The following is a 144179-nucleotide window of genomic DNA, read 5'->3' as shown; positions in this document are numbered from 1 at the left end:
TGAACATTGTGTGCATTATGTAAAGCATATAGAGACTATGTTGTGGCTGAGGTAAAGTGTCAGTGGGGGGGCCGGGCCTTGTTTAAGAGGCCGGTAGCGGAGGGGAAGAAACTGTTCAGGTGGCGAGAGGTTTTGGTCCTGATGGAGCGCAGCCTCCTGCCAGAGGGGAGGGGGGTGAACAGTTTTTGTCCAGGGTGGGAGGGGTAGGCCACTATCTTCCTCAGGGTTCTGGAGGCCTGCAGGTCGTGGAGGGATGGCAGATTGCAGCCGATCACCTTCTCTGCAGAGCGGATGACCCGCTGCAGCCTGCCCTTTTCCCTGGCTGTGGCTGCGGCGTACCAGATAGTGATGGAGGTGAGGATGGACTCGATGATGGAGGTGTAGAAGTTCACCATCATCATCTTTGGCAGGTTTAATTTCTTCAGCTGCCTCAGGAAGAACATCCTCTGCTGTGCTTTTTTGATGAGGGAGCAGATGTTCTGCTCCCATTTGAGGTCCTGGACGATGATGGTACTTCACAGCAGTTACTGGGGAGTCTCACAGAGTGATGGGGGCGGGTGGGGCTGCGTTCTTCCTAAAGTAAACAACCATCTCCACTGTCTTGAGGGCGTTGAGCTCCAGGTGGTTGTCCCTACACCAGGTCACCAGATGGTCCATCTCCCACCTGTAGGCAGACTCGTCCCCACCAGAGATGAGTCCGATGAGGGTGGTGTCGTCTGCGAACTTCAGGGGCTTGACAGACTGGTGACTGGAGGTGCAGCTGTTGGTGTACAGGGAGAAGAGCAGAGGGGAAAGAACACAGCCTTGAGGGGAACCGGTGCTGATGGTCCGGGGGTCAGAGACGTGTTTGCCTAGCCTCACGTGCTGCTTCCTGTCAGACAGGACGTCTGTGATACACCTGCAGGTGGAGTCGGGCACGTGCAGCTTGGAGAGCTTGTCTTGCAGCAGAGCCGGGATGATCCTGTTGAAGGCGGAGCTGAAGTCCACAAACAGGATCCTGGCGTAGGTTCCTGCTGTGTCCAGGTGCTGGAGGAGGAAGTGAAGGGCTATGTTGACAGCGTCGTCCACAGACCTGTTGGCTCTGTAGGCGAACTGCAGGGGGTCCAGGAGTGGGTCTGTGATGGATTTTAGGTGGGACAGGACAAAGCGCTCAAAGGACTTCATAACCACAGAGGTCAGGGCGACGGGTCTGTAGTAATTTAATCCTGTGATCCTTGTTTTCTTGGGAACCGGGATGTGACATCACGCACTCTAAGCCTTAACGAGCTGCGCAATACACACTAATGTTACAATCTGAAAAAGGCCTCTCTACCAAGCTCCAAACTAAGTTAAATATCTCAAAAAGTGTAAAAGATATCACAAATCTGAATAGGATTTGTAAGAGTCGGTGAGGGCTGATAATTTATTTCGGGAAATTACTCAGACTACTAATTGACCTACCGAAGTTATTGAGTCTATGTAAGTTTACTGCTTGGCTCAGATCCACCAACGTCAGCAAGATCCCACCTCTATTAACTCCCTGAAGAACCCGGTTCAATTAACTGCTGTTTCAATTCAGACAACCCTTTTAATCTGTTTAAGCCAGTGGTTCTCAAACTTTTTCTGTCAGGCCCCCCCTTTGGAGAAAAAAAAAAGTCGGGGCCCCCCCAACACAAATAGTCAGGCTCAGTGGCGGCGCCAAAGATTTATTTTGGGGGTACTGTGGGGTAGCTTGACGTTTCATACAGGGTGCTCAAACATTTAGGGTTTCCCATTAATGTACCAGGCACTACAGTGGAATGTTCTACTGCAACACTCCCCACGCAAATACACAGTGTACCCGCAACTGTTACAATGAAGGCTCGATATCAGCTCACGGCATATAGGTGTAAGCAGGGGTAAAGTGCTATTTTTATAGGTGGTGTGTGGACCTCACATAGGGGGGTCCGGGGGCAAGCTCCCCCGGGAAGATTTATTTTTAAATATTGAAGTTAAAAGCATCAATCTGGTGCACTTTGAGAGCAAAATGAAGAGATCTACAGTATGGATACATCTCTCAACACAGAACTGTAAACAGATTTACTATTTCTTTATGGATATTTTACAAATCACTCCCCTTTTAAACGTTATACATTTTTTAATGTCATATAGTATTTCATAATTGTTTTTAATTTATTTATATTAATGGTGACCAAAACGTTTGAGACCCACTGAGATAACACTGAGAGAGTCCTTTAGCTCACTGAGTCTCTCAGTCTGACAGGAGTGGACTCTCCTCCACTTTGTTGTTGAAAAAACTCCTTATATCCGTTAGCGTAGCTCGCTAGCACCAGAAGCTAACATCAACGATCTCCGGTACCGGTGCGCTCTCTCTCTCGCTCGCGCACACACACAAAATGGTTCGTTCCACACACACACAGAGCCGAGCTTTAATGAAACACAGACACCCAGACGTAATAGTACTGTACTGTATCATATTATTTTCGAATCAATACTTTTTCAAAATATGATTTTAAAAAAAAATCTTTTTAATTTTTTTGTTTTAATAACCATTTTTTCTCCTGGTCTCTCGCGCCCCCCCTGTCATGCCTCTGCGCCCCCCACTTTGAGAACCACTGGTTTAAGCGATCCCAAAGGATTTTGATATCAGTAAATTAGGTGTGGCCCTACCTAAGTGTGAGGGTGGCAGGGTGCAATCTTACCTTTGAAGCAGGAGAGGAGAGCGCAGATGTCTTTTAAGTTGTCCCAGTCCAAAAGGTGGGATCAGTTTATTTGAAGAAAAATAGGTCCAAACTTATACAGGGTTTTTACCTTCTCTCGTTACAACATTATAATCATACTAAACCTATCATGCTGTGATCATGTTCTAATATGAAACTTTAATTCACAGTTTTACATTTATTACCATAATTTCAGGCATTTCCTCATAAAAGACCGGTGATAATAAAAAGCACATTCAACCTTTCATTCACCAAATCAATTCACATAAATTCCATACCTTTTTTCCGACACAGATGGCGGGTACTAACATTCACAAACACATACCTATCTCCCGCAGGTATTCTGAGGAAGATCCTCAGAGGTGGCGGTTACTAATACTCACAAACACACTCCTATCCGACACAGATGGTGGTTACTAATACTCACAAACAGATATCAATTAATTCCACTCATTCAACCCAGTAATTCAAGAGATATTTACCAAGTCTGAGAGAACCTTACAGAGAGCTATTAACCCAGGTCTGAGGGACAGAGCTTACCGAGAGAGAGCATACCAGGGGAACCCCCCCCCCCTCTCTCTCGCTCTCTCCAAAAAGAAAGTTCCTTCCCATCCGCCAGTGTCTTTATGCTCGAAAACAGGATAGAAAAATCTAAGACACCTCCTCCATACCCATAGTTGTGGAAGCTGGGCATGGCCTCTGATGTACAGGACTGGACATGACCAGACATATTCTATGGCTATGTCATAAGACACACCTTCCCATGTTTGTGTAAAAAGGACATGACCCCTACTCTGCAGGACTTGCAAAATATTATTCTCGGCTATGACTTAACCACCTTTTTGGGGCCTCAATGTATTTCTCCTTAAGTCAGGAGCCCCCTCCCTGTGTACTGCTGTGAGGGGAGAGGGAATAAACTGCCTTCTCCCTTATCAGTGACACCCATAAACCATTATAGGCCTTACAATCAACTTAACAAACCACTTTGTTTATACTGTAAATATAGAAAAACCTAAAATATGAAGCATTTTCATTGTGGGTTATACAAGAATATAATTGATTATATTTGATTATAACTAACTTTTGTTTTAAGTATTCATCCTAATATGGATATCTCAACAGATTCTAATAGCTGAATGTCTTGTGATCATTTTAAAGTTGGAATGAAGTCTCTAGCTGAAAGTATGTGGAAGGAGTAGCATTTGGCGCACGGTGTAGTTAAAAGAGGATTTGAAGGTTCCTCCCATTGAGTTCCATGTTAAAAAGCTGAATATTTCAAAAAGTGTAAAGAAAATTGAAAAAGTTTAAAGTTTCCCATCATGTGCTGAAAACTCTGAATATTTTTTATATATATATATATTGAAGTATCCTGAAGTTATTGAGAGCCAAAGTATTGGTTGAAATAAGAAGAATAAAGATTCAAGAATAAAGATTCAAAGAACTATAGTGTGTTTCTGACCTTACAGCTCCTGAGGAGAAATCTGAGGTCGATGAAGAGCTGATTCCTCCGAAAGTCCTGGAAGGAGACTGTGGGAGTCCAAAACTCTCCTTCCAGGACGGTAAAGTACACTGTCATTTAACATCTAAAACTATACATTTTCACTGTGTGCCTTAAACTTACCTGCATTGAAAAGTTTATGAACTTTGTGTAAAAGCCAATACACAGAGAATGTTTTCGTATTTGCAGATCCTTTTTTTATATTTGCAAAACACTTTTTGTGAGTTTACAAAGCTTATTTTGCGTTTGTGTTAGCTTTTTCTCATTTGCTGATTACACATTTACACATTTAAGGATTATTGATAGCAGAAACTGTATATTTTTTTTTTGGCTTACTACAGAACTGTGCCCATGTGTTGTGTAACATTTTATAGTAGAATTCATCCAAGACTACTTAAAAACACTGAGGCAATAGAATTTGTGGCACAAAAATGTGTAGATGAGATATCATCCAGGTCATCAGCTTTGCAGTTGTACACTTGGTTGTTGGAGAAATGTGTAAATATAAATACAAATAAAACACCTCCTACTTTTACAATGTATTCCTTTTTCTGTTGTCTTACGGCTTTTAACTCAGATATGATACATTTGTATCACTGAAACATTGGAAGTCATACAATGTTTTCTTGAATCACTGTCTAATCTTTCAATACACTCTAAAACCATTATCACAACCCAGGTCTCTTTAGTTGAAAGACAGGCTGTTGAAGTCTTACGGGAGTTATCAATGCAGGAGCAATAACAAAACTTAAGTGAGTAAGCAAATGTTCACGTATAACATAATACAAATGGGTTTTGGACATTGAAAACAGACAAGCAGAGACAAAGAGCATTTGTGGAATTTGACAGGAACCGGTAGAGAGTCAACTTAAATATTTTACAGAGAAACAACATGTCTCAATCTTTAGTTGCTATCTTTTTTTAAGGGTTTCAAAAACGTGTTACATGGTCAGTTCAACATGGCAATAAAGGCACTGAATCTTGAGGCTTAGGCGTATGTGCAACTGCTTCCCCATGTTACCACTAGAGAGCAACGTAACCCTGAGCTGCTGTGAGAGAAGTCAGCACAGAGAAAAGAGCTGCCAGAGAATTTCGAACCTTAAGCGTTTTGCTGGCGTAACACTGGGTTTTATTATGGTTTACTTTTAAAAATAGTATGTTGTTTGTAGAATATCAGATCCAGAAGTGCTTTACAATTTGAAATTAAACTATAGAACTTTTTATTACATTACATGTCATTTGTTAGATGCTTTTATCCAAAGCGACTTACATACATTCAGTACTGTGGACAATCCCCACAGGAGCAATTTGGGGTGAAGTGTCTTGCCCAGGGACACAACAACATGCTGACTCGAACTTGGTACCCCCTGATTCGAAGTCCAGCACTCTATCCACTGAGCCACAGCCGCCCTTTATAATTCATATTCATAAGATGTTTTCCTCCATTGCACGATTTATTCAATGTTTTGAGGCATTATTATGGGCATAGATATGTCTCATAATTATTTGTGTGAACATAAAAATAATTTGTGTGTAAATATGTGATTTGTAAATGTAAAACAACATCCACAAATGCATTTAAAAGATTTGCAAACTCACAAATATATTTGCAAGTGTAAAACGGATCTGCAAATACGCGAAATATGTTCACAAATAAAAAAAAGATCTTTAACATTTACACCTTTCGATCAGGCATTTGTGAATCCATTTTGTATTTGTGGACCAAAAATGCGCTTGCGGATCTCAAATCTCTGTTCACGGATCTCAAATCTCTGTTCGCGGATCGTCTTTTTACACACACGGAATTTTGAGACATATTTTCCGCCGGTCTCGGCTAAAATCTACTCGTGTCACTCGGTTATTTTCGGAAACCACGTGATGGCCTGCTGATGACGACATTTCCGCATGATTTCAAAGTAAGAGCATGATGGTTTGTTTAATGCTCTGTTTTTGTATTATAATGAACAGCGGAACGTTAGATGCATTCTTTATCACCATAACCCTGACCTAAATACGGTGCTTTTCTACAGATTACTTTATTACTGCACTGGTAAGGTAACATTAGGCCGATTAATAAGATGTGAAGTGCTTTGTAACTTCGACCCGCTTGACTGAATACACAACAAACAATGAAGAAAGAGTTTTATCTGGGCAGCTTCGCTGCCAGCTGCTCCCCCGGGACCCGAAAGTGGCGTATAGCCTGCACTTCAACATCAACGAAAGTGCTCGATATATGCTATATTGAACCAATAACACAAACTAACTGTATCACTATAACATGATGATGATGGTGATGGTGATGAAGAATGCATCTAACGTTCCGCTGTTCATTATAATACAAAAACAGAGCATTAAACAAACCATCATGCTCTTACTTTGAAATCATGCGGAAATGTCGTCATCAGCAGGCCATCACGTGGTTTCCGAAAATAACCGAGTGACACGAGTAGATTTTAGCCGAGACCGGCGGAAAATATGTCTCAAAATTCCGTGTGTGTAAAAAGACGATCCGTGAACAGAGATTTGAGATCCGCAAGCGCATTTTTGGTCCACAGATACAAAATGGATTCACAAATGCCTGATCGAAATGTGTAAATGTTAAAGAGATATTCACAGATATTTTTTTTATTTGTGAACATATTTAGCGTATTTGCAGATCCGTTTTACACTTGCAAATGTATTTGTGAGTTTGCAAATCTTTTAAATGCATTTGTGGATGTTGTTTTACATTTACAAATCACATATTTACACACAAATTATTTTTATGTTCACACAAATAATTATGAGACATATCTATGCCCATACATTATGTTTATATGTAAATGTGGAAAACTTAGTGACCAGGAGGAGAAGCAGGAAGTGAAGGTAGTTCAGAACAGCACAGAAATTAACATTAATTTACGGTAAATGTTGCATCAATCAGAAAAGTTGCATCAAATGTATGGAATCACAGACGTTCAAGCTAGCCTACAACTTCAAGATTTAGAAATGTCAGTTTGCCTCAGTTCCAACAAGTACTTTTAAGTGTAATAGAGAACCATCTCACCGTAACTCTTTTCCCCAGTCGAGCTGCAAAAACTCTCACATCCTAAAGAAGCCCGCAAAACTCACAGCTTCCAACTGCTTAAGCTCCATGCCCCTCCACGTGGGTTGGGTGTCTGGGAAAAGTTACTTTTATTGTACTGAGAAACCACTCTGATAACCATTTTAATATATGGACTGATAATAATAACTCAATATTCCGTTTAAATCGAACATATTAGGTTCAACTTAATAATAATGCTTTCAACTAACTTAATACATTTATGTGAAATTTGTCAACGTTTCAGTTTTTCCAGTGTAGATATAACCAAATCACAATGACAACACAGTTGTATGGACCTTACTGAACACTTTAAATGAAATTGTAAAGGTCGAAACATTGTGTCACTCTGGGCCCAGAATAATTTTAACATCATTTTTCATTTTTCTTTGTTGCTTGTTGACATTGCTTTCAAGCTATTGATCACCATCGCAATGAATCCCTACATTTCCCCTGTCTGTCCAGTTCTCTGCATTTGGGTCCTTGCTGCCTTTCACTCACCCTGTGAGAGTGTGTCAATGTTGGTATATACACTCACCGGCCACTTTATTAGGTACACCTTGCAAGTACCAGGTTGGACCCCCTTTTACCTTAATAATGCCTTAATTCTTCTTGGCATAGACTCAACAAGGTGCTGGAAACATTCCTCAGAGATTTTGATCCATATTGACATGATAGCATCACGCAGTTGCTGCAGATTTATCGGCTGCACATCCATGATGTGAATCTCTCGTTCCACCACATCACAAAGGTGCTCTATAAGATGTAGATCTGGTGAGTATGGAGGCCATTTGAGTTCAGTGAACTCACTGTCATGTTCAAGAAACCAGTTGGAGATGATTTGAGCTTTATGACATGGTGCGTTATCCTGCTGGAAGTGGCCATCAGAATATGGGTACACTGTGGTCATAAAGGGATGGACAATGCTCAATTGGTACTTAGGGGCCTAAAGTATGCCAAGAAAATATCCCCCATACCATTACACCACCGCCACCAGCATGAACCGTTGATACAAGCCAGGATGGATCCATGCTTTCATGTTGTTTACGGCAAATTCTGACTCGAGCGTCCGAATGTCGCAGCAGAAATCGAGACCCATCAGACCAGGCTACATTTTTCCAATCTTCTATTGTCCAATTTTGGTGAGCTAGTGCAAATTGTAGCCTCAGTTTCCTGTTCTAAGCTGACAGGTGTTGCACCCGGTGTGGTCTTCTGCTGCTATAGCCGTCTGCTTCAAGGTGCACGTGTTGTGCGTTCAGAGATGGTCTTCTGCATACCTTGGTTGTAACTATATTTTGACTCCCAAAGTGTTCAAATCTAACTCTTTATTTGGAGTTTATATTTTACACTTTTGACAGTGTTCAGAGAACACCAAACTCTATAGTGGTTATTTTAGTTACTGTTGCCTTTCTATCATCTTGAACCAGTCTGGTCATTTTATCTGATCTCTTGAATCAACAAGGCATTTTCACCCAGAGAATTGCCGTTCACTGGATATTTTCCCTTTTTCTGACCATTCTCTGTAAACCCTAGAGGTGGTTGTGCGTGAAAATCCCAGTAGATCAGCAGTTTCTGAAATACTCTGACCAGCCCTTCTGGCACCAACAACCATGCCACGTTCAAAGTCACTTAAATCACCCCATTCGGATGCTCTATTTGAACTTCAGCAGGTTGTCTTGAACATGTCTACATGCCTAAGTGCATTGAGTTGCTGCCATGTGATTGGCTGATTAGATATTTGCATTAACAAGCAGTTGAACGGGTGTATCTAATAAAATGGCCAGTGAGTGTATATGTGTTTGTTCCAACTCTAAATCACATCTGAAAAGTAATTTAGCCCATTGGTGTTTCAACATTTAAATGAAACTCTTTTATGCCTCCTTTCCCTCACTCTGCTGTGTTCTTTATGGCTTTAACTTCACTAATACTATCACAGAGAAGCTTTATCTGTGGGGCTCTCTTTTTAGAGAGGGCTGCTCTCTGGTTTTGTTTTGCATCTTCAGTCTGCTTGAGGGTCTTGTTGTCTCTAGAGCTTCTGTTCCTGGGGTGACTGCTCAAGGAAATGACAACAAATGTATGCTGGTTGTGGGGCTGTTGGTAAATGTATTTTGCTTAAACAAGAACCAAAAAATGGAGACTTGCCCTTTTGTTTGAGGACAAAACATAACCATGAACAACACAAGCCTATTTTCTAATCTTCGCCCTATCCGGCCGGGTTTTAAAAAAAAGAAATTCTTGGCCTGAAACACTTAAATCTGGAACATTACAATCAGTATATAAGAACATAATGTCAATAATATGGCATCATCTGAGTGTTTGTTTTGGCTAAACGCTAACCCTGTTCACTAATAATGGTAAGTCTACTGCTGGCCAAACACCGAAGAACAATAAACGCTTTTTCCATTTCATACTTAGAGAAACGACATCTTTACTGAAATGACAGATGTCGCTTGCACTCCCAGACAGACAGACAGAAATTTGAATCAATCAATAATCTTGTCATTGAGTAAAGTCTACTTCAAGTTCACACGTCCTCAGGGGCGTCTGCAGCCGGCTGCTCATTTTGTCCGGGGGAGCTCCGCTGACCCCTGAGCCACTGCTGGGGATTGTCCTGATGCAAATGAGGAGAGGGAACCAATTCATCGTCGCACAATTCGATTAGACATCTGCATATTGAGCATCTGCACCCCATGAAAATCTGCCAATACCTACTCTCCCTCCCCCCACGTTCTCTGGACCCCCACAGGGGTAGCGCCCCACGACCCCGGGGGCAGCCTCTGTCCCTACTCCCCACCCGCCTCCCCCTGTTTCCCCCTCTTGTCCCCTCCTGACCCTGTCAGACCCAGCTACAATACCTGACCCCGCCCCAGAGACGGGACAGTTGGAGTTCAAGGTAAATGTCCCTTACTCTGGGTCCGTCTGTGGGCCGCCCTGCGGCCCCTGACCGGCCCTCGTCCAATAATCACATGCACCGCTCTTTTTTTTCGTACTTTCTCACACACACACACAGAATCACACACTCACACATTTATATTACAAGCTTTTTCTTGAAAAGACATGACTTGCTGAAAGTGAAGGCTTTCCTTTCTCTGGTGCTTTGCTATTGTAATCAAATCTGACCGCTGGCTCTTATTCACACATCTCTGCCATGCCATTTCCCTCCTTTTTTTATCGCTCAAATTGATTCATCAGGATCTCTTTCAGGGCTGGAAAGAGAGAGCGAAGATGTCAAGAAGTTTAAAGCAACATGTGTTTAGCCTCACCACAATTTGCTGTTGAAATGTTAATTTACAGTTTAATGTACAACAGCATGTTCCTGAGTGTGGCATGAACTATTTAAGGAAAGTACATTCTGTCTTGATTTTCTTTTGTAGACACTTATTTGATAAATGTTTGATAGAGCTCATATTTGAAACATCAAATGTTTTAATCTCTGAAAGAAACCACTTAATAAACCAGCGTTTTCATTCATTTCAAGCAATACCAACTACTCTCCATTTTTCTAAAATTGGTTTAAAGCATCCCATTTATCAAATTTGATTCTGACAGAAAACTGCAGTTCAACCAGCTCTCCGGAGTGACTGCATAATGCGATGAAGTATGTTAGCACTGAACCAACATTTTCCCTAAATAATTATTTGAAAATGTACTTTCAAAGCTAATAATCTAAAATAATTTCTGCTGTGATGTGAGCATGCTTTTGCTGTTGTTTGCTGCACCTCCTCCACCACGCAGACTCCTTTTTCGTTCTAAGCTTTAACTTATCAAACACAACTTATTATATACCACCTTGCATAGGGCAGTTCAAATTGCTTTACCAAATCAAACTGCACAACTGTTTGCTATAATTAGTTAACTTCTTAATGCAAGTATCTCAGACTAACAAATTAAGTAGAACTGTGTATAAAACAAGATTTTGAGACACAACAAAGTATTTCTTTGTGTGCAAAAAAACAGCATGAAGCGATTCAGATATCCTGTCTTTATGTGGTTTGCACATTGGTGTAACTGAGAGCTGTTAATGTTTGTAGTTTTGTCTTATTGAATGTCTTTATGTAATCTGAGCATTCACACTTTGGTCCTCAATCATTCCTCTACTCAGCACAGTGATTGAACTTTATTCTCCTGGATTTACAGCAAGCAATTTAATTTCCTTTGTTGTTGTGCTCTTTTTCTTTTTAACGGAGAAGCCACTTGCTTTACTGTAGGTCTGCTTTTTGATAGGTGCTGTAATTGTTCAACACTTTCTCCCCAAACATTTAAAGTTCACCTGTATTTTTCACAGAATGCCTTTTGACAGCTCCCAGATAACAGATATGGACTTGTTACATCCACCTGTTGACTGTCCTTCAGTGAAATGTCTCCAAATATTCACATCCAGACATCCAAATGAACAACATCACCGTTTTAGAAAGATTTTTAGCCACTATGTTAAAGCATTGAGTATATTCATGTAAATGCACCTGACACTAAATCTTAAAACCTGTGTGCCAGGGTTCATGTGCGCTCCTCGTTGCACTTGTGTTGGTTTGTGTGCCTGGGATCACTTTGAACCTCGTCTCTCTGATTCCTGGCAGGAAGTGAGGGTCAGCAGCTCTTGGTCGTAAAACTGCTTTTGGTCGTTCTCCCGGAGTGCAGAGGCAGGGGAGAGGACAGAGAATCTCTGTCACCTCGTGATGGCACGGGATGTGAGGAGATCGTTGGGAATGCCAATAATTGCTCGATCCGAGGATGAGCTGCTGCTCTCAGTGCAACAGAACCTCCTGCAGTATAAGAACATGTAAATATAAATAACTATATAAGGTGCATGCCCTTTATCTCTTCACAATGAGAAACTGAGGGCTTCGTTCTGTGAAATCAAAGGTGATGTTACACAAGTGAAATGGTTTTAAATACATATTTAACAATAAAATCACAGGTTATCTCTGAGATATCTGCTCAGTCGAGAGGTAACGAGTGGTTTAACTGAGGGTAAAGCAACTTTTGAGTAATTATTTTATGATTAAGATTAACACTGTCTTCCAGCTAATTGTTGAACATGTTTTAACTTTATTGAATAACAGTTTCAACAACAACATCCAAACAAGACAAATCCCATCCATGTTAAAATGCATACAAAAGAACAGGAATAAACGTATACAAATTGACAAGACATTAAAATATGAAATACTACTTGAAAAACGAATATAATATTGGGTTACTGACAGCATTAGAAATACTGTGCAGTGAAAGGCATGTTACAGGTCAGAAAGGTGTGTTTTTGTTTAAGATTAAGAGTAAGAAGAACTGCATGGTTATAAAAAGAAACATAAGTCACCTGACAAGTATCATAAGAGAGAAAAAAAAAAGTCAGAACATTTAAACTGAATGAAAAAAAAAAAAAAAAAGATATTAAATACAAAATGTATCAAAAACCATGTATTTGTTTGGATCTATATGGATCACCATTATTGAAAGGTACAAAATAATATTAAGAAGAGATATTATTTAGGCCAAAGCATCTTATCAAATATACTCTGTATATGTACAATCAGTGTCATTGATATAACCTTTCTATTGTATTGTAACGTTTTCCCTCCCATGTTTTTAATGTAAAATTAAGGGCACAGATTTACACATTTTACATTTTATAAATATGTAAACATTGTAGGATGTAGCGTCACTTAAGTTAGGAGACCATTTCATTGGTTTACAAGACACATTAATTCATCTTAAAAATGGATTGAGTTGTCAAAATTGCTGTCTGTTCGTTTTATCCGCTGTGGAACCAGGAGCTCAGCGTTCTCCCATCAGGGTATATTTGTAGCTACAACACAATGTTCAAAAGCCTTTGTCCCTCATCCTATTGCTGTGATCTGCGTCTCAGGGCTCGAGGACAAAAGGTGTCAAACGGAGCGTTGGACTTGGCCTGCCATGTCCTCCCAAGGCTGCTCCTAATCCTATTACTGTGTTCTGAGGAGAAGTATGGATCCCCGCAACTATTAAAGTCTAAAGAGGCCCTGTGTATTTACTCTGTGCATGTGTGTGTGTGTTCTAGTGTGTGTAATGGCATTGTAAGCGACTTCTTATCCACGTTGTCATAATGTGTTATCCACTCATGTGGCTCAAGGTTTTGCAGTCTACTTCTGTTCGTTACGGAGCAGGTGGACATTTCAATCTCTACTGCTGCTGTAGTTCCGCAGAACTTTAGCCGCTACATCCGTCTTTCATGAAGCTTCACCTCAAATCTGTTTAAAGTTCGGAGGGTATTTCATGGTGCAATGAGGACAAAGGTTTAGTTTGTTTAATGTTTGCATGTGTCGTGTGCATAGCATATACAAAAACTAGCAAATGTCTTTAAAAAAAAAAGCACATTCTTAAAATTGTTGACATTTTTATGATAGATTTTTAACATCTGACAACTCAGCTAGAGATCAGAATCAGAAAAAGTGTTATTGCCAAGAAGATTTGCTTGAGTTACAGGTGACAGCATTCCACCTAGATAACCCATTGCTCACTAGTGCAGACTATTATCCCCTCTAGATGAGCAGTTTTACATCTATACACATTTTTTTACGGGACCCTTGGCTGATTTAGTCTTATATATTAATTATTATTATTATTGTATTTTCTTTAATGTATTCAGCGTCACATATTGTGGTTTTTTTCACATACATACTTCATAACATACAATATGTTTACATAATGTTTAAGAAATAAATGTTTCGTACTGGGTGCATTACAGGTTTTAGAAACGTTGACTTTTGACATGATAGTCTGTAGAATGTAACATATGCATATAATGTTAGAAATGTAAGGTAATTAGCTATCTACCGTTTTCTCGAATAGTATGGCAATAGAAACGTTGACACATTCATTGCGTGTGGCGCTCTACTGCACATTCTCTTCAGACAGAGTGCCCAGAGTAGTCTCTGCCACACCAGAAGTGAGCTGCTCTGAGTAACCACATGCTGTGTTTTACACACGGCATCTATTGCACGTCTGTCCGTCCTGGGAGAGGGATCCCTCCTCTGTTGCTCTCCCTGAGGTTTCTCCCATTTTTCCCTTTAAACTGTGGGTTTTCTTCGGAAGTTTTTCCTTGTACGATGTGAGGGTCTAAGGACAGAGGGTGTCGTATTGTCATACTGATATTGTGTACAAACTGTAAAGTCCACTGAGACAAATGTAACATTTGTGATATTGGGCTATATAAATAAACATTGATTGATTGATTGATTGATTGATGCTGAACCTGGAAACAAACAGAGACAGAATGTTAAGGTTAGAAACTGAAATAATATGTATATTATGTAGTTGTGACTGTCACTTGACGGTACTCTTTTATTTATTTTTCTCAGCATCACAGGTATTGTAATGACCTCTAGCACCACAAGGGCTTCCCAGGGCTGCAGGAAAATGGGGTCGGGGTGCAGTCAAATTACTACACACACCTCCAGGAAACGTGCACTTTTTTTCCTTATTATTATAAATCGTGAAAAACCAATCGTTGAAATTGGCAGAGGAGAGCTACAGTAGTGTACATTAGATGTTTGCAGCTGGAGAATTTCTGTCTTTTTTATATTGACTACAACATTTCTGGTATCACTGGTTGTAACATCATAACTGTAAGACAGTCCTGACAGAAGTTTCAAGTTAAGTTTATAAATACATGCTGTGTTTTTTCTCCATTGATTGAGTGTTTCGTAACTTTCACAGTATTTATTTAGCAGTTTGAATCTTCTTTTATGATAAAAGGAAAATCTCACATTTCACAATATGGGACCTTTAAATAGTGACACTCTCATATCTTGAATGTTGTAGGTTTGCTAGATTATTTATTGGTGATCACAGGAAGTCTTCCTGTGATCAAAAAGATATCCGCTTTATCATGACTGCCAAACTTATAATACTGTGGAGAAAAAAAGGTAATCCTAACTTATTGTTAATCACACGCAAAATCTGTGTAAGTAACTTAATATGTCTATATAATTTTTTTTACACAGCCCCATGGACTCACTCTTTCATCTTATGGAGCATTGTAAAACAAACCTTTTTCTGCCAATGAAGCAGGACTTTAACAGTGTGCCTCAGCTGTGTACATTAGTGGTTTAAGAAGAAAGAAACACACCTGAATGTCATTTATTTTTACTTAATTGGTATTTCAACTTTGCCTATGTTGGCTTTCAAGTCTCAAACTAATGATCGCATCACAAAACAATAATAAGATATTATAATGTTCAAAGCCATAGTGCCTGGAAAGCATTTGACACAAGAAGGATGATAGAGAAGTTATAGGTAAAAAATGGAATTTCCTCAACATTTTGGAAAATGTGCTTTCCCATGCTGATGGAACTCTTTATTTATCTGCCGCCTACACTTTGTCTTATTGTCTGCGAGCAGTTTTGAGCTTGAAATTACCAGAATAAAATGTCGTCGAATGGCCTTTTGTTTTCTCAGGGTCACTTATCTGGCTGAAGTGCAGGCTGCGGCCACACACACAGACACACATGCACACACAGTCGTCCACAACCTTTCAATTGTGGCATTTGCGCGTATTGAACAGAGTCAATTGCCTGTCAAATGCTATGTGCGATTTGACACCAGTAGGTATGAGGCGTAATGCGGGCGAGCCTCCCAAAGCCTGAACGTTGTGGGGGCCCCACTGTGTGAACCCCATGGCCCTTCTCACTCCCCTTCACCTTTTACAATCCCCCCACCCCTCTCTTTTTCATCTAACCGCCCCAGTTCAATGTTAATGTCCAGTGTTAGTGTCCACTCTTCGGACGTGTCCCACCCGAATGAAAACCCCAGAGAAGAAAGGGCCAAAAAGAGAAAGAAAACCAAACCTTCCCTCCTTCTTTTCTCACCCGGCCTCCTCTTGTGTGCTGTCCAGCTGGTTGTGACCCCTGACCCCCTGACCCTCACTCCTGACCCCTGGACCCGTTCCCACGCCACGCCTTTTTGTGTCCACCTCACCATGGCAACACCTTGGTCACTGCTGCTGCCACGGTAACAGATGGACAGGGGCCTAGAAATAACTTCATTCAGCCCCGCCCGCAAAAGGGTGAGTACCATGCACAATCTGCCCTAAGCCCCCCTCCTCCTTCCTTCCACTGTCTCACACACATACTTGGACACACACACACACACACACACACACACACACACACACACACACACACACACACACACACACACACACACACACACACACACACACACACACACACACTGCACCCCCAACCCAACTTTGACACCTCCTGTGCCACATTCACCCCAATCCCCTTGGCAGGGGCCTCTGGGTATCAGGGCCTGATAGAGTCATTACCACAGATATCCCAGATTCCCCCTGGCATGTACACGGCACGTACATGGTATTAAGAATAAATTGCCGTTGTTGGCACAGAAAAGCACATAAAGGCACCCCAAAGTCACCCACATATCCCATTTCACACTGCTGGTATTTATGGTCCGGGGCGTAGGAGCGCTTACTTCATCACTGCGCTGTAATTATCTCTATGCTTCTTTTATTAGACCTATTGTTTTCTCACATCCTCCGATGAGAAGAGGGGCTGGGGGGGAGAGTTGTAAAGACACAGAGCTGAGCAGCAGCGGGGGAGCTGTTTGCTAACTCGGAGACAAACGGCAAACTGAATGGCATCATTGAGTAGCTCAATAAGGTGCAGCAGGAAAATGAACTGCAACAGTTTTGGTGCTATTCAGTAACTAACCTCTAAACAAGGTTGCTCTCCGTCTTTAGGGAACACCTCTCGGAGAGACACTATGAGTAGATTAAAGGCGGATAGTGTAATTACTCAGTGGAATGGGGTCTGTGCAGAGGAAGAGAGGGTTTACACTGCTTAAAACACACTTGTCTTTGTAAAGAGACCTCGGGGTCTCATCTCGCTGTCCCTGTAGAGAGCAAACAAACAAGTAAACAAACAAAATGGCGACCACTGACACAACGGAGGTCTCCTATGGCCTTCATCTTTGTCCTATAGGCGTCAAAACTATGTGGAACTTAAATATTTCCATCGAATTGAGTATCCATAAGAAATTGCTTTAGCTAAACCACCTGGGCTGACTGGGTAGCACTTGTGTGTGTGTGTGTGGGGGGGGGGGGCACCAACCGCCAACAGACTGACCATTGAGGCCAACCCACACAAGCGAAGCCACTTATTCAATTTTTGGGGATTTCGTATCCCATCCCTGAATGCATCTGCATCTCACTATATATTTCCCTCTAGTTCCACTCCCCCCTCACCCCTCCTGTGTCCAACACCCCCCCATGCTACCCTGTCCCCCCCCCTTTTTCTCCCTCCCCCTGCCTCTCGCCCAGTTCATTGTACCAAAGGAGATTTTCTCCATTGAAGCCCAGTCTCTTAGGTAACCCCAGCGCTGCATGAAATGAGGAGAGGAAGAGGGCGAGAGACAGAGAATGAGAGAGAGAGGGAGGGGGGGGGGGAGAGAGAGAGGGCGGGGAAATTGGGAGAGAGAGAGGGCGAAGGAAATGTAAAGGCAGAGGGAGGGCCGGACAGAAAGGGTTGAAGAAGAGGAGGGAGAAGGACGCAGGATCAGTGAAGACAGAGACAGCAAGAGGGAAAGATGGAGAAGTAGGACAAGTGCGGTCAGACGTCGACAGCGATACAACCAGAACTCGACCCAGACCTGAGGGGAGGATGAGAGGAGAGGGTGTCTGCTGCACACGTAAGGATGAGTCCTCTGTGGCTGAGAAGGACTTTGTCTCCTGTTTTTTGCACTAATTCTTGATCCAGATTTTAGGCCCCAAAGGGTCCAAACACTGGGTACTACTTCGCTTTTATCTTCATGTCTTTTAGCTTTGAGTTGATTAACTGTTGTACATTTAAATATTACAACCTTTTTTTGTTTTTTAACAGTGCAGGTCTTTTTCCAAATAGCCTGTGTGGTGGCAGTACCTAAAGACAAGTGTACACCAGATCTGGTCGGGCCTCCAGGCCTCTTTTAAGACCAGCATCACTGCCTGTTTCTATCAGAAAAATGTAGTAACTATTTTTGTTTTAATTAGATAACAGAGAACACATGTTTTAATACAGATATTCGACACCTAGCAAACTTTGATGCAAAGTTTTTTCCATTATTGGAACATTTTCATATCTCATTGGTATTCATGACAGAAAGTATTTACTTCCATGTACATGAATTCAAAGTAATTTTATAGACTACTTGAACAGAAACACACACTTATATTTCAGCTTTCAAATAACATTTGAAGACTGATTTCTTTTTTTTAAACTGTGGTGGATTTTCTGGCTCTGTGATTTAAATGTAAACTTTGTTCTCAACAGAGACTTTAACTGTAAGGAAAGGACTCTGAAATGCTGCCATCCTTTGTGGCCATGCTGCTCTGCACCTCAATGGTGGGCACACAGCACATGGGGTTCCCATGAATAGGCCAGGCCTCACCAAAGACCACATCATTTGGATAAAGACGGGCTCCCACAGAAAGAGAAAACACCTCACGGAGCGAATCAGATAAAGAGAAAATGTTGCATATGGCAAATCAGATTAGGGCGAGTCAGAGCTTTACTTTTTAGTTTTTAGATTTTCCCCTCCCACCCCCCTGCCTCAGTTAAATGTACTACCACAGCAGCTCATGTGTCTGATAATAATACGCTCTACTGCTGCGCTGAGTTATCATCTCAGGCTTTTGTCTTCTTTGATCCGTGTGACCGTTGGGGGACCCACTCCTTCTTTTGTAAAGGGTCACATCACCGGCTCCTTTTGGACGGGCCTGCCCCCGGGTGGTGACCCCTTCGTTCATCATGGTGTCACCCACACAGAGGACAAGCATGAGTTAGAGCCTACTCCCTCTCCCTTTTCTCTCCTTTCTTTCTCCTTGCCTTCCCGCTCATTCCTCTGTTCTAGCCTGACCATCCTTTCCTTCTTATCCATAGATATGAGCTGACCTGAGGCGAGGCGGAGGTCAAACGCTGAACTTCATCAGATGGAGGAAGTGATATTTGGATGGAATGGCACCATTCCCTCACTGACTTTAGTAAATTGAAGCTTAATTGACCTCAGCGTCCTTAAGTCCCCAGTCAGCGAAGCAGGCCATCCGTCTGACTAGCCAAGCGTGCGTGAGTATGAGAACTTCCCGAAATCCAAGAGAAGTACGGGGGTCCGGAGCTGATTGTCCAAACGCAATTCTTGCGTCTGCCTTTGTGAAACCAGGAGTTGTGCATGGACATCACGCCCCTGACCTCTGAAAATCAGCGAGGGCACAGACCACCGTGGTCGGGATACAACTCAGTGGCTTTGTGGGTGCATAAGTGAGAGACACTGAAAGACAAACAGAAAGAGGGAGAAAGCGAGGGAGATATTGAATAAGGGAGAGTGTGTGTTTATGTAAATGTAAAGCCTGTGAGAGACATTTCTGGAGGTCAGCTCTAGTTTTGTTTCAAGTTGGGCTTGCAAAATCTTTTGGCTCAAAGCTTTAACTTGTAACAGAACAACAAGATGTAACCAGTCATTTCTGCCCTTCAGGTGAAACATGAGAAAACATTTATTTAACAGAGCCTTCCTGATAAAGACAGGCTGGTGAACAATAATTATCATCATCACTAGTTTGAAAAGTTATTAGAGCACAGAGACAACAGGTGGACAGCAGGACAGCAGCCAAGTAGGAAGAGGAAGCAATTTATTATTCACACAAGACTCCACATACTTCATGGCAAACACTGTCCTCCATAATTCAAAACAATATTGTAAACTTCTATTTTGTACAGTTTCAACAGGGATTTATAGGCTGGGGTTGAGATTGACGTATTGCTTTCAGGTTTAGGGTTAGGGTTAGAAGAGAAGAGGAAAGAAACAAATATCTTAAATGCAGATGGAATTTTTTCAAAAATATTACTTTTTTTCTGTTCAGGCACAAAGCTAGACACTCATATATTCCATGACTCTGAAGATTTGGTGTTCCCCATTTTAGAGATTTTGGAGATAGGGGTTGGAGTCTGTTGAAGGAGCAGAAAGTGTTAAAAACAGTTGAATGTGTCCGGTTTGCACTTCAGCATCGGCGTCTGGGGTCTTGCTAAATTTGCAGTGGTAGGGGTGCGTGTGATAGAAAAGGAGAGTGAATGAGGGGAGGGAGGTGTGTGTGCGTATGTGTGTGTACTTATCCTCTCTGTGTTTGCCCCTGTGAATTTGCCTCTATGTGTTTTATCCTGTGTTTGACAAAGTTCAGGGGGCCAGACTTGGAGAGAGAAAAGGGAAAATGAGAGAAAGTAAAGGCTTTCAATGAGGTGGTGTGAGAAAGAGGGAGAGAGACGGTGAGCAGGATGAAAAAAAAGGCAAAGATCTGACGGGAGAGAGAGAGAGAGAGAGAGAGAGAGAGAGGAGGACAAGAGGACATTTTTTGGAGGGAAAGAGAAGACCAGGCACCTTGAAATTTGTGTGGTGAAATAGTCCGTTGCTTCACAGCACGAGAGACGTAAATTGGTGATATTTATAGATTGAAGCTGCAGGAAGCGACAACTCATTCGGGGAAATATGTATAGAGAAAGAGAAAGAGCTATAGGGAGGGAGAGAGCGGGAGAGAGAGGGAGAGGGAGGGAGAGAGAGGGAGAGAGAGGGAGGGAGATCAAGAGGGAGGCTGCATTAATATGCTAATGTCCTGAGTGAATGCACAACAGGCCCACTGACCAGGCTAATCACTGGTGGACACACACTGAGGCTAATCCCTCACGCAGCACTCACACCAACACACACATGGTCACACACATGCAGGAACAGACAGTGTACATTCAAATATTTGGACGGTGACATATTTTTTGTTGTTGATTTCAAATGAAAAGCTGACTTTTTTTTTATTTGTATGGTGTTTATTTCCATGTTGGTAGAATGGTGTGTTAGTGATTCAGAAAGAAACTTACTGCAAAGGATTTTGTGAATGCTATATTAATTAAATAGTTTATTTAATTTCAAGGAAAGCCAAGCCAAAATATACCAAATGCACTGCCACACCAAATACGAGGGAGAAGACCACATTTTTATTTACACTATTGCAACATCCATTTCTCCCAACTGTCTCTTTCATGTGTCTCTTATCTTATGTAGCCTACTCTCTCTCTCTGTGTGTGTGTGTGTGTGTGTGTGTGTGTGTGTGTGTGTGTGTGTGTGTGTGTGTGTGTGTGTGTGTGTGTGTGTGTGTGTGTGTGTGTGTGTGTGTGTGTGTGTGTGTGTGTGTGTGTGTGTGTGTGTGCATCATTCATATTACAGGTGAAAATGCAGAGGATTACTTGATAATAAAAATGCAATTTCAAACACAGTTGTGATTGTCTGTGTTTCTTCTTCTTGAGCCAATTGCCAGACAAGTAATTATTCTCTTGAAAGGTTAGCAGGACAAAAACCTTAACGAATTACAAACGCTAGTAACAAATAAGGGTTGTATTGTTTTACTTGTCTGCTTCATCTATGCAACTTCAAAAATACATTTCCTAGTTAAGTGTGATCATTATATATACTTATCCATTACTTTGTCTGAATCAACTTAATAATATCAAGGAAAATATCTTTCGGCACAGTGTATTCACAGGTGTATAGAACTTTAATTTTGTAAATGGGAAGAATGTAATGTGATATCATATGTATGTTATAAAATACTTCCAGAAACAAAAGGGTCCAGCACTTTGTGTAATGCCATTTTAGCCCCCTTGATGGCGATCAACCATCATAAATGGCTGGAGCCTAAAATAGTCCATGGGCCAGACCAAATATCGGTACCACCCGAAGTGGCAAAACATTTGTGGTACCATTTTGTTCATAGGGTCCATATAAGTACATTAAGCCATGATAAACTTTCCAACTGAGTAACTTAGCGGAGTTACATGCTACCCCATTATTGATCAAATAACGCATTTTGTCACTTACAAAGTTTGGCGGTATGTTCTGTGTTTGTCCCTGCTATGTGGAAAATGGTAATGAAACTTGCCTGAATGAATATTATAGAAGCTTTGTATGTTCTATTTGGAATATATTTTTCAGATTTTTGGGGAAGAAGCTCATTTTGTTGCTTTTCAGATAATGTTATTGGAGCCGCATGTTATTGCCATTTTACATGTTATCGGACACTGCGTCTGATGTACCGGTATGTAGACATACATTTTTAGTTAAAATGTAGGCCTATAGTTAAGATTAAGTTAATATTTCAAAGTGATGAAACTTTCTGCCTTCTTATAGAGCAAGAATGCAGACTAAAAGCACAGCTGCAGCTTTCAAGCACAACAGTTTTAACAGTTTAAACAACTCCCTAATCAAGCACATGTTTTTAATTATTCCTATTTGCCAATTTTGAAAAAAGGCAGGGTGATGCAAAACAAACTTAATAAATAATCGCATTTGTATAATTAATGATTATTACAAAAAAACACTTGTAACTATGCTATGCCTATGGCCAAACATGATTTTAGAAATGTATTGTCACAGTAATTTGTGCTACCCTTCCAGCATCCCTAAAAGGAAAACATTTCATCCAAACTATGTGCATTTTCTTGTTTTTTTGTTTTGTTTGTAGACACTTAAAAGTGATGCTGCATTTTACATCTTACATAACCATCTTCACCTGAAGGATTTGCTTAAAAAACGCTGTCCAATTAGCTAGTGAAAATCATTAGATCAAATGTATGAATATGTTGCCACAATATAGGTGTACTTTTATTTGGATGGTGAGGATATACATTTTTTATAATGTTTAAATGGATGTCTTCTGGATACGAGACAAAATATATCTATGTTAACAATTAAAAACTGTTACAAAAAAGCCAGAATGTAATGTATAAAGCACAAACAGACATTTGCGTTTTACACCCAGTCACACATAACATATAAATTGATAAAGTGAAAGGTAGAGTTGAGATAAACCTACATATCAATATGTTAATTTATTGAAAACCCAATGTCTTCCAATATCTGGCTTTTCCTCTTTTTTGATTAGTCTGCGATTTATGCTTTTACAAAGGTTCCCGTAGCTTCAGTCATCACCAGTCTGTATGTTTGCCGCTCCTTCAAGTATAAGATGAGCAGATATCATTCTCTATTTGAACACTGATAATACAAATGTGATGTATCATACTTGTTTGTTTTCCATTGCATCAGGTTTACCAATGTCCTCCAATAACCTTTTGAGCAAATTACACACTCACTGAGCTGAACTTGTCTTGACCTCTTGACCTCTTGCTCTCGATGCGTCTCCCTCACTGACATGTGAGACACACACATCCCTTCTTCTGCCTTTAAGCAAATCGGGCTGCAGTGTTTTGCAGTGATTCAGCGCCAATGTTAAACTGTTAGAGAGCACTAAGCCAAATCCTCCACCATCATCATGTTTTCATCCTTGCAGGGGGAGGGAGGGTTGACTACGAGGCAAAGTGGGGGGAGAAACAGACACACACGGGGCCTAGTCGTCACATATTTTCATACGAAGAAGCTGTGCCGCTAAACCGTCAGTAATCCGTATTTATTTGCCGTCAAAATATCTTACAACATGTAGCTAGGTTATGTCTAGGGAAATTAGACATAGGTGGAGCAACCAGTTCTAACATGGTCTGTTCTTGGAATCTTGGCTCTCTAAATCTCCTCCAGAGCTAACTAGCTCGCTAGGTTAGGGGGCTAAACGTAGCTAGCTATAGCACTTAGCCTGTTTGCCAGTTTACACCAGAAATAGCATTAATTCAACACAATGTAACTTTAACGACACGTTTGCCGTGAACACCATGTCGCAATACGGTATAATTGTGAATTGTGTATTCAAAAAAGATAGCTAATTTAAGTCACGTAGCTTTACGGTTGGCCCATCTAAGTGTTAGCTAGTCAATGAGCTATATAGTGGCTAACGTTAGCTTGCAAGAACGCTGGTTTGTTGCTTTCTGTCTGGGCTCCATCTATATCATAGAATGGGACGTTTTCTTCACTGCGTGGAACATAGTTGAAATAGATAGTCTCTGCTGTTATTATAATGTTTACTATTTTATTTTAAACATAGTGTATTTGTTAGCCATGAGTTTAGCAGCTGACAGCTTTGCAAACTACTGCTGTAACGTCACATCAAATGCCAAACAATTGATGAAATACAGAAGCACTTAAATTGACAAGCATATAGCTCATATCCTTGCAATGGCATGACTCATGAGGGATAGAATTTGTGTCGAACAATGTTAAGGCAAAATTGGCATTCTCTGTGCCACATCATTGTCTCATGCGCAGCTCTCTCATGTGTTGGAATTTCAGACCCGTTTTTGGTTTCCCAAAACAACTCCGGCCCGGGCCTCAGTCCGCGGTCTAGAGTTTGATAGCAGGCTGTTTGAGACGCCTTGGTGTGCAGCTGCCAACAAGTCCCTTTGATCCAGCCACCATCATGGGAGACAGTAGAGGTGAGAAAATAACAGCACTCATTTTTGTTATCAGCAATGCAACAACGTGAATGTAAACAAAAATGCCCATGTTTAACTAATGTTGAATTCTAGCTATTACTTTACTGATTATACTTACACATCATAACTGTTGTTAAACTAGACATATGAAAATTGTGGGTAATTTTGTGGCACAGATGACATCCCACCATTTATCTAAACAAAGCAAAGTGCATTTGAATAACTTGATTATTTGAAATGCCATCTTAATGTAACTTGCTTTCAATGTGATGTCTGGTTTAAGTTCACTGATGGGTCTAGTTTTAATTTACCCTTGATCCTAAACACCTTACAATGACATTGCATCAGGAAAGTAATGTAACAACATGAAAGTGTTGGTGTCATTCTCGCCACACATTGGTTTGCCACCCATCTTGCCATGCACCTTGACTTCAAAAATACATTAAAAACAATGACATGTAATGTACTAGGGATAGATCGTTATATATACAAATTATTAGTTGTATATAAGCTTTAATTTGTGCAATCCCATTATTATTATTATTATTATTATTATTATATAAATATCTCTAATCTATAGCTTTAACCTTTTCTGCACCAAATTATTTGTGTTAAATTATACTATATTTCAAACACAAAAATCCTTATAATTTATGAATGAGATATTAATGATTGGATTTTCTGTTTGCATATTCTCCCTTTTGCCATCTCTTTATAGACTCCCGTAGCCCAGACAGTTCGTCTGTGTCCTCCCCTCCCTCAGGCCAGCGCTCGCCCCCGCTGGTTCCCTCATCCGCAGCTTCCATGACCTCCCTTCCTCCCATCAGCACCTCTGGGGTCGACAGCCCCATCAGTAGCATCGGCTCCCCTTTTTCTGTCATCAGCTCTTCATTGGGCTCCCCCTGCTTACCTGGCACGCCATCAATAGGCTATGGCCCCATCAGCAGCCCACAGGTAATAGAGGACTGTTGGAGGATATTAGTTAAACATACATACATGCAGTTGTTTTCCTGTTCCATTATAGACATCATCATAGAAATGTGTCTACCAGAGGCCTGTACTACGAAGCTGGATTTTTGCTTAGCGAGGTAACTACAGGGTTAACTCTGGGTTTCCGGTCCTACGAGGCTGGTTCATTTCTTACCGGGGTAGATCTCCATGGTAACTTATGCTGAATGGCAAACCTGCTCCGGACCAGGATAAGAGCTCAACTCAGTGAAAGCACCGCCTGCTGACCAATCAGAGCTCAGTGTGCGGAGTTTAAAGCGATCAAGTCATATTACAGGAGAAAGGAAATACAGAAAAGCTGCCGTCGCAGGAAAGACGGCTGGCAAAAATCAACTGACTGTGTGAACGTGAACATTAATAGAATATCACCTCCCATCTTCAGAGCAATCTGACTAATATAACATTAGCGTTAAGAAAGCTTACTTAAATATCTGCCACAACATAAGTAACCGGATCAAAGTAACATTACGTACAGTCCACTGTGAGTGCAGACGTCGATGTATCCCATTATCATTCATATCACATCATAATGTATCATATATTTCCTTATCTGTGTCCGCTTCTTGAGCCGTATCTGGCCATGCAACCATGCAGCACTTACATACATACCAGTGATTCCCACAGCATGTTAATACTTTGGGGGGCCCCCAAAGTATAATGGCTCCCCCCAAAGTATAATTTGTGTGTTTTTAGTTTTTTTTTACTCAGTGAGCACTCATTTGCATTTGCATTGGTGGCAATGAGTGCTCAGTGAGTAAAAAAAACTTAAAAAAACATAAATTATACTTTGGGGGGAGCCACCCATAAATTATACTTTGGGGGGAGCCACCCATAAATTATACTTTGGGGGGAGCCACCCATAAATTATACTTTGGGGGGAGCCATTATACTGGTAAACAGCCTCTATGGGCGCGAGTCCAGACCCACTTTTGGAATCAAATGATGACGTCAGTGGGATTATCTCCTTTATCAACTCCTAAGCATCCCCGGGACAACATCACTAGCCCCGCCCCTAAAAAGGTGTGAACGTGAGCCAATCAAGGACTACTACTACTAGGTCGTCCTTAGACGAGTTTGCCAACGGGTTCACCAATCCTCACGGTCCTCCATACACCCGGCCAGCTCTGGAGCTTTCCACCCCCACATCCTTCCTCAGCACCTCCACGTATGTTGGCGTGGGGCGCCCTCTTGGTCGGTGCCCGTGTGTTGGCTCCCACTTGGTAAGATGTGTGTGTGAAAGAAGACCACAAAAAACAGCAGTGACTGCTCTCAGCTGTTTAACACTTAAAGACCTAGACACCATCACCAGTTGTAGGTTGTCTGAAATGCAGTGTTACTATGAAAATTCACTAGAATGCAGGAATTGAGAAAAAAATGTCAACATTTTCCCCGCCCCGAGTCGTTCCCCCAAAGTATATTTCATTTCTGCGGGAATCACTGCATACTGTATGCAGAAGTATTATTTTAAGCAACACATTAAAGGTGGGGTAGGTAAGTTTGAGAAACCGGCTCGAGATACACTTTTTGTTATATTCCATGGAATGCTCTTAACATCCCGATAGCAATGAATATCTGAAGTGCTTTGACAAAAAATCCATAAAAAAATGTCATCTGTGGAAGCCGTAATACTGTAAAAAGCACGACCAATCATTTTAGCCGGCCCGGCTAAACGGATTGGATTGCCGCCCTGTATGTCAGCCTTCCATCTCGTGCACGCACAAATGTATCTCGTGCCCTCATTGGGCGTGCCCATGGCGCTGGGCGTGCCGTAATTGGGCGTGCATTGCGCGTTCATGTGTGTTGGAGGAGGTGCTCTGTAAGGAAGTCTGAAGGAAGGGGCGGATTCTTTTCGGCTGTGTACTTTCAAATTTTAGTGTCGTAGGACCGCTTAGCGAGATCGCGTTTGTTTTGGGTTAGTTAAGCCAGATGACTCAAACATATCCAGGGTATGTTGAACTGGATTCGTAGTACAGGCCTCAGGAGCGACCTGGCCAAACTGTTTCGTATTTCGTTTCGTACAGTGCTAAATCAGACATCATCATCATCGGCCCCCCATCCCGTATCAACGACATCCAGAATTTCAACTTCACCATTGACAGCCACACTCTATCTCCCCCCCTCACATCCGCAACCTCGGAGTCATCTTCGACAGTCAGCTCAAATTCAACCACCACATAAATCACATCACCAGGACCGCCTTTTTCCACCTCAAAAACATTGCCCGTCTCCGCCCATCACTCTCCTCCTCTGCTGCTGAAACCCTCATTCATGCATTCATCACTTCACGACTCGACTACTGCAATAGCATCCGCTACGGCAGGGGTGGCCAACCCGCGGCTCTCGAGCCGCATGCGGCTCTTTGCCTAGTTTCATGCGGCTCTTCAGTTCATATCGAATTTTATATGCGTGAGTTTGGGGGAGAGACACTGACTCCTGCCTACTCCTGACAGTTAAACCTGATATTTAGTAGGTCTGTTAAGTATTGAATGCTGATAATTCTGACGTAATTTGGCCGGTCAAATTTGTTTGGGCTCGGATAAAATCGGTCCGTTACTTTCGTCCCGTGTTACTTTCGTCCCGGCTCTCCTACGTGTGTATGTGTGGTGTCAGTATGAGAGGATGACAGCGCGTCTAATTTTGATGTGGCCCAAGAGCCAATCACAATAATACCTGCGATGCAGTGAACCAATCACCTTTGAGGGGGGGAAACCTATCGTTGATTAAACATTATCCAGTGTTTCCCCTACCATTGTCTTGGAGGGGCGCTGCGCCCCGCCAACGGAGCCCCGCGCCCCCCCCTGAAATTCAAGGTGTTTAAAAAATAGATATGATTTTTTTTTAAATATATAGCACCAAATTGCAACTAATCTATAACTACTGTCACTTTTCACATTGAACATGTGCTCTTTTATTAAATAAACTAAACGCTTTCATTTGAAGTTGTGAGTTTAGTGTTTTCGACCCTAAGAAACACTGATGCATTAATCAATAACAATAATCCACAGCTCCTCTCTCTGCTCCAGAGGATTTAAAAAATATATATCCCAATGCCACAAAAATGCATCAGTGACGTGGTTGATATCTTGTCTCCAGAAAACAAAAAACTGAAACAAGCGGTATCAGTGACTGTGTGTTTGATGTGGCTCTTTGCAGTAACATAGAACAAATGTGGCTCTTAACCTCTGACTGGTTGGCCACCCCTGCTCTACGGCATACCATCCAACCTCCTCAATAAACTCCAACATATCCAGAACTCTGCTGCCCGCCTCCTCACCCACACCCACTCCCGAGACCACATCACTCCCGTCCTCCAGAACCTCCACTGGCTCCCCGTCCGTCAAAGAATCAACTTCAAAGTAGGGCTGCTCGATTATGGCAAAAATCATAATCTCGATTATTAAATGCGATTATTCATTGACTTTGAAAACATCCATTTATAGGAGAGAAAAAAATGTGAACAGTGTGTTTTTAACAGTTGATTACCCTGAACTTTAAGAATAATTCAACTGAAGAAAAAAAAGTAATAATAAAAAGATTATCGTTTTACTTCGATTAAGTAATCGTTGCTAGCCATAATCGTAATCGCGATTAAAATACGATTAATTGAGCAGCCCTACTTCAAAGTCCTCCTCATTACTCACAAAGCCCTCAACAATCAGGTCCCCCCCTACCTCACAGACCTGCTGCACCACCACACCCCTTCCCGCTGCCTCCGCTCATCAGAAGCCAACCTCCTATCCATCCCCACCCGCACCAATCACCGGACCTGGGGGGACAGAGCCTTCTCCATCGCTGCCCCCTCCCTCTGGAACTCACTCCCCCGACCCATCAGAGACTGCACTGACCTCACCACCTTCAAAAAACTCACAAAAACTCACCTCTTCAATCTGGCTTTTAATGTGTGATTGTTTTTGTATTATTTAACTTTAACTATATATTTATTTGTTGTTCCTTTCTTTTCTTTTCACTATATCTGTAAAGCGTCTTTGAGCACCTGTAAAAGCGCTAACAAAATAAATCTATTATTATTATTATTATTATTTGTGTTGACCTTTTCCTCTGTCATTCTTTCAGATAAATTCAACAGTGTCCATGTCAGGGCTTCATGCCGTGAGCAGCTCAGATGATGTGAAACCTCCGTTCGGCTTGAATCAGCTGTCGCCCCAAAGCCCAGGGCCGATGCTTTCCCAGAAACGCCTTTGTGCCATCTGCGGAGACAGATCATCCGGTGAATAGACTAGTTCAATTTTACCTTCTTTGCCTTGCATTGTCTTCTTTGTCTACAAATTAGAAGATGTCAGTTCTCAAGCAAGTTGTCCTTGCTATTGTCTTACTTCTTTGGTGCTTTTCCTCCCTCCTTCCCTCATCCTCTAGGTAAGCACTATGGTGTCTACAGCTGTGAGGGCTGTAAAGGCTTCTTCAAGCGCACAGTGCGCAAAGACTTGAGCTACACCTGTCGGGACTGTAAAGACTGTTTGGTCGATAAGAGACAGAGGAACCGTTGCCAGTACTGCCGCTACCAGAAGTGCCTGGCCATGGGCATGAAGAGAGAAGGTAAGAGAGCAGAGGCACTTCGAACACCCTGTTCATGGCCGGTGCTCAGCCCCTTCTGCTCATGACCCTACAAATGAGGTCATTTCACCTTTCCACGGACACAATTTTAGGTTTAAATGCACTACACTGTGTATTTGCAAATAAATTATGATAAGAAAACGTTGGTTTTAAAGTTGTATTTGATATTGATGATAGTTATTTAGCTGACAGAAATGTCTTTGAAAGGTTTCTTAACTTTGCTGTGGTGAAGTTGTTTTGGATAAACGGATAAACCACAGAATCTAATATGCCACATCTTGTTAAAGAGGATCCAATAGTAGTTGTGGGTGAGGGGCATATATGAAAGCTCCTACTCTAATACACACATATTTGGTTTAATTTCCCAGTGGCAAGTTTGATCTTCAGGTCTTTTGCTACTAATAAAAAGCCCACTATTCCTTTTCCTCATAAGAAAATCTGACGTTTTGCAAACTTTTCTTTCAAACAATTTTTCCCAACTCAGGGGCTTGCTCGATAAAACTTAAAATTGTACTGCAGGACACGCCAGCAGGGTTTCTTTCAGATGTGTTTTGAGAAGTCTTCTTTTGCCTAAAACTGAGGGACACAACTAGCGGATCCTTGGTGGCCCTCAGTGTGCAGTAAACTATGAAATGCCTGTCCCTTATACATAACGAAATTATAATTATAATAATTAGAAATATAAAAAAATATTAGAGTTTATTCTAATTGAATTAAGAACTTAGGTGCAAAATAAATAAAAAGGTAAATAAATACTCAAATTATTTGAGCTATCATTTGAGTTCTTTGTGGACCTTTTATTGTCCACCTTTATCACACAGAGAGAGCCCTGTCCTGTGCTGTGTTTATTCTGGGGAAATGGAGTCTGGAGGTTGGACAAGCTTGTGAAATGAGGGTTGCCAGTTGGAGTCAAGTTTGTTAATTACATTTAACTGAACAGTAAAGTATGATGCAAAAACAAAAGGACAGTACTAAAAATAGTTCCCCTTGAAAAGATTATCTTGATTTATGTCTTCCTCACAATTTGATTCCATTAAAAGACGATAAATGATCCTTATCAGCCAGCGCTGCTTTAAAACTCCTATCACAATCTAAGAGTTGTCCACTCCATAACTCCATAATTAAATATGCGTTGTGACAGTGCCCGTGAATTTATATAGCTCCTTTTCATTCATGCTCATAGCGCTTTATGTTGAAAAGAAAGCGGGCACAAACTGCAAAGATCTGTCGGGCGCTGTCGGTACGAGCCAACTGTAGCGCGTAATGAGCTTTCTTATATTACATCATTTTAGTAGGAATAAACCCCCTAGCAAATGACAGGGCTACTTTTATTTTAGCTTGACAATAAGTCAGTATTATTTTGTGCATTGAAAGAACGAGTACAGAGTGATAGAGAGGGAGATAAGGGTGGGTAAGCCTTGCAAAAACTAACCCCCTTTCCCCCTCTCTTCCTCTTTTTGTTTCCTCTCGTTCTCTCTCTCCCCCCCTCCCTCCTTCTGTAGTGGCCAAGATGAACGACAGATGTAAGGAGAAGAGGGAGGGAGGGGCGTGTGTCTGTCTGTATGAGTGAGCAAGAAGCAGAGAGATTTGACATCTATGAAAAGGAGCTAGTTTAAAAGGTCTTTCCAGACTTTGTTGCCAGTTTTCAAAGAAATCCCTTCCCTTATTGTTTTAAAAACCTTTTACAGACGCAGTGACGGTTGCTTAGAATGCATACTCTTTTTATTCGTCATCCTCCTTTACCCTAAATCAGTGTTTCTCAAACTTTTTCATATCAAGGACCACTTAACCAATAAAAAAACACTCGCGGACCACCTAACTTCACAAATATCCAAAAACACATCGTTTTTCTAGAACAGATTACAAATCGCCTGAAAATGGTACAAACAAGTGGCAACATGTGTGATGAAGGTGTTGCGCTGGGCTATATCATGCAATCGAAACTTAAGCTCGCTCCATTGCAGAGATATTCCCGCGAGAGTGCGGAAAACTTAAATGTATTTATTTATTTCAAATGTGAAATGTTACCAATATACTCACGGATCACTAGGGGGCGCTCACGGACAACCAGTGGTCCACGGACCACACTTTGAGAAGCACTGTTCTAAATATCCTACTGTCCATGAGCATTATCCTTCTTATGTATGGATATTTAAATGCTTGTTGTTAAGCATTTTCATTTAATTTCTCATCCATCAAGATGTGTTTTCTTATAAAGGCAGCTTTCCGGGAAAATTCTACTTCTCAAAACGACTGGCTCGCCTTTTGTTTCCTTTCTTAATACAGACACACTGACCAATGCAGGATGACAGTGGTATCAAGTGTAATAATACAAAGTCATTGCTTTGCTCTGCTCATACATACAGGATTCAGGACACATTGATAATCAGTGAATCATCAGAATAATAGTGCATGTTTCGTAATGAAGTCACTTTAAATAGATTTTCCCAATCAAGATAGGTTTGCTGCTATTTGTACAAATGACCGAAACACTAAACATAACACATGTCTTTACAAAGCTCTGGAAGATAATACAGTACCTTAATGACTTATTTGACATTTAGAAATGATTCCCCATGTATGCTGCAACTACCAGCTTGAATTGTTTAAGGGAGTTCACATTGGTATTTGTAAGGACTTGTAGTTCTTCACTGACCTGGCCAGTCACATAACCTGAGTCTCTGTCTACTGTGTGTGGGTGGTTGACTTTAAAAAACACATCTTTTTACAAAATAGGATGACATATTTAATTCCTCCAAATCATCTTTGATCACCTGAAAAGCTGTTCTGTATATCAAAAGATCCTATGCAGTTATCCAGAAATGGATAAACTCTCCATCCATCATTTGTCAAATGATTGATTCAACAAAACTTCCAAATGGGGGGGTTATACATATGCACTTAAGTAGAACTGATTGCTCCTGCCTTTTTACAGCAACCTTCTTTCTTGAACTTCATGAAAACAAAAACTAATCCTCTTAATCTGTGTAAGGGATTAAGGAAATACACTTATTTATTTAAATGTTGGCAAAATGCTCACTTTAAGATTGTTAGTCCCTCCTGAATGTTGCTGTAAATATCTTTACATCCATATTGGTAGTGGGCCTGAAAGAAGTATGAAAGATAGCATGAGAGACTTATTATGAATTGTATATATTTGTATTTTGTTTCACTCGTTTTCACATCTATGTTGTTCTGGTCTTGCACTTTTACTTCCCCCTGTCCTTTTTGTATGCAACTTCTTCATCGTCATGTTTGAACCTCTCTCTTTCTCCATTCGGTTGTCTGGTGGCACATTCTACTTATCCTTCGGTCATTTCCTCTTCCACTGCTTTTATTTTATTTTGCTGCGTTCTTCTTGTTGTCTCTAATTATGCTCTTCTCTATCTTCCTCCATTCCTTCACCTTTGTGCCATTCCTGCTCCTTCATTGTTTCCTATTGACCTGCATTCGCCCATCCTTCCCACCAACATTTACTCTGATCATCCTATTCTTCCTCCCTTTTCTTGTCCTTCATTGTGTTCCTCTGTGCTCCTCTCCCTCCAACCCTGCAGCTGTCCAAGAGGAACGGCAGAGGAACAGGGAACGAGAAGACGAGGTGGAGTCGACTAGCGTGGTGAACGAGGAGATGCCGGTGGAGAAGATTTTGGAAGCGGAGGTGGCTATAGAGCAGAAGACGGAGCTTCATGCTGATGGAAGTTCAGGTGGCAGCTCTGTGAGTAGTCTGAATGGTGGAAATGAACCACAAAATGCATCCATTTGAGGAGCTTTCTGCAAAATTCGTAATGACTGTTTTTTCAAATATTTGATGATTTTCAGTTTATATTTGTAGTTCAAAGAGGAAATAATTCCCAAACTCTAAATCTGCTTTCTTCAGCCCAACGATCCAGTGACCAACATCTGTCAGGCCGCAGACAAGCAGCTCTTCACCCTGGTGGAGTGGGCTAAGAGGATCCCTCACTTCTCTGAGCTGGCCCTGGACGACCAGGTCATCCTGCTGCGGGCAGGTGGGTCTCCCTCAAAAAGGGTTCATGGATCAATAGGGATTCCAAAAAAAAAAGAAAATCATGTTTTTATATTTTCCAATTCAACAAAGCAGTGTCAACAGTACAGGGAACATGTATAAAGAAAATAAATAGGGGGGGGAAAAACAATGAAATGGTTGCGTTACAAAACAACAATTACTGCGAGGTTTTGCGCTCCTCCATCAAATTGTTCTTTAATACCAATGTGATTCCTTATAGCAGTTGGTCTGAGTAATGTATGTTAATGACCTTAAAAACATTAGACAATGTTAGACAAACACTGCTTTTGTAATGTAAATCCAATATTTCACATTTAAAAACCTAACAGATTAAGTAGTAAACCCTGTATTGTTATATTTTATATATATATATACACACACATTTACTATTATCATATTGCTTTCTTTGATGAAGTCTTCAGGCAATCTGGTGTATGTCTTTGCCTTTTTCTTTTAAAATATAGAACTAAATTTTAGTGTCCATAATCTCAAAAAACCTGGAAGACTCAGTACTAAAGAAATACTTTTTTTTGTAATGGTCTCCTACAGCCATGTCAAATGAGAGGGTTTGAACAATACTTTTGTTATGTGAAGCATATGAAACAAAAAAAACTGTAGAATATTTAGACTTTTATTTCACTAGAAATATTGAGACTAGGGATCGGTGTTTTTGGGTCCGATCACCAGAATCAGTATCGGCCGATCCGATCATAGGGTGGGTGGGGGCTTTAGGGATCTTCCATTTAAAGTGACGTTTTAAAACTCAGTTAATGGGGCTCATTTTTATATTGCTTCAGTTTATAATCGTAACGGATCGAAAAGTTCAGATAAATGTTTAAATACATGATGCGCTTCCACAAACAACAACCAACATAATTATTACATTCAAATGATGTACATTATTCAAGTTTACATTAACTTTGGATAATAACACGGGAGAAATGAGCGGAAGCGCTCTCTTTTCCTCTCTCTCCCCCTCCCTCTCTCCCCCTTTCCCCCTCTCTCTCTCCCTCTCCATTCCCTGACAGCCTGTCAGTATCCGTCTCATGCAGCTCGCTGATCCAGTAATGAGTGACCCGACTGTGAAGAATACATATATTTATAATTAGTTTAGCTTGTTCCAGAGGTAGATAAAATAGAGGTGATGTGCAACAACATTAACATTAACCTTTCTGTTGGTCGCTTGTTAGCAGACCCTTCAAGCGATGGCAGAGCGAACAGGTACAGGCAGGGCCCATGGTGATAGCCCTATAGTTTAAATCTACTACCCACAAATAAACATATGGACGTGGGTTATTATTTAAAACAAATTGTAAATGTATTTAGGAACCTATCCATGTGATTTTAAGTGGGGGTGGACCCCCGGTAAGATTTGTTTTACATTTTAGAGTTAAATGCATCAATCTGGTGCACTTTGAGGGGAAAATAAAGAGACTAGATCTATGGAAACACCTATATGAAACAGAACTGTATACATTTCAATAATCATAAGAACATGGCCATAACCAATAACATCCCATTTCCAATATGAAAAAAACACTGAAACTTATTTATTTATTTTTGGTTCATTTATAGTTGTGTGTGTCTGGGCTCCTGAACCAGCCTCACCTGTCTCCCTCCTCTCCCTCCTCTCCCTCCTCTCCCTCCTCTCCCTCCTCTCCCTCCTCTCCCTCCTCTCCCTCCTCTCTCTCCCCCCTGCTCCTCAGCAAAGACTAGTTTTAGCTCTCAACAAGTTTTAAAAGTGTATCTTTCCTTTTTTCACCTAGTTAACTTTTTTTAAATTATTATTCATGCTTTTTGACTAATCACTACCCCCTCAAATGGAAATATGTGTTTACATAAATGGTGACCAAAACGTTTGAGACCCACTGAGAACTTAGACTAAGTTAACTATCTAAACACTCAGTGAGTCCTTTACCTGCAACCTGGTCTCACCAGAATATGTGACTCCACCACGACTCCTTAACACGTGGTGGAGTCACGGACTCTGCTACATTTACGTGTCTGCACCACGGAAACAACCCCAATGTAAAGTGAATGAGGCTCCTTTGTCGTGGTGCACACACGCATTTCTCAACCTGGTCTCACCAGAATACGTGACTTTTACCTTTACCTCACCTGAGCTGAGGTTATCCCGAGCTTGAATGACACACAGAGACCAATCAAGGGCTTTGATTTATGATCTGTATGACAGTGGCCATGTCGGCAGCCAGTCACCCTGTGTGAGGCAGGCCACTTAACAGGCTAGGCCATCGGGAACCCCCCCGGTCCTCCCGATGGCCAGTCCGGGACTGGGTACAGGAGGCGTAGAGCGAGGGATCATTGTCCACAAGTTAATCGATCGCAGATGGCGTCGTGGTCGCGGACAAATACAATTTAAAAAAACAAATAATAATAATAATTAAAAAACCTAAATGGGTCGCAAAATATACTTGGGTGGCCGTTAATATACCTGGGCGGCCCGCCCAAGTAAAGTATGTGTGGGAAACCCTGGGTTCCTGCCGTTTAAATGTGTCACTAACTGTCAACTGAGTGGATGACAGAGAGTTTTTACTGACTTGGTGCTGGCTTGCCTTTCATACTCGCCGTATTCTTTGACGAGGGGAAATCTCAAATGTCTAATGAGATTCGTGGTATTAAATTGTCGTTGTTGCGTTCCACCACGAGGGATTTCTGCTCAGACACGTTGCATACCGCTATTTTATTGTCTTTTTCAGACACCTTCAAATACTGCCAGACCGGTGAAGCCATTTTGGCGAGCTGGTTTTGCCGCGCACAGAGAAAAGTGTCATGTATTTTACGTCATGTGATCGGCTCTCCTGATCGGCCTTTATAGAGAGCCCCAATCGATCGGCCGAGAGTGAACATCGGCCGATATCGATCGGCGGCCGATCGATCAGAGCATCCCTAATTGAGACACTGACTCTTTAACAGGCTGGAATGAACTTCTGATTGCATCGTTCTCCCATCGCTCCATCTCGGTGAAGGACGGGATTCTGCTGGCCACCGGCCTGCATGTCCACAGGAACAGTGCTCACAGTGCAGGCGTCGGAGCCATCTTTGACAGGTAATACACAAACGCATACATGCACAAACAGTGTCACTTTGACAGAAACATCAGTGATTTCCCAGCAGTCAGAGGTTTGGGTGGCTGACCCAACTGGAGAGGACATGCCACCATAGAAACGTGCTTTCTTAAAGGCTTTTTTTACTCCTCTCAGAAAAGATCTGTCCCTAAACAGTGTTAGGACCACCTACTTTAGGCCTAAAATAGATTGACCCTAAGAATCCAGGTGATATCCTCATTCTCCTTTTTGAAATCACCTTGTAAATCCACATCAATCCTGAGAGCTTCATGAATAAAAAAAACAATATGTGCCTTTAATTTATCCATATGAATTACTCAGGTGTAGCTACATTAGTGGCTGGGGTAAGAACTTATTGTGTCCTGATGTCTGGTTGGCTGCAGCTGCTGTGTTCTGCTTTGGATGTGACAGCGCATGGCGCGGACGCTGGTGACTAATGCTTATCCATAGCCATGCATGGTCACACACTCACAGTGGCATAGCACCTGTTGCAGCATTTGATAACGGCTGGCTTATGTAATACTAACATGTGAATAAATAATAGGAGTGTCCCTTAAAGTTCTTTAAAATATGTTACTGTAATCCCATTACTGTGCAGATTGTTGAAGAGGCCATGGGTATATATTTTAGTTTTACATTTTCTTTTCTGCTGACCAAGGAATAATTGTTTTGCGAAATTAAAAAAAGAAAACAAGAATAATTGTTTGTGATCTCATCATAAAAAAACACAAAAAAATGTCTTTCCATGATCAAAGTTACAATAAATAATAATATAGAAATGTGTCTGTGTCTGTGTTTATATAAGCTTCTATATATTGGTGGCATTAAGTACACTGAGTCTAGAGTCATCAGAATCAGACACGGGTTTATTGCCAGGTAGGTTCACACATACGAGGAATTTGACTTGATGTCATGGTGCAGACATCAAACATAAAACAAAGAATCTCCATACAAAACAAGACATCTTTAAGGACACTAATAAAATATAGTTAAATAGCAATAAAATAAAGCAGTAATTTACAGCGAAATAGAATGTAATGAATTATAGAATATAAAGTATGAAATAAGAATATGTGCAGTACGCAGTAATCTAAAACAAGCTTGTTGTGATCCCAGTATACTAATTCCATGATCAACAGAAAACATCTCATAACCATTATTACCACCATGGCCTCTTCAGCCTTCTGTATATCACATCAACCATCATGTGTTACTTTAAAAGTGATACTGCATGTTAATGACATTTAAATAAAAAAGAATAAAGATATCACAACAAAAATATATTTTTTTTTTTGTTTTTATGCAGAGTTAAATAAATGAACACTTTTGATTTCAATAAATGCTGGTTAATGTGATAATGGGAAGTTGTTGGAATCTTCCAGGGGTAGATTGCACCGACAGTTTTCAATACAAATGTTCCGCTTTGAGTGAAACATTTCTTCTGTTCCCTTTGTTATCACCTACCTTGACTTAGAAAAATGCTCCAATTATTGAGGATTTTTCTGTCAAACCCCGACTATATCACAACGTGTCACTTCACTGTTTATTGCACAGTTTTTACATAGTTCAAAATGATATGCCTTTTGTCCTGCAGCAAGCTAACTAGGCCTATGGCAAGCAGCCTTATAATTTCCCTCCGACACCTTTTCATTTTTCTCAAAGCACTGCTCTCTATTAGCAGCAGCCTTTTGTGTCAGCTTCTATTTCAAGCCACGGAATCCTATTTAACTGTGGAGGATGTACATTTTAAAATATCAGAACGGATTTTCTTTGCATTACTTGAGGTAAACTTCTGACAAGGTTGACCCACAAGTGCAGTAACATTAAACCAAACAACACACGTACTAAACTACTTTTTCAGACACCGCAACCACTCAACAGAAACATATTTTGCAATAAATATTGAGCAAAGAGAAGACGCAAAACTATAAAAAAAAACTCAACAATTTACAAACTGGAAAGAGTAGATATGTACTACCTTTGCCATTCTACGCTCTCTTGTCTCCACAACTACCCCCAAATTCACAACCAGTAACATTCTGAAAAAAGTCAAGCAATGACAAAGATAGTACTCTTATCCGACCGATTGGGTTTTTTCTCTTTTTCTGCCGGTTTCAGTTTTGTGCAATTTGCACCTCAAGCCTCTCTTTTTCAGACATAGCCACAGTTCATTGACCTTGCTTAAAGTCCAACTGGAATCAACCATATAGTCAAAAATAATAACATGATCTTCAAATGTATAATATATATTTTATTTATTTATGGATGAATAAGTGTACTACAATCTCCTGGGTTACTGCCTGTTTCGTCGCTCGTTAAAAAAAGCTAAAGCCATGTTTTAGTGTGTTAGTAGGATAAGAATGCTATTGTGGGTTGTGAGTTGCTCAAAGTGTGTGGCTCTTGTGTTGTGCAGCAGGCTTCTGTCTGGCTCAATGTGACCGTCTGCTCTGCCTTTAATATAATGACCCAGAAACTGCTTTATGCATGATTTGATTAGCTATATTGAAATAAGATTGCTATCAATGTAAACCGATACCAGAAAGGAACCTTCTCAAAGGAAAACACAGGACAATTTACGGGTAACATTTGTAAGCGTAATAATCAGTTGGACTTTAAGTTACCTTTTATGAAGTATTGTGATTTAGCAAGGAACACTTACAAACTTGAGGGGTTAATAGTATTTAACTTTTAAATAACTTTTTTTTTGCTGTTATGCATTTGGCTCGTTTTATTTATCCTAACCTCCTCATAACATTTAAATATTTAAATATACTGTAGTTGGTCCCTTATCTAAGTCCACATTATGATGGATCAATGTTTATCAGAGGTCCACATTTAGTCCAATAGATGTGTAGGTACAGGTACAAGATAACTGAGTCGAGACACAACAAATGATCCCCATGACAAACTATTTTAAAAACAGTTTTATACATACAGAAAGTGGTTTGTACCACTGACATTTTTTCAAATGAAATCATAAGTAAGCACTGACTTTCTGAAGAGCTCAGAAAAAAGAAAGCAATGTAATAACAATCTAACTGTGTAATGACATTGTAATAACACATTGTGATTGAATACACAGGGCGCACAATGCCGAGGTTGGGGCCATATTTGACAGGTAATTACGCCACTACACAAACACTTTCCTTAAACCCCTCCTCTTGAAACAAACACAGAAGCAAAGCTCGCAGGTTGATGCTTTCAGGCTTTCCGCAGCTTTGCAGAAGGCAGCCGGTGTCTGCTCAAAGATTCTTATCTGAACATTTACTAAGATTTCTTTGACCTGATTACCAAATGGGTGTGGTTAAGGTCATGGTGACAAAAAGTAGCACTGAGATTTAAATTTGTATTCAGCACCATATTTGGTTTGTGGCTTTGACACATGCAATTGCAGACTATTTTTTATGGTTTTGCCGATGCCTCTTCTTACCAGACCAAATGATTCTTGAGCCTTACCAGACCAAAAAGAGCAAATGAAAATGTGTGGGCTATCTTTTCCAGGGCATTAGTGTGGGAAAAATACTATAGAACTCCAGTGGAGGACACTGTTTCACACCGTGAGGTCAGAGTGTGTTTAAATGCCCTGATTCACCGTTGAGCCTGTCCTATAATTACTTTTAATAACATTAATGAAATACCCTCTTGGTGCACTTGATCTCATAATCCTCCATTATCGCAATTTAAATAAATCAAAAAACTGTATTCATGGCAGCGGTAGACATTAAGGATAAAATGCCACTGGCCCTCTGCGCCGGTGGAATTGTATTATCACTGGCCCCACCATTGTAACCACTAGCCCGACTAACAATGAAGACAATTAACACATTTGTTGCAATAGTAATTTATGCATTAACTACATTACTACTTGTAGCCTACTACAACATTTGAATCATCAGTTCTTCCTCATTTTCCTCAATTGTTCATATTTGGTTTATTAAAAAAATGATATTGTGGTCATTGTTAAAAAATGTCTGCTATTATTATGAGTATTATTATTTGTATAATGCACTTTCTGCCTTCCTGTCATTAGGAGTTAGAAATGTAATGGCTATAGATTAGATTAGATCCTTCATTATCTTAAACTGCTGGGACATTTCGCCAATACCTTTTATATTGTCTACTCTTCACTTAGCCTACTTGTCAGCATAGGTCGGCATTGATGTACAGAGCCACAGAAGACCTTGTTTATATTGGCATCATATTGAGAGGTGCAGTGACGCGGCCTAAAACCAGGAAGTAAGCTGCTGGTTCCCTCGACAGAAAGCAATGGGATTTCTCTACAGGGTTTTGGAAAATAGCTGGAAATAAGGTCTGTGGAAAACAAACCTGTTTGATACATGCACGCTTTGTTCAGCTGGATAATATCCACATGTCTACCCTACTTTTATAATGTTCGAATCATAAATCTAATCGATAGATTATATAAAATGGTTTTAGGACACGTCACTGCACCACTCTATAGAAGCCAACTCCATCGATCAAGCTGGCTGAAAACTTTCTCTCCCTCTTCTTCTCATGCTCCCTGTCACTCTTCTTTAACTTTAACTCCGGAGACTTTCTTTTATTTGAAGATTGTTTTTTGCCCGGCGCTTGGCCGGTTACCGCTGGTATTAAAAAAAATGTGGCGAATGGTTAGGTGGCGCGATATTCTGTAGTGAAGGAGCGCGCTCCCGCTCACGGGAGCCTGCTCGCGCTCACGGGAGCCTGCTCGCGCTCACGGGAGCCTGCTCGCGCTCACGGGAGCCTGCTCGCGCTCACGGGAGCCTGCTCGCGCTCACGGGAGCCTGCTCGCGCTCACGGGAGCCTGCTCGCGCTCACGGGAGCCTGCTCGCGCTCACGGGAGCCTGCTCGCGCTCACGGGAGCCTGCTCGCGCTCACGGGAGCTTGCTCGCGCTCACGGGAGCCTGCTCGCGCTGCGCTCCGCAGCAAACAGCTGTTTGCTTTTCACCCAACAACGACAACCGACTCACGAAACGCTATGTTGTAGCGTTAATAAACGAAACAATTTAACTAAATTGCTAGTCAAAATACCAATACCACAGGACCATTTTTTTAAAGCAATATTTTTAATGGCCGAGCGGGCAAGTGGAAAGTACGTTATGCTGGCCCGGGGTGTCTAAATAGTGCTTCCGGGCTAGCGAGCCATTTATAATGTCGAGCCCTGCATGGTCCTGTGTGTGAATTAAAAAAAACGTGGTTTTGTGGGATGTTGGCTTTTAAAATGTCAGCTACTGATGATAAGCGGCAAATCAACTGTCTCTGGTGGCCATCACTTCTTACGCTTTACTTTTCAAGTTCTTTCTTCCATATTAAAGGCATGCGAGCAGAAGTAGGGATAAAAGATTGAATATGCACTCATTGCCTAACTGGCATTACTTTACCGTATCTGAATCTCTTTTGTTTCTGTATGAGAATGTGTTATGTTTTTACCTTGGTATGTTTTGTATGCCTTGCTCTGGAATAACATCTTACTTCTTTAGGTTTCAGCATTTGTGAAGCATTTTTAAGAATGAATGTGTGACATTAAAGTACAACCGCAATGCCTTGATCACTCCCTCGCTCTGGCCAAGTCTTCCTTCTTGCAGCAACACATATCATGTAACAGTGTTTGTCAGAAATTCGTGTTAATACATATTTCTTTTTTACCAAACTCGTGACCCACCCTAATTTGGGCATGGATCCTTGAATTTGAAATGATATGTTCCCTAAAATCAAGGATTTGGGTCCCTGTACTTTGGAAGCAAAACACTTCAAACATTTGCTCGCACAGCTAATTATAAATATCACAAAGGTGATAAAGGAAAAAGCACAATCATTGCTACCCTGGCCAGTTTGAACTTCTACTTTAACTTGTATGTTTTCTTTTTTCCTGCAGAACCAGCAGTTCAGCCATACATTTACTAGCTTAAACAAAAAATCATTACATTGAGATGTAACCATTAATAACAATGTGATTATAGAGTATGGTTGTTCTTACCCTTTTCCCTCCCTTTCTTCCTCTTGTTTTTATTGCTTTCTCTGCTCTCTTTTCCATCTCCCGTCATTTCTCTTAACTCCTCTTTCTTCCCTAATCTGGGATTGTCCTCCTGTCTCGAACTGGGATTCCCCCTGCATCTCTCTCCTCATCTCTCCTCTCCTCATCTCTCCTCTCCTCTCCTTTCCTCATCTCTCCTCTCCTCTCTGCAGGGTGTTGACAGAGCTTGTAAGCAAGATGAGAGACATGCAAATGGACAAGACAGAGCTCGGGTGCCTTCGAGCAATCATCCTCTTCAACCCAGGTAAACGGACAGATAGAATGTTGAAAATCACCTAATATCGCGTTTTAAACGTGTCAAATGTGTTTCATTCCAGTACAGAGATAATGTTAATGTACATTTTTCTTTTCATCTAAAGATGCCAAGGGTCTGTCCATCCCCAGTGAGGTGGAGCTCCTGAGAGAGAGGGTGTACGCATCGCTCGAGTCTTACTGCAAACAGAAATACCCCGATCAGCAGGGCAGGTAGGATCACACACACAGAGCTCAACAGTGAGGCTCTGGAAGTACATGTCCCATTCAGATCATAGAAGAAGATTGTGTTTTATGTCCTAAGCCATGATGGAAAGATGGAATACGCTCCGGTAGAAGCCACAAGACCAAATGATATCATCCATAATGTGTTGATGGAAACATTTGAGGCAAGATATAAACTATGCCCTTGCTGAATCCCTTCCTTTCAGATTAGCAACAGTAAGTTTAAAAGGCGCAGTGTCCCCATTCTTTAAGGTTTGTGTTTTCTTAAATAATTACTTTTCTTTTATCCAATTGTTTGGCACCGGATCAAATGATTTATGGTCTCTATTCATCCCATAGTTTGTTAGCTAGGTTCCATGTTCTAAACTCACTATAAAAAGATTTCTAGAAATGTAATGGAGTTAATGAATGCTATATGGTCTTAAGAAAGGGGGCTTCACTCTGGAGTTCTACACTAAAAAGTAAGATGTAGCCCAGGGCAGCTGACTGAAGGCCAGGATATGATTAATTGTTTTACGCCCAGGTAACGTTTTCCAACAGTGAACGTTCTAAGATCATTTCTAACTCTGCTCTTCTCACCCTTCCCTCTGTCGTGCAGGTTTGCGAAGCTCCTCCTCCGGCTCCCTGCACTGCGCTCCATTGGTCTGAAATGCCTGGAGCACCTGTTCTTCTTTAAGCTGATCGGCGACACGCCTATCGACACCTTCCTGATGGAGATGCTGGAGGCGCCTCACCAGCTCACCTAGAGGAGCCAGGTTCGGTCCCTCAGGATCCGATGCACACCAGGATCACCAACACGCCCCCCCCCACATCGGGTCTACGGCTCCTCTCCACGAGCCTCGCTTAACTGCAGCACCTGCTGGTTTTAATGTACCGGCTCTCACACACATAATCCATGTCACTGACTTATTATCATCACACACACATGCAGATCTTAACTTGCATCAATTGACATGCAAAGAAAACAATATAATGCTACCACACATACACACACTCTTTTAACCGTTATCCCTCCTTTTCCATACTCAGTTTTCCACCATCTTGTCACACATATACAGTAAATGTCTTAATTTGAGGTTAGCCTTCAGTTTTCACATCTTCATCTCACTGCTGGTTTTTGCTTCTGCGTAACTGGTAAACCTTCCCCATTTTCACTTCGGTAATATCTTACACTGCTAGCTGCACCTCTCTATATTCTAGACTTCACTATCCGGTTAGTTGTTCATGTATGGTTTTAGCTTAACATACGGTGCTTAGCATTTCAATCAACTGTCCATCATCATCACTTCTGATTGGTCAGGAGGTGTCCCTTAACAATCAGCCAGACTTAGCCTCCCAGTGAGTTCATCCAATCCCGTAAATATTGAAATATTTTATGCTTTTTTTATATATTCATGCTGAAACTGGTTTGAGTTTCTTTTTTGAAGTACTGTAAATGAGAGCTTTTTCCACTGCATTGAAATCCAGGAAAAGGGGAGTGGGAGCACTTTGTCTAAAGACGAGCTGTGTCCCTCCCACCGTGATGCGCACAGTGGGCTTTGTAAGACTAGAAGAATGACTTGAATTTTTGTTTTTTTTGCCTAGCTTTGATTTCCTCCTTTTCTCTATTTGGGCAGTTGGTTGATATCATTTTGAGGCTCACAGGAAGTACAGCTTCCTGCATCCTAGTTTCTTGTGTCTCCTTTTCTCCCAAATCCTCCTTTTGCTGGTGGTCATTTATGCACTTTTGTGAATTGTTACTGTGTAAATGTTCCTGTTTCCTAGAAATGACCATCTATTCTCCGACGCCTAAGATGACCTTGAAGCGTTGTGATGTGTAGGATTTTGTCATTATTGCATCATTGTTGAATCAGATGTGATGATTTATTATAGAACATGCTTGCCCACTTCCTGTTCAGACAATAAGGACGTTTGGGACTGATCCCTTTGAAACAGTTGAGCCGGTATGATCGCCTGTCAAAACACCCAGTCGAGCTGGCAGTCTATTTTTCGGATACGATGCTCTTTATTCCAAAAATATCTTCTTTACATCAACTGCCCGTTGGAAGAAAATCAAAACGTGTCTGCATCACACAGCTTTGTATTTAGGATGCTGCACCCGGTCCCCTATGTAAAACCAGACTCAAAAAGAAGAGCTACACTAAGAGCAGCAGCAAGAATTGTTAAGACCAGATGAAATGATTTCAAATTGGCAGTAATGCAACATTTCACCTGACCATCAATCAGTCCAAGTCTCTGCTATCCTGCTCCTCACGAAGGATTGCTGGATGTGGATATAGTCTGGTAAACAATGCACCTTGCTGAATAACTAGCGTGTCGCGTTCATGTAATGCAACAATGATATCAGTTATATAATGGAAATCCTACTACCTGCAACTTTGGAAACTTTATTCCGTGTGTATTGGCTCAATGCTTGCAACTTTTGTACAGTTGATGTAAATACTACAAAAAGAAAAACATAGGATTCGTGTAGAAACAAAGGCCTGTTCACAGTCAATGTGAAATATGTCAAATTGAAAAAGCTCAATTTGTTGCTGTTGAATCAACATCAGCATTAAGGACATCAACAAGTCATTGTTATTATTGAGCCCAGGGCCACACCTCACCTCAGTGCTGCTTGTGCACCATCTGCTGCCAATGCCTCCTGCTGTCCCTGGTAGTTGATTGGCTAGATTTAATTGGCAATGGCACTTGGCATTTACTGTGATTGAAATGTGTGTGCAACTGAATCTGAAGCGTCACAGTGAAATATGAAATGCAGCTACCACATGATCAGGAGATCAACTATGAGATCATGTATGTACACATGCTCAAAGGTGAGCAACACTGGGGTCTCACACAGATTGATGACTTTTTATGTTTAACGTTTTCTGTTAGGAATACTAAGCAATTAATAGCAACTAGCAACATATATTTGACAGTATCATTCTGCAGGGAAGAGAACAGCGGTCCTCTACCAGGTGCTAAATAATACTTTGAGTTCAAAACTTGCACATTCACATCAATGCAAACAAAGTATGCAAGTACACAGGAAAGTCATTCTCCACTTATTGAACCTTCTTCTTAGGATGCAGGATTCCCTTGTAGTGTTATTATTACTTTACGACCCCTTATTGCAGACTATGGAAAATGAACACCAGCTTGTACATTTTGACTGGCTGACAAATCGTAGTACTCTACAAGACACAGCCAGTGTCTCTTGTATTTTAGAAATCAGTTAGGCTGGTGAAAAGATGAAAGGGAAGGTGAAATACTTTGACCAGAATTAGCATCGAGTTTCCTACCCTGCAGATAGTCCAAATACTTCTGAAAGAGGACCCTTAGCCTCCCCCATGAAATGCGGATTAGAGGTTGGCAGTTAGATGACCTGTAAGACAGGTGGCTTTGCTTAATGTCAGTGTGTTGGTCTAACCATAGAAGTGTTGTTTCAGTTGTTCTCCATCCAAGCATTCATCACATGAAGTATTCTGATGTCTGTTAATGTAGAGAAAAGTCGACCCCTTGATCCATTCTTTTGGAGTCTGCAAGGAAACGCAAGCTGGTGCCACGCTTATGGTTTCGGTGACGGGCACCGACATTTGCTAGCATTCTTGCACTGTTTGAGATGCGGTGTGGTCTCAGTGCTTTAGTATCTGGAGTGTTCAGATTAGCCTAAACTAGCAGTCTGAGTTGTTTGACTTGAGTGAACAAGGAATATGTGGCCACCAAACGTTGAGCTTTGTGATCTGGACAGCTGTCCTAAGACAGTTTGGAATGAATGTGAGTGCAACCTTGTTGTCTCTCAGAGAGTAGGCTGACTTTAGCATGTGTGCAGGATGTTAGTGTTTGGAGTTCTACTGCATCATGTTCATACCTGGAGATGGGAATCATTATGAAACCAGTCGTGTACACAGCTGACTGAGCAAATGCCACGAATCATCAAGAAGTGACAGTATGCTATTGCTGCACATTGTTGCTTTATCTGTTACATAAGTGAATTGGCAGTGAAAGGATTTAGAATTCCCATCCCCCATATAAATAACAGCAATGTGTTCAAAATTACCAATTTCTATATTTCTTAACATTGCACTAGGTGTTGATGTCATGAAGAGAATGATGAACTGATGCACATCTGAAAAGAAGTCCGTGCAGGTTCTGAATGCTAAGCTCTGCTGATCAGGCCGGTGGTTTGAGCGAGAGCTGGTGGTTGGGTATTAATGATTTTTTAACATTTGTTATAGGGTATGTGTGGCCACATGTGTATGCTTTGTGTACATGTGTAATGAATCTGCAGCTACGCCTTTGGACTGGCAGATAATATAGCTTTGGTGGTGATGTGCGGTGTGATGAGAGACTTGATGCACAGAGGAAGAGGAGCCAAGCTGGAGGGCTGATGGAAAGCCGTGTTGACCTGATGCTTTATCAACACAGCCTCCTCCCTTCCTCCACTTTACCCCGTCTCCACTGCTTTACTTTAATCCTAACAAAGGCTCATCCACTCACTGGGCTGAACTTGGCTTTGCATTGGAAAGGTTTTTGTAAAATAATCCTCTTATTCTTGGACTGTTTTGAAAAGGATGTGAAGCTTTCCTCGGGACGAGCATTGGAGAGCTGTAAGGAAGGGATTCAGTGCCGCGTGTCCCTCTTTGCTTACTTTACTTGATGGCAGCGACGATCCCCGCTCGCCGCGGGAGAACCCTATATCCCACCGCGCCGCCCACAAATGTTTATCGTTGCAACGGTGTGCACTCAAGGCAGACGCATGCTGTGACCTTTTGACTGTGTAGCAGTATTGTTGTCGCCATCTTTGTTACATTTTGAAATGAATCTCTTTCTGAAAATAAGGACATTGATTAAACATGCTTTTTTAAATACGATTGCTGGCTGTGACTGAAGAGTCGATCATCGTGTATAGAGTAGATATCAGGGCGGCATTTGTACCTATTGACACAGGCCCTCTGGAGCCAAGGCCTATCCCATTATGATCATTGAGGCAGTGTGTGCTATGCCGCCTTTGAACCACCCTCACTGGTTTATCACTGCCAAGCTGTACGCCGATTTGGGCTCCTTTTTAATGCAGGGCCTCAGTCCCCTGTGCTTGTTTGTCATGTATGTTGTGTTAATTGTGCAGCAGACTAAAGAGTGTGTGCTAACCTTAGGCTGTGTAGTGCATACTAAAGAAGGACCCTAAGAGGATCTGACAGTTTGTGTGGAGAGGGGAAGGGCTGTTCGCTGGAGACAGTAGTGCACCAGTGTGTGGCCCCCTCTTGGTGCTCAAGCAGTTCATTGGTGCTTTTTTTTATAGGGTCCCCCCCGGCCCTTAAAACGTATGCTCTCGTTTCCATGACACAGGGAAATGCATATATGACTGAAATACAAAGAGGGAACGGTTAAAACAGGGATAGCCCTGCTCTGCTGTGTCAGTCACATGTGGCTGCAGCTGGATACCACCATTTAGAACATGAGGGGGAAACCGTGGCTCTTCGGAGATGCAGTGAAAAGGCCTGAAGAGGTCTGGTTGCAGGAGGCACCTCTGAGCAGAATCTGGTTACATGTATTGAACTTGATGGAAGGAATATGATTGCTCACGTTAAAGAGGAGGTTGTTGATCATGGTGTGATGATATTTGGAAGTCAAAGAGAAAAAGGAAGGGTAAGGACCGAAACACAACTCGGATCAGGTGTCGTTAAGTCGCTCAAGAAGAAAACCTATTTTCTGGTAGAACTCAAATCTTCCTTAATTGTCTACTCTTCTTCACCTTGGAAAAAGAATTCCCGCTGTTTCTTTGTGTTGTTTCCTGTCTCCCTCTTCTCCAGCTATGATATTCATATTTTGTTTATTAGGCGACAAAGTATTAAACAAAAGCAAGAACTGTAAAATCAGAAGTGGAATATGTCACCCTTATTTTTTGTATTGTTCTCTCGTGTCAGTTATTTGTCCTGTTTGTATCCGACTCCATCGTACACATGGAGCTGAGTGACTATCGTGTGCTTCGGGGATTGAAAGAAGAAAAAAAAATGAATACTTTTTCAGTCATTAATTCTAAATCTTGTTTCTGTTTGTTGTATCATGTCCGAGTAAAGGTTTTAATACTGTATGTCAAGTGTTTTTATTTATCATTTTTCGCAAAAGTCATTTCAAACACTGCAAAGTATTTTGTTATCAAGCTAAATGATGTCAAATGAATATTGAAAGATTTAAATGAAAATGACCTTTTAATTACAGCCTTTAACGCACTGTGGGTTGAACATTACACTGTGCTAATTTCATTGTGGCTCCATATATATCACCCACTCACTGTCCATGAGTTGAAGTGTCCAAACTCCCTCTGTCCTGGAGAAATGTTGCTGATCTCCTCAGTCCAGCAGGACCGCAGGGCCTCGGCTGACCGCTTCCTCCGCACTCCCATCTTTCCCCCTCTAGAGGGAGCACTGACCCCTCCGTCCTCCAGGGTCTCCACCTCCTCCCTTGATAACAGCTGCTGGATGGTGAAATTGTCCTCCATGGCATCCACGCCTACTGAGCACACCTTGGCCAATGAGGAAGCAGTCCTCAGATCAGTACATTTCACCCTGAACCGGTGGCTCGATTCCCTCAACTGCTTATTTAAATGTTAAGAAACTGCTTATTTAAATGTTAAGAAACTGCTTATTTAAATGTTAAGAAAGACAGGAATGTGGGTATGAGCTTGCATCTGTGTGGCCATAGTTAGAAGCTGCTCTCTCTTTCTATATCTCTTTTTTTCTGTCCCCCCCCTTTCACCACCTTCAGTATGTCCCCTCCCTCGTCTTTCACAGTCTGTCCAGATCAGCTCTTCTTCCTGGTCGCCATGAGCTAAAGCCCTTGCTCAGCTTAGCTCACTATTTAAGGCCTGCATACATCTTAAGTTCCTAACTTTATTTAAGTTTTCTAGATCTTGATTGACTTTATCGTCAAATGTAATTGATGTCATGTTTAAAGCCTGTTAACGCTCTGCTAACCCATAATATGGAGTGACTCAACACCAGTTTTATCAGGCAGATGCTTGTAATGTCCATGGCTGTTTTTACTGACAGAAATGAGAAAGGCTCTGAATGTCATTTATTCTACAGAGGCTTTGTTAAACTTTGGTTTTAGGCCACAAAATAGATCCTTTTTTTAAAAGCCAAGCTGTGCTTCATGTTCCAATCAATCAATCTTCATATCTCAAAATGTCACCCTTTAAAACACACTTTTTGTCCAGGTAAAAACTGGATTTGGAAGACAGAACTTCATGCAGAATAAGCAGTACCTTCTCTGTGTTATGTGTGGTTGGTCGGGTAATAGAAACACCAGCAGCCTCTCTTATTTTTGTGTTTTACTGAGCAGGCCAAATCTAACTTGAGTGTAAGGTTGAATTAGCTAAACTCTTGGTTAATCTTGTGCAACATGGTGGTTAATTTGCTATAAAACATGCAGTTGGTTACCATGACTTGAATAAGTAGATTACGTCTAATGAGGTTGAGGTTAAGCATCACTTTCCATGTTTCAGATGTCTGAGCCAAGTGTGCCACTGTGGAAGCTGCTCCTGTAGTACCAGCAGCTGCCAACAGAGGGGGCAGCACAATGAGTTTTCCGTTCAGCACCAGGATCAGCAGCATCAGTTTTAGAGGAGACTATAAAACCAGACAGTAAGTTGCCCATTATGATTCAGGACAGTAATTGCCAACATAAGTTGTGTTAAGATTCCAAAATAAGATCATCACCAGCTGTAAGATACTATTCCTCACAGGATCACTTGATGCTATGAAATGTAATGATTTAGCTGAAAACCAGTTGATTATGGTTCATCATTTAGACACCTAGTGGTCTGTTTGAGTGCCCTCTTTGAACTGTATTCTGTCGTGCTTCTTAACATTTCTCAGGCCCTTAAACCTTTCTGCCCTTCTCTCTTCATTTCCCATTCTTCTTTTCCTGACTAATGTTTCCCTCATCACAATCTTGTCTCACTCTTCTCTTTCAATTATTCTCTCTTTGATTCTGTTAACCCTTCAATCCCTTTTTGCAGTGTCCTGCCCTCCTATCTCCCCAGTCTCCTTCTGGCTCTAACTCTTCCTCTCCTTCACTCCTGTTTCTTCACCCCACTCCCTCCCCTCCAGCGTGTGAGGGTGAGCCCTGCAGAAAGACACCTTTTATCCCTGGGGTCAAATTCCTCTTCATTTCTGCCTCACCAATGTCAATTTTTACCGGGTGAATGTTATTACTGGGCACCGAAAAACAGTGTTTGAAGTCATTTGCCAGCATCGCTGTGGCGTTCATACCATAGACTATATATATGGTTCATACACACACGCACACACACACACACACACACACGCACGCTTGCAAACTCTCTTGACAGGTCAAGTACCAAAATGGAGGACAAGATGTCAGGTGTGTTGGATGCTCAGTTATTTTCTGTTCTAGGTAGGAAGATCGACCTCTACAGTTAAATAAATACTTTAACCCCCCTCCCCCTCTGAACTTCAGGGTTGCACAAGTTTCCTTGGCTGTGCAAAAGAGAACTTACAACTTAAAAAAGGTGTTTTCTTTGTAAACTATCCGCAGTCTGCCAAATAAATTGGGAATGTGTACCCATAAGAAAAATACAGGTACCATAAAGAGGCCCTTTTATGCTTTTGAGGAGTTCAAATCCCCAAGTTTCTCTTCCACACACTAGCCCCCTGAAAACGCCTCCATTGGACTCCTTTGTTATCTTCTGCGACATAGTGACATCACTATGTAACTGTTGCGCTTCTATTGGCTAGCGCTCTAACACATTGTACATGGTTGACCACACAATACCAATCACAACAGAGCCGGCCAACTAAACATTCAGTCCAGACATCTGGTTTCAGACAAGAAAAATAAAGCTTTTTTTGAACAATAAAGCATGTAAACATGTCACAGTAGAAGCACAACATACAAATATGAAACAGAACATTAGCATAACAGAGCCCCTTCTGTTATGTAATTCACATTACAGTCAGATTTAAAAAAATAAAAAAAACTGTATAAAGCGATAAAATAAAGACAATATTTCCATGTTTGCATGCATGTTGGATTAAAGGGTCACGTCTGTTGGTTGTCCAAATTTGGATCAAATTCACATACAGTCATGTCTCCACGGTATATGTATCTTTTTATAAATGCCCGCTTAATTGTACAGCTTGTTTCCTCTGTAAGGTCCAGACTGTGGGGATGGGAAGAACCTTTGGAATGACTAGTGACAACATTTAGGGAAGCCAAATTACTGGTCAGCCAACTGTCCCCATGTTCTTTCAGCTGTAATGATATGCTCGGTTTGGGATATACACAGACCAAATCTGAGACAGGGTACACTTAGACGACTGAGAGCGCCTCCTGAGCTAAATCTGGGTAAAACTGAGAATGGGTCCCACAGAAGGTATATCATTCTATATTTGCTTTTTAATCACAGGAACATGGCAGATGAAAATATGTCAGACTCAGAGATTTGCGGAACAAAATGTCTCAGAAAAACATAATCATAGTGCCACACATAACGATACAGAACTTGAAAGCAGATACATTTACTTGCATTTTGTGGTTCAAAGCTTCAAATGCATCAGCTTGAGCATATTGACATTTTGCATTTACAAATTAAGTGTACTAAAGTGTCAAAGCATATATTATCAAACCAACAGAAGATCCCAATTATAGACTCACACGATGAAGAAAAAGGTATTGTAGTTACACGTGTGGGAGAGTTAGAACAATCTTTAATACCGACCCTGTCCAAATAGACGGATCAGAAAAGTTGGCGTTAAAAATATTTGTATTTGATTTTTCGATACTTTACAACTATCCTGCACACATTGCAATCAAACCTGTACTCTTTCTAATAGCCAGAAAGCGACTCCGCTTGTTGCAAAAAGAAGGCCAGATGAATAGAAGTCTATGAGAAAATGATTCTACATTTCACTTAATTAATGACCTCACTAAACATTGTCCTGTTGAGTTTATGGTCTCAATGGCTAGTTTCCAGTCTTCTTCATCACGGCATGATGTTCATTTAGTAAATGATGGTCCCACTTAGAGTTTAATAGATGATAAAGTAGGGAAGGCTTTAGGGTGGGACAACCTTGTGATTAACAGGTCACCACACCATGATGTCAATTTTGGCTGCCTTTCAGAGTAGGTTTTTTACTGCATCAAAGTTAATTGTAATTTGTGTCGCCTTCTGTTCAGCGTAAGGTTATAATCCACAATTTTGTTACACTTCTCGATACAAAATTACAAAATGGCGCCGGCCAAAATACTAATCTCCCTTCTTCTAAACCACAGTTGCAAAGCAAAAGCTGCATCATAGTTACTGACCCCTTGTCATTCAAATATCATATCATGAATTTAGCACCAAAAAAGTATTATGTTGTAGGGCAGCTCAGCATTTCACAACATACAGCACACAGCTTTAACAACAAGTCTTTAGTGTGTGAGCATAGCATAGTGCCACCTCTTGATTTCACTGTCATGACAGGACAGACTGGGCAGTCAGTGTGTGTTGATTGCAGAGCTTTTGTCTGTGTGCCAGGAGTGAACGTGAGAGCGCCCACATGTGTCAGCAAGAGGGAAACTGTAGGGGGGAAAGAGGTGTAGATAGGAAGACAGAGAAAGGAAGAGGGAGGGTAGTATTTTCATTCTGCATCACAGTTATTTATCCTGCCATCTTGGAATGGGCATGATTTGTTCGTGCAGTAATTGCCCGGATGAGACTGAACAGAGATGAAAAGCCCTTTAAAGGCTCATCAGAGGAAAGACAGACTGGAACGAGCTGATGGCCAAAACAGCTCCAATTGTTTTCCCTCACCTCATTAACACGACTGCAGGCCTTCAGCTCTTGTTTTGGGATACAATGATTAGCTTTTATGTTCTTGATCTTATTCTTTGAGCTTCCGTCCCTGGGACAGCCTAACCTCACCCCCACTCAGGGTCTTCACATCCTCCTTCTCACTCCTTTCATTTTCTTCCCTTTTGAACCTCTTCCACTATTATTGTTTTCCTTTTAAAAATATTTGTTTTGTTCTATATTTATTTATTTATTGAATTATCCTCGGACATTTTTCAGGAATGCTCTGTTCCCACACACAGTTAGACCCATTTAGACATGGAAGCTTCCGAGTACACAGTCAGATCCATTGGTCACTGAGCAGCTTTAACTGGAGCATTAGCGGTTAGACTTGCTAAAGGGAACTTCAGATGTGTTTGAAAGGGCCATCGCTGATCTTGCACTTTCTCCAGCCAGATGTATCCTGCCCCTACCAGTCCGGGAATACAACTGGCTACTTGCCACTCAAATGCCACACCACACCATAGTTGCTGCATGGATATGGATACACATTTAATTCAGAGTATTTATGAAACAACTCAACAAAGATCAACAAACTTCACCAACACAATTAAAACTGTAGGCGGTTCATGCTTTCTCTTGATTATTTGATGTATTTGTTATGCTATTCATATTCAATCTTTATTTCAGACTCAAGGTCCATATCACATACAAAATGACAAGATAAGATACACATCAATAAATAAGATTTTTAAAAAAAGCTATTGAGGGCTCATGGTTACCCTTCACTTAGGTTGTTATGAAGAATTACACTTCTTTATTTTGAAACACAGTTTTTGAACACACTTGCTCTACACATAAATCCACAGACCTAATATTAAACCAATCCAAAGTGTTAGAAAGGCTCCGGTACCAACCCCTCAATACTGTCTATGTGAAAGATAACTTTTTGGGCACTCAATATAAATGTTTCCACTCCTACAGCATATTGGTTCCCATCCTACAGCGAGCATCTTGTTCCATCACTCAGCCCTCTTCCTACCACCTCCCAGGTGTCTTCTTCTCTTACATGTCCTGAGCTCTCTTTCCTCCTCATTTCACTTCGTCTTCATCCCTCAGTCCCATCTTCCTCATATCCCAGGCTTCTCTCTGCTGCACTACTGTACCCAGAGAGAGGGCCCTGGACTCAGCAGCTTCCTGTCTCACAAAAGACCCCTCTGTTTTCCCCCTCTGTGTTTCCTCCGCTGCCAGCCCACCCCCTTCCCCAACACCCCTGTGGTACATTCCCTCCCTCTCCCCTGGTGCATTCCTTACTGACCTCGGCCGGCTGAGGAGTCCCTCTGTCAGTGTGAGAGTGGAGCTGAGCCTCTACTCATCTGTGGAGGCATGAGTCTACGCCTTTAAAAAGGAGTTCACCTTATTCCCATTACAACTTTCTTTAGAGAGTTGATAACAGGACGCAAACACAAAGTTCAACACAGTATTTTAATAAAAACATCACATACATAAAAGCATTTTTAAGAGTACCATATGATCATTTTTCATTGCACACCCAAAAGTGTCACATGACAAAATCAACTAAGAAACTAGTCTTTAATGAAATGCAGCTTATGTTATGTGTTTCCACTGTTAGAACACACATGAGAGCATATAGCTGCAATTAATACTGTGGTTAAGCTCTTGAGCAGCTGTTTGCTTGATGTATTACAGGATAAGATTTGATGTCATTGAAAGTGTACATGTATACACACTTCAAAAAGGTACATATGTTAAAACAGGAGTAGATATATCGTATTTATTTTGTATCTATTTCCAAGCTTATGATATTTTATTTACTCATCCCACAGATACAGGAGTAACGCTGTGTTCGATCAACTCAAACTATACCCCCCAACAATGTTACATCATACCAAGTATAACACAGAATATAGTTTTATAGCACAACATTTCTATCCTGTGTGTATTTGAATAATTGTAAGTGTGTTGCTTCTGACTGAGCACTGCCTGAAGTCACGCTTGTATCAGCTAATCTTCTAACATCAGCACAAACATTATAATCCAACAGTTCTTTATGTTGCACTGCTATTACACTGCATGTTGCTGTGGCTTCCACAACCCCAAAGCATAATGCTCTAGTTATTCTATTTCTTGCCTCTGTACTGTTGATATATCCCTCACAGCGGACAGACAGAAGCAGTACTACCAGTTGGGCAGCATGGTGTGAAAAAGGTTGTGGCGGCTGCTCGGTTTCCTCCACACTTCTTTGTAATGGTCAGGTATAGCACGGTATCACTCTATCGGCAAAAGGACCCAGCTGACCTCCGACTCGACCTTACAGTGTCCAGCTGACTAGTGTGGGTCACAGCAAGGCTTCACTGCCCTCTGTCCCTTCACTGTTTCACCAAGTGAATGCTTTTAATGCTTCACATACCTGTTGCTTCTCCTCTTTCATCCTTTACAATTAACACACAGCACACTGGTTCTCAGTCAGAACCTTCTCTTCCTAAAAATACCTCTCGTTTTACTTACACACTTACACATCTAGTCAGCCAGTTATGTGTTATTCTTTTTAAAGTTGCATTTTCATGCTTAAGGATTTTTAAAAGTAGACTTCCACTTAGGATTCTGGATAGGCTTTAACTTTCCCGACTAGATAGAAAGTCCATTTATGCCAGCTTCTGACAGTCAAACCACAACACTGACTCACTGACTCACTGACTCTTGACTCACTGACTCACTGACTCCCTGACTCCAAGTGGATAAGTCGCGGGAGTCCTGATGAAACAAACCATAAACCTGATTAAAGCTTTGAATTTCTCTGGGTTTAAAATGGTTGCTAACATTTGGGATAATCTTATAACATAACTCAACAAATTATCTAACATAGGTCTATATTTCTTATTATTTTTTACATTTGAATGTGGAAATGTTTCATATGATACTTTTAAATTAGTTAATATGACTCGAATGACTTATTTATTTTAGTTGAAAATAAATTAGATAAAAACTGGAACAAGATACATTTTCAGTTTTTAAGATGTCTTATCGCAACTGTCATCCCCATGTAATAGATATAATAGCACAGGTGTAGGGGGAAACAACTGTTTCATCACAGCCATAATTTAATTTCAGCAGTTATATTAGAGTCAGCTGATGAATGATCGGATGGAATATTTGTATCTGCCCCCATGTTCCAGGTGTGTCATCAAAACAGTGTTGACCCATATAAGGAAGAGAACACCACATTAATGTAATCTAATATAGTCTTTGGAAAATATAACCAATACAGAAAAGGTGTTGTTCATGTGAACTTCATTTAAACTGAGGTAACCTTTGCTCAGTCCTTCTGAGGGTGCTGTGAACTTACTGTAGCCCACTGTGTGCAGGGACAGCTGTTCAGGTGACTTCATTTGTGGAAAACGCTGCGACATTTAGGATACAAGTATGTGGCTGTATTAAAGACTCCAAAGTCCCACCCTGGGTTAAAGTCAGTAGGTCAGTAACGATTCTTCTGTCCATCCACCCATCCACCTTTCCCCCCCCACCTCAGTTTATTTTTCAGGAATCTCCATGTGTAAATACCGTTTGATCCCTCCCTTTTGCTCTCTCTCTCTTTCTCCCTCCCCTCACCCCCGTCCTCTCTCCCCTTCTTTATCAATGGCCCTCATTCATTCCCTCTCACCCTCTGCATGCCTCTGTGCCCCCCACCACCAGTTCTCTGCCCACCCATCCTTCCCCCCCTCCCATCCCCTCTCTCTCTATTCATTCCTGTGATTTTTCCTGCCTGTACCTTTCCACGGCCCGAACGACCCCTCCCAGGCAGCCGTTTCTTCAAACCTCAAATCATATCTCCTCCATCTTTGGTTTCATTGTGTGTATTTTGGTATTTAAATACAGATCCAGATGTGGTCATATCATGGCTAAATGATATTTATCGGCATTTATGATTTAAACAAAATGAATTGCCAGTACTTGTAGGCACTCTTCTTATACGAGCTTTCCTGCTTTAAGTATAGCGAATGTATGTTTTGAACACATAAATATAGTATAAATGATCCTTGCTCCATATAGACGTTCCATTATGTTGACATTGTGGCTCAGTATAGCTTCTCTTTCTGTTCATGCCCCCAAATTGCCTTTTATTAGTACAACAATTATAGCCATCTGGGCAAATGACCTTTTAACAGTGAGTAATTGTGCTAAATTGTGCAAATCACCCATTGCTATATTTAACAACAAAGGGAAAGGAAGCTGTTTTCAAACTCTCCAGAAAAAGAATTGCTACGAGTTGAAATCCACTAATTAAATGTACACAAGAAAAATGCTGGGAATGTAAAATAGCACTTTGCGTTTTGTTCTAACTTTGTTCAAAAAGACTGGTACGTTTTGTGAAGATATAATGTGTGCTCATAAACTCTCACACAAACACACATTGTTTTTAAATTAGTTGACATGCAAAGTTCAGAGCTCACCCCACTTAGGTGCACCCTTGCTATGCCTCCCCCTCCCTCACGTTGCCCCTTAGTCACCCCTTGTCCTCCCTCCTCCTCCTCCCCCCTCATCCTCCTCCTCCTCCTGCCTATTTCGAGGTATGTGGTTAGCTGGGTGTGTTCGGTGGCCAGATTCAAAATCACTGAGCCATTCTCTTTCTAAATTCCCTTCTTTACCTGGCTCCGCTCACCTCCAGCAGCTTCACCAGGAGGCCAAGCAGAGTGTGTATTCCCCCCACACACAGTCTTTGACCCAACTGTTGGAGAGTATAAGCCCACTCCCTTTCTCCGTTTCCTCCCAGCCCCTGTTCTGATCTATTTCAGTGTGTTGTGGCTAGCAGGGTGTGTGTGCATTTGCAGCCCTGCCCAGTAAAATACAGACTTTTCAAGGAAGTCAGCAATATAATATGGCCGCTTTATTGTAATTACAAGGTTCTCCTTTTGGAAATAGCGCACCCAGAGAGCTGCCCACAGGCACTCGCTGAGTCCGTCTCCGAGAGCTATGCCATCTCTTGCTATGCTTCTTCTACGCCCTTCTCTCGGCGTCCTTGAATACTCCATGCTTGCATCGACCCAGATGTTCCCCCACCAGGCAGCTTTATCAGCTGAACACCCCCCCCCCCCCCCCCCCCCCCTCTTTAACATTGCTGCCCTTTGAGATACCATTGGACTGGATGCAGTGTGAGGAATCAGTTTGCCGGGTGGCCCTGCTGATGGAGCATCACTCAGGGAAACCTTGTGGTCCTGGGGTTCTTATAACCCTCAAATTATATCCAAGCTAATTATAAAGCTTTATTAATTCAAATATGGCTGACATTGAGCTTTAATGGTGTAATTAAAGGGTTCACATTGACCTGTAACACAGTTTCTTGCACCTGTCTTCTCATGTCAGGATATTTCGCCTCGTCGTAACATCTCAACACCTTCACCTCTTGGTAAAGTGGTCACTGGGATATGCCTTAAGTCTGTTTGAAGATGTTGAAGTCATGCTGTTGGTGGGGGCATACATTCAATTCCTGTACTTTGGAATTTGTGGTACCTTCATAATGTGGATACTCAGCAGATGTGAGGATTACACTGTTGCTAGGGCAGGGTTCGCTTTGTACCGTATTTGGTTAAGGGTGTGGGAACTGTGGATGAAACATATTGGAAACTATAACTGTGCTAGACAAGATTTAAAAGCTTAGTACATCCATTTCAAATGCTTTTACAGAAAAGTAATAATCACCATCTACTTCCGACCCATGGGACCTTATTTCGGAAAGATTATGTATTGAAGTCAATGGGGAGAGAAAGATTATCTTTCGATCCCGTTTGAATTGTGCCATGAATTACACATATGATGTTTGTCAATCTTAACAAATAATTTCCATGCCAAAAAAGTCACAGTTTGTCGTAAAACTGTTGAAATATAAGACTATGAAAAATACGCAACTAGAAAGACTACAAATCCCAGAATCCCAGTCCCGCATGCTGGCTCTTACGGAACCGACTAACTCCCCTTGTGTGTATGTACAGCTCTCAACGTGCCCAGACTTGGAGTGATTTTCACCTCTTTTAATACTTTTCGCCTCATTCTGAAAGAAAGAGGTGAAATGTTCCAACGTGACGGCCGTCTTGGTGTGTCCTGCGAGACGGAAGATGTAGGTCATTGAGCGGTTTCACAAAAAAAGTGTTACTTCACAGTTTTACGACACATTTAAATGTTTTGACTTGCAAAATTATCTTTTAAATTGACAAACATCATATGTGTAATTCGTTGCACAATTCAAACGGGATCAAAAGATAATCTTTCTCTCTCCATTGACTTCAATACATGATTTTTCCGAAATAAGGTCCCATGGAGCTCCCCCGGAAGGGGAGGGACTTCACCTCTCTATGGTAATCCAGCTACTGTAATATTGTGACTCTATGGCAGTGTATATACTTTAAGTACCAAATGAAAAGTCTACTTGTGAGTATATACACAAAGTAATTCCTCCTTGTGGTGCTTATTTTACCTGGGAAATGAGAATGACTTCAGGATCTGAAGAAATTATCCCTTGTGCCGTCAAAGGTATGTTACAAGACTAGATAGAATTTGACGTCACTCAGGCAGTATTTGTAGGTGACTGAATGTCTGTGGATGCAGGACTCATGATAGGTCATACATGACACTACTTTTAGCACTACGCGACTGCAGTGCAAAAAGGAAAAGTAATTTTTGGAATTAAATAACTATTTGAACCCAACCCCAGTATTATCTTTCCGCAAATAAATATGATGCGCCAGTTAGAGCATCAATGAGGTTCTTGGAAATACTACTTGGTTCCTGCTGTCTGTGTTTTTATGTTTTTTCCAGCTTGCTCTCCCAACGTTTAGTCCTGTCACCTTCAAGGATGCACAACACGCCAAAGGAAATGGAAGCAAGCCACAGGATCAGAGGGAGAACAAGTAGGCACCTGCTAAAGCACCTGTTGTGAACCTCTTAAGAAAGAAAAACACATAGAGTCTTAGTTTGGATGTCAGAGTAAGCAAGAGTGGATGATTCTAAAGATGATACAGTTTTGTAGAGAGATCAAAGAGTAAAATACCTACTTTCATTAATAATCCTATTTTTTATTACATATACAACCATTAAATAACAACATAGAAGCATAACCATATTTATATTTTATCATCGGATTATTTTCCTTGTGAGATCCATGGAGCTTTTTTATCCCAATTAAAGGCCAAAAATGTAAAGACAAAAAAGACACCTTGGACAAAGCCATTCCAAATGTTATATGAAAGGTAGGCAATCTTTGAAACTGTCAATTCAGTGGTTATATATATATATATAGCCAATAAAGTCACATAGAGGTTTTTTTACACCCACATGACGTTTAATGATGTATACATTTGAATTAGACGCTTAAACTTCCTATTGAAAATCCCACATATAAAACTCTTTGGAGCAAAACACCTGCTTATTATTGTTTTGGTGGAACTATTCCCTTCTTCAGTGATAATAAAAAAATGTATTTATATTGCATCATTAATGCATAAGAGAAAACACAAAGTGCTTTTTCATAAATGCAAATAATCATTCTAGGTATAAGAAATTAAAGATGTGCGTGCACACACATGCAAAGTGTAGCACAAACACACACCGCAGATGTCTCTTGGGGTGTCTCTTTTTACAACATGTGGCATTTGCTTTCAGAGCACTAGGAGGCCAGAACCAAACAGTGTGTTTTCCAAAAAACACTCCATCCACTGTGTCAAGAAAGCAAAAATAAAAACCCAGAGATGCCACAGTGAGAGAGCATTTCCTGGACTTTCTGATTTATTACAGAAAGTGAAAATAACAGTGTAGTGAAGCTACAGTGTTTACAGAAGGAGGAACATGGCTCCAAACTAGGCATTCAGGTACAATCATGGTTCTTACGGTCATTAAAAACCTGGAAAAGTCATTGAAATTCAAAATGCTAATTCCAGGCCCTGGAAAAGTCATGGAAATGTAACTAAAGTTGCCATCCATCCATCCATCTTCTCCCGCTTATCCATGGTCGGGTCTCGGGGTTAGCAGTTCCAGCAGAGAGCCCCAAACTTTCTTTTCCCTGGCCACATCAACCAGCTCTGACTGGGGGATCCCAAGGCGCTCCCAGGCCAGCGAAGAGATATAATCCCTCCACCTGGTCCTAGGTCTACCCCTTGGTCTCTTCCCAGCTGGACGTGCCTGGAACACCTCCCTAGGGAGGCGCCCAGGTGGCATCCTAACTAGGTGCCCGAACCACCTCAACTGGCTGCTTTCGACGCAAAGGAGCCAACTAAACTAAAGTTGCATCAAATATAATTTCTATTTGATCTAATCGCCGAAATAGTAATACTATAACGATAATAAATACTGTATCGTATAGTAATGAAACGTAACATGGCATTTAACTGTCGAGGTATTTTGCCGGTGAGAGATTTTAGTTGCATTAGCCTGTAGGAGATAGTAAGCCTACTATTAGATTTGTTTTAGATAGGCACAGCATGTTTCATATGCAGACCTTATGTTCCTGTTCCATGTTAAAATAAACAATTTTCAGTGGTACCGCTGAGAGAGTAATTTTTTTGGTCATGGAAAATTAGGTAAAGGTCATGGAAAAGTCATTGAAAGTCATTGGTGAAAAAGTGTATGAACCCTGTACAATAAATGACAACTTCTGAGTTTAAAATTGTTGATACTACATTGTATTGCATTACATGCTCATTCATTTGGTTCGTTACTCTCAGATTTCTGATATTTTTTTTATTCCTGCTGCTCTGTGGCCGCTATCCTGTTTTCATTATTTGAACTCCCCATCAAAGAAATACGCTGAGTTTTTTTTTACATCTGAGAACGAGATTCTATATATTCCTTAGGGCTTTCATATAGTTATATAGAAACTGCCCTATTTACAATTCCTGATAATTGCTATATGCAGCAGCTTAGTTGATGGTTTTCGATAATGATCACACAACAGCCGCTCCTTCTCATTCTAGTGGATCAAAGCTCACCCATATAGTTCCTTATGAGAAAGTACTATACAATTTTCTTCTTTTGGCAGCATTGAATGCAAACTCATAGGCCGCACATTACCGCTAAACAGAGGTAAAACATGGCTATGGTACTTTAAGCATGTCCCTTTTCTGATTCTCTGGAGTTTAGTATGGAGAGGAAATGTATTTTGGGTAAAGAGAAGGTGGAGTCAGGCAGCTTATGAGCCTATTGGTCCAAAAATAATCCCACAACATATACAAAGAAAAGAAGGCAGCGCCTGCAGAAACCTGGAGAGGGTCTGTATCGGGTTTATGGTAAATATAGCACCGTATTTCAACTAATGTACAATATAATGCTGTCTGTGGCAGGACATCAAGCTGATATCCTTACATTTAACCCTTTACAACAAATACAAATGTTTAACCAATTCTTATCAAAGCCTGCAAAACTGAATGTAGAAAATAAAAACTTGCCACTCGTAAAAATAATGAAATTGTTAAATTAGACACCCAATTATAGGCAAACCTTAGAGTAGACTCTTAATAATGACATTTCTGACCAACATACGATTCAACTGTTGTATTGAGTAAAACGAAATGTTTTTTTTTTTTACTTCTGATGACAACATTTAATTACAGGTCTGAATCTGTTCAATCCAATTAACAAAAGCGACTGTATCTAGCCTTTCAGTCTATTTGTCGATTTACATTTACACATACTTTATCCACCTGGTTTTACTATTTGTGTCACTTCATTCTAAAAGAATAGGTTATAGTGTTAAAGCCACTGATGATGCTTAGTTAATGTCTTACTACCAGATGTTCCCTGTCACTGTAACACTCAACGACTGCCACAGTAATGCTACAGTGACACAAATGTTTACATTTTAATGTCTACTTGGAGCATGTTTATGTTTAGTCTGCTACCTTGACAACTCCAAGTGAGGTCCTGTTTCGATTTCTCTCCTAGCAGGTCTCTTGCAGCAGCAGAGTATTCAGAAGGAGTTACCCGAATACATTATTGGATTCTGTTTTGGCCTGACACTGATGATGCATTCAAAAAAACAATTAAGCTTGGAAGACACACTTCTAAAATAGCACACTGATTTCATAATAGTTAAGCAATTCAAACATCAATACTTTTAGTGTTAAAGAACAGTTTGCATTCATAAAACACTCTTTCAACCTTTCAAATTTGAGTACTTCAATTATGTATCTAACCTTATAGTAGTTTCGCTGGTGTTGGAGAGGTGCCGTGTCACAGCTGAGTGTCTCATAAGAATGCTGTTGCTGCAAAGCCACTCAAATCTTTATCGCTGAGGGTCAGTAGATAAGACTTTGATTTAATAACTCCAATGTAAATGTAAAGAACAATTCTACAAGTTTTAAGAGGAGCAACCAGTCTGTTGCATGTGATTTGATCTATATTATAAATGATATGAAAATAAGATTAATTTAATGTATACACATAATATGTTTAGCTTATCATATTGCAAGTATGTTTTGTTCAAATCATATGCAAGTCACATAAGGCTAAGTAAATAGGAAATATATTGTCGGCCCTTCAAAATCTTTAGGGATATATTTTCTATGTTATGGAAAATAGCTACAGAACAAGTCTCTGCCTGTAATCTCATCAGAATATATTATATTTGTATATAATGTAAGGTAATAGTTCCTTCACAGTTTCTATTGCTACTCAGCACTAAGAATGAATGATACTCATCATGTAAATACCACAGAATGCAAACAAATCACCCCCCTTTCCCCTCAGAGACTCAGACAGAAATAGGGGGAATGGAGGGTGGTAGAAAGAGTGGAGTCTATAGAGCATCAGGGATAATTATGGTTAATTACTACTCTCTGCATGTGGCGTCTGCATTCAAAGAAAGTGACTAACTATGGGCTTTGTGACTATAGAAACATTTAGAAGGCAGACGGCTGGGCACAGGGGAAAGCTTTGAAATATAGGAGATGCTATTGAGTGTTTATGACAGGTAGGGATATGAAAGTGGCTTTGAAATTATGAAAGGAATGTCTCTTCTAAAGGAGGTTTGAAGTTTATGTGACAGTGGTTTGATATCTTCTCAGTGGCAAGAAGAATCAGGGGCTTGAAATTGAAAATGAAACCTTACTTGTCATAGATGTGTTGTTCATATTGTTTGTTAATCTTCAGGTTATCTCTTACTGACAAAAGCATGTTTCATACAGTGCAATAGGAACATATTGCGATAACCTCATAATCCTGCTAATCCAATGCAGTACAATAATATGACTGTAAATACTGCTTTTGTATAGCTTCTAATGTTCAGCTATTGTTGGGTCTGGTATATCCTAGCCAAGAAAGATGCCAGATGATTTTCTGTAGAGTTTGGTTTGTCTATTTTGGCCTCTGTAGAAACATGACTCTTTTAAGAGGACCCTGCTTTATGTAGTGGTCATTCTAAACTACTAAAAACACAACAATTCCTAGTTTCCGGTGATTATACACTGACAACAAAACATGTTATGCAATATTATATTCCATTTCTGCCAACAGATCCCCCTAAAAGTTTAACTCCGGCTTAGTTAATCTTAGTTCATTTTTAGTCATGTCCAGCCATGCAGTAGGGTGGTTTGTGAACTACCTCTCTGAAAGGTCCCAATGTGTTCACTTTGATGGGCTGTCTTCTGAGTGGTTAAACATTGCTAATGGTGTTCCTCAAAGTTCTGTTTGAGGTCCACTTTTATTCTCCATCTACATCAACAGTTTAGGTGAAAATGTGGATGATGCTACTTTACATTTTTATGCGGATGATACCGTGATGTATTGTGCAGGTCCCTCCATTAAGGAGGCTGGTGTTAAATTACAGGCTGTTTTTAACATTATTCAGACTCAGCTCTCTGAACTAAAGCTTCTTTTAAATGTTGAGAAAACCAAGGTAATGCTATTTTCTAAAGCTAAAAAGACACCAGAGTCTGTTTTAGATATTGTAACTACGCAAGGAATAAAACTTGAAGTGGTTACCTGTTACAAATACCTTGGTATCTGGCTTGATGATTGTCTCACTTTTAAACTTCATGTCAATAACCTGCTTAAAAAGCTGAGGGTTAGGCTAGGTTTACTGCTCTTATTGCTGTCACTTTACTGCTCTCATTGCTGTCACTGAGGAACTGCACACTGCCAAAACAGCATCCCTCTCCTCTGTCATCATCCTGTTGGACCTGTCTGCTGCATTCGACACGGTGAATCATCAGATCCTCCTTCGCACGCTCCAAAAACTTGGAGTTTCAGGCTCTGCACTTTCCCTCCTCACCTCATACCTCAAAGACTGTACCTACAGGGTAACTTGGAGAGGGTCTGAGTCCGACCCTTGTCAATTAACTACAGGGGTCCCTCAGGGCTCTGTTCTTGGTCCCCTCCTCTTCTCCCTGTACACAAACTCGCTCGGATCAGTCATTAGCCCGCATGGTTTTTCATACCACTGCTACGCTGACGACACCCAATTAATTCTGTCCTTTCCCCGCTCAGAGACCCAGGTCGTCGCACGCATCTCTGCTTGTCTAGCTGACATCTCTCAGTGGATGTCTACTCATCACCTCAAGCTCAACCTTGACAAGACTGAGCTGATTTTCCTTCCGGGAAAAGATTGTCCCACTCTTGACCTAACAATCAACATCGGCACCTCTGTTGTTTCCTCGACTCAGACTGCAAGGAATCTGGGTGTGATCCTAGATAACAACCTGTCCTTCACTGCAAACATCGCTGCTACAACCCGTTGCTGCAGATACACGCTTTACAACATCAGGAAGATACGTCCCCAGCTGACACAGAAAGCGACTCAGGTTCTGGTCCAGGCTCTCGTCATCTCACGCCTAGACTACTGCAACTCCCTCCTGGCTGGTCTACCTGCATGTGCCATCCGACCTCTGCAGCTCATCCAGAATGTAGCGGCTCGTCTGGTCTTCAACCTTCCTAAATTTTCCCACACCACTCCGCTCCTCCGCTCCCTTCACTGGCTTCCGGTAACTGCTAGAATCCACTTCAAGACACTGGTACTTGCTTACCATGCTGTGAATGGATCTGGCCCTTCGTACATCCAGGACATGGTGAAACCGTACACCCCAGCGCGTGCACTACGCTCTGCATCAGCCAAACGACTCGCTGCACCCTCGCTGCGAAGGGGACCCAAGTTCCCATCGGCAAAAACACGTGGGTTTGCTATCCTGGCTCCAAGATGGTGGAATGAGCTCCCCATTGACATCAGGACAGCAGATAGCTTGCACATCTTCCGGCGCAAACTGAAAACTCATCTCTTTCGACTCCACTTCGAGCGATAGAATTATTAACAAAGCACTTATATACTAATAAAGGACTGGCTTATCTAAAGCCAGTTGAGTAGCACTTGAAATGTTTGGCTCTATGAAACCTGATGTACTTATATGACTCTGTTTTCTTCAAGGTTGTGTCTTCCTGGTCGAATGTACTTATTGTATGTCGCTTTGGATAAAAGCGTCAGCTAAATGCAATGTAATGTAAAGTAATGTTTCTTCTACAGGAACAAGTCCTGTTTCTCGCTTGAGGCCAGGAAAAGGCTAGTCACTGTGACCTTTTTACCTGTGCTGGACTATGGTGATTTGATATATATGAATGCACCTGCCAATTGCCTGGTCAAGTTAGATGCTGCGTATCACAGCGCGCTAAGATTTGTGACAAACTGTAAAGCATTAACCCATCACTGTACCCTGTATGCAAGGGCTGGGTTGCTTTCACTAACTGTACGGAGGCTCAGTCACTGGTACATTTTTATATACAAAGCCATGTTAGGGAAACTTCCATCTCATATCTGCTCCCTGATCTCACGGCGAATTGTAAGTGGCTACTGCCTGAGATCGAATGCTGTGGTTTTATTAAATGTGCCAACTGCTAGGACTGTCTTAGGGAAGACAGCTTTTAGATGCGCAGCTCCTCTGTCTTGGAATAGTCTGCAAATTAAATGGAAACTGAACAATCTGGTGCCACTAAATGTTTTTAAAGCTCGGTTGGATGCTAGTCAATCGGAAGCTGTTGGTACCTGTTTATGTGGATAATTATGTAAATGATGCTGTATGATGTCCTTTTGTTGTTCTATTTATGTTTGTATGTTTCATGTGGAACCTACTTGAGCAGGTCTCCCTTAAAAAAGAGATCAATGATCTCAATGGGATTTATCTGTCTAAATAAAGGTTTGAAATGAAATGAAATGAAATCCAACTTTCAGTCTCCATCCTGCTGCATTTAAACAAGAACGACATTAGTATTAAAGCACAGCTCTCCATTTGCAGTGTTTTAAGTAGCATTTGCTAAAAAACACCAAGCTCAACTGTTGTGAAATCATTCAGCTTTTTTACCAGACAGTATATGTGTGGGTTGCTTTTAAATATGCATGCATAAAACAATCAGTAAGGTGCCATGTTTCCATCTGCTTTTAACTTAACTCGACTTTTTTAACAAATCATTCCAGTATGTCTACTAAATGTAAAAAGAATAAATATAGGAGAGGAATGATTGATAGAAGCTGACTTGGGGTTGGCAGGCAAACGTTGATTACACACTACACACTGATTTACAAATTACTCTTTACTCATGTCTGTTTTTCGTGAGCCTTTCATATCTCTCTCTCTCTCTCTCTCTCTCTCTCTCTCTCTCTCTCTCTCTCTCTCTCTCTCACTCACACACACACACACACACACACACACACACTTGAGCTGATGTTGCAAAACAAGGCCACGTGGGACTGACCAATCAGGACGAGATGAGAGTTTCTCAGATTAGATTAAAGGGGCGTGGCGAGACGAGCGGACAGGCGCCTGATTGGCTGGCCGGACTCTCACTCTTCTCTGCTATTTCAGCGAGCTGAGCGATCCTGTCTTTTCTACCCCGAACTCCCCTTCGTGGTTTATAAAACCGGCCTTTTCATGCCACAGATACTTATAAAGAAACAAAAGAAGGAAATATAAAAGGTAAATATTTGTTGTTCTGCAAGCCGTTTTGAGTGAATTTGGATTATTTAGACAGAGAGGAGAGAAGCGTTATGACTGACTGCTGTACATCCAATGATTATTAAACCACCAACTCACAGTTTAAAAGAAGGACGCAATTGTTGTTAGTGTGGGGTTGAAGTATTTGCATAGGCCTATCATTAAAAACGTTCTGTTCACACTCAGAGGCTCCTCCGTGCACGTATACGTACGTACACCGAATGCAAACTTACGCACGCCCTTTCTCTCCCTCTCCTCCTTTGCCATTCACTCTCTCTCTCTCTCCACACACACACACACGTTCTCACTCTTCGTGAGAGTAAGTGTGTAAGTAAAGAAGGAAAAGAGAGAGAAGGGGAGAGAGAGCGTGATTCCAGGTCTCTCTCTGCTGCTCTCTCCGCTTTGGGTACTCGTACCCAGTCTGACTCAATGGGGCTTTTTCACTAAGGGCTTACACGTTAAAAATAAAATATATTTTCACCCCAAACCCCATTTAGTGTTTAGGTTTCGTGCATTTAGATAGTCAGACATAGGTAACTCATTAAGGAAAGTCTCCGGGATAGAGGCAGCGACGTCTCCAGAGGCGTGCCTTTTTGTCTGTCGCCTGGCAGAAGGTTCAGTCGGGTCCCTCTCGTCGGCTGTCCTTCTGTGAGAGGATAACTTCCACCATATCCTACATTTACAGCTCAACCAAGCCGGCAAACTACTGCAACACTATGGATACTGGAGATTGTCCCTTCCGGAAGAAACGGAGACCATGGCGCATGGACTTCTCATCCTTTGCCTTGGTAACCGTGGTGCTCGTTGTATGCCAAACGACCGTGGCCCGTGCAGGTAAGACAGTTTCTATTAGAAAGATGTTTATAATGTGTTCTTAAAGACTTGCTTAAATTATTTGGCGACTTATAATGTTGTTTAACGTTCCAAACCTTGTCATTATTCGCTGTCTACTTGGATTTACCTTGCGTAATACCTAATCCATTATTGACTATTTGCGCACCTGAACTGTTTCTTTACATTTTTCGCGATAACTGTGGTAAACATTGGCCCAGAAGCAATGGCCCACAGTATTTCAGATATATTTTGCATGTTAAGAAGTTTATTTATTTTTCATGTTGACACTGAATCAACTTCCTAAAGAAGTGTGACTTGTTTTCTTCACAGGTTCATAAAGGTTTTTATGAATGGACCATACTAACGACCATTTGGGAATTGAGTGAAATTAGTTGAGACATAAGAATAAGTGATGCGAGGGACATCTAAGAGTCCAATAATGGGCCAATGGGCACTGCGTCTATCCCATTAAAACAAAAGAAGAAAAATAATTATATGAAAATATGTTGCTATTGCAAATTAAGCTTTTCTTTTAGGGAATGGTGACGGAGAATGGTCGTTATAAAAACATGTTAATTGCGTTTCTCTGTAGGAAAACGTAAGTGCGTAATTATGGTTTGAATTAAGTTTTTTATTTGGAAATCATTTCCTCGGGCGTCTCCCCTTTCTGCGTGCCCAGAGCTTGCTGACAGGTGTCATCGATTGTGCCCTCAGCTGATTTCTTTGGGTATCCAGGTGCTTTTTCTGTCATTTGTTGACTTTTCCTATTTATCTTCCTAAAACTCACTACTAAGAATCCCTTTCAGTTTTGAAATGACAGCTCATTTTACACCACACTATGAATATGACGGTGCACTTATTGCTTCGGTTGCATTATTAGAAGTTTGGTGAATTGAATATCCCGTAATGAAATAATATGTGTTTTGCAACTGAGTGTAAACGGGTCCACAGCAGCACTGTGTGAGGATGGCAGAGTGTTCACCAGCTCAGCCTGTGCACCAGTCCATCCATCACGGCCTCTGCTGCAGGGAGGAGGGATTTCTTCACCAAGTTTGTAGGATGGCTCAATAAGCCCATGGAAAGTTGAGTTGTTCGCCTACCTAGTAGAACAACATTTTCTGTTTGTATTCGAGTCATACCGAGTATGACTTTAAGGAATGATCTGTATGGGCTGCAGTTCCCTGACGGACTGTCTTTAGTTATGTTTACCACGGAGAATCCATTGATTCACCTGAGTCCAGATCAGTTCAGATCTGACAGGGGGCTTATAAAAAGCAATGCCACACCATGTCAATGATTATTAAATAATGGTCAGCAGCCACAGATGTGAACATTTCGTGTTTGATTATAAGGTGTGACGTTTTTGTTAACCTTTTATTAATTAATATGACTCTTTTGAATATCTTACAGAAGGGGAACTAAACGATTTTAACACTTGTTATATGATAATAGCTGGTTAAGTAGAAGCAACGGATGACTGCCTTCGCTGATACCCATCATCCAGATTTTGATAGAAACATGATGTCAGGTTTAACCGTTTAGGTTTGGAGAAGTACATTTGCTTCCGAAGTTTCAGTGGACAGATGGATCAATGGCTCTTTATTCCTCTTGTGGAGAGCTTGCGGGGACAGTTTACGGACCAAGGGGGCTTTTGTAACATAAATTGCCCCGCTCCAGTGTATTCTTTGGCCCCGTTTCCAATTTCAGATTGCGAGAGGCGATTGCACCTTCCCGTCGTCTCCCGTGTGTATTTTGGAGGCGGAAGTCTGAGACATGTTTGCTTTTTATGAATAGGTTATTATGCGGCGGAGCACCTCGGTCACAGGGCTTTGGGAGTGAAAGCGTCCAGTGTCTCCGTGTCTATGTGCGCTTTGTACAGTTCTGTTTGTGCATAAGCGTCTGTGAGCTATGGATGTTTTCCCAGTTCTGGGTGTGGAAATGTATGCCACATACATGTGAATGTGGCTCTGTGTCCAACACCTTGTGCAGGTTGTTTCCCATCTTAAAGGATGCCTCTAGAGGCGCTGTGCTCGTTTGCTTGTAGAAACATACTTTAAATCATCGGACCTTGTGATAATATCAGAGTGACACAAATACACTCGCGTTTTGGCTAGACGGGCTGAACCACTGCGTCTGTGTGCGCGTTCCTGTGCGCGCAGTGCGGTGCGTGCAGCAGCCCAGATGTTAGTGTAAACTATAGCTGCGCCCCACCCTGCCAGTGAAAGACTGATTTAGAGAAGAAAGTGGATCTTTCATGTGTATTCTGTTTTCGCTGGGAGAATGGGGACTAGAGAAAAGGAGGAGGGATGCATGAAGCACCCAGAGAGCAGAAGGCCCCCCCAAAAGCCATGAAAGCAGAGTTTTGTTCAAAGGAGGAGAAAATCAGAGGGCAATATTGTCTTGACATGGATGTTCCTCAGCCTCATTTCAAAGCTGAGCCCTCCTCAAAGGGCAGTCTGTCTCAGTTGGCCAAACTTAACCCTGCTCAGGTTCTCTCTGCTGAATAGAGTGTCTCTGTGTGGCGGGGGAGCAGGCGTTTGACAGCTCATTCCTACTGTATGGAAGTGTGTGGTATGTCAGGCTTCTGTTGGTCATGTGACCCAGTCTGGCAGCTTTAACCATGTCCCTCTTTATTTTTCCTTTGCTTTGTCATCATTTTCCCATGGGCCCTTGTGGCTCTGGAGATTCATGTCAATACTCTTCTCTTGCTTTTAGCACAGGCCCTGTTGTCCAAGGTAGTGTCCAGTTTGATCATGTTGTGTACATATTTATTTTATATTTGACTTTCCCCTTCAAAATTAAATGTAGCTGTTGCAAAAAGATCTTGCATAGCATTGTGTTGCCATCAGTTAAGTCTCCCGGGCAGAACTTACTCTCATTTGGCATTATAATTCTGTCTCCTTTTCCAAGATTGAGAAAAACCACAGCCATAGCTCAACCATAAATGTATCCATGTGTAATGTATACGTTGGAGGTGGACCTCCACCAGGGAGAACAGGCTGCCTGGGACATTGAGTGCAGGGCAAAATCAATCTCCACCATCTGAAAATGGCTTGGTTTTTGTCTTAAAGTTGGTTAGCATGTCATTAATCTAATTCAGTTTAACTACTATAAACAGCTGATGGTTTCAATGAATTTAAATGAATTAGAAAGAGTACTTTTATTTTCCCAATAGAGACTTCTTCGTATGAAAGCTGGTTTGAATTCGACACAAAAAATCCTTTTTAGAGCCACTTGTTAAAACTGTTAAATGGTTCAGGTATCCTTTCTTGACTGTACACTATCACTCGCAGTCTCTTAATGGCCTTCACCAAAGCTAAATGACATCATTTGCATATGAGACCCAGACTGTGGTGTTAAAATAAAACACACATAAGTCAAAGCTACTCATACAAAACGTCTGAGGCCTCGGTTCTAAACCATGACATCCCCTCAAACTGGAAACTAGTTAAAAAAAACGTTCTCAGACAAAACCACTTTGGCACTGCAGACTTAAAGGAACAAAGTGAGTTGAAGATAGCTCTTCCTTATTTTCATAGGTGATGATTTAGTGGTTGGTGGGTGTGTGTCCTTCCTCCAAGGCATACTGTTCTAGCAGAAGATGTACAAGGAGGGCAGGAGAGTGTGCCAGCTTTATAATGACAGGCTGTCTGCATAGGATGCTATTCCTAGTCACTGTTATTTCACCAGTGTAGGAGGGACCAGCTGTGTGCCTTTACATTTAATGTTAACGTACAACTCTACCAGATCTTAATACAGTCTATCCATTTGAAAATAGTTTAAATGTAGGTAAAGATAGTTGTTTTCCTAGCATGGGATAAGGCGTAAGCATACTCTTCAGTCTATATTATCTAGATATATATATATAGATATAGAAGACAAAGGTAATTGATCACTGTAAAGCATGTACCTCTTTGCGCTATGTCATAACTTATGTGGGACTGTTCGAAGTGACCTTCTCCATAAATTCCCAATGAACTAATAATATAAGTAGCATACAACGTTTTAGTGTTATTACCTGTTTCTTTCTGAATAAGCTCACAGAATGTGGCCTTTCCCAGCATGCATTAGCAGGAGGGGAGGGAGACACCCTGGTGAATTAGGGGTGTACCATGAACAGTGCCCTTACTAAACTTAAGATATGGATAAATCATGCAATATATGACATGTGAATGAGTTAGTGCTGGAACAAAGACTGATATACATTACAAGGATAGCAGGATTTCTGTTATTAAATACCTGTGGGGTTTTTAAATTACACAATAACACATTGGATTTCAATATCTAGAAAAACATTAGGTTCATAATTAGTGTTGCACACACACACACAACACATCACTCTGCTTTCAATCTGCTCAGACCTGATTGTCTCCAGCCAAATAGCATCTGTAAATCTCTGGGATGTGGGGATTTCCAGTCTGAAAAGGTGTTGCTATAGACAGCGATGATGATTATTATGGGATGCTGACTCACTGCTCTCACTCTTGTCTTTATTATAAGTCTGACATCCCACTAGACTCTGAGATAAATGTATGTATTCAAAAATATGTTGTCAGTGCTAGTTAGATCTTTTATTTAATGATAACATATAGGTTGTGCCGCACACTGTGTCAAATATTAGTTTGATTAACTGTTAGGATTGAACCAGTAGATCGGTGCATGGACATCGAGTAGTATTTTTAAGGTTAATAAAACATGTTGTGAAAAGTTTATTTGACTAGTTCTAAGCTATTATCTATAAATGATGTTTATCATTAGCACTGCTTAGCTGTCCATTGGCACATTTACATTTTCTGAACTGTTATGCTGTACAGTATTCATGTTTTTAAAATCTCTACTTTTGGCAGTTTAAAATCCATTGTATTGGCAACAGTAACATGTAATATACGTTGAATCTAAATAAAGTCACTATTTCTCTGTGAAATAATGCTTTTCCTTTAGAAAATCAAATGAATAATGTGTTCCTGTAAGGTTTTGTAACCTCATTGCAGTCAGAGCTCAAGACAGGTTTCTCATTTGCCCCGGCCCTGTGGTCCCGTGCAGGGCCTTGTGGTGTCAGCATCCACCCTCAGGTCCAAACTAAGACTGTGGCCTCCATCCCTGAAACCACACCACCCCCAGAATGATACACGTAGCAGTATGAGTGCAGCACAGACTGGCACAGACCACATCATGGAACACAGGGCACAGTAGAGGACTCAGGGAATATAGAAGTAAATACACAGTCTCTGAACTAAAGTGACTCATAAACCTTATTCTGGTCAATTAGCACTGATTAAAGCAGGTGTAGAAACCTCACACAAGAAACAGAAGCAAAACCAGGAATCTCATGATAGATGATTGAATGTATATTTGGTGTTTGAACACTTGGTGAATTAGCAGCGTGTTTGGTGTCACACTGAGATTGAACTCACAGACTTCTTAAAGTTAGTTAAGCTCTCAGTTCCTTAAGAAAGCACACCTGTAACCTGCTTTTCAGATTGCTGCGTGATGGAGGAGGTTGTTGTTAGAATTATTACAAATTGGGTGTTTGATCGTTTTTCCACTGAAATGAAATTCTCTTAACTTCTTCTCAATCGCTTTTCCCAGGGCACGAGGCCTTCACACAGCACACATCGGTGCTGTGACCCTATGGTGCTCACTTCAACATCTTCAATTATTTTACTTCATTTGTGAGACTTTTGGCAACGCAGACATTTTATTTCTCATCGTAAATCAAAAACAGTTATTCTGTTTAAATATGTTGCAGCTCATTTTCAGTTTGGACTGCAAAAGCTGTTAATGAATGATGTGACTGACTGTAACTTCCCAGTTAGTGTAAAATATCTTAAAATACTTTTGGTTTACATGGGAATGGTCTAAAACACCTGTGATGGCAGCATCTCCTGTAATGAATAGCTCAGGATTACCCTACAATAAATTCATAAATCATAAAAGATAGTTTGTATTTTCTTTCAGAGCAGATAGCCAGACACTGAAATTGTGCGATACTTCTTCTATGATAATTAACACCACAGTGACAAAGCAAACCCTCATGTTAATCCTTATAAATAATGTGAAGTCTAATAACCCATTTTTACTAGCATGGGTACTCATAATGGATTTTCTGTCTGTGTACGCGAGGCATTATAAATAAATCGTAACTACAGAGCACCATGTTGAAAATTACAACCTGCAGCAGCTCGTACGCCTAGCAATCGTGGTCAGCTGGGAGGATGGGCACACAGCTGGTGAGTGAGGAACAACTGGTGCTTCGTTTACGCTTTTCAGGTTTTAAATAAATCCAACTTTCTGAAATATATGACCCCAAACATCCTGCCATCTTTGTGTATTCTTCAAAATGCCAGGAGACTCAAATATTGACACAAAAATTGGTGTTCAGATGAATTTGTGCATCTGTGTGTGTTTGTGTGTGTGTTAATACGCAGGTCAATATTGCATGTCCCTCTTGCTCTGTGTGTCTAACAATGTGCTTGTTGTGTAGAGGTGAGAGGTGAGGGGTCAACGTGTCAGCTGGAGTGTGTGTCTGGTATTTGGCACAGCTGTACCAAAAGAGGAAAGGACATACGTGCACACACACCTGTACATATCGTGCACACTGAAATTGTCCGTATGGCAGACAGTCTAGGGGAGAAAATACAGACTTTCTTCAAAAGTAAACTGAAAATCACAAAGCTGTCACCTCACACAGGTCTGGAGTGATAGATCTGAATGTGTGTGTAATTTATTCAAGTTTCAACATAGAAAAAATTGCACAGTATTTTAATACATCACAAAAGAGTGTATTTTTCAAGCTCAAGGAATAAGAATATATAATATATGTATTAAATATATATGGAATATCATAATTATATGCTACCTTTAATGTGAATACCCTTTTCTTATTATTAATATTAGTGTTTTTTAAATGCTTCATGTGGTCTAAATGAGAAATGAAACAAGCTGAATAACCGTGTCAGCGTGTGTGTGTGTGTGTGTGTGTGTGTGTGTGTGTGTGTGTGTGTGTGTGTGTGTGTGTGTGTGTGTGTGTGTGTGTGTGTGTGTGTGTGTGTGTGTGTGTGTGTGTGTGTGTGTGTGTGTGTGTGTGTGTGTGTGTGTGTGTGTGTGTGTGTATGTGTGTCAAGCTGTTTGTATTCACACAGAAGAGGTGTGTGAGAGTTGTTTACCCTGTTACCTGACAGTATGTACAGCCTATGTGCTTTATAGTCATTTATCCAGTAAGCATTTGCACCTCTCACTCATGTGAGTGTGTGACTTTGATTGCAATCACTTTTAGCTCCATCTAGTGGTGATAGAGAGAAACTACAATCCTGCAAACGAAAAGTGTTGCAGTTTAAGCAGCACGAGCCCTTCTGCAGTGTGATTGCCACCCTGGGTATCACATGTGTTTTCTATCAGGTTGTGTTAGGCTGGCGGTCTGCATGTTTGCTCACTTGTGGCTGTGTGCTTCTGAGTGGGTTAGAGTGTAACAATGATTGGATTGTTTCAGACCTGAGACACCTGTTGAAAACATGCAGTACAGTGCACCATTATACACCAACGGCATATCATTATTTTTGATTATATTTATACCACTTTCAGTGGTTTGCATACTACCTCAATGAATCAAACACTAAGAACATTTTTACTTTATTCAGGATGTACGAAAGTCACACCTGGTGTTTCTGAGTTTCTTGAAATGTTGGTAAATTGTAGATATGAGCTATATATTGACCATAAGCATTGATTTGAGCTTTTAAATACTGCAAAGAGTTTTTCAAACTTTCAAAATATACTGACGCGATTTCAAATGTATATATGCCGGCACATCTCATCTCACAATCCCTTTTTTCAATTTTGAAGGTGTAGTTTAGTTTAGCTGTTTGCACTACACCAATACAATAAATGAAAATGTTTAGAAAGAAAAGTCTATACAAGATTATTCCCCGTATTTGAAAAATAAATTCAATTAAATCTCAAAACCATCAGGTAAAAGTCATGAAGGCTCTGCATTAGTGTTATATAATCAGTGTCACATGTACTTTACATGGTTTTTGATTTATTTTAGCAGCTGTCAGTGGGAATCACTGTACCGGCTACTGTAATCTCCGCCTACAGCACCTGCCTCCCGTGTTTCCTGTCTTAATGACTGCAGTGTAATTGTCCCGCGTTTACATCAAAAGAGTCTAGCCATCTGTGAGCGCTTATGGCAAGAGAGGCCGATGGAGCAGGCCGAGGGTGAAAAAGAAAGTAGAGAGAGAGAGTTTGTTCCCCCTGACTTTCTGTTTTTCTACCTTGTTTCATATTTGCCTCTCCTCATCTCGTGAGGTGTGTCGCTGCAGTTTGTCCTGCCCCGGCAGTGTGAGTGTGCACCTCTGTGGCCCTGCGTGTTATTTTTGTGGGTGTGTTTTTGTCGTGATTGTGGTCCTCCGGGCAGGAAGGGCTGCAGATGTGAGCGGGGAACAGAGCGGCACATTGTACTGGGTTTACTGGTGGGGCTCGGTCTGCAATCTGATCCAGTATCCTGCCATCACAGAACCACGCTGTCTACTGTCACTCCCTGACCTCCCCCAAAACACACACACACACACACTGCACCTTTGCCTGAACCTCTCTCTCCCTCCTTTCCTCCTTCGACCTCTTTCTCATTCCCAGCATTCCTGTGAAGATGTGCAAAAGTTTTGAAAAAAGTGGAAAACAAATTCAGTGCCCTCTAAAAAAAAAGGCAGGAAAACCATGAAAAGTGTATTTCTTTTCTTCTGTCCTTTTATAAAGGTTCCTGTTTTGAATATTATAACATTTGATGGACTAACTAGAGATTGACGCCTGGAAAAAAGCACAACTCTTGAACAATTCTCCCTTTTTTCTACCTTTGATAACTACTCATTTCTGCCTAAATCTACTGGTATTAGGGACGTGTCTGTTAAGGATGGTTAATGTAGCATCACAACACCACTCAATCCAACACACTTTCTTTCCTCCTTGCATATTGCTTGCTCATACATCCATCTCTTTCTCCCCATCCTCTTCCTCTGTCTGCCTCTGGTGTCGAGTGACGTTAATTGCCTGTGGTCTAGACACCATGAGAGTGATATGAACACACCGTTTGCTCTGTCTGAATACATTTTACCATCTGTGGGCCGATGTGACTAACTGTTAACTCTCAGAAACTGGGTGTCACCTAAACACGAGCACCACTGATGGGATCAGTGTGAGTTTCAGGACAAACAAAAGAAAACTTCAAAATGGAACCCAATATAAAATATCCTCATTCCATGAAAATTAAGTTAGTTGCCAGATTTATAAAAAATCATGCATGTTAGTTTCTGTTTTATTATAAAGTGCTGTGAGTCTTTGATTGTGGCTCTATATGTTGGTTTCTGATGACAGCTGTGCCTCCTGCTGACCTTTGCACTTTACAGCATTTAATGTACAAGTAGTTATTATAAAGTATGTAACAACAGTGGCCCAAGTGCTAATGGGCTCCCTGTGTCATTTATATGCATTTATATGGTTTTATATGCACTTATATGATTTTTCCATACCTGTAAATGACAGTTTATTAAAGTGGCTGCTGAATGAAAGCAAACCGGTAACTTCATAGGCCGCATTGCAGGAGGGCCCGGTTGTTATGTTTTCTTTAGAGCTGTAGTTTTTACACAGCCAATGCATCACTGCCACCATAAGTTTATTATGAGAAGGGCCAGAGCAGGGCCGGCTGTAAATTACTTTCATTGGCTGTTAACAGCAGAGTTCGCTCTCTGGAGCACCTCAAACACAGGAAGGCTAGCCAAGAGGGAGGCAGGATAACTGAGTTTGGGAAAATATGAATACTGGGTGATGTTTCAAACCATAGGGACCCATCAACATGTTCTAACTGTCTATGATGACTTTGAATTACATTTAGATTTGGGTTTTCTGAGTTTGAACAGTTTGCAAGCATTCTATTTTGAAATCTTGGCAGAATTTAAGTCATGCATATTTGTCATTCCATCCTGATAGCAGGGTACGTCTGCTCGGCAATTTGGGAGAAGTTACACCATAAAAATGTGCAGCATAAACAACCCATTTCTGAACAAATATCCCAAAAAGCGTGATACTGAAATGTATAAAGCAACACACAACCAGACTGAGCAAAAGTGTTCGCAACGCATGTGACATCCATTGTTTTTAAAGATTGAACTCCTGTGGTGACATAAGTGCTGACAAGTATGTCAAACTAAATATATATTGTGTTTTAAATGATCAGTTCATTCAATCCAAAACAATAATAAAGACTTAAGAGGACTTTTTATTTTTATATATCTGCAAAATTAGTACCCGTGACTTTGATTTTCCTTCTTCCTCTGTAGTTTTGCTACTTTTTATTTCTATGTAATGTATAGTATCCCATGAAATGGAATATAACATAAGAAACATGGCTGCTTTAATCCAACTTGTCTTACAGTTGAGTTTTTTCTGGTGGTCATAAAGGAAATTAAACCGTACATTTCAGAAAACACAGCCATACATTTCAAACTGAAACACACAGACTGACGCAGTGCCTTTGAGCAATGTGAGAAAGCCATGGAGGTGCAGACTGAGGGTGGAGAAACAGACCACAGCGTGTGAGAGTGGAGACAGGATGTGAGGCTGGGCAGTTTGTGTGTGTATTTGTGTACACTGAATACCTGGAGTGTGTTAGATGCTTGTGTGTCCTCAAATATTCACCTGACTCAGCACTATCACGTCAACAGCCACTTGTTGCTTGATAAAAGTGAGCAGAATAGAGGCAGCTGTCTGCACTCAGACTTAAACTCAGCTTAACTGTATGTGGCTTGGACTCTGGCCAGTTTACTTTGACACAGTGCTTCCTTTCTTACGTTATACATATATACAGTGGTTTCCATTGTGGACATCCCCTGTACCTGCTCCTATATCGCATTAGACCTGCAAGAACATTTAAGATGACTTGCAAGATTCACTTTTTTTATCCAAAGTTAGGCTTCTGCAACTGCAAAATAATGGCTGCAATGACGGGTGAAACTGACCTCAACAGTGCAAAAGTATAGGAGTACATTTAAAGGTGTTGAGGTTTACAGGATGGCAGGCCTTCTGAGGCTTTTGCAGAAAAGGGAGTCAATATTGAATGATTAATGAGTGATACATTGTGTTTTCAATCAATGTGTATATTCCGTATGTCCCCTCCACATCTACAGAAAGTGCTAATGGCCAGAAAAAGGTGTCAAAGATCCTGTATCGAGGAATGCATGTAATCGACTGATGTTACATTAGGCTTTACGTTTTGAAATGTAAAACAACATTTAATGACAGTATTTCTCTCTTCCTCAGACCCAGTGGATGTGTTGCGGGCTCTGCAGGTTCCCTCTCTCCCTGAGGGCGTGAAGAAAGTCCCCGGCTTCTGCGCGTCCCGCCGCTCCGGCACCCCCGACCATGCTTACCGCATCAGCAAGAAGGCCCAGATCTCTGCCCCCACCAAGCAGCTGTTCTCAGGTAGGCTGACAGTCCCGTATGGGGGGATTAGATCGTTGGACTATATGGAAATACAACGTTTCCAAGATATTGAAAACAAGTAGAAATCTTCATTTCAATATGACTGACTTAAAGGAGTACTTTATTTTTGCATTTCCATCATGTTGGAGGACTTTAAGGAGCTCCAATCAGAGCCACAGAGGACATCATGATATGTTTAACTGGCTGAATACTCCTGATTAGTGAACTAAATAATCCCTTTTGCTCAATTTGCTAATGTAATTATGCATTTATTTTTACAGAATTGTTTAATTGGAGAGCAACTGAATGAATAGCTGGCTCTTTATTTGATTGTTCATTATTTTTGTTTCCTCTTTTTAACCTTCAAGTTCAAACGTAGCTTTATTGCCATGACTGAAATGAGGTACAATATTGCCAAAGCAGTAAGGTTTACAATATAAGGGCGAAGTATTTTCTCAAGGGAAAAAGAAGAGAACAAATGTTAGGCTATGCAGTTTACTCTGCATGATATAATACAAATAAAATCCAGCTATTAGAATGCAGTAATGTATTGTTTCCCTGAGGCTCGTGCATGCGGTGATCATATCTTTAAGCCTCCCTTGAAATGTCATTGTAGGTCTGATAGTGGCTCAAATATGCAACTTGTTTTTTTTCTATAAAATGTTATTTAATGTTAATGTTTGTTTGTTTTAAACATGCATTCATGCATGTCTTTTGACAGACTTTTTGACTTTGTAGTAGCAGTAAAAAAAGGACAGGATAATCTTTATATTTAACATATTTACGATGCATTCCAGAGTGCAGAGACCTATCATTAGAATTACAGGTTGCTACTTATGTTTGGAGGTATTTTAAACTCAGCTCTCTTGGGTTTAGTGAGGCTAGATTGCTCATGGATATAAAGCATAATTACGTGGTGCAGTGCAGGAGTTGAGTGAAGCTTTGTGGGAGAGCCAAAAGAAAGTAACTTAAGGATACTGTCTGACACACTGGAGTGAGGAGCAATAAAGAGAAAGTAGCACTTATGTGGTTGTGAATAAATCCTCAAAAGTCAATGTTGATTTCGACTCATTTTCTAAAGTTTAGTCTTCCATCTCTGCCCACCTGTTATTATGTGTCTTTATCACCTATGCCCTGAGGGAATAACACTGCTATTCTAAAAGCACTTTCTCCTGACACTTTGCCTCTTTCTTATTTCTTCCTGTCCTAAAACAGTCACCCCATGTTTATGATCTAACTCTCTCTTTCTGTCATTGCCTCTCTCCTCCCTTCCCTCCCTTCCACCATCAATAGGTCGATTCCCGGAGAACTTCTCCATCATGGCCCTGGTTAAGGCCCAGTCTGGTCTCCAGGCCTTCCTCCTCTCCATCTACAGCGAGCAGGGCATCCAGCAGCTGGGTATTGAAATGGGACGCTCCCCTGTTTTCCTGTACGAGGACCAGAACGGCAAGCCAGCCCCTGAGGACTACCCGCTGTTCAGAGGCGTCAACCTGGCTGATGGCAAGTCAGTAACCAGCAACAACCGGCTTGTGACTGGTTGAGATGACATGTTTGGGGTTATTATAGGGGTGGGGCAGTGTGTGTGAGAGTTGGAGTGTATATGTGGTTTAAGGGTTGGTTTGAGACCTATCTAATCAGGCCTGTAGTCAGAGTACAAATTTATTCGCCTTCGCTTCCTCCTCTTTGTCTCTAGGTGGCATCGCATCGCTATCTCTGTTTCCAAGAAAAATGTGACACTGCTGCTGGACTGCAAGAAGAAGATGACCCGCCCCCTTCCCCGCGGCAACCATGCAGAGGTGGACACCAACGGCATCACAGTGTTCGGAGCCCGTCTGCTCGATGAGGAGGTTTTCCAGGTAAGGCCATTTTTTGGGATAACCTGCGAGGGACGCTGTTCATGGTTTAACTGATTGTTCTAATCTACGCATACAAAGTACTATCTTTGAAGTAAAGGCAAGGCAAGTTGATTTATATAGCACTTTTCAACACAAGGCAATTCAAAGTGCTTTACAAAAAGGAAAGACATTAAGAGCATAAAACACATTAGAAACATTAAAACGCAAAGGTACCGCAGCATCAGGACTAAAAGCACCAGACTCAGGGACAGTTTCATCCCACAGGCCAGAAGACTATTAAATGGCTGCTACTTAGAAATGATGTATCTAATATATCATTCCAATCACTTGCATATACTCTTATTGCACTATTTCACTTTTTTACTATTTTTCTTTTTGTATTTACTATTTACCTGCACTATTTGTTTCTGTGTTTCTGTTTTATTGTGTTGCACTGTTGGAGCAGCCTGTGACCTAAGATTTCCATCGTCATAACTACACTGTAGCTATGTTCGTATGACCAATAAAAGCCTTGAACCTTGATAATAAAACATGAATAACACAGGTACATGAATAAAAGTTATAGTGCAGTGTAAGATGTGAATAATTAAAAGTAAGTAAAAGTAAAATAAAACATTAATATAATATTTTCCTCCATAGAAGTTTACATAATGCCCAGTAATAGATGATGCAGCTGGGAATCTGTTTGTTTTCTTCCATAGGGAGATATCCAGCAACTGCTGATCGCCTCCAACCCCCAGGCTGCCTATGACTACTGTGAGCACTACAGCCCTGACTGTGACTCCCCGATCCCCAAGACCCAGGCTCAGGACCCCAACACATACGTGAGTAACACAGCCACAACACAAGTCCATCCACAGACTTATGGAAACCAAAATGTGGTCGTTCACACATATGAAACTCGAGTTGATCTGAAAACGTTCCCACAGGCTACAAAAACTAGCCTCTACATTTTTGACTCACACACTTTCCCCTCTCATTGAGGTAACTGGAGATGAGGTCTCTCAGTTGTTACATTAAATATTAATCCCATAGTTCTAACGAGACTACTTACTAGCATTTAATACCGATCTAATAACATAATAGTGCTAAGTGCTAAGCATTCTGCTTACACAACTCATCCCTAATGTTGTAGGCTCATCTGTAGCTCCGATAAAGCAGACCAAACGTGATCTGTGGACTTTGTTTTCCTTTTCTGTGGCACATTTCTCAATACTGATTCACTTGGAGAAAGATAACCTATTCACGGTGCTTAAATAATCTTAGTGTTGTCTTTGTATTTTCTTCCTTTCCTTTGATCAAGGAAAGATGTGTAGGAAAAATAGAAGATCAATTAGAAGAAGGCTCTCAAAGTGAAAAAATGAAACGAAAAGAAACCCAGATTCATGGGTCGAATATAACATTCGACTTTTATCATCGATGTCACTATAGACATTTCTGTGTCACTTCTCTCAATTCCAAGGACCAAATAAGTGCAGTCTTTCAAAATGTGATTTGTGTTAGGAAAGCTATACTACATGAACAATGTGGTCTAGGAGTAAAAGAAAGGCCACACTAAACGCACCTGTCCTCTGAAAATGAAAGAAAAGTCCTCAGGTTCAGTTTGTTATCTGTGGATGTCATCAAAGTGCTGCTCTCTCTTTCTGTCTTCCTCACGCATCCCCATCGTTAGCAACAGTTTGTATCCATCCACTTTCCTCCTCACCTCCCTGGTCTGTGTGTCCCTGAGGTAAAGAAAGAAAAGTAGAGGTATGGTGATATCACACCTTTGGGCACATTTCCACCATCTTATTGGAGAAACATAAGCTTGTATTGTTACAGCAGTGGATTAAATGTTACTTTTTTCTGCTATGGAACACAGAAAGGTAGGGGAAAGAGGATGATACAAGCCAACGTGTCTTTCCCTCATTGTTCCCCCCATGGACTGAACGAAAGAGTTCATAGAACAAGCTAACAAAGATCAATTCTGATTGGTTCTCTGGTTACATTGAGACATATAGGCATATGACATGGAGATGGCTTAAGGTGGAGCCTCTTTGCTTACTGAGACTGGTTGTACACATTACACACGTCATAATCATGAAAGCTCTCTCCCTTTTTCTGTCAAAAACATACTGATATTTGGGATTCCCTGACACCAGCTGCGTCACATTAGCTACAGTAGCATCCGCATTCATACATCCAAAGTACATGATCTTTATTTTATAAGCCTGCATTACGGATCAGGCAATACAATAATTGTATCAGTCACTGTACAGAGCTCCAACACTTTGCCTCCCTGTTGATGCTGTTGAAATGACTGCTTTCCGAATGAATATAAATCTGTGTGATTTTATTCATTGGCTTCACCCATTATGTTTTTCTCCTTCATCAAGGAGGTCTGTGCTTTTTTTAAATGAACATATTTTAACCAGCAGCACAGACTCCTTCTGATGAAGGGAAAAATAAAAGCTTAGCATTTTATTTGTATCACCTTTGCTGTCTCTTGCTGTCTATCACCATGTTTTATTTGTACCCTACATTCACCCCTATCCTTGTTACCTTCATGTATCTGACGAGCCCCTATTCACCTCTGTGTGGAAATCCACCCCCCCTCTCCATGCATTCCTCTCCTTCCATCCCTCTTGCTTTTATGTCCCCCCCTGCAATCTCATTCCTCCCTCTATCCTTCCTCCATCTTTCAATCCTCCCCCATCTCTCTCAGTACTTTGATGAGGAGCAGGATGACCATGAATACCCCTATTATTATTATTATTATGAGGAAACAACAGGCATTCCCTCCTCCTCTGCGTCCCCCTCGCCCCAGTCAACAGGTAAAGAGGGAGCACGAGAGAGGGAAAACACCAGCGGGGTTATGGAAGGGGAGGATAATGAGAGAGAGAGGTATTGAAGCAATAACTGAGGATTTATCAATAATATAGGTTTAGCTTGCCAAGTATTTGAGTATCAACCAAATTTGTATTACATCTTCTCTAAAATATTTGGTATCAAATCTACATTTTCACTTTTAGCATTTCATATGCCTCTCTCATCCCTCATCACTCCATACCTCCTTTGTTTTATTCACATTTCACCTTTTCTTTAATCCACATTGACACAATCACCTCGCTTCCACCGTCTCCGTCACACAGGATTACTTTTGCTCCTTGTGATTATTGTTGTCCTCATGTCATTTACATGTTGTCGTATATGTATGTGTGTTCAGATGTGGCCAAGTGGGGGCACGAGGGTGGTGTAGGTGCAGCTGTGTTGTTATACACACATGCAAACCTTTTCTCACATTCCTCCAGTCTGCACTCCTTCATTATATATCCTGTGTTTATGAACAGGTGTCACAAAATGTATTGGAATATACAAGTGCAAAGATAACAACAGAGCATAACATATATGACACATAAAGAGTCACCTTAAATAGGTCATTTGTTAATCAGATAAAAACAAAATGTATTTACCTGTTATTGAGATTACTTGATATCAAATTCTTATTTTTAATTTGTAGATCTGTTGAAATTACAATATCAAACTAATGGATTACATGATTATTGGGAGTCTCCTTTTGTCTTAAACTGACCTTGGTCTTATAGCCTTTGTAAATAAGTTGTGTTTTTATAAAATATGAAATGTACCTAACTTCGTCACACGATGGGTTTTAATTTGCTTATCACAGAAAGCATCAATAAATTGACTTACAAATGCTTTGTGACGGCAAGACACTTTTAGCATTCATTCGACTACACCCAGCTTTTCAACAGTTACCTCATTAACACATGAGCACAAAAAGCACAGAAATATTTGCAATACCATTTGACCAGGGCATGTGTCTGTATTGTCTTGTTACTTGCATGATTTCTTAATTATCTTAAAGGATGTCACTGCATGCTTGTACTTCTGGGTCGTCGGTTACCATACATATTTTCCAGGCAATATGGGAATGTCAATGCACGTGTTTTTGTCTTGATATAAGAATTCATAATTGTACACCTTACCTCAGTATGCTATACAAATTACACACATGTAACCAAAGTCTCTGTTTGTGCTCTTGCATATTTAAGGTGTTTAACTCACAATGATAGACATTTCTCTCTGCATACTATATTAGTCGGGTGAACTTTTTGTAAATTAAATGTTCATTTGCATGTATTTTCATTATAACAGCATGACTGGTTCAGTAGGAATGAATCATGTACTGTTGTTTTCATTTTTTTGTTTTATGTTACTAACTTGCATTTGCATGCTCCCCTGGCATCCATATTCCCTCTTGCATAGCTTAACAAGCAGTCAACCTCTTCGTCCTGCAGTTTGACTTGTCAGTGCATTATACAGTGTGTGTATGTGTGCGAGTGTGAGTGTGTGTGTGTGTGTGTGTGTGTGTGTGTGTGTGTGTGTGTGTGTGTGTGTGTGTGTGTGTGTGTGTGTGTGTGTGCGTGCGTGCGTGCGTGCGTGCGTGCGTGCGTGCGTGCGTGCGTGCGTGCGTGCGTGTGTGTGTGTGTGTGTGTGTGTGTGTGTGTGTGTGTGTGTGTGTGTGTGTGTGTGTGTGTGTGTGTGTGTGTGTGTGTGTGCTTGTTTAGCACCAGCTTCACCTGACCAGTCACACCCTTAGTGCCTCTGCCAAACCACAGGCTCCAGTTCATATTAGCGCAAATATGCTGCTTTTTAATTTAATATTGGGAATGGCATTACTGGAGAAATCAGCAAAAACCATAAACCTCTTAAAATGTGAATTTTGAATTTTCTTATCCAGCTGTATTTTTGTTTACTGTTTTAAAATGTGAATTAATCCTCAGCTGTATCCAGTAATGCCTGTACAGTCTCAGTAAATCATCCAAGCCTTTGCCATCTTAATGTCATTGTTTCTCAAAACATCCACTCTTGTCTTTCTCTCTCCTTCTGTCCATCCCTTGTTTGTGCTTTTGATCCCCCTCCCAACCCTTCCGTGTATCTTTATCTTCCTCCACTCTCTCTTATCATTATACACTTTTACATACTAAACACCATCCCAACCAAAAAACAAAACAATCACGGATATTAGAAGAAGGTGATCAATGGAGAATCCGTCCCCACTAAATCCACTCCTGTCAAACCAAAACCAGCTCCTGCTAAACCAGCCAAGACTGTTCCATCCAAACTTGTCGTCAAGTTGCCTATGCCTGCCAAAGCCCCCAAGACTGTTGCAGCCAAGGCAACCAAAGCTAAGCCCTCCGCTGTAGAGATCCTCTTGTCTAAGATAAAACCAACAGCAGCAGCTAAATCTAAGCCCGCAGCTGCTCCAGCTAAGAATGGCAAACCAACGGTGGAAAAGAAAGCAAATGGTGCAGCTAAAGCCAATGGCAATGGAAAAGCAGCTGTAACAAAAACTAATGGCAATGGTAAAGCTACAGCTGATGCCAAGCCAGCATCTCAGGCCAAGGTGAATGGGAATGGCAATGGCAAGGTTGTAGCTGAGAAGAAAGTCAATGGTAATGCAAATGAAAAATCTTCATCAGAAAAGAAAGTCAATGGAAATGGAAAAGCCACTGTTGTGTCTAATACTAATGGAAACGGCAATGGCAAAGCTACAGCAGAGAAGAAAGCCAATGGAAATGGCAAAACTACTATTGAGGTTAAAGAGATTAAAGTCAAAATGAATGGCAAAACTGAGAGTAAAGTCAGCGGTGAGGCTAAAGCCAAGGCCAATGGCAAAGTTACTACTGTTGTAGAAAAGAAAGCTGTAAAGGCAAAAATTGAAACCACTACTAAAGTAAAGACTGAAAAAGTTGTCAAAGTAGAAAAGACCGAAAAGGCTGTGGTCATTGCACCTAAAACAGATGCCAAAGTAGAAGCTACTAAGGCACCTAAACCGACAAAAGCAGCAAAACCTGATCCTGCAAAAGCAGCTAAACCTGAATCTCCAAAAGCAGCAAAACCTGAATCTCCAAAAGCAGCAAAACCTGAACCTACCAAAGCAGCAAAACCTGAACCTACCAAAGCAGCAAAACCTGAACCTACCAAAGCAGCAAAACCTGAACCTACCAAAGCAGCAAAACCTGAACCTTCCAAAGCAGCAAAACCTGAACCTACCAAAGCAGCAAAACCTGAACCTACAAAAACAGTGAAGCCTGTGTCCACCAAAGCTCCAGCTGTGAAACCTCCAGTAAAGGAAGTCAAAGAGGTCACCAAAGTGAAAACGGTTGTCACCAAAGTCCCTCTGGTCAAAACAAGCGTCAGCAAAGTTTTGAAGAATATGATCGAAAAGGTTACCATCCAGAAGAAAGTTGCTTCAACATCTGCCCCTGTCCAGCCCACTCCACCCAGACCTACAAAACCGAAGGTGGCGGTGGACAATAATGTCAAGTCCCTGCATAAACCATTCCCACCGTTTGGCAAGACTATGCTGGGTGGAACTTCAGTCCCAGCGAAGAAAAATACCAACGGTTATCAACAGGTACAACAAGAAGGACCATGTTTGGTCAGAATGTCCAGAGTCGTATGTCCCATCTGTCCCATCTGGTTTCCAGAACGTTTCACCATCTAAGGTTTGCAACTCGTTTGCAGTCTTTTGTATGCATAGTTTCATCTTTAAATAGGTGGCTTGCAGTGCAGATGTTGAGTTAAATCCTGGATGGTGGACAATCTGGTCATCAGAATGGAAGTTGGTTCATACCAAGCTGGGTGCCTTCTTATATATCATATGATCTTTACGATTGCCCCAACTTCTCCATATGATATGATACAGCGGTGCACATTGAAGCATGGCTTATTGTACGGTTTCATTGTTCTTTACTTCCCTATACTTCCTTCAAGCTGTTGAAGCTGGATCTCAGGAACTGAATACGCAGCACTCCACCTCTTTCTTTTCGGGGAAAACATTAACGTACCGGTGAAATGAATGAGCATGGATTTCTATGGCACATAAACTCAACTTAAGAAAACACAAATACTATCACATTCTATACACAAGCAACACAACAAACCTCCTCTGTTACTCTGTCATTCTCTCCTTGTTTTGTTAGTTTTAAGTACCTGTGTTTTCTCTCTCCCTGTCTTTTGCCATATTTTGTATCAAATACGAATAAAGCAGCCTCACAGAAACTAAAAAGCATGTGTGCTTTTGTAGAAGTTGAACTTCATGAAATGTCTACTCTATTATGACGCTGACCTGCTTTAAGGTTGAGGGACATTGTGAGGTTCATGGTCATTAGTGGGTTCTGAGAAATAGATGTAAAATCTGGAATTAACTGGATTGTTTTCTGTGAGGCTGCTGATTGGGGTTGTCTCTCTGTTTTTTGGTCTTGGGTGAAACTAAACATCCCAAAGCATCAAGTTCTGATGTTTGTATCTTAAGGGATGGATAGAGGCTCTCAGTCCTACTTCCAAAAAGAGGAGACTTCAACCTTTCATGAATATTGGCTTTGTGAACTTTGTTGACCAATACAATAAAAATAAATCTCAGCAAAGTAGACTCAATGACTCCCTAAATCTTGCATATGGCAACATTTATAGTTATTGAGATCCTGAAACCTGACATTTATTTTGTAAAATGGATCTTTTACAACTTTAAAAATGTGAGTTGCCACTAAAAAAGTTTCCTTCAGCACTGGCAACCACAGTTTTATGACGTGTTCCATTTTATTCTTTTGACTCATAACTTACAAGCAGAATTTGAACTAACCTCGCTCTTCCATTCAAATCTGCTTATTTCCTCCCTGCAACCCAATTCCTGTCAACTTGACCAATCAGGATGTAGATACTGAATATTCCGAGGCTGGCCACACCCCTACAGAGACTGATTATTACTATGAGGAGACGGTGCCAGAGGGTGAGGTGATTGGAGAGGAAGAAATCCCTGTACAGGTAAAAAAGAAGATTACACACTGGTCAGTCACACAGATAAAGAAAAATTAAATAGTCCAAAAACATTTTATATCAATTTTTTAATTAACATACATGAAAATTATTGATTTCTACAGATAGATTTTCTTTTTTGCTCAGTAAAATATAAAGAAACAGAAGTTACAGATTAGCCCACAGTGACAAATACTGGAAGAAATCAGCGCCTCAATACAAGAGACCTCCATCGCCAAAGGTAGAAGACAGTGTAACACTTGTGTGGTGGTGAGCCCAGTCTTTGTAGTTTAACCAAGTAGTACAACTCCGTGTCTCTCTTCTAACCACACATCAATGTTTTGTTGGCCCCGATGCCACATAACAAGAAACAAATCTTTTTCAAAGAGAATGCATGACATTCATCTGCTTGTATCATCAAATATTCTTACGTGGCTCCTTTTTCCCCCTAACAACAAGATTCCTGTTCTCATCTCAGGGTATTCTGTTGATCAGGTTGTTATCTTGACGTAAGAACAAAAATCTTGTGGAAAAATGGATCCGCATAGGAATATTCGATATGCAGATTTAACCAAAGCAACAAAGGGAGATGAATATAATGCATTCTGGTTTGAGAGAGAAAATGAACTGAACTAAAGAATACAGTAGTTGCTGTGGCTACCCTTACAGCCCTAAACTATATCAGAATTTGAGAATGAGTTTCTCAGTTTTGATCTGTTTCTCACAGTTCACCTGTTTTTGGCAATAAACCGTATTGTCTTTATAACCCTTTTATCATCCATGTATATTAGCTGACCTTGATGACTTTGTTTTGTTTTCCAATGTTGACGCCATGAATCTTTTTGGTGCCTATTATAGAAGGGTTTATTTTACGACCAAATACGCACATTTGTTTGAGTTTAAAACTCTTTTTGTATGAGGTAACGGTACAGCATTATTCCACTGGATTCATTTGTTTTAAAAACACCCATGGTAAGTAAAATAGAAAATAACATAGTTTTTGCTTTGCTAAGCATAGCGTACTGCAACTTGTTTTCACAAAGTGCTTCATATCATTCAAGTGTGTTAAGGGAAAAGGCAAGCATGACATTGAGATTAATAGTGCTTTTGCATTTCTCTCTGTCTCTCTTTTTAAACCAACATTTCAAATGTGAAATAATATATTTGGAGAAGTCCCTCATCACACAAGCTGATAAGAATACGCTTTGGTGAAAACACATACTATTATAGTCTCAATAATAGATCATTAACATGAGATTTGAAATGGCAGGAAAAACCTGCTAATCCGTAATTCAACTGAAAAAATCAGACTGAATTTACAGCATTAAGGGCTGAAAAAGTCCCCACAGCCTGTGAGATGTCTTATTTCTGTCCATGTGTCACTGTTTATTTGCAAAAGGTAAGACTCACTTCCTTCTACATATGCCCTCTTCTTGCACTCCCCCTGTTGTTTGCTTCTATATTTCTCTTTTCTTTACTAACTATTTCCCCATCATACATACCTTTCTCTCTTCCTTCCTTCTTTCCCTTGACTCTCTATTTTCCTTCGCTTGATTCCTCCTCTCGTGCCCCTCTATCTATCCTGTTGCGGCTCTGATAAACCAAACCAGCCCCAGGTGGAGACCACGTTGCTGGGAGAGGAGGTAGATGCCACCAAGGCCGGCGGGGTGCTGGAGGAGCCCTTCACTGAGGAGTATGTGACTGGGGACTTGGGCCTTAAGGAATACGACTATTCCTACAGGGACTACAATGAGCCAATACAGGAGAATGGAGATGCCAACATGGGCCCCGCCCTGTCCGCTGTGACAGATGAGGGAGGCGTAAGTCGTTTTGCTCCTGACGCAAAAAACTACAAAACCAGTTTCAACCAACTCTGAATACTTGTCTTGGTCAAATGTTATTCAATGTCCTCTCAAAGTACTTGTTTGAGTCTCAGGCCATTATGGATAAACATACTTTTTTAGGTGCCTGGAAAACTCAATCAATCACGGAGAAACAACCATTTCAATGTATTTTAAATACCTAAATGAACAAGACAAGTGCACAAATCAGTGGTTGAAATTGGTTTTATTCTGTACGGTGTATAGTGAGCAATTCAGCACCCTAGGAATAATAGCTATTACCATGGTAGAAGCTATTGGGGTTCCTAATAAACATACCGATAACTTGAACTATTGTGTACACTGCATAAAGAGGCATTTTGAAGTGCAGCAGTAACCCATTGCTGCATCCTTTTTCTAAAATGCCATTTATTGCAGTACATGGCTTCATTAAGTGCTGCTAGCCCAGATGATGATCGATGCTAAGTAATGGACCAAAAGTGTGTAGAACTATTGAATCATCATCATCATCATTTCAGCCAAAGCTTATAACTAAAAAAAACAGGTTTTTATTTGTATCATTCTATTTCCTACACTTGCATATTAATGTGGCAAACTATTGTGGGCGTGTGTATATGTGCACCTGTTGTCAAAATGCATGCAGCCAAATCTGCATTATATGAGTGTGTGTGTGTGTGTGTGTGTGTGTGTGTGTGTGTGTGTGTGTGTGTGTGTGTGTGTGTGTGTGTGTGTGTGTGTGTGTGTGTGTGTGTGTGTGTGTGTGTGTGTGTGTGTGTGTGTGTATGTGTGTGTGTGTGTGCACGTGCGTGCGTGCGTGCGCATGCGCGTGCGTGTGTGTGTGTGTGTGTGCGTGTGTGTGTGCATCTCTATACTGACTATGCTGTGTTGTTGGCTACATGTGTGTTTTCCTCAGGCCGCCGTTAGAGGACAAAAAGGAGAACAAGGAGACCCTGCTGTCTTGGAGCCTGTGAGTTACTTATTGTCTTTACCTGAGCATTTGATTTGAACTGGATCATTCAGGGACAGAAAGACAAAACCTTACCCACTCACTTTCCCATGAAGCTCCAGGGGTTCACATCAGCAGCCCTCTTGTCATAATCTTGCTTTTCCAACTCTAGAAGGTTTTGCCACATCAATTTGAGGGTGTCATTGAAAGCCACACCTACTCTGTTAAAAAACAAAACAACATATAAACATCGGGCTATCTTACATATCTTTGTCTGTCATTTTAATTGGCTGTGACCTACATTATAAACCATCTTACTGATTTCCAGTTGGGCTCTTGACAAATTCCCAAGCTTAAACAGCTCATCATTCAAGTAACGGTAACCATGTCCATCCAAAGACTAAAGGACAAACCTTAGCCCGTTGACTTTGCAGTAAAGCCACAACACATTTCCATTTGTCATCTGAACTGATTCATGTATTTTTCCTTTGCATCTTTTACCTTATGACATTGTCATTAGTTATTATACATTTGATGTAGCAGTTGAAAAGGAACAGACCCCCACAGTGGGATCCACACATTTTCTGCTTGAAAAAATAGCACTACAATTGTACTTTCAAATAAACAACAGAGTAGCCTGATTGCAGGAATATTGTATATTTGCACTGATCTCCATTGTATGTTTGTCAGGGTTTTTTTGTTCCCTTTCGTTACATTTCTAACTTTATTGTGTATTTTGCAGGGTATGCTAATTGAAGGACCTCCCGGACCTGAGGGAGCTGCTGTAAGTACATTGTGTTTATGTCCTTGTTTTTTATTCTAAACACATTTTCCGGCTTCCAAACATTTACACGTCTGTAGTTTACTCCTTTAGAGTTATTTTGGCAGCACTGTCATTTGCTTCATGCAAGTGTTGTGCTTGTGGACACTTCTTTTTGAAAGGCTATGATAATTACCATCATTTGTTATATTCGGCACCATTATCACGCTGTGCTTGACGCTGAAATAGAATATGACAGCCTCATGGAGTCCGAATAAGAATACTCAAATTCCCCTTCCCATCTCCTTCAGGGTCCTACTGGCCCACCCGGCTCTTCTGGACCTCCTGGCTCTTTCGGTGACCCCGGCGAGAGGGTGAGTGTTTCACTTTATCTGAAGAAATACAGGTTGGTAGTGTCTGTGTAAAAGAAGTGTATTTAGCTTCCACTCTCTCCTTGAACCTGCCATCTTCACCCCTCCCTCGCTACATCCTGCAGGGCCCTTCTGGTAAGGCTGGTATGCCTGGATCTGACGGAGTCTCTGGACCTCCTGGAACATCTGTCATGCTGCCTGTGAGTCTCCCTAATGCTTTGAAAATGAATTAGAAATGTCTGAATATGAGTGATATTCGCCCCAACGTTTGCATTTTGTGGATACCTTTAAGATTGAACATTGGCCCTTGTTCAATATTATTTTAAACATTTGTATCATCATATTTAGATTTGTTTGTCCTTATTATTAGTTAAAGTAATTTGTCAGCGTTGTGTTGATAAATGATATTAAATGTATCAAACACTCACATGTGTTCTTCTCTTTTTTCAGTTCCGTTTCGGTCAGAGTGGAGGAGATAAGGGTCCATCCGTTTCTGCACAGGAAGCCCAGGCAGCAGCCATCTTGTCTCAAGCCAGGGTCAGTCCTCACTATAGCATGTGTATGCACATATGACTTGGTAGACATAAGCCTTTCTTTGCTCTATTTAAATGAACGGTCATCGTTTGTGTAGCCAATTGCCTCCATGATCATTGATTTTGAGATGTTACTGTCTCTAGATGGCTCTGAAAGGACCTCCTGGACCAATGGGATACACTGGACGCCCTGGACCTTTGGTATGTTTGCAATCATTGGGACCCTTACCTGTTTATAACAAGAGTTGGTGTTTTGTTTACATTTTCAAGGATTTTGATCATATAATTCTCTTAATTGCAAACACAGCTTTTTTTAATTCTTTTTTTATATTGTATGATGGTGATGGTGATGATTTCTGTTTCAGGGAAACCCAGGAAATAATGGTCTGAAGGGAGAGGGTGGAGACCCCGGTCCTCAGGTAAGAACATCCCAACAGAACTCTTGTTTCATATCAAAGTTATATCAGTAAGATAGTTTGTATGCAAAATCATGTAATGAACTCTCATTTTACAGTTACTGCGGTTATAATTAAACTTATACTACATTTATACTCAGCTCAGATAAAAATACCACAGACATCTAATTAAATAATCCATTCTTCAGGGCCCCAGGGGAACCCAGGGTATGATCGGACCTCAAGGCAAATCTGGCAGAAGAGTGAGTATGACAAATGTCTGGTTTTCCTTTTTTTTATTGTTGTCTAACCCAAAGTTAAAAGGGCATCACTTTTAACTTTTTTTCTCCGGGGGGGCTCAGGGGCTGCTGAAATGTATATTCTGTAATAAATGGTGGAGATGTTTAAACAAATAACAAGTGTGTCATCAGAATGTGTTACTTCCAAAATCCTCCAGGAAAGGTTTTGTCGTATGCATCACAGACAAGGAATCATCTATTTCCACACGCCTCCAAAGTCTTGTTTAGGATCTCTCTGTCTGTTAATACCCTGTCAAAAACAATACAGGGGTTTGTGGCAAGTGGTACGACTGTGTCTCGTATACGGAAGCCCCTTTAAAACATGTTCTTCCTCACAGGGCCGTGCTGGAGCTGATGGAGCCAGGGGAATGCCAGGAGAGTCTGGAACAAAGGTATGCTTTCTCTGGTGTCAGTCCTTTATGGAGATGTTTGCTGAAATGACATTGTGTTTAAAAGTCAATGAGTTAAAAGATAGGGAAAAAATCTCTACTGATGTCATTTAAGTGTAAATTCACACAGACAGTAACTGTGGTGTTTAGATGCATGTAGCTTAATTATTTTTATCATGGTGAATTAGTGTAAATGTACAACCTGGTAGGCTTCACAAGAACACGATAAGGTCAACTTGCACTTGGTCTTGCTGGAACAATAAAGTCCATTGAGACATCTCACATACTCTTGTACCCCAAGATCACAGCTACTGTATGTGCAAATCAAACGTTGTATTATGAATGTATCAAATCCACTTGTGATGCATTGGTACATCTACTACAATGCAGCCATTATTCCTAACACGTCTTTTATAATGTTTGTCTCTTTCAGGGAGACCGTGGTTTTGATGGCCTTCCTGGTTTGCCCGGGGACAAAGGACACAGGGTGAGTCCAATGCACATTACAATCAAAATGCTACATACAATTCACACAGTAATTAAATTAGTAAGGATAAGTATGAGATGTTAATACTCTCTTGTTTGAATATCTGTTTGTTAGCAGATTTGTTTTGTTTCCTCACTCCTCTACTTGTTCTCCTCCCCAGGGTGACACAGGATCATTGGGGCCCGCAGGACTTCAAGGAGAGGACGGAGAGAGGGTAGGAAGATATGAAAAACATTTTGTTAATGATTCCAGGCACCCCTCACAACATGTCACTCTGTAAGTAATATTCACATCCTTGGTGTGTCTGTGTGTGTTTCCAGGGAGACGACGGAGACATTGGACCAAGGGGTCTCCAGGGGGAATCAGTGAGTGTTTCCATGACAACATCTGATTTTAAATCTCTCCCGCTTTCCCCTATCTCTGTTATAAGCAGCATCCCAGAATGCATCTCTGTGTATCCATCTGTAGCACTTAAGTTACCTTCACACCTGCTGTTTCTCAATGATACCTGACGTAGTTATCTCCACTTATTATGTTTAAGGCAGTGATAGTAGATGCAGCCAACTGCTGCCAGGATCACAGGTTTATTGTGCAATATTTCTAGAAAAACATTATTTGTTTCTAATGACTATGTTTGGATCGTACTTGGAACTTCAGCAGATCAGAATGTTTAACAAGTGGAAAGCACACCCATATGTATACTTCATGATAACCAATAGGCAGACCAGCTCTATGGTGGCAGGTGTGGTTCTTCCCCAGGTTGACAGAACATCCAAAAATAATTCAGTTAACAATTCCATATATTACAGAGAAAAATGTACGCGAAAGCCATACTTCTAAATATCTGACATGTATATTATATGGAAACAGAAGATACATAAACATAATGTGCTGTATATCAGAAATGACATCGCTGTTTTTTCTGATAGCCGTGCACTATGTGAGGTTGGTATTATGTATTGTCCTTAATAAGTAAATACCATCTTCAGACTGAAATGTAAATGGAGGTTGTAAACTCCTCATTAATAACATCAACGCCATGAATAAGTAAGAATAAATAAATAAAATAATAATGACATGGTCAACATTCTTAATGTAATCAAATACATTAAAGATACAGTATCAGGACTTGATGGCAGAACAGTTGTATTGGATTGCATATGATTGCACGGGTTGAGCTAATAAAATGATCCTTTTATAACTCAGGTACCCCATTCAACAACAAAAACATGACCAACCCATACCTAGAACTGGCCTGATGCCTTCTATAATATAATGGTGTCTGACAAATAAATGAAAATCTTTCTTCTTCACATCAAAAATGAAATGATTGTTTGTTGGCACACACTCAAGAATGAAGCCAAAGCCATCGCCTGGGCAACCCATTTCTTTGTATCCACCCACACACATGAGGACAAAACTATAATAAATTATTTGTTGTGTTTTTCATCATTCTTTAATTAATAAAATGCCCATTTCTATAAATACCCTAATTCAAAATAATAACTCCCTTCAACAGACATTCTTTTTTATAAAAAATAGTGCGCCATTTTACAAATGATTGGAATCAGTCAATATAGTTAGTTACCAATGTATGTTATTTATCAATCAGTCATCATTACAATATATTAAACAGTTTACTTCTGCGTTTTAATTTGTCTGTTTATCCCAATGCTGAAATTGCTGCTTTAGTTATTGGCTTAATATTCTATATTGTGATTTATTCTAGAATATAATAGTTTAAATATATCATTTATGACTTTGATTACTGACTAATATTGGCGTGTGTGTGTGTGTGTGTGTGTGTGTGTGTGTGTGTGTGTGTGTGTGTGTGTGTGTGTGTGTGTGTGTGTGTGTGTGTGTGTGTGTGTGTGTGTGTGTGTGTGTGTGTGTGTGTGTGTGTGTGTGTGTGTGTGTGTGTGTGTGTGTGTGTGTGTGTGTGTGTGTGTGTGTGTGTGTGTGTGTGTGTGTGTGTGTGTGTGTGTGTGTGTGTGTGTGTTGTGTGTGTGTGTGTGTGTGTGTGTGTGTGTGTGTGTGTGTGTGTGTGTTTCGTCTCTCTCTAGGGACCTCGTGGTTTGCTCGGACCCAAAGGTCCCCCTGGGATCTCCGGACCTCCTGTGAGTAAAAACAATTTTGAACCACATTGTGGCGCTGGTATTTTTAGTGGCATTGTTTTATCCATCTGTAACCACTGAAGCACCTCCTGAAACAACACGCTGAGACCTGATATAGAGACGGGGATACCCAGTGATCTAAAAATGTAACATGTAATGTTCTCACAATCACCTCAAAACAAAACAAACACAGAGAATCACACAGCATTTTGGCAGCCAAGTCCCAAGTATCCATTTAACACTTTGTACTAGAGTTGTTTGGTGACAGTGGTTGAGGTCTGCCCTTAAAAGAGCACTGCACTGATTTCAATCAATCAATCAATCAATGTTTATTTATATAGCCCAATATCACAAATGCTACATTTGTCTCAGTGGACTTCACAGTTTGTACAGAATATCAGTATGACAATACGACACCCTCTGTCCTTAGACTCTCACATCGTACAAGGAAAAACTTCCAGAGAAAACCCACAGTAAGATTTAGCATGGCACTGAGATAACATGGTCTGACAAAAGCAGAACAACCAAACACATTGTCTATTCCATTCCACACATTCTTCTTCCACAACATTTCGTTTGGAGTTTTCGGTGTGCTATGCAACAAGCTCGTGCTCACTTCTTTTTAACTTTACACCCTCAAACTCTTCAGCCCAAATCAACTCTCCCTCGAGATGTATCTGACTTCAACCAATTGTATTCCACAAGACCTGTAAACAGACATGTATGTGTAAAATTGGGAGAGTCCCCCTTTAAGCAGCAAGCTTTAAGTACCTGCTGATTCCTATAAATCTAAAGATACACGCTAGCATTATCACCAAAACCCTTCGCTGTAAGTGACATTTAGCAAGTATACTTTCTGCTGCAAATTTGCGTGGATAGAAGCCTTTACCATAGTGAATGAGTTATTATTATTGTGAAATATTTTTGTTAATTCGTGACAGATTCTGTTCAGAATTCCACTCTGATTTTTCCTTCTCACCCTCTTTTCTTCTCAGGGTGTGCGTGGAAATGACGGACCTCACGGTCCCAAAGGAAACTTGGTCAGTGTTGGTCATAACTTATCTACCATGTTAACATGTAACCATGTTATTGAATCCGCAGATGATTAATATCAGCACCCATTATTCTTCCTGTCTCTCAGGGTCCCCAAGGAGAGCCAGGACCTCCAGGTCAGCAGGGAACCGGAGGAACTCAGGTGAGACAGCTGGAAACGCATATGTACAATTAACACAGTAATGTTGAGAGTGAGTATTCATTCATTCATTTCTTTTTGCAGGGAATGCCCGGACCTCAGGGAGCCCTCGGACCTCCAGGAGAGAAAGTAAGCAATACAAAATATATATATAAAGTGACTCTGGATCAAAAATACAGAATGATACAGGAAGTAAACTCAGTTAAAGGAAATACATTCAACAATCAACATTTATAGAATAGAATCATCAGGATAAACTCATTGAGTGTACATTCTTTAGCCCCCTTCATTCATGATGGAGAGAGGTATGTGAGTGTGTCCAAAAATATGTAATGGCAAATTTTCAAGTATAAGCGATTTCTGAATTAGTTATTGTATTAAAAAAAGCTATTCTATTCTGAAAAATAGATTAGATGTCTAATCACACCCCATGGTTCTTGATTTGCATTGAGAAGGAGCAGGGTTGATTGCTGATTATTCTTTAATGATGTCTGTATGTATTGCAGACTTTTAAAGCAGCAGTCAATTAGTGAAGTATGCTCATTTGCTTTCTTGACAGAAGTTGAATGGGGTTAGGGTGTTTCAATCAGGAGAGACGGTTTTGATGTAAGAATACATATTTATTGCCAGGAATAAACTAATGAATGTAATGGAGTTTTGGCGATTAGGCCCCGTTGTGCAGGAGTATCATTCGGGAAGGGAGAACTGATCCGATGAAACCCCCGGGGTCTAGACACTGGTGGTGAGAATAGAGCGAAGTGATTGGTTAAGCTGGGGAGTGACGCCCCCGATCACTTATTGAGAGGAGAGAGAGTAGTAACATGGAAATAGTAAATTGATGAGTAAAGAAGGTCTTCCTGGTTGAACTTGCGCTGAGCTTCATTAGAAGGATAAATCATTAATATGTCCACTAAATATGAGGCTAAAGCCAGCAGCTGGTTAGCTTAGCATAATGTTTCAAAACAGGGGAGAAGAGCTAACCAAAAAGATCCACATAGCAGCACCTCTAAAACTCACCAGTAAACACTGCCCTGGTGGTAGTAGCCAAAAACTGTGAACCATTAATTATATTCAAATGACATTTTCTCTAATGTCACATTAAGCATAGAAAGAAAGTGGCCACGGCAAATGTTACACTTTATGAATTGGAGAATTGCAGCATGCTGATCCCTGATCTGTGCAGCCATTAAGATATCTGGTTAGCTTGGTAGCAACAACGTTTTTGGCACAAGTCATTCTTCTCATAGTGTTTCAGGACAGTTACCAAACAGTTACAGGTGCAGTCCCAACACTCTCACTCATGACCACCTTGTCTTCTCTTCCAGGGACCCACAGGAAAACCAGGTCTTCCAGGAATGCCCGGAGCTGACGGTCCTCCTGTATGTTTGTCTCTTCAATTTAAATTGAATTTATATCATTAAAATGTAATATGTTGAATACACCAGCACTGGATGTCCTTCCTGATGTCCTTCATGATGCTTTCACTTTACAGGGTCACCCAGGAAAGGAGGGGCCTTCTGGTACCAAAGGAAACCTGGTGGGTGTCAATCATATCCCCATCACACCAGGTCCCTTCCAGCTAACAATGTATATTGTATTAAGGTATTCATTTTCTTAATTTGCCCTTCTATTTTTGTCCTTCTCCAGGGTCCCAACGGTCCACAGGGAGCTATCGGCTATCCTGGCCCTCGTGGCATCAAGGTCAGTACAGTTGATTGTTTTCAGTTAGTCGTGAGCACACTGTTTTTTTATTGTGAGGTTTTTATTTGCTGTTTAAATTACCTTCAGATTTGAATAGTATTATAATATAGAATAACAGTGTATTGACCATGCAATGTGTTGATTGCAGGGAGGTCAAGGAATCCGTGGACTGAAGGGCCACTGGGGAGAGAAGGTAAGTGATTCCTGACATTCAAAGATTTCAAGACACTCACAAATTACCTTGATTGATAAAACTTGATTATCAATTGTATTATGTCAATTTTTCATTGTCACAATAGCAAGGTATTAGAAAACAAAACAGCCATGGTCACATCGTCACGATCTAAAATATCGTAAGTTTGATTACAATATTTAGCTAAACATGTTCTGTATGTTTTTTTGTGTTTCTAGGGTGAAGATGGTTTCCCTGGAATTAAGGGAGATTTTGGTACCAAGGGAGAGAGGGTAAGATGGTTTGATTGATCAGTTGATTTATACAATCATTTATGGTTCTTAATTGTCATTTTTCTATAAAGGTCATTTTTCCTGCGTTATTACTCTTGGCCTATTTTCTGTTGATTTATTCTCATATTTTGCTTTGTCTCCTGCTGACAGGGTGAGCTTGGAGCGTCAGGGCCCAGAGGAGAGGATGGTCCTGAGGGGCCAAAGGGTCGCGTCGGGCCCCCTGGCGAGCTCGGACCACTTGGATTGGTTGGAGAGAAGGTACATCCAGTTCAATAAGGACACAATTACATGATTGCTCTCAATAATATGAGAAAAGTTACTGATTCTTAGGGGAATCGTTTCCTAATTTATGTATTATTTCACATAACATCACACATCAAGTAAATGTGTCCTCTATTGGATTATAGGTGTTTCGTTTTGCAAGTGCCAATTTTTCCCACATATTTGCCCAAGTAGTCCCATGTTCTTTAAATAAGGTCAAGGTCATCTTTATGATCAAATATTAAGCAGGAAACCTAGCTGTACTGCCCTCTTGTGGTTGTCCAAGTTTATGCATTTAAGTGGAAAAAAACATTGTATACAATCATTTATAATTACAATACAAGTATAAGTCATTTATTTTTACTTAAGTGTTTTTTATTCTTTGTGTGAGTCTACTAAACCTTTGACATTTTGCTTAATAAATGTTATTGTATGAGCTCCCATGTTCTCTTCTTATCATGGCACATATTTCATTATGAGCTAATCAACATTAACAGTCTTGTAATGGAATTTTTGTGTTGCAGTTTGGTAACATTTAAAAACAATTACAGATGATGTGCTCACTCTTGTGAAATTATCATGATTAAAAATGTCCTCATTTCAGGGTAAACTTGGTGTACCTGGACTTCCTGGATATCCCGGAAGACAAGGACCCAAGGTAAGACAAAAACAAACGCATCATCAACCATCAGACACTTTTATTCCTCAGTATGGTGAGAAACAGTCCTAATATTTATTTGTATTTAGGGATCTCTTGGATTCCCAGGATTCCCCGGCTCAAACGGCGAGAAGGGAACACGGGTAAGTCAATGCCTCATTCGAAGATTTTTCTTTTTTAATTTAAAGGGGACCTATCATGCAAAATGCACTTTTGTATGTCTTTTATACATAAATATGTGTCCCCGGTGTGTCGGGAACTCATGCAATGTCAGAAAATAAAACCCTTTCTCTTTTCCTCCGTACCCAAATCTTAAAAACGGGGGTGCAACGAGCGGATACAGATTTGCTGCCGATATGACGTCAAATCGGCGGCGGACCCACAGAAAGTTGCTATCAGAAACAATGCCTGACGTGTTTTGGACGTAATCTCGTCTTTGTTTACATTAGCAAGCCTCGCTAACACTCAGAGCTAACCTGTACTTAAATAAAAAAAGGAACTCACCTTGTGATAAACCCGCAAGAGAAAAAGCATTTGAGCTCCATACTGTTTCAGAAATAATCCTTGATGTGGTTTAAACAGGATGGCGTTTTATCGCAGCAGAATTGTACTTTATCTCCGGTAGAATTCTGATCAGGCATTAGCTCCGCCTCCTAGTTTGTTTTTTTTCAAGCTAAGAACTCAAAATCCGCGTTTCTCTAATGCAGAGGTTGCGCTAGACTTTTTCGCTGCCCGTCATTTTGACGGACAGGATCTTAACATTTCCGTCAAAATCCATTATTACCCGTCGGTCTGTACACAACTGACGGGGGGAGAGCACGCTCGTGAACTGCCAAGGGGGGGGGGGGGGGGGGGGCGCTCGTGAACTGTTAGCGCTGGTGTTATGCATGCCCACTGCACCTCGAGGGAGCGACATTTCAATGATTTGTACGGCAAAGTTAGGTCTGGAAACGATATCATTTCCTTTTTGGAGGCCATCCATAACAAGACATAACACCGGAGCCCTGCTGCGGGGAAACTTTGGCGCTGTTCTGAGTTTGTTCTAATCAGTCAAAATGACGGACTGCTTTCAGATTTTTCCGTCATTGTTAAAAAAAATCCGTCATAGACGGAATATATTCGGTTAACGCGACCTCTGCTCTAATGCGGCTTCCACATCAACGCGGTTCCAGGGCCGGTTCGGAGCTAGAGCCTGAAAAGCACAATTTTTTCCTGTTCACACCGCAGCGGAGCCGCCTCTAAGCTCCGAAACCCGGTGCTTTTAAAGCACCAAAAAATTGTCGGTCTAGAAGCAAGAACCACATACGTCACGCTTACGTCGGAGGCGGGGGCAGGGGCAGGGGCGGGATCAACCTGAGCAACAACAGTTTATGGCGAGTAGTATGGCAAATGAAAGTTGTAACAAGCAGTAGCGCTGAGCAAAGTGACTAGAACGCGACCACACACTTATTAAAAAAACACACTTTATAAAGTCAGGCAACACTAACCAGGCTTTGTGTGATTCTGTTTATTTGTACCTTACTTTGACCATCCGTTCACTGTTATTGATCATTGTGGAGAGAGGCAGACGTTTTGTTTTTTATTATAGCAGCTATCGGATGGAATCAATACATGGGCTGCATAGGTTGTCATGTCCGACTATCACAAGTAGAATCATAATGAAAAATGCGCCGGTAAAATGTGCCGGCTTATGCCACAATAGAATAGCAACAAGTAGTCAAGATAGTCAGTTTAGCTTTGGTTGCTATGCTAACATCACCCATTTTATACCAGAGAAACTTTCATAACAGCGTTGTGATGCCAAACAGCGGGCAGCACTGCAGCGGTCGGTAAATGCCACTGAACACATTAATAAACATTGAACCACGGCACTCTGGAGAGAAGTACAAGGGTTGCGAAGTAGTTATTTAATTTAATTTGGCTTCGTATGATTAAAAGCAACACGATCATCGACCCGACGCCGTTGGGGAGAAAATCAGCAACGTCATGACACAGCAGCGGCAGCACCAGTCGGGCTCTGGGCGGTGTGAACAAAACGGGGGCTGAAAATAAAAACCGGTTCCGAACTAGAAAAGCTCTAGCACGGAGCTAGAACGGGACCCGCCATGGTGTGAAAGGGGCATAACAGGGCTGCAAAAGAGGGGTATGAGCAGTATGAGGCATGGCTACAATGGGTGATCTGTTTGGTATTTTAAGCAAAAAACTTCACAGACATGTTCTGTATAAGTATGGCCCTACACTATATGTTTCCAATATAGCATAATAGGTCCACTTTAAACTACTTTTAAAAATGTTTTCAAGTGGAATTCACTGTGTGAAAGGAAGTAGCTGATTGATTATCTACGTATATCTGTATCTGATGTGGCATCTAAACTTTATTAAAAAAATTGAAAGCGTGTTCCTCCCTGTTTTCTTATGGTCTTTTTACTGTGAAGAGCTTTATTTTTAATGATAAAAATAGATATTGTTTCTGTGATGACTGTTCACATAAAAATGAGCTACTTTCAGTATCTAGAGAAAGCTCTTTAGTGAAATCTGTAAATATGTAATAATTCCTTATGCGAAGATAACATTTTTAGGCATGTTTTTGCTCCTTCTTTACATTTGTTGTACTACTTCTAAAGCATTGTTTATGCAATGAGATGTATGTATAATGGTGGGGTTTTAATTAAAATGTGGAATGGGCAGAATGTTCGGCATAACAAAGAAATACTCAATTAAATGAATGAATGGTACGCTAGACCTATTTCCCCTGTAGATATAGATGTTGTATAGTACAATAAAGTATTGTATAGATCATTTCTGCTCGACTTAGTCTGTATTTGTTTTCTGTTTTTCTTCAGGGTCTTGCTGGCAAATCAGGGCCAAGAGGACAAAGAGGACCAACGGTACCATTTTACATTTATTCATCTAAATGTTAGGTTTTATTGCAAAAGGACAAATGTCTGTTTAATCTGTCTTCAACTCAAGATGTTGAGCAAAGATGGACAAAAAGTGTTTGTGTCTGTTTGTGGTATTTAAGAATAACTTAGCACTGGGTTGAAACACACTGCCCTCTCTAGTTGAAAGCTGAAACAAGTTGTTTTTTTCTTTGCTTTGTTGCACCTGTAACCAGAGCCACCAGTAATTTCATGGAGTGAGAGTATTCATGTATTCTTTAAGCACTGATTTAATATTATTTGATTATTTAACATCAAGGTTATCTGGGATAGCATAATTTCCATATTGATTCTAACTTATTCTAATCTCTTTGTGTGCGTTCAGGGCCCCAGAGGGCAGAGAGGACCGAGGGGCGCCACTGGGAAAGGAGGAGCAAAGGTTTGTCTATGCTGTGAATTTATCCAGATTTCAGAATGAAACTGTGTCTACAGGTGCATTGTGGGTGTCATTTTCATGATTTTGATAAAGATTATTGTTGATGATCATGTATTGTTATGGACCATTGTCTCTATTATTATTCACTTATCTGCCTGGAACAGTCCAACATTCAAACCTCATTGTAAATGTGCCATTGTTAGCCAATTAGCTATTCTGTAATCTTTGGGTAGGTTATTACAATTTAGTGGCTGGATAAGGTCATCAATGAAGTACTTCAGTATAACACAACACAATACAATGTGGTACAAAATAATGAAATAAATATATACATTTATTTCAGACGTAGTAGAAGATATACAAGTGGCAGAGGTATAATTATTAGTCATGATTGCAAGTTTTGTTTTGCTTAAAGCCATCTTTCCATTTGTTGTCTTAGTTAGCAAAATATATGAAAAAATTGCAGTTTGTTATCCAAAATATGATATCTTATTAACTGTGTTGTTGTTTTGTTTCTTGTTAGGGAACGTCAGGAAGTGATGGCCCTCCTGGTGGTTCTGGAGAGAGGGTGAGTTCCTAAACTTCATCACACAAAGACATTTTAAAGATTTTTGTAACACAATATTGGGAATTGCTAAATGTTCTGATCATATCCTATCTGATCATCTCAACAGGGATTGCCTGGACCTCAGGGAGCTAATGGTTTCCCTGGACCAAAGGGACCTCCTGTAAGAATATGTTTAATTTAAAATGTATGGTAGATAATAGTAATAATACATTATTTAGATGCGCCTTTCAAAGCACCTGAGGACGCCTTACAATTCAGAAAATACTCTTAAAAACTGAACAAAAGGACAGTAACAGGGAGCATGTAGGATACTATATATTAGAGATGCTTGGCCACTCGTTAGAGAATTGTAGTACAGTGTTACAACATAGTGTTGTGTTTATCAAATCAAGCTTTATTTATATAGCATCTTTCATACACAATGGCAACACAAAGTGATTCACAAAAACGCATAGACAATTCACAAATAGAAACAATACTATCTCCCCCTTCCCGGTTAATAATCAGTGTAACACATAGCTTTGCGATAAAAAAAATATATATATACATTTATATGTATGCATACACACTGTATATATATATATACATACGCATATACATATACATATATATACATACACACATACACACATACAAACATACACATTTCAACATACAAACAATTCAAAGAAGAATAAAATATAACAGGTTCATGTTGCCTCTTTTTCTTGTAGTAAAAGCTCTTGTATGTTGGATTAAATGAATGTTGATGGTTGATTGCTGTTTCCTCACAGGGACCCCCAGGAAAGGACGGGCTGCCTGGACACCCTGGGCAGAGAGGAGAAGTTGTAAGTTGTATTTTGTACTACTCTTAAAGATAGATCAGCTGTTTAAGCAGATGCAATTAAGATTCTTCCCTGTTTCCAGTCATGGCTTTCTTTGAGGATGCAGCAATTCCAAAATATACCTAAAGAAGGTCAAACAGACTGAAATATGTTGGGTTAGGGCAGTGCTTCTCAAAGTGTGGTCCGCGGACCATTGGTGGTCCGCGAGTATATTGGTAACATTTCACATTTGAAATAAATAAATACATTTGAGTTTTCCGCACTCTCCCGGGAATATCTCCGCAATGGAGCGAGCTTAAGTTTCACCTTCATCACACATGTTGCCACTTGTTTGTACCATTTTCAGGCAATTTGTAATCTGTTCTAGAAAAACGATGTGATTTTGGATATTTGTGGTATATTTTTATTGGTTAAGTGGTCCTTGGTATGAAAAAGTTTGAGAAACACTGGGTTAGGGTAATAAATGTACAAGCAGTAAGCACCCATTCTCATTTTTAATCACGGATGCAGTCACTCAGAAATGCTATTTACCTTTAGCTTCTGATGCTGTGGGAAAAAGTATGAATAATTTGTCAAATAAGTAGTTTTTTTTGTTAACTGAACTTCTCTCCCTAAGGGTTTCCAAGGTAAAGTGGGTCCACCTGGGCCTCCTGGAGTCGTTGGACCTCAGGTGAGTTTTCCCATTCTTGATGCGGAACTTTCCTATCATTTATACAACTTTTATTTTCCTTGGTTTTCTTCTCTTTTCTTTTTTCTCACAACATCTTGTTTCCTATCTGCATCCTACCAGGGTCCATCAGGAGAGACCGGCTCCCTGGGCGAGCGCGGCCACTCTGGACCCCCAGGTCCACCTGGAGAGCAGGGACTTTCTGGTCCCTCAGGCAAAGAGGGCACTAAGGGAGACCCTGGACCCACCGGAGGCCTCGGTAAAGACGGTCCCGCAGGACTGAGAGGTTTCCCCGGAGAGAGAGGACTGCCTGGAACCCCTGTGAGTATGACCATGGGAAATACTCATCATGCTTATTATTATCATTATTTGAACAGTAAATGTACCTTTTAGATCAAAATCCCTTGCATTGTTGAGGTGAAAGATTACTGCTAAATCCTTTCTTCTGTTTCCTTCCAGGGAGGTGGAGGACTGAAGGGAAGCGAAGGACCTGCCGGACCCCCTGGATCTGCTGTACGTTCAAAATCTTTCTAACACCCTAACCCCAATTTACGGAATAAAAAGAAAACAGTGATATAGTTTGTCCACTCCGTTAAAATACTAACAACAAATATTTTAGGTTATTTTGAGATAGGAAATATTTATTTGTATGAGTTTCTTGTCCCCTTTATTGTGGGTTGTCTAATATTTCAATATGGGTTGTGGTTATACCATGTAATAATAATAAAATACTCAGGCCATCCATCTAAAGAATGAAGTATTCACTTGTCTTTATGATATTGTTCCTGCCTAGGGGTCTCCTGGTGAGAGGGGACTAGCTGGAACTTCTGGACCTGTTGGACCTCCTGGCAGACCAGGTCCCCAGGGGCCTCCTGGAAACTCTGGAGAGAAGGGAGTTACTGTAAGTTTCTGGAAATATTCAGTTGTGCATTTAACAAAAAATTGTGAATAAGATTCCAAAGACATTGTCCATCCAGTCAAAGACAAATGACCAACAATTGCGTGTCCTCTTTGTTCTATTCCTCCTGTTCAGGGTGAGAAAGGCCCTATTGGCCCGGCCGGTCGTGATGGAGTGCAGGGTCCCGTGGGTCTGCCCGGCCCTGCTGGATCACCTGGAGTATCTGGAGAGGACGGAGACAAGGCCAGTAGCTCTAAGACTCCAAAATGTCCTTTTTAAAAATCACCATGGTTACCGTAATATTCTATTATGAACTTAACAGGGAGCTTTGTCTCAAACGTGTCTCCGCTGTAACGTGATGTGTCTTTGTTGATGCAGGGAGAGGTTGGAGAGCATGGACAGAAGGGCGGCAAGGGGGGCAAAGGAGAGCATGTGAGTGACACTGACCTCCAGCAAGCCCTAAGATTTATTTCTGGTTGGAAATCATTTGTTTGAATCACTGCTGTTTTGTAGTTTTGCTCATTGTTTGTATGATTGTTTGTTGGTAGGGTCCTCCTGGTCCACCCGGGCCAATGGGTCCTGTCGGTCAGCCTGGTCCTGCTGTGAGTACAAAATGTCATTCTTTGAAGACAAAACAGAGAGTTTGCCGTGCCAGTTGGTTGTACTTGTTCCTCATTGTATACAAATTTGCATTTCCAATTGCATTTGGTGCCAGTTTAGTTTACTGTTAAGAAACGGAGATTGTCAAACTCAAAGTTCTTCTATTCATTACAAACATTGAGTTTATGAAATAGATAAGCAGGGGGGAATTGTCCCAAGACAACCACTATTGTGTTGCAGCTTTTAATGTAAAATATGAATATTTAGTTAAATAAGGAAAACTATAAACACTATGCAGATCATTACTGAACATTTTATCGTGAGTCTTCAAGTCAAGCTTTCAATGTATAGATAAAGTTTTCTGCTAATGTATTGTTATCTCTTATTTGATCAAGCTTTACATCTGTGTTCTTCTCCTGTGGTGCAGGGTGCTGATGGCGAGCTCGGAGCAAGAGGCCAGCAGGGGCCGTTTGGAGCTAAAGGAGACGAAGGAACCAGAGGATTCCCAGGGGCCCCAGGTCCCATCGGACTTCAGGTATCATAAAAGACACAATCACTTCATCCAAATTGTTATTAAATCTTTATTAAAGACTTTATTTTGATCATCTTTTTAGCTAAACCTTTCTGCTAAGTTGCTAAGCTAAACTTATTCTTTGTTTGTCACCTCTGTCCTGCAGGGCTTGCCAGGACCACCAGGTGAGAAGGGAGAGACGGGAGATGTTGGACCTCTGGTGAGTTTCAGAAAAACATAACATCAATCATAATGACTGCTTCACTAATTCGTTCCATAAAAATACAATCATAAATGTTGATAAAAGCGTGAGCCTCCTTATGTTTCCAGGGTCCTCCAGGCCCTCCAGGACCCCGTGGCCCTGCTGGACCCAGCGGTGCTGACGTAAGTGTGATCAGCTCTTATTTACAAAATGACAACAAATATTGAATCTAAAAACAGCCGCATTCTTGGGTATGGTTTTTGGACAACACTTACAAACCAGTTTAAGTAGGGCGAACTGGTTATTTACTAGTCATTTTTAGGTAGGTAAATACAAAAGTGAAGTCGCTTTTTTCTGATGATGATTGTTCAAATGAATTGTTTTTGTTTTTTAGGGTCCTCAAGGTCCTCCTGGTGGTTTGGGTAATGCTGGACCTCTTGGAGAGAAGGTACATTTAACTTACTTCGAAGCATTATTTCTGCATGAGTTTGATAGTTTCCAAATAAATAACACTCTGAAATCATTTTAATTTGTCCTAATACCTAAAATAAAATACTGTTTGCTGCATAGGGAGAGGCTGGTGAGGGCGGACCACCTGGAATTGGAGGAGAGCCCGGAAAGAAGGTGAGCGGTTGAGTGTCTGACCCTAACACTTGCTGGATCACGATATCGAGAAACTGTGGATTTATTGACTAGAAAAATGGTATCAATTAGTTAACATGAGATCTGTGCTCCTGTCGACAGGGTCCCCGTGGAGAGCGTGGAGAAAAGGGAGAGTCCGGACAACCTGGAACAGCTGGACCTGCCGGAGGACGAGGACGAGCCGGAGATGACGGGCCCAAAGGAAACCCCGTAAGACACCCACCATGAAACAAACACAACCATACACACAATGATTGACACAGAGACTCAAACGATTCTTCCTACTCCTAATCGTATGGTCATAAAATCTGATTTTGAACTCCATTGTTTAAGTAGAGTTTTGTTTTGTCTCTAATGTCAGGGTCCTGTTGGTTTCCCTGGTGATCATGGTCCCCCTGGTGAGCTTGGACCCAGAGTAAGTACCCTGTTTTGAAGAATACAGCATTCTGTTGTTTTAGTTTTCAAAGCTATGTTATGATGTGACTGCACGCCTCCAACAATTCCGCTTGTTCCACACACTTGTTGTCTTTTTAACTTAACTGAACATAAAGGAAAAATGACTAACCCTGATATGCTTTACTTCAGGGTCAAGATGGTGCCAAGGGAGAGAGAGGAGAAGATGGTGAACAAGGAGAATCTGTAAGTCAAAAAATGCAACAATGCAGATATGTCAGTTAAGCGTAATGAAAGTGTCTCAGGGTCCTCAATCTGCTGTCTTTGCCTCCCAACGCAGGGCTCCCCTGGACCTTCTGGTGAGAACGGACCCCCCGGCCCCCTGGGAAAGAGGGTAAGGTCACCAACCTCATTTAACGTGCACCTGTTCCTAACACAACGTTTTTAAAAGCGCACAGTGGCTGTCATGAATTCAATCATGCATCCATTCTGCTGTTGTATTGTGTGTAGAGTTATGCTATGTCAGCCTATGTCGTATGCTTTGAGAATTGAGAGACAAATAACTGCGATACAAGATATTATTGTCATTTTTTAAATAAATGTAGGATCTCGTAAAAATTCTATCATAATAATGCAAGAACATAAATTCAAAGATAAATTATCTTTTATTCTTAAGAATATTCACATTGGTGTTGAAATGTGAAAATATATATATATTCTAAATAAATAAAAACGAAATACAACCAAAAACTATTTATAAAATGGACTCTCTGGCTCTGTTTACAAAATGGCCTCTTCTCCACATCGCCCAGGTCTGATAATAGTAAATAAATAAACCCTGCTGTTTATTCTGGCATCATGTTACCTCAAATGTTGTGACGTCAACATGTAAAGAAACACGCATGTAAACACAACGGGCAATAAGGAAGCCAGCTTAGTATATATTATTGATGTAATATATAATTTACAATAAGATGATAACATGACTATCAAGACAGGCTTATAGTACTTGGTAGAGCTTCAGTAGTCTATATCGGTTTGTTGAAAGGCTATATTTGACAGACAAGTAATTCAATTTGATTACAGAATATAGTCGTCATTTTGTGTTTTTTTATTCATCTTTTTCCAGGGTCTTGCTGGAACAAGAGGACCAGAGGGACGTCACGGAGAGAAGGGAACTAAGGTGAGTCCAGAGCCTTTACCTCCATTATTAAGCTCCCTCTCTAACTCATGCCAATCAATACAAATATACTGTCAATGTACCAAATTGGCATTAGATCGCTGTCACACTTCCCGGTAACGATCATTTCCGTCATTGATCCCAGGTTAAATCACATACTCTGCCTTTTGCCTGAGAATATATGTATTTTCTCTGTGATATATCTATACCACCAGAGTTTAAGGTAATGCATGCAACAACTTTTTAAAAGATGCATAACCATCTTTATTGTCATCATCGTTCACAGGGAGACTCAGGTGCTGTCGGGGCCCCAGGAAAAACTGGCCCCGTCGGCCCTCAGGGTCAACCAGGAAAACCAGGAACAGAAGGTCTCAGAGGACTCCCCGGATCAGTGGTCAGTAAAGAGTTGGATTTCATGTTGTGGACACTGTAGATAAAGCCATTTTCATTAGTAGCAAGTATATTTCATATCTGTTGGATGTCCACCACCTTCCTAAAGTGTTTCTATGTTTCAGGGTGAGCAAGGAACTCCAGGACTTGCTGGACAGAAAGGACCAGCTGGACCTCTTGTAAGATCCAAATGCCTTTTTATTTGTGTGTTTACTTCTACTCTGCACTTGGACATAGAGTACATTCAGTGCCCTTCTCATCCAATACCGCCACTTCCCTCTTCCTGTCTTCCATCTCCCTCACCCTCTCTCATCATCAACTGTTTCTTTTGTTTCTAACCTCCTGAACTCTTCCTTCTCTTCTTCTATTCCTGCAGGGACCTCCCGGTTTGCCTGGCCTTCGTGGAGACCCCGGTGGCAAGGGAGAGAAGGGACACCCAGGTCTTATTGGTCTCATTGGACCCTCAGGAGAGCAGGGAGAGAAAGGAGACAGAGGTCTTCCTGGGCCTCATGGATCTCTGGGATCTAAAGGAGAAAATGTAAGTCTGACCTCTTTATCTTTCTTATAGAGGGCCAAATCAACCAGCATTATTGACCTTCAATTGTATTTAGTTGTTCTTTATCTAATGTTAGACATGTCTTGTGTTTTATTACAGGGAATGGCTGGAGCCTCCGGACCCTTCGGCCCTGCTGGTCCTCCTGGTCTGCCTGTGAGTGAATGCACTTTATGTCCCATGAACATCTCATTTCCTGTTTCTTATTTCCAATATGTTCTTAAGTGCCCTAATAAATGACAGCAGAAAAACACTCAACAATGGTCACCATCATTAAAATAATGCCTCATATCTTTTCCAGGGTCCTCAAGGTGTCAAAGGCGCCAAGGGTTCTTCTGTGAGTATACTTTAACGATGTTTGTACCTAAAAAATGAAGGAAATGTTCTACAAAAAGTGAATGAACTGGGACCTGTTGCAGTAATGCTTCTTGAATCTTTCTCCTCTCTGCTGTGTTTAGGGAGGATCTGGTGCAAAGGGAGAAAAGGGTGTACAAGGACCTGCTGGAGCCCCTGTAAGTACTTCACTTTAATGTAAATCACTACTTTGTGTTGGGGAAATATTTTCCTAGACCCATAACTTTGACCCAGTTTATCAGTGTTTTGTCTTCCTGTTCCTGCCTCTTGGCGTCAGCTGATAGAGGTGTTATTGTTCCTGTTTGATCTTGCACAATGTTAATTATTCAGAATCAGAATACCTTTATTAGTCCCACAGAGGGGACATTTACATTGTTACAGCAGAAAAGAGCCAAAGACAGCTTAATGTTACCTAAGAAGCATGCATAAAAAATTATTTTAAAAAAGTTACACAATTTACAAAATACACATCCTGTAACAGTTCTGAGTATTAGCAGCCAGGTATATATTGCACAGCTATTGACGGCATATATATATATTGCATAATTGCATATAATTGGTTGGTATTTCACAACAAGGGGTGTTATAGTCTGTGTTATTGTTTGTGAGGGGGGGGTATTGTGTTTGTGTGGGGGGGGGGGGGGGGTATGCTCTCAGAACCAGCTAAATACATGGGTCTGGGGTAGAGATCTTCAGAATTGGTTTGGCAGCCGCTGTGTCACCTCGTGGCTGAGCAGATCCGGCTATTAACTCCATAAACCATCAGTGTTTGCCATCAAGCTCCAGATCTCCCCGTGTCTCTCTTAGTTTCCTCTCCATTGTTCAGAAGTTTCCATCATACTTTGCACCTCAATGTTGATTGCCAGCTAATTGATTACAATGTTCACTCCACAGGGCCCACCAGGAGAGGTCATTCAGCCCCTGCCCATCCAGAGGAGTCCCAAGTCCAAGCGCTCCATCGACGCCAGCCAGCTGCTCTCTGAAACCGACTCAGAAATGCCTGCATCTGACGCCACTGGCGCTGAGTTCCTGATGGGCAGCGAAGGCATGGAGGAGATCTTCGGCTCTCTCAACTCACTGCGACAGGAGATCGAAACCATGCGTTTCCCTCTGGGCACCCAGGACAGCCCCGCCCGCACCTGCCAAGACCTGCACCTCAGCCAGCCAGACCTCAAAGACGGTAAGGGGATTGTCCCACACAGTAGAGATAGTTCTTAACTTAACTTGAGTCTTGAGAGATTTAACAGATGTTTTGACCTTGTCTCTCTGCTGCCCTCTTCAGGAGAGTACTGGATTGACCCTAACCAGGGCTGCTCCAGAGACTCCCTCAAGGTCTTCTGCAATTTCACCAGCGGAGCAGAGACGTGCCTGTACCCGAGCACGAGCATCAACTCGGTCAGTCCAGCAAATCAGTCTCCTAAAAATACTGTGAAATGTAAACACTAAGCAAGTTATAAAACCATTAAACTAAACATTGTTAAGAGTACAGTATGTTGTATCAGACCCCCCTCTTTCCAGAGCTGGGGTGTCCAAACTACGGCCCGGGGGCCAAATGCAGCCGGTGGGCCATTTTGTATCAGCCCTCAGCAAATTATAATACAATATATCATTATAAGTAATGAAATATGGCCCACACCTGAAAATTGTGCTTGTCTTATATTGTACTTCTTAAATATATATTTAAAACATATATTACACAGTAAATGAATGTTAATAAGCCCACTTTTCAAATAAATTCAGACAATTAAAGTTGGAAACAAATTTAAGTTGATAAGAAAAAAGCCCAATGACTTATTAACACAACAAGCTTGAAATACACCCTTCCTATTTCTCCTTATTATAAGCAGTCTGAGGTTTTTGTTTTAAGGGATGAGATGCAACACTGTTTGTAACAGAATAAATGAATCCCTATGGAGAGCTTTGATGTAGGCTGTTTTTTTCTTAAGGCATTTTCAAGTATCAAGCATGATTTACCTACATTTGATTGATTTTGCTAACTTATAATTGAACTTATGAGGCAATATACTGTAACTCACCTCTAGTGAGTGGCCCAGCCCTTCGTATATATTTTTCTGTATGTGGCCCTCGGTGAAAAAAGTTTGGACACCCCTGTTCTAGAGACTCATGTTCTTGACTGTTCTTAATTTCTCACATAAGCTGTATTTATTTGTATTGACAATGTTGAAATTTCTTGCGGCAGGTGAAGATGAGCTCCTGGGACAATGAGACTCCAGGATCCTGGTACAGTCAGTTCACCACTGGTAGTAAGGTTAGTAACCCTCTGTCACATTAAGACAGATAGTAAACCTTGTGTTTATAGTAACAAAAAAAAGAATTCTTAACTTGATTACCGTGTATTGGTTCTCACAATCTGTCTTCTCTTTCTGACTTCTTTTCCCATCCTATTATCTGTTTTCCCCTCCTCAAACGCCCATCAAATACCTCCCCTCCTCTTCACTCTGCCACCCCCTCCCAGTTCTCCTACGTGGACTCTGCTGGTGAGCCGGTGGGCGTGGTCCAGCTTGGCTTCCTGCGTCTCCTGAGCGTTCAGGCCCGCCAGAACCTCACCTACCACTGCCACCGCTCAGTGGCCTGGGCCGACCGCAGCGCCAAGAACAACCACAACCGGGCGCTGCACCTCCAGGGGGCCAACGACGAGAGGCTGACCTACGAGACCAGCCCCTACATCAAGGCCCTGGTCGACGGCTGCTCTGTGAGTGACATGGAAAACTGATGCCGTCCTGTTTAACACATATGAATGATTATTGGTTTACAATGTAGAATATCCTTCAAACATGAAATATTCCATGCTGCACTATATAACAACAACAACAACAATAACCCATTTCTGAACAGTCTGCCATTCTTCCTTTCCTATCAATTAAACTGGCTCTCCCATTTATATACAATTGATTTGTAATGCAGTCACCGCTGCCTGTAAGCCGGTCGAATCCCAAGCTGGACCAATATTTCAGGCCACCCCTCTGTCTCCCCCTTTCATCTCCTAACCTCAAATAAAGGCCCTCTTAAACCAAACAACACTTGGTTTGCACTGTAGATTGATCCCTCCTGTCTTACGTCCCTCCTAAACATCATGTTTCAAAAGATAATACATCACATTTAGAACATAATGAAACTATTTAATAAGACCTTGAATGTTAATAGCCTCAAAGGGCCCCTTACCTTCCTCTACAACCATTCAACGTGCTTCTATATTTGGTTATTAACATTTGAGAATGAATACGTTGACTTCCTTCACTTTGGCATCACAATAAAGTGCACTTGAAGTATGCATTTAGCTTAACTTAAGACTCTTGAGAGTTGCCTTTTTTGATCTACTGCCTGTTGGATATATGTTTCTTGAAATCACACAAGATATGTTTTCATTTATTTGTAATCAATAATAATAATAATCTGTAGTGATTTTCAAGCATCGACAACCCAGATCTAAAGTGCATCAGTTATTATGTTTAACTCTCTTTCCAAGTTGTTTAATTCAAAGTCATGATACACAGATGAGAAAAATGACAATTATACAGCGTTGTATTTCTTTGAATACTTTGATACCAGTTTCTGACCGGTGTGTTCCTTCTGTCCCTGCAGTATCGTAAGGGCTTCGACAGGACAGTCCTGGAGATCAACACGCCCCAGGTGGAGCATCTCCCTCTGCTGGATATCAAGGTGTCAGACTTTGGGGAGAGCAACCAGCAGTTTGGCTTTGAAGTGGGACCTGTCTGTTTCCAAGGCTAAAAACACACACATACACACATCATGCAAAGAACAACACGTGCAAATACTCACGCACACACACATGCACTTAGAGACACACTTATATATAAGAAACATACATGCCCAGTAATTTGTAAATTAACTTGTAAATGATATGAAACACACACACAAACCCACAGACACACACACTTACACACGCAGATGCTGTTGTGAGACAAACACGCCCTCACACTCACGTACGTGCCTGGGGAAAGCAACATCCTCCCGACAAATAATGGACGTAAAAAAAAGTAAAGAGGAGAGAAGAAGAAAGAAACTCGCGGAGAGGAGACCATCGTTTGGGCGCACGACCGCGAGAAAGGACGGAAAAACCAGGAGAGTTCTTCGGAATAAAACAGTGTTTTCTTTACCAGCAGCGACAGGGGCCGGCCTGAGACAGAGGGCAAGCCGGTAGCCTGAGGCCTGAAGCCCCCCGTCTCCGACCCCCTCTCACTTTTCTCTCTTCCCCGCTGTCTCTCTTTTTTCCCACTCATCTCACCTGCTCTACCTCCCCCCTCCTCTTCCCGAAAAAGGGTCACTCTTGGACATTATTTCAATTTCTTTGATTCCGCGTTCCCACTGCAAGCAATGTGTTTGACAGTCACTCCTTTAACAATAGGTGCAAGACGCTCCTATGTAGCTGTCTGCATCTACTGTTTCAGCATCGTGGTTTTGGTTCACTGCTTTGGCCTTTAGTCATTCGTATAGAAAGTTACTCTGGATTTAAAGTTTTGAATCAACTTTTCATCACTTGGCATTAGCCTTTGACTCATGAACCAAATTCCAAACCAATGAAAAGAGTAGAAACCAAACTGTGTCTGTTAAATCACAGCCAGTGGTCGCAAAAGTTCATCAGCGGCTCAGATCAATCTTTCTTCGTAAGGTCTTACTCCTCTGGTTGTCTTATTGTGAAATCCAGTGACTTGTCAATCATGTTGCTCACAATGAAAACACAATGATCTCCCTAGCTTTTATCTTACTACACAGAAAAGAACCAAAGAATTAAAGCCACCAGTTTCTACCCAGAAAAAAGGAGAGAATTAACCAAATGATACCAGCTGGCTGTTTTTTGTGTATTTTAAGCTGCCACTTGTCTATTGTCATATTCTTTTAATGAACACCTTGCAGTTTTAATAATCAAATGTGATTCAGGCCAGTATAATGCAATCTTTCCGCCCTGAGAGCAGCAGAAACCTTAGTTGGATTGTTCACCTCTAATAAAGCATGCAGTGAGGCAAGAAGAAGATCCTAGATCAGTGAATAAAGCCATTATGTTGTAAACTGTGCTGAACTTGACACTATTGTAATTGCATGTTACTTGTGCTTTTCAAAAAGAGCTGATTCTTCTTCAGATCCAGGATCAGGCTACCAGGGTCGCTACCACACACCAGTCCAGTATTTGCTGAGTCACTTTCTGGGGGCCTTTGAATATTGTTTTCCATCTGATTTCTCATCACAGCTCAGAACATCGTCAGGGTTTAAATATGTATATGAGATGAAAAGGTCCCGCCTTCTTTTTCTTAAACAGCAGTGAATCAAATGCCTGCCTTACTGAAAGAAACTGTGTGGCAAGGTGTTACTTATACCAAAGCATAAAAGTCTTAATATTCACTTTGAGTCCTTCATTTCCTTTATTCTCTTTCCATGAAGCTTTAACTGGGGGAAATGTGCATTACATTTGTACAGAAATAGTGATATTCTATTGTATTTATTTAAAAACAAACAGGGTGCTTTGAAATTAAAAATACACGGACCACCAAATATTCCAGTCAAATGTGGTATATTTCATTGTATTTATTTCCTGTAGTGCCTCACATGTTAGACTCACTGCCAGCCTGAGTTATGGTGCTTCTGTTCACGCCCTGTCCAAACTCCTTTTGTAGAACCAAAGAATCTGTGGCCATATTTGATTGTAACATCCCTTTATAGTGTTTTCAACGACTGTACTGTGCTTTTACATTTTGCTTCCTCTGTAATGATTAAATGGTGACTCTCCAGTTCTGTCACATGTCCTTGTCGTTGCTACTGTTTGACTGGTGGTTCATTGGTTTCAGGCTCAGATTATTGCGTAACAGGGCTTTCAATTGCAACACAAGAACAGTTCTACATTCAGGAGCTGAAAATACTCTTCTGATCTTTGACATTTCTATCTGAGACATGCACAGCGGGGAGGAGAAAGGTTGTGAGAGGGTGGAGACAGCTCTGTTAGCCACCAGTGGATTAAAAGTGATTCATAAGAGTATTGTTTATAAGTATAATGTGGCTATGGGGTGATATCATACTAGTTCTGTTTTTTCTATTTGTCTTTTTTTACTATAGCAGGGAAACCGGGCGGGATGGCCTAAACCTAAAAAACGAAAACAAATCTGACCTTGAGATTCTCCAGAGAGAATTACCTCAATATTTGTTTTATTGTGTTGAAGACAAATGTTTTAACATAAGAAATATGGTGCTGAAAAGAGAAAAAAGTATTATTTTATAATGTGTGTAAGTAATTTTTAAAAGAAGTCTTGTTTCTGTAATATATCATCTTTTGAAAAGAGCTGCTTGACTCTTGTTTTCCTTCCAACGCCCCCTCATCTTTAGTTGTTGTCGATCTTTTTGCATTTGTTCAGGTTCTTTAGAGTGGGGGGAAATTACAAGACAATACATAATATTCTGTTCAGTGGACAAAACACTGCGGAGCCCTGACAGGAGGAGTGTGTCAGGTTATAGGACACTTTGTGTAAAGCTTATGGGTACATTGTGACACCTTGCAAATGTATCTTAAATGCTACTGCTGTTAGAGAACTGTAGCAATTTGATGGAAATATCAGAAGTTAGAAGTGAAAATCAGATGGGAGGTAAATGATATAGTATGCCATAATTTATAATATAGTATAGTTGAGTATAGTAAAGTATATTATAGTTTGTGTGCTGCAAATACTTCATATCATAGTATAAAGTATTTCTTTAGTATAGAAAAGTACAAAATGTCAGTGTTCCATAAGAACATCACAATACAGTATATACATAGTATTCTATTCTATGACTTGTTGACATGCTGTACCTGCATCTTCTTCATATATCAACAAACTATACTATGGCATTTTATGATATTTTTCTCACATACTATACTATCTCGTTTTTTATAATATTTTCAACATACTATACTATTTGTTTTTTTCTGATATTTTTTACATACTATACATAATATAAATGTAAAACATTACATTCATTTGACACACTTTATGTTGTTTTTCATTACAGTTTTGGACAAAGGTTTCAATGACTTTTGTTCAAAAATACTGCACTATGTCGTTTTTTATAATATTGTCAACATATACAATACCATTGCGTTTTTTCTGAAAATTCCGACATTCAATGTCATGTCGTTTTTTTCTCATAATTTCGATTTACTATAATATTTAGTTTTTTCTGATTTTTTTATTTTTATTTAGCCTTTATTTATACAGGTGTACAAAATCTCATTGAGACACAAGGTCTCATTTTCAAGAGAGACCTGTTCAGTGGTAACACGACCACACAAAGTTACAGACAGACAGGACACTAAACACAGGCAGAGGCAACACTAAAAATACAACATCGTAAAAAGTAGTCATTGAAACATACTATTCTGTGTCCTTTTTTTTGGACACACCATACTATGACTTTTTCCTGATATATACAGCATATGGTACTATGGTGATTTTTGTGATATTTTTGACACTCTACCATGTATTTCATTCAAATACTGTAGTCTGACATTTATTATAATATTATATATTTTCAAGTTATTATACCATTATGTCGTTTCCGTTATTCTTCAAAATACTAGAACACAAATTAGACAAACTTGTTTATTTTGATATTCTTTTTTCCAAAATGCTATACTGTTGTTTTTTATGATATTTTCGAGGTACTATTCTATGGCATGTTTTAAAAATATTTTGGACTTACCATAGTGTGCTTTTATTTGATGTTTACGGTAAACTATGCTGCAGCGAAAGCAGATGAGCTCATTATCAGAGTGGAGCGCCCTTTAAAGAGCTCAGCGGTCCAAACCCTTTTCAGTGCTTTAACTTAACCAAAAGTGTTTCCATCACCAACCTACAGAGGATCAGAAGAAAAGCTTTTAAAGCACAAAGATAATCCTGAGAGGCTCCAGTGGTGTGACAGAGCGGTCTGAAGATCTGGAGTAAGTTTGATTCCGGTCCGCCCTCTGAGCGGGGTTAGGATGAGAGTTTAGGACAGTGCAGGCGTCTGAAGGCTTTAGTTAAACACTTTATTCAGATCTTTCAAATCAAAATACAACATTCTGTACAGAAATATTACAAACAGGTGTTTATTGGCACAACCACAATTTTAAAACATAATTATCAAAGTAGTATCATTTTCAACATTTAAATGAACTACGAAGAAACTGGCCTCCCATTGGTCTTCATCGGTGTGACAGACAGTCCATTTACCCAATGAAGAGTCCACCTTACAAAGAAAGAACACATGTTGAAGACGATGAAATGACAGTAGAGTTTTTACAGAAACAGCTGTGAGAGAACTGAGTCACACCACCTGTCACTTCCAGGCTGACTCCAGTGATGTATCGAGAGTCATCTGAGGCGAGGAAGGCACAGACATCAGCGACCTCTAGAGGAGGACAAAGAGAAGGCAGGTCAATCTACATCCCTGGACTTCATTTCACTTAACAGAACAAAAGAATCAGAGGTCTGGGGAAGTTAAGAAGAAATAAGTATTTACAAAAAACAGCATTTCAAATGGTTTTGTGTCCAACGGTAAAACCTTTTTCTAGTTTAGATTCATGAGCTTAGAAAAGTTCCTTTACAATCCTATACAGTGAAATAAAGACTGAAGGTCTGCGGTGAACACAGTGATGTTAACATGAGCCAGCACTGACCTGCAGGCTCACCCATTCTTCCCAGAGGCACCAAGGATTTCATCTGAAACACAATGAAACATGACAGAGCAGATTTAAGGCTGTATCAATAAAGGTTTTTTGAATTATCTTATCTGTAGGGAGGTCAAAGTGACTGCATTTTAAACTCAAATCGAGGCAAGAAATGTGTTTACTAAAAGAGGTGTTTAGTGATGAATTATACACTGGAAAAAAATGAATTTTCATGTTGTTTTAAATAACAGTTTGTGTTTGGTACATCTTGGACTTGAAATGGCTTCACTTATTGAAATGCACAAAATGTAATTTCCAGCACAAAATATAAGTAGTTTTATAAACTGCATAGTAATCACTGTTCAGAATTACGACGGGAGGTTACAATCTGAGTTAGGATTTTAAACCTAATAGATGAAGTGTTATTTAATCTGTATGTTCTCGTGCGTGTGTGTGCGTTACCCTGCTAATAACTTTCTCTGGAACTTTATCCGTCATCGGAGTGGATATGAAACCTGGCAGCACACAATTACACCGAATGCCAAACCTGTAGCAATGGACAAAGAAAGCAGATTATTATATTGTATGACACTGTACTCACCATCACTGTGGGTCAGGATGTGTTTGTTGCTTCAGGCTCTTCTCACCTGCTGAGCTCTTTGGCCGCGGTCCTGGTCAAACCCTCCACTCCTGCTTTAGAGGCGGAGTAATTGGCCTGTCCGATGTTTCCCACCTACGAGCATTAAGGAAACCGACACAGGGATGCATCAAGTTCAGCATCACTTAAGGTTTTGTTATGGAACATCAAAAGGTCCCCCCCCCCCTCAGAGAGGACTGAACAACTCATTAACCAGCTCCTAAAAAATAGTCTGGCATTCCTGCTCTATTTAAGAATACAAATATATTCTTGATAGATTTCTGAAAGTGTATTCTTGTGTCTTATGCTTCACACTTTAGAAAACTGCTATAAAAGTTCAGAACCACAATTGCCACTAACCACTAACCTGTAGCTTTAATATTTGGGCACGATTCCAATGTCACTTTTATTGTTTTACCCTTCTGGATAAAAACCTTAAAGCTACTTATTAGAGAGACCACGCTCCCACCTTTCCCACGATGCTGCCCACGGTGACGATGGATCCTTTGGGTGCTCCGCAAGCCACCAGAGCCTGAGCCACGGCCTGAAGGACCAAGAAAGAACCCTGGGAGGGATGCAGGGAGGGAAGTGCATTTCATATTCATGCTCACTTTCACTTTCATGCTGTGTAAAACAGATTTGACTTCACTGAGAGGGCAATGAAAGGAACACTACAGAAGATTGTATTTCAATCTCTCACTACGAATGACCTTCCATACGAGAAGAACGTTTTTTTTCTCGCAAACCTCCACAGTGAACTCATTTTTTAAATGGGAAAGTCTTGATGAATTGTTATCAATCCGGGCCACTTTAACTGCAACCAACTCTGATGCAGTACAATACAAGTCTCCCTCTTTTCGTCTCAGACTCACTACATGCATTGTTACTTAAACCATACCTAAATGTTTAACACACTTTAATTGTTAGGTTATCTATAGTTTAGCATTTGTTTATTTTTATTTTTTAAACACGCTGCAAATGTACTTACATTCATTAAGAAATTCACCATGCGAGAAAAACAAAGCTTTCGTCAAGAATTTAAAGTAATACAAGGTGAGTAAATGGTAAACTATTTGGAATTAGAAACCAACATTTTCTACTAATAGTAAAAAATAAAAATAAAGCTTAGACTATATGTGACAAATACAGTAGTATTATGTCTAGAGTGAGTATTGATGTATTAAGATAAACTATTATTATTAAAGTTGGATGCACATTAAAATATATATATATAAGACATGCTTTTCTGCTGCCAAGATAATAAGAAAAATAAGGGTAGTACCTGCCTGGTGAGGTCAGTCTGATACAAATGGGGCATTCATAATGAAGCTAGCTAAATAAATGGAAAATATTTTAAAAATTATTACAGAAATGTTGTTATTTATTTTAAAAAGTTGTCTGATGTTTTGGAAACTGCATTGAGGGAAGAGCGATCTTAACGGATCTCTGGAACATCTGAAAGACTCTACCGACCCATAAGAATATATACCGCTCTTTATTGGTTAAAACTTTATTGGAAAATGTGTGCTTTTGATCCTGTAAATATCCTGCAGGAATGATGACTACATCTTTCCAGTGATCTGATTGGTCAGTAGTCAAACGGTATGAACCTCTAAAGTGTACCTATATTTTAAATGAGTTAACTCACTAACCTCTACGATAAGCTTTGCGGTACAGGCTGCGTACCTTCAGGTTGACCCGGATGACATTGTCAAAATGATCCTCGTCCATGTTGAGCAGGAAGTCGTCCTGGGTGATGCCTGCTGCGTTCACACACACTGACGGAGGCTGAAAGTAGTGAGTCTGCAGAGGGAGAGCATTGACTGTTAACAGAAAAGATAGAAGGGGAAAATTGAATGGAGAATGTTGCAGCTTGACTTTAATTAAACACACAGTGTGTTGATTGTTTTTGGGCAGTAGTAAACACCTGTATTCTTGTGACAAGATTCTTTACACTCTCTTTTGAAGACACATCCACCACAGCCGCCATGTGACCCTGCCCTCTGAGGTCCCTCTGCAGGCTCCTCAGGGTGTCATGGGCCGACTCCTCGCTGATGTCAGCGACCACCACGGAGGCGCCCTCAGAGGCGAGGCGCTGACACACCGCCCGCCCGATCCCACTGCCTCCTCCTGGGTGGGGAGAGAGCAACAGGAAGTCAGAGCAACACATGGGTCGACCCATCGAGTCACTTTTATTTAGATGTGGTGTGGTGTGCAGGAGGAATAATGTGTGTGCCAGGACTTCCTTTATCGAGACATTTGATTGGGAAAAGGTCAAAAGTTAGGGTTCCATGTTCAAGCAACATCAATGTGCATGTCTTGCTTTATGATATTGACAACATGTATTGTTAAACTTTAGTGACTTTTTTTTGTGTATTTGTACTTCCTCCCTAAAAACTAAATAAACCTACGTTGATTTTTATTTTAAAAAGCAATAGCTTCCGCTGTCTGTTGTTGTAAAAGACCAATGATACTTCAGCTTTTACATTTAACCTGAAATGACTAGTCTATGAATCACTTGAATGAATTGTAGGATAATCTGCTTCACTGTTTTTTATGATCTTTGAGTGTTGGACTTAGACAAAACAAGACTCAGGGAAAGTGTACTCATGTTTTACTATTATCAACAATTTGATCATTCATATAATTAATATATAATTAGTCCTAAATATGATTTAGAGCTACAGTCATACTTTGGCTCTATATTGAAATGACTGAATGTAAAGCTGGTAGGCTAATCCTTTTTCAAAGTCATGGATCAGAGCTAAAATGTAAATAGGCAAAAGCAAAACCCAAGGGCTCTCTAACTAGTTGTGAGCCAAGAGAAACTTATAATAATTTACTTTAAACTTCCCCAAGGTTATTCGAGTAGTTTACCTTTACAAAACAGTTGCACGTAGCAAACATTTGCCCGCGACTAACGAAAAACATAAAGTCCTGCAGAGATTAGCACACTGCACGTATGTCTGTCTGTCTGTCTGTCTGTACCTATTAATACACGGTGAATGAAGAAGGGGAAATTATAAACATACCAGTGACCAGTGTCAACCTTGATATGAGTCTTGTGGCGGCCGCCATGATGGGGTTGCTTCCTTTAAGTAGCCTTAGATTAGCCTCAGTTTGTTGCCTCTCATGTTACTTTTGATTTAAAAAAAAAAGTAAAGTGCACAAACCACAAACATAGGGTTGTATCGACCTAGCAAAACTCAACCTTAAAAGTTAAATAACAAAACAAAAAAAAGTTTACAGGAAGTTTGACCTGACGACGGACGTAAAAGAGTAATAATAACAAACGGCTTCCGGGCAGCTTTTACAATATATCTAATAAAAAACTAAAATTACAACATGTTGCATAGTGAAATGTAAATAGAATAGCAGTTGCAACCTTAAGTCACTCACAACCATAGACTGTGGTCACAGAGCTATAGAGTTATGTCAATTGTAAACGTTTTATTTTTGAAAGTATTTAGCGGAAGTGTTGCAGTTATTGAGTGTTTAACTCTAACTTGACACTAGTAGTGTAGTTACTTGTTGTGGCCACCGGAGGGCATCTCGATTATGAATACAGTCAGTCTAAGTAATACTCTGATTAGGTTAAAACAGTCCATGAGTTAAAAGCTAAATAGTGGTGGAACAACTGAGATATTCGGAGAAATTATAAACAAACCGGAGTATTTTATATAGGGAAGGATTTCATTTCATTTCATTTCATTTCAAACCTTTATTTATCCAGATTGGTCCCATTGAGATCATAGATCTCTTTTTCAAGGGAGACCTGTATGATGAGTACAGCAGGAGCCAAAGATTCCAAAAAAACAGAACAGGACTTGAGGGGATGAAGTATTGCTGGACAGAAGCTCAGCTGAGAGTCAAAATCAGCGCGCGAGTGGTAGAGTCGTAACCATAGACTGGTTGTAACCATCTGTATATGGATACAACACTGTTAGACAAATACACACTGCCCTCCAGTGGAAACACTGCGTTACTACATATATTTAGTTAACCGGATGTATCACTATGTGATTATGTGTGCCTTGTGGCCACAAGAAAGCAGGTTTTTCCCAGTTGTCCTCTTTGAACTATTACCTGTGTATTACCTTACTATTATCTATATATATTAACATATTTGTCGCATATTGTAACATTTCCCAGGATGTACAGTATATGTGTATATATAATATGTATATATATATATATATATATATATATATATATACACACACAAACATCCTGAATATATATATATAATAAAGCTTTATTTATATCGCACTTTTCATACAGCACTTGCAGCTCAAAGTGCTTTACAAAATGGCACACATCACAAGTTAAAAATAAACAACAAGAAATTCCCCTCAGATCAGATGTTAAAACCTTTACAGATACATGCAGCAAAATATAACATTGTAACAGGTTAAGAGACAGAAGGAGGTAAAAGGTATGATAATAAAAATAAAATAAATAATGATTTCTCTCAGAAAGATAAGACACAAGACAAGTGAATAGATGCAACAATATAAAACCCTATAGAATAAAGTGAACATACAGTCCCCTCCAAAACTATTGGAACAGCGAGGCCCAATTGCTTTATTTTAGCTGTGAACTGAAAACAATTAGGTTTGACATCAAAAGATGAATATGAGACAAAAGGTCAGTATTTCAGCTTTTCATTCCAGGTATTTAGATCGAGATCTGTTCAACAACTGAGAAGATAGCACCTTTTGTTTAAACCCACCCATTTTTCATGTGAGCAAAAGTCTAGGAACAGACTTAAAAAGTGTGAAAAGTGAATAATACTTAGTATTTAGTTGCAAATCCTTTGCTTGCAATAACTGCATCAAGCCTGCTGCAACCCATGGACATCACCACACTTTTGCTTTCTTCTTTAGTGATGCTTTTCCAGGCTTTCATCACAGCCTCTTTCAGTTGTAGTTTGTGTTGGGGGGTTTCTCCCTTCAGTCTCCTCTTTAGCAGCTATAATGCATGCTCAGGGCCGCCTTAATGCACGGGCTGACCTGGGCTGAAGCCCAGGGGCCTACGGAGATCGAGGGCCTATCATGAGCCAATCAAAAATAAAAAAATAATTATTTTTATTTCGGGTGTTTTATTTTTTATTTTAAATAAACAAAGTCTTGGCTTTCAGAATATGAAACTTTTATTTCCAAAATCACACGATAAATACATTTTTTGAAGCTTTGTAAAGGGAAGAAGACAGCTCCTCCCTCGCCACCCTGCTGTTCCACAGCGCCGCTCCCCCTCCCTCCGCTGAAATTATGAATGTAAGGCGTATAGTAATCATAGATAACACGGCTAAGATAATCCATTTGTTTTCATCTGATTTCAAATAAACAAAGTCTTGGCTTTCAGAATATTAACTTGTTTCGGCAAATTCAGATGATAAATACAACTTTGAAGCTTGTAACGGCATAATTACAAGCGGAGAACGGAGTAGCTTGACGTGACAGCAGGCATAACAACAGCCGGTGTTTCTCGTGAGTGTTTTCCCCGGGGAAACAAACACAATACACACAAACGCAAAAATACACAAACACACACACGTATACACACACACGCACGCACACACACACACACACACACACACACACACACACACTCGCGAGCTTCCTCCAGACCAGTAATCCAAACGAAAATATCTTCCCTCCATACTATTTTGATCATTGGCTCCGCTAATCAATCAGATCGATGGATTCCAGAGATTTTTCTCAAAAATGATGACTCCGTAACAATCAGTGGGCACCACTTAACAGCCAATCAGAATGAGAATAGGTTTCACATGTGACTTATTCAAATTGCGAGTGATTGAGTGACAGATGAAGGTTGTTTAGGAGACAATTTCGGAGAAGAAAAAGTTTGAGAGTGGCGTTCGGAAAAGGAAACCTAACACTGATGTCAATTGAGCATGACATTCTTCGTGAGATGGATTTTAAGAACATCATAAAGGCTTTTTCGGAAGCACTGCTAAAGAGGTAAGGCAATGCTGCACTATTCATTGATTCCCAGTAGCCTTGCAGGTTTAAAGTGTCTGTGCATCGTTTTTACATGACTAGGTTTGTGGTTAACTCCACGGAGAGTAATGATCATTCTCATCTACTGATACCTGCATTGACCCGGCCATATGTTGCCTGTTCATGGTGACTCAATTATGGTGGTGGTGTGTGTGTGTGGTGTGTGGTGTGTGTGTGTTGTGTGTGTGTGTGATGTGTGGTGATGTGTGTGTGTGTGTGGTGTGATGTGTGTGTGTGTGTGTGTTGTGTGTGTGAGTGTGGTGTGTGTGTGTGTGGTGTGTGGTGTGTGTGTGTGGTGTGTGTGTGTGTGGTGTGTGTTGTGTGTGTGCTGTGTCTGTGTGTGTGCCTTTGTGTGTGTGTGTGTGTGTGTGGTGATCACAGAGCCTGCAGAGGCTTATGTAAATAACGTTGATGTGTTGTTATAGGAGGCCCTACCAAAACCAGGGCCTGATGGCAGGTTAAGGCGGGCTTGCAGCATGCTCAAAAGGGTTTAAGTCTGGAGATTGACTTATTTTCCCTGATAAACTCCTTGGTGGTTTTGGCAGTGAGTTTTGGGTCGTTGTCTTGCTGCATGATGAAGGATCAGTTTGGTTACATCTCTCTTTAAATTGGCAGATAAAATGTTTCCGTAGACTTCTGAGTTAATTTTGCTGCTGCCATCCTGTGTTACATTATCAATGAAGATCAATGAGCCCGTCCAGAAGGAGCCATGCAAGACCATGCCATGACATCACCTCCACCCTGTTTCACAGATGAGCTTGTGTGTTTGGGATCATGAGCAGATCCTTTGTTTTTCCACACGTTAGCCTTTCCATCACTTTGGTAAAGGTTCATCTTTGACCCGTCAGTCCATAAAACTTTGTCCCAGAACTTTTGAATCTGGCCTTCCTTATTGCTAATGAGTGGTTTGCATCTTCTGGTGTAGCCTCTGTACTTTTGTTCCCAAAGTCTTCTGCTAACAGTGCATTGTGATACCTTCACTCCTGTTGTTGTGGATGTTTCTTTACAGTTCTCACGATGTTTCTGTCATCAACTGCTGATGTTTTCCTTGGTCTACCAGTTTGAAGTCTGATGCTCAGTAGTGCTTGCTTTCTTCTTAATGAAATTCTAACTGGCTATGGCCAATGTTTGTGCAACTGATTTTCCATCTTCTCTCAGTTTCAAAATGTGCTTTTCTCCCATAGGCAGCTCTATAGTCTTCATGTCGTTTTAACTAAAAAGGCAGTCTGCACAGGCAAAACCCAAGGCTAAAACTGAGAGCAGACATGCAGTGCTATTGATTGTTTGAATTGATTGACAGATCTAGATCTAAATACCTGGAATGAAAAGCTGAACCTTTTGTCTCATATTCATCTTTTGATGTCAAACCTAATTGTTTTCAGTGTACAGCCAACATAAAGCAATTGTCCTGGCTGTTCCAATAGATTTGGAGGGGACTGTATAGGTACAACAGAAATAAAAAAATATATATATATAATAGTAATAAAAACTTCATAATTCTAATAAAGGTTAAACGATTCAAATATTTAAAAAACAACGTAAAAATAAATGTTGCTATTGAATCTGTTAAATAAATATATAATATAAGATAAAACCCTTTAAGTATTAGTAGGCAAATAATAAAGACTAAAAGACCATTTAAAGTGGGGGGTTGCTGATAAAAAGCTAATCTAAAAAGATGTGTCTTTAGCTGGCGTTACAAAATGTCCGCTGAGCTGGCCTCTCTGATATGTCCTGGTAGGGTAGGGTGTTCAGTTTGGGGGCGCAGTGGATAAAAGCGGCCTCGCCCATTTTATTTTGGGGGACTTTAGGGATATTAAAAAAGCTGAAGAGGACCCCAGGGCTCGTCCAGGGACATACAATGAGAGTGACTCTGTGAGATACGTGGGTGCAAAAACCATTAAGAGCTTTAGAAACCAGTAAAATCATTTTAAAATCCATTCTAAAAGACACTGGGCAGCCAATGCAGATAAAACAGGGGTAATGTGCTAGGACTAGGAGTAATATTTATATATTATATTTACAATACATTCATATACAATACCATAATGTGTACATACATTTATCCAACTTGAAATCATTCATGAATAAAGTGTATCTTTATTACCAAATTCTTCAACTAGTTTGTCTAAATGAGAAGACTGATGAAGTCTGATGACAAAAGCAAAAGGTCAAACACAATTATTCCGCTGAGTTAAAACAGCTGGAACAAGCTTTCGTGGTTTTTATTTATCTAATATATACCATGAAATCATATACATGCATCAGGGTTTCCACTAGGATTTTTTCTCGCCGGTCAAATGTCCGGGCAGAATTTATTTTACCGGACACATTTGAAAATTACCTGTCATATTTCAATAATAATAATAAGAGTTGTGTAGCAGAGTTTCCGTTAGCAGGTAATTACCGGACTATGAGCAGATATGCTTCAGTTTAAAACTCAGTTCACGGGGCTCATTTTTATATTGCTTCAGTTTATAATCGTAACAGATCGAAAAATTCAGATTCATTTTTCAATAAATTATTCCACAAACAACAAACAACATAATTATTACATTCAAACAAACTACTTGTAGTAGATAACGTACATTATTCAAAAGTTTACATTAACTTTGAATAATAACACGGGAGAAACGGATCCTCTCTTTTCCCCTCTCCCTCTCCCTCTCTCTCTGACAGCCCGTCAGTTTCTCATGCAGCTCCTGCAGCTCGCTAAACAGAGGGCGGGGCTTCAGGTGATTATGCAGAGCTGCGTGTCTCTGTCTGACTCAGCAGCTGATCTGATCTCTCTCGCGTGTCCGGTTATACTTCACTCGCGTTTATGTCCATATCGATCAGATCCAGCTCTCCTGATCGGCCTATATAGAGAGCACCGATCAAACTATTAAGAGTGAATATCGGCCGATAATGACCGGCGGCCGATCTATCGGAGCCTCCCTAATTATTACGAGACATTTTGACCGGCAGGTTTTGAAATTTACCGGTTTTTAATACATTTTACCAGCTAAAAACCGGTAATTACCGGCTAACGGAAACCCTGACATGCATATGTATTTCGTTGCATATAAAACTATAGATTTACCAGCGATGGGTTAAATGTTTTTTATGAAGTTTTATAACATAATTTCAAAGTCAACACAAGTTGCATGAGGCTGACATTTGGCAGTATCACTCAAACGCCAGTGGCTGTCTTTTTCTGCAGAACAGGAGAGAACTCGATGTTTCTGACTGAGCTCTTTTGTCTGCCGACAGTTGATCCTGTTGCTTAGTAACTTCTGACCGCTCATCTGATTTCCACAGTATTACCCTGCAAGAGGATTTCATGGAAAGGGAGCACTTGCACTAATGAAAATACAAACAAGTTCAACACATTATGTTGAAATACAAGACAAACTAAAGAGATATATTATATTTATTATATATTGTGTTATAATCTTTCATCAAAACCTTATTTTGTATAACATATACAATGCACACAGTATTAATATATACTGTATGTACAGTACACCATCATATCTACGTGGCACAAGATGCACTCTGATATAAAGTACCAGTCAAAAGTTTGGACACACCTTTAAATGCGAAGTTTTTATTTATTTTAATGTTTTCTACATTGTAGATTTATACTGAAGACATCACAACTATAAAAGAACATATATGGAATTATCTAGTAAACAAAAAAGTGTTAAAAAATCCATTATTATTTTGCTGGCTACTGCAGAATGCTGTGTAGCCATGCTGGTTAACCCTACCTCTGCACAACACAACTGATGGCCTCAAACACATTCAGAAGGCAAGTCATTCCACAAATGGACTCTTGACAAGGCACGCATGTTCATTGAAAACCATTCCAGGTGACGACCTCATGAAGCTGACTGAGAGAAACCAAGAGTGTTCAAAGCTGTCATCAAGGCAAAACGGGGCTACTTTGAAGAATATAAAATAAAAATCATATTCTGGATTTGTAACACTTTTTTGTTAATTAGATAATTCCATGTGTTCTTTCATAGTTTTGATGTCTTCAGTATTAATCTACAAAGTAGAACAAAATAAATAAAAAATGTTGAATTTGAAGGTGTGTCCAAACTTTTGACTGGTAGTGCATGTGCAGAGAAATGTGCTGACAGCAGAGACTCACACACATACAGAAGATGCACACAGTATTCAGTATCATAATAAATGCAATGCAACATCCATTCATGTCTTTACGTGATGCCAGCAAATGTCATCAAAAATGTCAAACACCAACTTTTAATGTGGCAATAGGTAATAAATGCTGCCTCATTTTCAGCCCCACCCCATCTCTGTGATCTCTCATGCAGGTGTGTGACAGCAGTTGGTACAGCCCGTGCAGGAAGAAGAGGAGGGACGAGGTGTTTTGCCTCACCCACAGCAGAGAGAGGGGATGCATCTCAGCGGGATAAAGGCGGGGGACGTTGGAAACTTGTCTTCTGTTCACTGGAACAAGAAACAGGAGAGAAGTTTACCAACAGTCATATCAAGTACTGTCCCTGAAACTCATGACTTTTCCTTTGTCAGTAATCTAGACTGAGCCTGATTGGGTTTTGAATATTTTGCACGGTTTGCTACTGAGGAATCAGCCATTTAAAACAACCTCAAATGAGTTATGTGTGGCTGAAATACTGACGATTGATTGAGCTTATAATATTCAGAAGGACTGAGGACACTATAGCCAAGATTTGATAAAAGAAAAGAACAGTTACTTAAAAAAACGAAATAAGTTGTTTATTTATCTTCGTTAGTTTCTAATAGGCAAATACAAAAAGATGAATTTGGCCACTAAGAACCAGGTTGAATCCTCACTCTGTCCCTTTGAATTAAAAAACTGTAGCCTACAGCTTTTTATTTGTGTTAGCATTTAGATGTTTTACTAATATGTGGTATGGTTTAATAAAAGGGGCCGATAACCGACAGTCAGAATCATACACCCAACAGGAAAGTCAGCCATTTTTTTATTTGATGTGCTACTTTTGCACTTAGACACTTATTTGAACTAAATCCTCCTACAACTTCAATGCAGTCAAATCCAAATGTGGCAAGTACCTTCATAATCATAATCTAAATCTATCCGTTTCACTGCTTCTCTAGTTTTTAAACTAAGCACACTGTGAGCAACTGCCATTTATAAATAATATATCCGCAGTCAGTGTAAAGATGAACATGTAGCAGTTTATTTGAGTACAGATGAAGTTCTGAAATGGAGACAAGTACAGAGGTGTTTTGGACAAACTTCATGAAATTAGAATTGACAACTGGAGTGTTTGGTTTTACAACAGAAGCCCAAAATCAAATATTTGTTTTACAAAAAAGAAACAGCTGGACAAAGTTACTGAAGGAAGAACAAAAACATGCTCAAGATTGAGACTGAATGTACACTTTGAAAAACCTGACATTTACTCTGTGCATATTTTGTAGAGTATACCTCCATTTAAAAGCTTTGATTACCCTTCAGTATTGTGAAGAAGAAATCTCCATTCTAGTTCTTGCTAAAGAATCACTTTCAAAACGTCTAAAAAACTCCAATCTTACGCTGTAGGCGACTTTAAAAGAACATTAAGGACACACACCTTACCCAAAGAACATTGTTTAGTAGAACCACCAAACAAACAGTGCATTGTTACTCACAATAAACCAGATGTTGTTCACTTGTTAGACCGTCTGCGGCCACTTGCTTGTTTCAATCATCCACACTGGTTTAAACGAAGAGGCCAAAGAGGAGAAAACGTCATCCTCCACTAATGATGCTGGTGAAAACTTTCCAAACAATTATATTCACACAAATAAGTTAACTTACTCTAGAACAAAAATCAGTTAACACAGAAATTAAACTTTGAGCTGCCATAGATCTTAAATCTTAAAGCAGTTTGGTTTGTATGACACCGCAGAAGAAGTGATGACCCATGGGGAAATCTAACCAAAATGCTTCACATATTTAAATAACATGTTATGGAAGAACCAGACTATTTTCATACAACCTCAAATCTCGACAGATGTTTTTTGACGTATTCAAACTCAACATGAACACCAGAAGAAATCAAAAGAACAGGAATGTTATTTGGGCACGGGTGAATGACGAGACACGTCCTCACAATTTATTCGCAGATTGGTCACAAGGAGAAAAAAAGCAACATGTTTACAGAGAAATAGAGGGGAAAAAAGACATCGGAACAGATATACATTTGTCTAAACTGATGTCATGAAACTATGTCACATTTCTGTACAGTGGGCCGACCATCTCAAACAAGTGCACGAGTATGCAGGTGTTTGCCAGCTCCTCTGTATTGCATGCATTCTGTATTTTACTGAACCAAGGTGCTTCAGCGTGCCGACTGATTTTCACAACGCCTGCGTCAAAATGATGAGGATCTCACACATGCAAACTCATACATGACACATTCATACACTCACTCACACTCGCTCACATGCATTGAGTTTCCCCTCTACGTCACTCAAGAAAAAAAAAAAACTAAACAAAAACTAAGACACACACCCGCACTACTTCTTCTTTCCCAGAATGAGGGAATAAATTAGCTCCATAAAATGCTTCTTTACAAAAGAAAAATAGATATTTATATAACTGTACATCTTATCTATACAGCATAAAGACAGGGAGCACAAGAAGAAGGGAAATTATCTCCAGAAATAAGACAAATTCTGGCTCTAGCACCCTTATCCCTCCAACGCATGCGTCGCTATTCTCCTTGTTTTTTTTTGCAGGAGATGGAGCGTCCCTCGCTCTGCCCGAAAAAGGCCAGTTCTCCAGAGAACGGCACGACTTTACAATCTCCTCCTACTATCCACTCCCAACTGTGCTGTGTCTGGGATGGATGCATGAGCGCAGGGTTAGCTCCATCTCCCTCTTTCTTGGTTTGATACTTTGAGGCGCAGCAGTTCTGCCCGTCTCGTCTGATCCGTCCTGCGGCTCCATCGTCAGTAGCTCTACTGCAGTTCAGTCCTCTCAGTGGGAAGCAAATTACCCAGGGTCCCTTACATGACCCTGTCATACGGAAACACAGGGCCTCTCAGCCAGAGTCTGAGTCGCTTGTGTCTGAGGATGAGGAGGAGGATGATGATGAGGAGGAGTCTGAGGAGGAGCTGCTGGCGCTGAGACGTGTTGGCTGGGTGTTGTGCTGCTCCGTTACAGGTTTCTCTGCTGGAAAGAAATATGAAATATGTTCAGACAACAACGTCATTTCAAACGTTAAATATTTGAATGCGTAAGAGAAATGCTGCAACTATCTGATAAAGATGTCAAATGTTGAGATTCAAGACTTCCTGAAGACAGTTTAATACCCTGAGACAAAGAGCATGACATTAAAATGTCAGGTAAACAGCAATTTAACACAATAACAAAATCAGGAATAGCAGCCGCACTTCAACTATAAGTCGACTGATTAATCATGGGTCAAATAATCATCAACTCTTTGGCTGATCTGTCGAGGTATGGTAGAGAATGTTGTTCAGTCTCCCAAATATGGATGTCAGGATTTCATATTAAATAAACAAATATTTTTGGGTTTTGGACAAAAGAAATGTTCTACAATTTCATCTCATTTCAAATCCAGAGAAGAATCGGCAGATGCCCGAACTTGCATTTTGATGTTTGTTTACGAACATCAGCCATTCGGGGAAAGTATCATATTCCACTTTCTTTCTGAAAAGCCGTAGCTCCTAAATACTATTAAATGAAAACGCAGTGTGGAAAACTTACGTTTGGTCTTAACGGGCTTCTTTCCGGAGTTCAGCTGACCGCTAACGTCTATCAGCCTTCTCTCCAGCTCCATCTGTTTCTCCAGAGTGATCTCTTCCCGAGATTTGCCAGCAACGTTGTTTTTACTAGCTGCAAAGAAACGGAGACAATATCCATAAGATGACAGTGCTTTACTACAGTATCAAAGACCTACAGGTGATCTACAGCCTCCACAGAATACCATTTCTGCCCCGATGTTCTCTGATTTTTTGTTTACGGATTAAAAAAGTGATTAATATTTATACTTCTTTTCAAGTAAATTAAGTATCAAAGATCGTGTGAACAATGTGATCAAAAAAGTTGTTTAACCTGTTAAGCCCCATGCCCCCAAAATGCAACATCTTGCAAGAAACAGCGTCTGAGGGCTTGTTAACATTTAACAAACTATAAATCTGTCATATCCACTTAACGGGAAGAAACTCAGCTAAGTGACAATATGAACCATTTTTAGCCAAACGAAACACAAGTCTGAATTAGCCCTGAGCAGAAAAAAAGTAGTGGTGCTCGATAATTATCGGTCCGATATTAGGAATTATGACGTCATCCCGATAAACCCGATACCAGTATTAATAGCCCCGATAATATACAATATATTTTTTGGGTAAAAAAAAAGAAAAAATACTGCGGTGTGGATTGGGATGAGGGGCTCCTCCCGTTTTGCCAGTACTGTGGTATTAGTGGTTTAAAGGAAGAGGGGAGTTCTTCACAAATCCAGCGCTCCCTAACTCATGCCTGGCTGTGACGTAAATGGTGTGTGGCCGTGAAGCCAGGACAGTAACAAAACATGTCGTCGGTAGTATGGGACTATTTCAAAGTTTCAGAGTTGGATAGTTCGCGTGCTATTTGTATTAACAAAATGCAGAAGTTCCACGAGGAGGGAAAAAGGCAACGAGCTATAATACTTATCCAAACCTGATTAGTCACACTGAAACATCGCCATCGCTACGATGGTGTGTTAAAAGCGTAGGAAGACGCCTGCGCTGCTAAACTAGCGGCGAATCCAAAGCCAGCTGCAAAGGCACCGGGGGCTTTTACCTATCGACGAGGCTTTGAAAAAGGCAAGAAGTTTGCCAGAGACGACCCCAGGGTTAGTTTTGTTACATAGTAGTAATGCTCATGTCATTTGCTCACTACTAGTCTTTTTTTAACAACCAGGTGTGCAAAAACTACAGGTACATTTAATATATATATATATTATATTATTATCGGTTATCGGTATCGGTCTTGAGAAGCAGGAAGTTATCGGTATCGGTTTCAAAAAACCAATATCGTGCATCCCTAAAAAAAAGGCTAACGCTCTTAACACAGAACTCATGGTAGAAACACTCCATCACTTATCGGATCTGCACAAACAAGACATCACAGCTAGCAAGCTGAGATTCCACAGATTCCAGAAATATAAGTATCATCACTGAGCGACCAGAACTCGCAGCATGGGATACCGGTGGCGAACCGTGTCTATCACAACTGGACCTTCTGTAGACACACCCCCCCCCCCCCCTTCGTCACATTCATCTAGATCAGGGGTAGCCAACACAGTGCCCGCGGGCACTTAGTCGCCCGCAGGGGCAACGTGAGTCGCCCGCGGGGCATGTTCTAAAAATAGCTTGCCAAGCAAATGCAAAATGTATAAAATACACAAAACAAAAAAGGAAATGTAATTAAAAGAATCTACCCCATGCATAAAGGAAACCTAAATCATAGCGAACTCTATCTACTTACTACAACTCTATATCTATCTAACACCTCCCCGCTGATTTTCCTTCTGGCAGAATCTACACAGCACATCAGCCCCATTGAACACAGCCTATCATGCCAGCCTATACAACACATGAGGGGTGTGTTGCAACTTGCATATATATTTATTGCACTTGACGCACACACACGCATGGTGTAATCTCCACTGGGGACAGGGGGGACATGTCCCCCGCTCTTTTCAAAATCCTGTTTGTGTCCCCCCACTTTTCAAATATGTTTTTTATTATTTTTTAACGCAAGCCGTAATCGCCACGGAGGAGCACACAGCCTCTGTGAGCGAGCGAGACAGAGGGAGAGAGAGAGAGGAGGGAGGGAGGGAGGGAGAGAGAGCTAGGGAGAGCACACCTTTATCTATTTAATATAGATAAAGTAAGAAATCGTTCCAGTGTGTACTATAGGACAGTAAAAAAAAAAAGTTTAAAAAGGGAGTGATTAGTAAAATATGCATAAATAAAAAGAAAGAATGCTAACTAGGTAACATAAGATAAGAATAAACCAGTTTAAATGATTTGTTATTGGTTGTGATCATATTCTAAAGATGTTTGGATTATTGAAAAGTATACAGCTCCCTTTCATCTGAGTGTTGAGAGCTGTATCCATACATTCATTTTGTGCTCAAAGTGCACCATATTGATGCTTTTCACTTCAACATTTACAAAAAACATCTTCCCGGCGGAGCATGCCCCCGGACCCCCCTAGAGGAGGTGAGGTCCACCCCCAAATAAAGCAGGTTAAAATAATTAAATTGAATACATTTTATTTTAGTAAACATTGAAAACGGGTCCCACAGACCCAAACAGCACACAAAGGTTAAAGGTCAGCATATCATAATGTTAAAATGTGCTAAATATATACACTGCAAAAAAAGAGGAGTAAAAGTAACATCCGACTTGTTTTATTTTTTTAAAGTAGCCCTCACCCTAAAAAAGGTTGGTGACCCCTGATCTAGATGATCTAGATGCTCTGTCTCGAGCCAGTTAACTAGCGGGCCTTCTAGAATACCCTGGAACCGAGGGGAGCTCTGAAAGAATACGCCCATTGGCTACAAATCAATATATGATTGGATGATCAAACTGTCAGTCCAAACGTACATTCAGTGCAACGGCCAGGGCATTCTATCAAGGATGTAGAATACCTTGTTGAAGGATATTCTACCCAGAGACCCAGAACAAGATCTGATTGGTTGCTTTCTTTTCTACTGAAATGCGTAGTGCATGGTCCGAGAAGGACAAACCAATCAACGTAACACTGTAATATTACAGATCAACAACACAGACACCATTCTCATTTATTAATTTTGCGATTTTTTGTTTGTTCTGAGTGTTGCAGGGTATTCTCTGAATACCTTGAAGGCCCTGACGGTTCGCCACTGTGGGATACAAACCCAGACATCACACAACGTAGCTTTACGGAGCAAAACACGCGAATAGTCTTACCGTTGCTGTTATTTCTGATCAAAAGTTGTGTTCAATGGAATCAAAACGATAAAAAACGCTGCTGAAGGTTAATCCAATGTGTCTGTGTCACTTGAAATGATTACTTATAATCCATCTTCATATTACTAGTTTTGAGCCAAGGTTTGAGTTTTCAGAGCGTAACATAGCTTTACACTGGTATGCGCCACTCTCAATCATCAATGGTAACGTGGTGTGGATGTCGAAACTTCCCCTTTGATTCTATTGGCTCTAAGGGTTAAAAAGAGGTGGTCAATCACCAAAATCGACCAATGGGTTCCAGAGAAACGCCAAATGCAACCCAAAAGATCCCGAGAGGTGTTTTTTTGCTAAATCTCTCTAAAAAGGTCAAATGTCACTTGTTTGCAACAATCTTGATACAGGGAACTTATTATATGTTTATAGTTTGGATTCCTAAAGCTTTAGTCTACCATCCCATCATTCAAGGGTGGTTTTCACTATAAGTAATGTTTTCTTTTGGACGGACACTATCATTTACATTTTTTTTTACTATGTTCAATCTGAATTGACTTTAAAATAAACAAATTATATGTTGATTCTGAATTTTCTACATCCAACTCACAGGTTTATCATTGCTTTGAGAAAAAATATTATTAATTTACCCCTTTTAGAAGTGAAGTTATGGTCATTTTTTAGCCTGAGGCCTGTAAAACAGGCTTGGGGCTTAATAGGTTAACAAATATGCATTATTTTGGGCTTTGGGCTTCTACTAACCATATGGCTTTCTGGGTTTTTTCCTCAGACACGTCATGACGTATCTCTCCAGCTCCCGCAGCGTTGACGGCTTCAGCGTCTCAAAGTCAATCTCGATCTCCTCGGGGTTGGTGTCTCGGAGCGAGGGCTCGCGCGACTGGATGATGTAAACGACGCGGCCCAGCTTCTCTTCCTCCGGCAGTTTGTTGATGTCGAGGCTGAGTTGGCGCTTCTCATCATAAGACATGGGGGCCGTCTCCTCCTCCTCGTCTGAGTCGTAATGGCTCACTATGGGCGCCTGGTGGACCGGCTGAGAGCGCACGTTAAAGGTCATGCCGCCCTTTTGGTTCTGATTGAGACAGGAAAAGGAAATGGAGGGAGAGAATGTTAAAGGTGACACTGTATATATAAAAAATATACATCAAGTAGCAATACTGTCGTATTCATCCCTGGGGGCTTCTTTTCAGAGTCTAGGGCATATTCTAGACGCACCAACAGATAGAGCTTCATGCCACACACATGATTCCACCATCGTCAGCAGGGGTCAGTACTCACTTGCGCTTGTTGTTTTTCTTGCTTTGCTGCCTTCTTGCCTGATGCTACAGGACCTGATGATCCTCTGTTGCTCTTAGATTTTGGGTCTTGGTGATCTTAGGGGTCTTGGGCGGTCCTAATGGGTGTCAACCCTCTTCCTCTATCTTCCGATGCTTTTCCTTTTCTACCTTTTTCTTCTTTTTCTTGTCCTTCTTATCTTTCTTTTTTTTGGGTTTGACGATGGGGGCCCTGTGAGAGTGCAGTGAGCTGCTCGTGTACGCTTTAGCTGAAGAGAGAAAGAAAGACAGATATGTTATGATTACTGATGAAAAGGCATATGAAAATGATTTCATATGTTGTGTGTGTCACGCGTGTGCAAACACAGGAGTACAAACCTGTTCCTGCAGCTCTGCCAGCCGGTTTGCCCTCTCCTCCTCAGAGTCAGAGCTGGGGCTGCTCTCGCTCTCACTTTCACTGCTGACCTCGCTCTCAGATGAGGATGAAGAGGAGGAGGAGGAAGATGAGGAGCTAGGGGGTGCTGGTGGCTCGTCTGGCATCTTAGCAAAGCAGAACTCAAAGACATCCTAAAAGGATTAAACAGATGGTGAGGATCAATAATAAAAAAACAAGAACAGTGATGATTCGAGGGAATTAGAAAACACAAGCAGTTAAATTGAATTATGTGTTAAAAGGAGTATAACAAATAGTATCACTGAAATAAGTGCATTACCTGCAGCTTTCTGGCCATGCCCACAACGTCATGATCAGGAGGGTTGTACTTGTAGCAGTTGGAGAACATCAGTCTAACATCAGCAGAGAACTGCTGGGAGTCACGATACTCTCTGCTGTCCATCTTCCGCTACACACAATGAGAGAGAAGGAGATTATAGGTACATTCTAAACTTGCCAAAAACAGTTCATCAAGTTAATCTTCCCCATACCACAACAGGTTTCCTTAACTTAGACCAAGAAAAAGTGCTTCTCTGTTCTGAATGTTAATAATTAAGTGTGTTTATGGTGAGTACCTTCATAGTGCTGAGGTCCATGGGCTGCTTAATGATGTCGTGGTAGTCGTGGAGACCAAGCATTGAGGCATCGACAGGCTTGTAGAACGGCCAGGCGTACGCTGCATGCTTCTTTGACAGCAGATCCTTCAGGACTCCATTGCAGTATCGCAGCTGGGGATTCAGCTTGCTGCGGCGCACCGGTGGTGGCACCATGGAATCTGGCAAGTCCTTCTTGGGGGGCTTGATGGCTCGTCCACTCACTCCTCTCCTGCTCCCGGATGCTGATTTGCTACCCATCATTACTGTTCCACAGCCCATACCCATATTCATGCCCTGGTTCATCCCGAGGCTGGAGTTATGGTCTACCCCAAGTGAAGTGAGGGTGAGCGGGGAGTTGTGCCCACCGCCCATCCCCATGTTGATGCCACTAACACCCATGGTGCTCATGATGGGCATGGCTACAGTGGTTGGGGTGGGTTGTGTCTGCTTTCCTCTTCACACCTTTTTC

General features: G+C 40.7%; 3 protein-coding genes, 1 long non-coding RNA gene and 1 pseudogene across 13 annotated transcripts; 3 read left to right on the top strand and 2 right to left on the bottom strand.

Annotated features, from left to right (window-relative positions):
- The first annotated feature begins 17812 nt into the window (after positions 1-17812).
- On the top strand, positions 17813-19888 carry LOC117535282. Its single transcript, XR_004567392.1, has 2 exons — positions 17813-17965; positions 19195-19888. It is a non-coding gene; the product is annotated as an uncharacterized LOC117535282 (long non-coding RNA).
- Positions 19889-23610: 3722 nt separating this feature from the next.
- Positions 23611-49943, top strand: rxrba (retinoid x receptor, beta a). 4 transcript variants are annotated; one of them, XM_034199680.1, is made up of 13 exons: positions 23611-23738; positions 24524-24666; positions 25385-25620; positions 29749-29902; positions 30049-30228; positions 31749-31769; positions 33801-33961; positions 34124-34253; positions 37205-37337; positions 40439-40474; positions 43543-43634; positions 43750-43855; positions 44466-49943. In XM_034199680.1, the coding sequence occupies exons 2-13, from the start codon at positions 24651-24653 to the stop codon at positions 44611-44613; spliced, it is 1413 nt and encodes a 470-aa protein (XP_034055571.1). In that variant the 5' UTR covers positions 23611-23738; positions 24524-24650; the 3' UTR covers positions 44614-49943. The 4 variants fall into 4 exon arrangements, with proteins under 4 accessions (XP_034055571.1, XP_034055572.1, XP_034055573.1 ...); XM_034199681.1 differs by lacking the exon at positions 31749-31769; XM_034199682.1 differs by lacking the exon at positions 40439-40474.
- Positions 49944-69524: 19581 nt separating this feature from the next.
- col11a2 (collagen, type XI, alpha 2) lies at positions 69525-120896 on the top strand. 6 transcript variants are annotated; one of them, XM_034199688.1, is made up of 66 exons: positions 69525-69610; positions 70314-70462; positions 81773-81934; positions 83228-83438; positions 83628-83790; positions 84492-84614; positions 88820-90211; positions 91507-91620; positions 93222-93431; positions 94366-94419; positions 95141-95182; positions 95470-95532; positions 95655-95729; positions 95980-96066; positions 96207-96263; positions 96428-96481; positions 96667-96720; positions 97095-97148; positions 97579-97632; positions 97793-97846; positions 97953-97997; positions 99696-99749; positions 100742-100786; positions 100888-100941; positions 101023-101067; positions 102264-102317; positions 102431-102475; positions 102586-102639; positions 102788-102832; positions 103051-103104; positions 103255-103362; positions 103970-104023; positions 104113-104166; positions 106867-106911; positions 107288-107341; positions 107862-107906; positions 108013-108066; positions 108680-108733; positions 109347-109400; positions 109521-109718; positions 109857-109910; positions 110191-110298; positions 110431-110538; positions 110674-110727; positions 110844-110897; positions 111323-111430; positions 111573-111626; positions 111737-111790; positions 112003-112056; positions 112179-112232; positions 112353-112460; positions 112612-112665; positions 112836-112889; positions 112984-113037; positions 113773-113826; positions 114110-114217; positions 114339-114392; positions 114590-114751; positions 114869-114922; positions 115068-115103; positions 115225-115278; positions 116015-116300; positions 116403-116515; positions 117321-117389; positions 117597-117833; positions 118724-120896. In XM_034199688.1, the coding sequence occupies exons 2-66, from the start codon at positions 70345-70347 to the stop codon at positions 118868-118870; spliced, it is 6702 nt and encodes a 2233-aa protein (XP_034055579.1). In that variant the 5' UTR covers positions 69525-69610; positions 70314-70344; the 3' UTR covers positions 118871-120896. The 6 variants fall into 6 exon arrangements, with proteins under 6 accessions (XP_034055579.1, XP_034055578.1, XP_034055582.1 ...); XM_034199687.1 differs by lacking the exon at positions 69525-69610 and having other exon boundaries at positions 69924-70462; XM_034199691.1 differs by lacking the exons at positions 69525-69610; positions 88820-90211 and having other exon boundaries at positions 69924-70462.
- A 2237-nt stretch (positions 120897-123133) lies between these two features.
- hsd17b8 (hydroxysteroid (17-beta) dehydrogenase 8) lies at positions 123134-128289 on the bottom strand. Of its 2 annotated transcripts, none has more exons than XM_034199679.1 (9): positions 128130-128289; positions 126338-126540; positions 126097-126213; positions 124880-124975; positions 124421-124506; positions 124236-124320; positions 123783-123825; positions 123440-123514; positions 123134-123352 (listed from the first exon to the last, which is right to left on the bottom strand). In XM_034199679.1, exons 1-9 carry the CDS (start codon positions 128161-128163, stop codon positions 123333-123335), a joined length of 759 nt encoding a protein of 252 aa, XP_034055570.1. In that variant the 5' UTR covers positions 128164-128289; the 3' UTR covers positions 123134-123332. The 2 variants fall into 2 exon arrangements, with proteins under 2 accessions (XP_034055570.1, XP_034055569.1); XM_034199678.1 differs by lacking the exon at positions 128130-128289 and adding an exon at positions 127443-127701.
- A 7314-nt stretch (positions 128290-135603) lies between these two features.
- Positions 135604-144179, bottom strand: part of LOC117535292 — a 10059-nt pseudogene continuing 1483 nt past the window's right edge.

The sequence above is a fragment of the Gymnodraco acuticeps genome, unplaced genomic scaffold, assembly GCF_902827175.1.
Source record: "Gymnodraco acuticeps unplaced genomic scaffold, fGymAcu1.1, whole genome shotgun sequence".
In the NCBI taxonomy this organism is placed as follows: Eukaryota; Metazoa; Chordata; class Actinopteri; order Perciformes; family Bathydraconidae; genus Gymnodraco; species Gymnodraco acuticeps.
The sequence above is the reverse complement of the archived record's forward strand: the minus strand, read 5'-3'. Positions and strand labels throughout refer to the sequence as shown.

Coding starts and splice junctions, on each gene's coding strand:
- hsd17b8 (XM_034199678.1), bottom strand. CDS start 127,488: ATGGCGGCCGCCACAAGACTCATATCAAGGTTGACACTGGTCACTG. Junction 123,826..124,235: donor CAGAGAAAGTTATTAGCAGG/GTAACGCACACA, acceptor ATTGTGTTTCAG/ATGAAATCCTTGGTGCCTCT. Junction 123,353..123,439: donor AGTCAGCCTGGAAGTGACAG/GTGGTGTGACTC, acceptor TTTCTTTGTAAG/GTGGACTCTTCATTGGGTAA.
- rxrba (XM_034199680.1), top strand. Junction 31,770..33,800: donor GGCCAAGATGAACGACAGAT/GTAAGGAGAAGA, acceptor CCAACCCTGCAG/CTGTCCAAGAGGAACGGCAG. Junction 43,856..44,465: donor TACCCCGATCAGCAGGGCAG/GTAGGATCACAC, acceptor TCTGTCGTGCAG/GTTTGCGAAGCTCCTCCTCC.
- col11a2 (XM_034199688.1), top strand. CDS start 70,345: ATGGATACTGGAGATTGTCCCTTCCGGAAGAAACGGAGACCATGGCGC. Junction 110,898..111,322: donor TCGGTCAGCCTGGTCCTGCT/GTGAGTACAAAA, acceptor CCTGTGGTGCAG/GGTGCTGATGGCGAGCTCGG. Junction 114,752..114,868: donor TGGGATCTAAAGGAGAAAAT/GTAAGTCTGACC, acceptor GTTTTATTACAG/GGAATGGCTGGAGCCTCCGG.